Genomic DNA, 110,022 nt, shown 5'->3' on the forward strand with positions numbered 1-110,022 from the left:
AGAGATGAAATCAAATTTTTTTTTATCCCCGATCTTTTCTCTCTCCAGTCTGTATTTAGCTGCTATACAGTACAAATCAACCTTCAAAAGTGTAACTTTAGTAACTCTGCCCTTCACCTTGCCAAACAAGCCTACTTCTCCACCCTCATTTCTTCACTATCCAATAATCTGAAAAGATTCTTTGATATCTGCACTTCCTCCTTAATCCCAAAGTGCAGGCCACTGGTACTGGTCCTAGCACTGATGATCTGGGCACTTATTTCCCATTCCCTACCGCACTTCATCTAGTTAACTTTCAGCCTTTGACCCAAGAACACAAGAAGTCCCCCGGCTCTGTTCTTCTTGCTCTACAACCTGCCCCACGTTTCAGGACTCTACAGTAAATCCACTTACTAAAGTATCAAACTTTCTACTCCGTCTTCCCCATTGTGCTGAATGGGGTTCCATTTCAACTGTTTTTAGTACAAATGTGAACCCAGCCTAACAGGTGAGCCTAATGGTAACTATTGTTTTATGATTCTTCTGAATCTCTCTGCTTTGCTGGACACAGTACGTCGCCAACTCATACTCCGCATACTCTGCTCTTGCTTGGGTCACCTCCTTCTACCTCTCTGATCACTCTTTTTATGTCTCAATAGCTGGTTCTTCTTCCTATCATCCTCCCATTATGGACCCACCCCAAATCCGATCGTGCTGGATGATGCAGGCAGCATAGCATTCACCAAGGCATCTCCAGACTTTCCCATATCTGCATCTTGCTCAGTCATCCCATTCTCATGAAGAAAATGGAGCATCATAGGTGGACCTGCCCATTCTAGTGTACTCTGTTGAATGTCCTTCGAGGTGCATGGTGCTTGGATGTGAGCACAGGTCCCACTACTGGACGTTGGGCAATCATGGAGTCTGTTTCTGACAATTTGGACATAAGCATGGACACTTGTAGCCCACTGGAGGTCATGTTCTAAGGCTCTGGCACTGGTCCTGCTGCTGCGTTGATGCCCTTCTACTGCTGTTTCCAGCTATCCTTGTATAATGGTCCATGTGCTGGTATTTTCTCCATGCTCTTGAGATTGTGGTGGGAGACAACTCAAACCTTGTGATGGAACGAATGGATGTGCCATCCTGCAGGAGCTGCACTACTTGTGCAAACTGAAAGGACTGCAGGTACCCCTAACAATACCAGAAAAGCAAAATGAAAAATTAGAGAAGAATTAGTCAACAAGGAGACCACCACCTGAAAACCATTCCCTTTTTGGGGTTGTCTTTCTGTTCCTCCACAGGATGGAATAATTGTCTGTGGCTACCACCTGAAAATATTTTTTTTTTGAGGGGTTGTCTTTTTGTTCCTCTTCAGCGCTCCCGTTGTCATTTTAATTTTGCACCAAAGCTGGTGATATTGGCTCACAATCGCTTAGGGTAGGGCTCTACATATTTTGTCGAAACTCTTCCCACCATGATGGCCATGATTCATGATTGTGCAGACATTGGCCCACCCTTATGTTAGCAATCTGGACAGATTGAGATCCCTGACGTTTATTTGACTTTGGGGTCACATTGTGATGTTAAAGTGTTTCTTGCAGTTCTTTGAGCTTTGTGTATAAGACCTACAACAAGATTCCATCTGTGCAGTTATTCAGACTAAGGGTATGTTTCCACGGTCAGTAAACGCTGCTTGTTTGACGCTGCAGCGTCAAACAAGCAGCGTCCAGATGTTCCAGCATAGTGGAGGGGATTTTATGAAATCCCGTCTCCACTATGCGTGGAAACCCGCACGCGGCGGCCCTGCGACTCCGGACATGCTGCGCGTCTTTTCAGAACGCAGCATGTCCGTACACCTTGCGGGGACGCAGCGTCCCCGCAAGGCATATCACAGGGCGCTATGGGAGAGAGCGATCATCCCGGATGTGAAGAGTTAACACATCCGGCATGATCGCGTCCCAGAAAGGGGGCGGGGCTTAGCGCCGAGCGGCTTCGCCGCTACGGCGATACCGCCGCGTAGCCTTAACGTGGAGACATAGCCTAAGGGTATGGCTCCACGGTCCGGAGGGGCAGCGGTATCGCCGCAGCGGCGAAGCCGCTCGGCGCTAAGCCCCGCCCCCTTCCTGGGACGCGATGGTGCCGGATGTGTACAGTACACATCCGGGATCATCGCACCCCTCGCCATAGGGCCCTGTGATATGCCTTGCGGGGACGCTGCGTCCCCGCAAGGTGTACGGACATGCTGCGATCTGAAAAGACGCGCAGCATGTCCGGAGTCGCAGGGCCGCCGCGTGCGGGTTTCCACGCATAGTGGAGACGGGATTTCATAAAATCCCCTCCACTATGCTGGAACATCTGGACGCTGCTTGTTTGACGCTGCAGCGTCAAACAAGCAGCGTTTACTTACCGTGGAAACATACCTTTACACTTTTCATTCCATTTGTCCGTTAGACTGATGATTACTTATTGCTTGTTTCCATTTACTCGGTCGGGGTCCATAACCTTTTCCGTTATTTTTCTGACGTACTTTAATGCATCCACTGCAGACAATGGGCATAGACTGGAAAATAAATGAATAGGAAGAAAGTGCTGCGTAATGGATAATATTGAGTCAAGTTCAAGGGTTCACTAAAAAGCCAATAAGTGTATATAGGGAATAGGTTTGTACAATCGATAGTCCTGACCACATCTGCATGGAGTGTGCACGTTCTCCTGTTCTCTGCTTTTCTGGGGCACTTTGGTTTCTCCTGAAAAAATCATGTATTCACCTCCAGGCACTGTATTCTCACATATCGAATTAATCTATAAAATGCCTTGGAAAGGGAGAGAAGACGTGTTAAAGGGAACCTGGCACATGAAAAAACGCTATTAAACTGCATATACGAGTTAATCACCAGGTTAATAGTGTTTTTTACGTGACAGGTTCCCTATGCTGCAAATAAACTAGAAATACAAAATCTATTGGGTAGTTGTTGTAGTACAAAAATGAACCTCTTTTTGCACCATGATGTACATAATGATGCAGGGGCGGGTGTGTGGAGAGGTTTCCAGGGATGAGTCCCATCCATACAGGGCAGATGCAGGCTGTGTAATGCAGCCGGCACCAGCCTCTTACCTACCACCACAGTTAGTCTGAGTGAAATTAATTTGAGTTTTTTTTTATTATTTAATTTTTTTTTAGAGTGAATGACAAGTTCAAGAGAGATTTTTCCTGGACCATTTTATTTTCGTTATTATGGGTGTAAGAACTAACAGGCAGGTAGTCGCTAACTAGCTGCCTGTTCACTCCTGCCTGAGATTCTGCTGTTTCACATCAACAGAGCAGCTCATTCTCTTCTGGGCTGCTCTGTTGATGGATTGTGACTGCCAACATCATGCTGACTGACAGCCACCATCCAGCAGTTAGGCAACGGAGAACCAACTGTCATTCAGCAAGACATCGGCAGTCACACGCCGTCAACAGAGCAGAGCGGAAGAGAAGCCGCTGCTCTGTTGACATGATGTCAGTGCATGCTGCAGAGATCGGTGGCGAGCAGAACAGAAAGGTAGTTAACAACCAATGGCCCATTAGTTCTTAAGCCCATAGTAAAAAATAAATAGTCTCAGATAACCCATTTAACCCTTTCATGTTTTTGCGTTTTTGTTTTCTTCCTCCCCTTCTTCCCAGTGCTGTAACTTTTTTTTATTTTTCTCTCCACATAGTGCCGGATGAGTTGTACTTTTGAATAACACCATTCATTTTACCACATAGTGTAGTAAAAAATGGGAAAAAAATCGAAGTGGGGAGAAATTGTGAAAAACCCCCCCACAATTCTGACTTTGGTTTTTGATAATTGTCTTTACGGTGTACATTTTGTGGTAAATATAAGCTTGCAGTGTGATTCTGCTCATCAGTATGATTATGGCGCTGCCAAACATGTCCACAAAACCACAAAAAGAGGCCTTAAATATCCTCCAAAAATAAAAAAAAAAAAAAAAACAGAAAAAAAGGCAGAGATGTTTACCTGCCCAGGCCTCCAAACCAATGCACTATCAAGATGCAGTGGACCCATGTGGTTATGGCGGCAACACAGGTGCAGAATTACCGATGAGACAACCGCTCACAGCCTGACCATCCATGGAGGGGGCGGCTGCTTGGTATATTACTGCACAACAGAGGTTTGTATGCGGCGCTGCTCACATACAGGTGATGCACAGCATCTGGCTTACAGCCTCTCAGTGACGCCCACTAATAGGCCTCACTAATAGTATTAATAATTAATATATTAATTACATTAATATACCAAGCAACCGCCCCCTCCATGGATGGTCAGGCTGTGAGTGGTTGTCTCATCGGTAATTCTGCACTTGTGTTGCCGCCATCTTAACTACGTGGGTCCACTGCATCCTGATAGTGCATTAGTTTGGATGCCTGGGCAGGTAAACATCTCTGTCTTTTTTCCGCTGCCAAACATGTCCAGATTTTTTGTTATTTTTGTAGTGAAAAAAAAAAAAACCCTAAAATTTGCAAAAAAAAAAAAAGAATAAAAAATTGTGGGTTGTGTTGCCAATTTTCCGAGACCTGTAACATTTTTACTTTTCAGTTGATGGAGCTGTGTGATGGCTTATTTTTTTGCAAGGCGAGACAATGTTTCATTCATACCACTTTTGGATACATGTGATGTTTTGATTGCTTGTTACATCATTTTTTTGTGGAATTGCAGTGACTTTTAAAAAAATTTGCGTTCTTGATTTTCTTTCGTTTACGGTGTGTACCGATCGGCTTAATTAGTTTTATATTTTGAAAGATCAAAATTTTCTGAACGTGGCGATATCACATATGTGTATTTTTTATATCTTTATTTTTAATGAGGGGACAGGTGGGTGATTTTAACTTTTTTTTTTCTCATATTTTTTTTAGAACACATTTTTTACTGTATTTGTTAGTCCTCTTAGGGGACTTGAGCCTGCAGTCATCTGATCGCTTGTGCTATATACAGCGAGACCACGTTGAGGAATAGGGTGCGGATTAACCGTGGAATTATTGCGGGTTTTGTGTGGATTCCACCTGTGGTTTTACACCTGCGGATTCCTATTGAGGAACAGGTGTAAACCGCTGCGGAATCCGCACAAAGAATTGACATGCTGCGGAAAATACAAAGCAGCGTTTCCGCGCTGTATTTTCCGCAGCATGGGCACTGCGGATTTGGTTTTCCATATGTTTACATGGTACTGTAAACTCATGGAAAACTGCTGCAACTCTGCAGCGGCCAATCCGCTGCGGATCCTCAGCCAAATCTGCATTAGGCCTCTTTCACACTTCCGTCTTTGTAGCCCCGTCGAGATACGTCGTTTTTTTGAGAAAAGAGGATTCTGCAAAAAAATGTGCAGGATTTTCTCATAGACTTGTATTAGCGACGTATCGCGACGGATGGCCATACGTTTCGTCCGTCGTGCACTGGATCCTGCAGAATTTGACGGCCCGTCTTTTCCCAAAAAATTCCATGAAACGTTTTTGTCTGCAGTGGAAAAACGTTCCCCGACGCCTCCTGCGGCATACGTCGTTCCACAGAATTGGAGCCTATGGACACTTGATCCTGCGCACACTGTGAAACGCAGGAATCCAGTGACGGATGCAGTTTTTACTTCTGAGCATGCCTGGAAGCATATTCCAACCTGGGGAAAAGTCTCTCTCTCTTCCCCAGAAATTTTTCCAACAACGTGTGTAACGCATCCGTCAAAACAGTGGGTGCGTTACACACGTTTTTCACTATTTTCACAACGTCCGTCGATACGTCACAACAACGCATTACGACGCCCGCCAGCAGACGGAAGTGTGAAAGAGGCCTTAGAGGTGGGTCCTGGCCATCTTCTGCAGTGTATGGGACGGGATCATCCTGTGAGCCCACTCCATAAACCCGCCTTCGACTTGCCCTATACATGCACAGTGTATGTAGTGAAGGGGGTTAAAGAAGATCTGTCACTTGCTCAAAACAATTGAGTTAAACACCGCTTTAAAAGTTCCAGAATTCCCGATTCTGGATCTTTTCTGCTGCGTCGATCCATTGCAGAAATATTCACATTTGTTGCTTTTGGAGTGCAGTATTTGAAATCTCTGCTTGTAGTGCAACTGGGCGTTTTTTCCAGGGTCTTCTATGGGGACATGCAATTTCACCCCTCCCAGATGCTGCCAATCACAGCTTGACAGCTGATCTTGCAGTCCCAGAGGCTGCTAAGCTGTGAGTGGTGGGAAGGTTAAGGTGCACATCCACAGGGAAGATTCTGAAGAAATGCCCAGTTTGACTGTAAGAAGAGATTTCACATACTGCGCTTTAAAGGCAACAAATGTGAATATATCTGCACTATATTGATGCAGCGCAAAACTGAAATGAGGAGAGGGGAATCAGGGGAGCTCAGGGATTTTTTCAAGGTGTTTAATTTTTTTGTTGAGGGGAGCAAGTGACAAGTCCTCTTTAAGCCAACAGAAAATCATACAAGTTTGGTATTGTAATCATATTGATCTGAAGAATCATGTTACGGCTCATTACAATGACGTTGTAAGAGGGTATGCTGTAGAAGATGAGATTCCCCATCGCCATGCGGCATTTGTGACTGGATACTGCTACCTACTGCCCACCAGAACCCTGCAGAACCAACAGGAAGAGGAAGAGTTTCGGGAAGGACGAGTCTAGACTGAGCACCAGGTCAGGTGACCTTCATGATGCAGTTCCTAAGTATAAGAGACCAGAGTGACAAGGCAGGAAGAGATTTGGCGCCAACCAGTGAGACCAGCAGGACGCATGCTGAGAGGGGCGCCAAGGCCAAGTCCGAACCAACGGATTGTTGTACGCATGCGAGCGGGATCCAGACGACACCAGTCAAGATCCGTGGATCAGTTCACGCCGGTCAAGACATGAGGTCCAGACCCACGCCAGTCAAGATCCATGGATCAGAACACACCGGTCAAGACTTGAGGCCCAGACCACGCTAGTCAAGACCTGAGGCTCAGACCCGTACCAGTCACAGTCCACGGACCAGAAAATGCCGGTCAAGACCTAAGGCCCAGACCCACCCCAGTCAAGATCCGTGAACCAGTTCACGCCGGTCAAGACCTGAGACCCAGACCCATGTCAGTCAAGATCTGTGGATCAGACCACATTGCTCAAGACCTGAGGCCCAGGCCACAACAGTCAAGACCTGAGGCTCAGACCCGTACCAGTCACAGACCATGGATCAGAACATGCTGGTCAAGACCTGAGGCCTAGACCCATGCCATTCAAGGTCCGCAAACCAAACAACGCAGGGCAAGACCCAACACCTAGACCTTGCTCGACCTGGCCCAATAGACAACCGTTGCAGGTCAAGCACCGAAGACCTGGAGAGGACCCCCATCCGCAGGTGGACCTCAGCAGCGGTGAACACGAGGTGCGGCGTACGGCACAGGGTACAGCTGGGGTGGTACATCACATGGGATGGGGGCCAGCCAGTGTGAGAGAGACCCAGAGAGCACTGCTTGACTTTGTCAGAAGGACTTGCGGCTTAGCGGGAAGAACAGGAGACCCCCGCTAGGGCCTGTAATATAAAGGGGATCATTGTAGCGACACCCTTAGTACTGTGACTACTGCCTTCATTACTTTTCCAGATAATGGAGAGAACTTGATGCAAGAGCTATAGTGTTTGATAACGCATTGTACACGGTATATTGTGTACGGTAACGACTCTTCTGTCATCCCATCTACTTCCTGTCACACCACCCTTCTTACACCCGTGTTAGGAAAACAGTTACGTTGGTTACTTCCGCCTTGTCCTCGTCTGCGTGCTGCATCCAGTAACCTGTCTACGATATCATTTAAAAAGAAAATATGGTGGATTTGCGCTTCTTTATTCACTATTTCACTCCAGTTGGAATCTTTTCCCATTTTTCTGTTTTCAGTACGTTATATGATAAAATAATTGGCGTCATTCAAAACTCCACCTCGTCTCACATAAAACAAGCCGTCAGACCACTATGCTGTCGGAAAAAAAAAAAAAGGTATGGCTCTTGAAAGAAGAGGAAAAACTTTATTTGCAAAAATGGAAATTCCATGTGTAATTAAGGGGTAAAAGGCGTTTGTTTTCGGACTGTCTGGCCCAGCTTTCAGCACCGAACCCCTTGCAATCAGATGGTCTGCAGAGATGCCAGAAATCAGACCCTCGCCCACCGATCTGCAGCGGATCAGCCATTTCCCAATACATTTCGTCCTTCACCATTACTAGAGCTGATCGTTCCCAGTAAATACAACTCACTATCAACGACCAACATCCTACTGAAAGCTATCAGTAGTTTATAATCTGTCGCTAGGCAGCATCTGAGAATCATCACACAATCTGACCACGGCTGTCAACGACTCCGATCGGTCACCGACCTCCAGCGACCAATCACCGTGTGTGCACCGCCTGTCACTAGCTCCAACGCAGAAGAGAGAGAGGCTACTTTGCATAAAACATTACTATTGGCTAAAGCTTAGGGGTGTGTCGTGGTTTAAAGTTTCGATTTGGTTACAAGGGACAGCGGTAATAACACATCAGCACCGCCTATTTTGCGTAGGTCACCTGACACAATTTCATCCAATCCTAGCGTACGGCTTGTCCGGCACGTACACGCCTGCGCCATTTTGTCGTAGCTTGTTTGGGTGGTGACTCCAAGAAGATGTCCGGTGTAGTGGAGACACACTGGTGAAGAGTGATAAAGCTGCGGGGGAGGGGGCGCCGAGTGATGTCAGCGGGTGTCGGAAGTGCTGCAGTCGGTTGCAGGGCGGCCGGCCCCTCCATAGCTGCAGGTATCAGGTGCGTATCAGCGGCTCAGCCTCCCCCACCTGCATGTGTAGCATAGAGCTGCTGGTTACCTGCAGGACAGTCCTCCTCCTGCCAGAAGTGTCTGCACAAGGCTTGCACGTCCCTATGTGTTTGCATTATTGCACCGTGATTCTGGTACTTGTAGTACTTTTTGCACTGGTACATAACTCGACATACTCAGTAAAAGCCTTCACTGGAGATTGCTGCCCCCTCTGTGGCTGTTATCTGGTATTGCAGCTCTGCTCCATTCACAGCATTGGAGTCAAGCTGCAATACCAGAGTCAGCCTGTGGGCAGGAGTGGCGCTGTTTTTCCTCATGCTTTGAAATCCCATCTGTTCCTGGGAAAGCTGTGTGACAGACGTGGCCTCCATTACAGCTCGCATCTAGGTGTCGCAGTCCTGCTTGTCCAGAACACTGAATGGCACGCGGTCTGATTATTGGGGGCGTGAGACTGAGGTGACCCCCATGTCCAGAGGCGACTGATAGCATTGTTGGGGGTGTTTTACTACATTACGGGGCACAGGGAACACTCGATGACTGGATACACAGCAGGGCGACCCAGTGACTAATATTTAAGGGTATATTTCTACTTTTTGGATAATTGCCCTTTAAGCACTGGTCGCAGTATTCAGCCCCCACGTCTCGCATGTCATCATGATGAAGGTCAGGGCATGACGCTGCATCTGCCAAGAGCCGGGCATCGCGCTGACAGATCTGTTACTTTCCTAAAATAAACTCGCACTTTGATGCCTCAGCCGTGTTAAACTCCTCCACCCCTGCTCCGAAGGGAGAGCGTCACGTCCCCCAGTCACCGACCGTGGTGTCATGTGGCCATACATATTAGATCGCTGCCCGAGCTTCTGCGGCTGCCCCTTCTCCCATACACACGCACACTCGCCTCCACTGAGCATCCATGTGAAGTAGGCAATAAGGCAGTGCTGGCCTCTTATCTGCTGTAAGGACAAGTGATTGGGCATGTTGACGATCCAGCAGCCCCATCCTCCTTTCCTCCAACATCTGTTGGAGAGCAGGGACCCCACAGACACATTGGGTGGGTGATGGCTCTTAGGCCTCATTCAGACGTCTGAGTTGCATGGGTGTGTTCTGTGTTTTTTATTAAAAATCTATTTGTACCCATTAAAATTCACACTTCCAGTCACACGTCTTTTTTTTTTTTTTTGTGTGGCATCACTGATTAAAAGTGCCAATACAAGTCTATGGGTCCATGACCATCATGGATGGCAGATAGATGCATGAGTGAGTGGTCCGTGATTAACACTGCAATGAATGGGAGAAGCTGTGTCATTTATTTATCTATGTGAAAACCACCGAGCAAACACGGACGCTCTGATCCAAAACACTGATGACACCGGTGCAGTTTGTATGTGTCTGTGAGAATCCCTGACGTCTGATTGGGGCACTGAGTATAAGCTGCGGCCCAATATGTCCCCTTTGTTATATAAAAAAAAAAAAAAAGACAGGCCCATAGTTTCATTGACCTTTACACACGGATCCGTGTGTCTGATCAGTGAGTCTCAGAGAAGGTTAATTCACAAGCATCGGGCAGGTTGGGAACACTGTTAACCTGTGGATTAACCCCGTATCTGCAGGTTAATAGTATTCTTTCACATGACTCGTTCCTTTAAGTTGTTGGGCAGTCCCTATAGGTTTGTTTGTCTATGGCCATCCTATATCCGCCTATGAGATGGTCGGTCTGCCGTCGTTGGCCCATCTGACTCGTTCATACATCGGAGTTGTTCATATTTTTCAACAGAGAGCGGAGATGGCGCTTGCCACACATTCCTGGCGGCAGCTTATCTCCCCTGAAAACAAAAGAATCGGGCATGGATTGTCCTACTGGAGAAGTCAGGAGGTCCCATGCACATCAGATGATGGTCTGGTCCCACCAAAATTGGTGTTTGTCCTACTTCCATCTATATGGGGGGCTTGAAAATTGTTGGGTCCGGACTACTGCCCCTATCAACCGTACAAGAATAGGGGTTACCATTGTGTGCTTCCATGCTTAGTAAATACTAATATCCTTTATGAAGCCATCTTTGCTTCTGTTGCTCCAGTTTAGAGAACGACTCCATCTGAACAGTGCTCTTGGCTAAGGATGTATACCCAATAAGTGTAGTATTTACTATTTAACGGCCTTTGGCTCGATATCAGCCCAGAGTGAGTTGATGGATGAACGATCTGTAGGACGATCGATCTTGTGTAAGCCTAGATAGGTCCAACAGGGTCTTCTCCACCATTATATTGATAGTATAAAGCCATTGAATTGCTGGTCTTCCTCTTCGCCTTGTTCTTTCTATTCTTCCAACCATGATGTCCTTCTCCAGTGATTGCTCTTTTCGTTATGATGTGTCCAAAGTTATCAGCTCATTATATTTTAGGGGTCTTTGCCGACAGTGATCCAGTGTGTCCAACCAGAGATGGAGGCTGCATTGTCAGGTTCCTTAGTATGACGTTTTATTGTAGTGGTGCTTCCAAATTTTCATTGATTTCCATAAGAAAAAGTGGACTTTTTACTGAAATCACAGGGGGACGTAAGTTTTTTTTTTTTTTTCTAGAAGTCTCCTCTCAGCTGCTTGAGATTTTGCCTTAATCTGAGCAGTAAAGGTGACTGAGTAATGTGACCTTCACTCTATAGGAACGAGGACAGGACCTTGAGCTTTGTCCTACCTGATTATTGAAAAGTTGGCTGGTGTTAATTCAATGCTGGTCTCATGGGTGGTCACCCAGCTTTCCCACTGTTGGCAGATTTGCCATTCAGGACTCCAGGAAAGCTGCAGTCTGTTCAGGATCTGCCGTGTTGGCTGTACTGGTGGTCACCCAGCTTCTCCTGCAGCACTTGAGGTCGTGTGAAGGACGCTTGGTGGCTGTGGGATCCATGGTGGATGTGTGCTCGGCACTGTAGCTGTGTAGGAAGCCTCGGTGGCCTCCTCTGGCATGTGTGAGCCTGTGGTTGGCTGGTTGGCGGTGGGTGGCAGTCAGCAGGCGGGGTAGAGTCCCCTCTTTACACTGGGATGTACTGGCCTCCCTGTGTACTGATCAGATGTAATGGAGGCTGGTGTGTGCCATCAGTGTGGTGCAGTGGTGGTGTGCAGGACGTGCGTGTCCTCTGGTGGGCTGCACAGTACCCCGAGCATACATTACTCATAGGAGGAGGAGGGGGGCAGGACGTGCACTGTATGTCTATGGTCCTCTGGGCTGTCACATGTCAGGCACTCCCACTCCCATTGATGAAATGTGCATGTCGAGTGCTCAGCCCGCTCAGTGCATCATCACAGGAGCTGCGCCTCACACACGGAGGGGGCACTAGTGCCAGTGAACTTTCCCTGCCTGCACCCCATCTGTGGGGGAGGAGGACATCCCCCCCACTCTACAGGAATTTGTTTGCGTCGCCTCCTCCTTGGAAGCCAATATTGATGCCTGCTGATTGATGCTACTTCCTAATTGACTCAAGTGTCGCCCGTCTACGTTAGCCCTAACAGTGACCGTACATTGCCCAAGATCTTTACCACCATGTCTTCTCTGGCAAGTGGTAAGTGCACTCTGTAGTCACCTTCTAGGTAAGTGCTGCCTTGTGGTAGCTGAGGGGTTAACGGAATCTGCCTATGTGTATAGGCGCGGGATTACTGTGCTGGGGTCATTGGGAAAGGATAAGGCAGCGAGATGTGACAGCGGCTTGTTTGCTGGGCTCCTTGCATGGGGTTTAATAATGGATTTGGTTGGAGCCATTAACCCGTCATAGTGCGGAGCTGTGGACGTGGTCTGGGGCTCTGCTCCCCAGCTTGTGATATGGCAGGAGCTAGTCCTCGGGATGTGGAGGTCAGAGCTGGAGCGCTGGTGACTGCTGCATTGCTGCAACTGTGGGATCCATGCATGTCTGCCTGCCCACTGCCCGCTCTGCCTGCCCACCGCCCCGTGTGTCCCCTGGATGCCCACTGTCTGCACACCCGCTGCCCGCTCTGCCTGCCCGCTGCCTCGTGTGTCCCCTGGATGCCCACTGTCTGCACACCCGCTGCCCGCTCTGCCTGCCCGCTGCCTCGTGTGTCCCCTGGATGCCCACTGTCTGCACACCCCCGCTGCCTGCCCGCCGCCCCGTGCGTCCCCTGGATGCCCACTGTCTGCACACCCACTGTCTGCACACCCGCTGCCTGCCCGCCGCCCCGTGCGTCCCCTGGATACCCACTGTCTGCCATGGGCGTCTGTACCTGGATATTATAACCTTATGATTCCAATAGATTCCTATGAAAATGGGTTTAATGTCTTACTTATGAGGTAAGGGATGTGTATATATTATGTATGTATCCTCGTTGGTAGATTAATTATAGCTGTGAATATATGATTACATGCCAGAAGCTGTGAAGTCAGGTGAGCCGGACATGTATCTACCGTATGTGCAGATCGTCCCTGTAGTAACTCCATGACACTGAGACAGATTGCGCTTTATCCATATTTCTGCTTACAGCAATCTCCCCTGGTGTCCAGTACAATGGTCGCCTCTTAGGTTCCTGGGGCTTGGATAACTTCGGGAACTTCTGTAGTTCCTGAAAGCATTCTCCATTCACTTTTATAATATACCATGAGAGGACACCCCTGAGAGGAGACCCCCACTGATTTCCAGAGTAGAAGCGCCACCAGCACTCGTACTGAATATGCTTCTGCACTAATTGAGGATTTGTTAATCAGTGAACGCTGACGCCTCTCTTCATTTTGGTGCCGCTATGTTGGCACACTAGGTATGGCATCTTTAAAATCCTTGCTATGTAGGTTCTTGTGTACATACGACGACTTAGACCAGCCTCATGGCTGCCGGCGAGTCCTCCTGACCTTCCCCCATAGCTGTGCACGTCTGAGCCAAAGGTTCTATGACATCTGTATGATGAACAAATAGATCACGCATGCTGAAATTCAATATGCCTGACCCCTTATTCCCAAAAGCCAGTAGACCCCCTGTGCACACTTGATTGGTCCCACGGAAATTTGCCTTCATAGCATCAGAAAATGACATAAGTGCCAGATTCTTGGCTTGGTAGACACAGCAGAGCTGCTGGACCCCATCGGGTATATCGGAGTTGTTGGGGATTCTGTTGTGGCCGCCTTCATTTTAGGCTACTTTCACACTAGCGTTAACTGCATTACGTCGCAAATCCGTTTTTTTGCCGAAAAAACGGATGCGTCAAAAAAGTGAAAAACGTATGCAACGCATACAGCATTTCGACGGATCCGTCGCAAATCCGTTAAACGTTTCCGTCGAAAATACTGGATGCGTTGCATACGTTGCATCCGTTTTTACCATCCGTTGCATCCGTTTTTACGACTGATCCGTTTTTAAAAGGGAGGCTCCCAAATTTGATTGGCTACTGGAAAATATGGAAAACTATATAGTTACTGTTTTTACAGCCCATCTTTGAGGGTTTTAGTTTTGTGGCAGCGATGGAAGGTGTTCTTGTGAGCATTGCTAGTTTGGTTACCGACATTATCTTTGAGACGAATCGCCTGGATATCATAGTGCGGGAGAAGGAGGCGGCAGCGGAAAGGCGTAGGATGCTTCTGCAGCAACGGAGACGGAGGCGACTCTGGATACATCCGATTAATGAACTACGGATGATGATAAAGGGATCCAAACCCTAACCCTACCCCTAACCTCACCCCTAACCGTTTAATGAACATTTTCTGACAGTCATAGTGCCACGTATTTCAGTGCCACGTATTTCAGTGCCACGTATTTCAGTGCCACGTATTTCAGTGCCACGTATTTCAGTGCCACGTATTTCAGTGCCACGTATATAAGTGCCATGTATATAAGTGCCACGTATAACCACGTAGTTATAGTATTTATAGTACGTGGCACTGAAATACGTGGCACTTATATACGTGGCACTTAAATACGTGGCTGGCTGGGGTCTTGTGGCTGGCAGTCTTCTCTCTGGGTCTTGCTGGCATATGTGGGGTTGAAGGCCCAGGCCAGGTTTATATAGATTTGGGGGTGTCTGGCCAATTGGCAACAAAATCCAGCTTCTGAGCATGCTCAGTGCAAAAAAACGTATTGCAGCGCTGCATTGCATCGTACGACGTGTCCCGACGCATCCGTCGCTCATAGGCTTCCATTGTAGCCAACGACGTATGCCACAGGATGCGTCGCGACACGTTTTTTAGGCGGAGACAAAAAACGTTACAAGCAACGTTTTTTGCCGACGACGTGTGGCCAAATTTCGACGCATCCGTCGTAAAACGGACACGACGTATGCCAATCCGTCGCAATACGTCGCCAATACAAGTCTATGGGGAAAAAACGCATCCAGCAAAAACTTTTGCTGGATGCGTTTTTTCTGAAAAAAGACGTTTTGAGACGTAATGCAGTTAACGCTAGTGTGAAAGTAGCCTTACTTACACTCTGTGCTATTAGCTCTGGTATTTTTCTGGGATCTGTGACTGAGGCTCAAAATGAAGTCTCCAACACAAATGTGAACAGTGATTAATGTGTATGGCCACTGAAAGCTGTCCTATCACTCTGCCCAGATCCTCGCTGATATTGGTGCTTGTGGCATGTCTCTGCATTGTGATGTATTGACACAGGGGGGTCTATCTAATCTCATACATGGTCCCTGGGGGATGGTTATGTGTTTTTTTATTTTTTTTTGTTTGTACCCTGTAGCCTTTTCCATTAGGCAATAAACTGTTAATACTGCAATTTTTTTATGTAGAAATCTGCTAGCGTTTCGTTGCCCAACATAAGCCTCTTAGTAACCCAGAATATCAGGATTATTTATCAGTTTTTCAAAAGCAAAACTCTGGGGAAAAGAAATTAACCAGGCTAAAATGTGCAGGACAATCCAATTCTCTCACCATCAGTGGGATTTTCCGGGATGAAATGAAACGAATGACTTTATTGTCATCTGTGGCTTTGTCAGCTGTCCATACTAATAAGCCACTTATTTTTAAAAGCCCTGACCAAAATAATGTCGAGGCCATGGAAAAAATGGATGACGGCGTGATGAATGGCCGTATGGGTCCATCAGCCAGAGAGCTACTGTTTCTCACTGGCTGAGGAGGAGGCCCTCAACCTCCTCTCTGGCATCCATATACTCTAAGAAGTGTATGGATAGGGGTCATCAGAGAGATTAATCATTTGGATCTATTAAGCTTGGAACTGATCTAACCCCCCCTCCCCCCAAAAAAACAAAACAAACAAACAACCCCAAACAATATACTGGCAACCCAAACAATACATTTTTGCAACTGGGCTTTATTAAAGCTTATGCACCATTTGGCTTTCTCAGGTTGTTTCCCTGCACGCCGTGGACCCCAGAATAAGTCAACAGAGAGCTAGTCTGCCTCTAATATCTGTTCATTTTTCCTGACCTCCAGTCTGCAGTTCTAAGACCACATCAAAGTTCAGATCAACTTTTATGCGGTCTTTCGTCATAAATGAGCTGAAGCAGTGCAGAAAAAGATGGGTGAAAGCACTGCAAAGTCGTCTGCCAAAGCGAGCTCACGGACTGATTCTTCGCAGGCACTGTGCAGGGAGCTGCAACCACTCGTTGTGAATTGGGCAGGAGAAATGGAGCGGACGCTCGTGACATCCGGAGATCTTGGCGTAAAACACTACAGGCCTCCATACTCATTAGATTACAGTTGGCAGAATATCTGTGTCTGGGGCCTATTGATGGAGGAGATAAAGATCGGACAGTTGGTGTTCCAAAAATGTATTACTTTTGTCCTGTGACTGGCAGCGGCCTACTTCTCTCTCACCATAGAGAACACTTGGATGAGCGGAGTGTGGTCTTGTATCTGGCTTTTGGGCCCCTCGAGATCAAACATTTCGTACTTTAAGCCATATCACATTAACATCCTATTAACGTTGTGACAAAACCCCTATTATCTCCATGGTGGGATTACAGACTTTAGAAACCTGCTAGATGAATCGGTGAACCAGAACCACAGTGTTAGTGCTCAACCACAGGAGAACTTCATAGACGACAACGGAAGAACACATTTTCCGCTGGTTTCCATTTCAATGTGCATTATATTCCTGGTTCGTATGACTGGACCTACAGTCTTGAGTAAAGATATCCCCCTTTATGTGCACAGCACCTATGCAGACTTGTGCCTCCTTGGTTATGGACTACAAATAAACCTAGTTTTTGGCCTCCTCTTGCGGTCCCTGGCTGCTGTGGATTGATATGCTCTAGTCTTAGCACCACAGGACCTGTCTGATCAGCAGGAAGGGATTAATAATTCTCTGGTAGGAGTTTTATCCTTCCTGTAAAGTTTAGTGAGAATAATCAAGGTTCAGATCAATGTCTTTTGGCTTCTGGCCCAGGAAAAACCTTCTTTCAAAAGTGCTGAGATACACAGCACTTGTTTGCGGGCAGCACAGGACGCTTGTACGGCTGTATATTATCCTTTGCCCTCATGGGTTACTATAAGCCTCTCCACTCCCTGATAAGACTGTATATTTTCAGGGAAAAAAAAATACCCCTGTGTAAGACCACTTTCTGAAAAAACGTATCGCCCGTCCTGTATATACACCCCAATGTTAAGGCGGGTCACTGGTCCCCTGCCCCAAACTAATGGCCTATGATGCTGATAGTTTTGGTCATGAGACCTGCGGCCAGTCCGAGCATTGGGGTCCAGATACTGGATGTCTAATGCACTCATCTGACAGCGGTCTTACATGGGCTATGTCTTATGGCTACAAAGGGCTTATATGAACCCAACTTTTAAGGGGTTTTCCGAGAGTCACCATTTTTCATTTATCCACAGGGTAGGTGATAAATGTCTCCCAATCTGGGACCCCACCGATCATGAGGACTGGAGTTTTGTGCCCTTTATCCCTCCTCACCACTATGGCTTGGCATAGAGGGCAGGTAACAATGTTCCCTGGTGCTCCATTGTTATGTCTACGGGGCTGATGGGCACAGCCGAGGAGCGCTTGGGTGTTCCCATCAGTTCCATGGACCACTGGATGGAGCGATGGAGGGGGGATGCACTTGACCACCGCTCTGCAAACTTTTGTCTGCTTGCAATAACTGGGCATGGAGCATAGACTCATCCTCATTCCTTTTCTAGCTTTGTATAACTAATATAACCCCTTATTGGATATGGCCACCTTGTGGCTGTAGACCCTGAGGCATTACATTCAGTTTGTTCTACTGGCCAGTAGCCTTAGTAATGCATCTAGTGGGGAGAATAATCCCATAGTCTGGCATGCGATTGTACATACCATGATCTGTGACCTATGAATTGAGAAAAAAAATTTTTGGCCATGGGCGTGTACAGCAAGTGATATAATACACACAACACTAAACCGTCACGTGCCCATGTGCATGATGATCTAACCACTTCACTAGTCATAAAAAGTGACCTATGTGCGACCTACCCAAATATATATTTATCTTAATATGTATTCTTTAGCGACCTTTTCCTTAGTTGGTAAATGCCGCAGCTTAAAAATACATTTGCATGAAGCCAGGGCGGCCCGTGTAACAAATGTTCCTGCGACCTCTGGTATTTCTAGAGGAGGAATAGTGTTACAGGGTAAAGGTACAATATGTCCCTGCGGGGATTTCACATTGTAGTTTAGGCTGTGAATCGTCACTGCGGGGCTGATCTGTCCGGTGTCTTCCCACAGCTAGACTAGTCCTCTCCATATCTTACTAGTAGGTATGGATGGGGGCAGGTTCTTGATAAGAACCTTTTGTAAGGAGACTTTTATCAATGTGCCTGTTGTATCTCTGTACACATAAGGATTTGGCTTCACTTCTACTGACTTGATTTCTTATAGAAATCTAAAATTAGCAAGCATTCTCTAAAATGTAACTCCAAATGTCATGTCTCCAATTTTGGTCTTCTGTAAGAAAAAGAACGCATTGCATTATCAACTTTCTGAAGTTTTGGCTCCATGCACAAGAGCGAGCTTCAGCCAAAGTTTATAGCAGTTTTCTGAGAATCCTCGAGATTAAATATTCAGAGGGGGCAGGGAACTCTGTAGGTGTCAGGTTGAAAAGTTTGAGGCCCAGACTATATTTGGTCTCTTGGGTTTTCGCTGTACACTTCTCCACTAGAAAAGGATGGAAGGGAACTGTGGATATTGATAACACTTTGGGGTAGTCATGTAAAACATGGATGATGGAAGGCGGCCACTATCTAAAGGGGCACCACAAGGAGTCTAGGGGCTCATACTCATCACCGTGGAAAAAAAATGGTACAGAAAAGTGGTACAAGTGTCATGCAATTTTTATGTGAGTACAATACGATTTACATGCAAATGCGATCCAGTTGCAATGCGATTTTAACATTGGCATTTACATAGAGCAATTCTCTATGTAATTTACATATAATTTTCCTAAGAAATATTCGAGAGGGGTGTGTGCGCTTTGTGTGTAGTTTACTGTACATGTGTTTTTCTTTAATTTTTTTTTTAGTACATTCCTTTCAGAAAAAGACATGGAATCTCCAACATTTTATTAACCAGATGTGGGAAGATGGTTTTAGCCTGGGAAGGTATTAATACCCATGGAGCCTCCTAGGCTCATTAATATATTCTCACAGCTGTACACTTATCCTTACATGGTTATTAAAATGGGGAATTCCCCCCAAAAGAATAAAATACAATAAAAATGACATAGGATCCCCTTATAATTAATAATCAGCAAAGGCTTAGCAGACAGCTGCGGGCTGATATTAACAGCCTAGGAAGAGGCCATGGATATTGGCCCCTTCCCAGAATGAAAACATCATTTGTCAGATGCCCCAGAAAAGGCACATCTATAAGATGCACTAATTCTGGCACTTAGGTTTACTCTTCCCACTTGCCCTAATATGCTGGCAAATGGGTTGATAGTTGGGAGGGTTGAAGTAATCTTTGCATTGTCGGGTGACATCAAGCCCAGAGGTTAGCAGTGGAGAGGAATAAAGTCCTGTTAATTGAAATAATGACACAAACGCCTTTTTAATGAATCTACATTTACCAAAAACACGTATACTCACATCAACACCCAATCCACTGAAGCCAATGTCTCCTGTAACAGAATTTAAAATAAGACGTCTCCATATAGTCCAGACGTTTGAATATTATGTGATGTAATTGCACATTTCCCCCTTACATCCCTTTTATATTTACATCTGTGGTTAGCAGGTGACCAGGTTTTTATCCTGAAATGAGTCTATGATGAGACCTCTCGTCTCTCCTTCATAATACCCTGTAGCTTGGGCTAAGGAGAAGTGATAAAAACAAAGTCTCTACGTAATGTGTGTGTTTTTTATTTTTTTTATAAATTTTACTGACATCAGGTGGCATCTTAAAACTATCTCTGCTCGGTTACTATGGGAATATATGTCTAATGAGCTGTAATTAAGCCAGAATGAAGGGGGAAAATATATTTTAGTTTGCAACAAATAAAATCAACACAGTGAAGGTGTGAATCTCTTCTCGGTAACATGTCGCCTTAAAAGTTTTTAATTAGAGTGCCGAAAAGTATCTCTGCGAACAGGATCCCTCATTAGCAAATCTGCAATTAAAATGATCAACAGTTTACAGGAAAAGACAAGATTTCCTTTAGTTGCAGGGTAACAAAATGAGTTCCAGTCGCACCTTCGGAGGTAGTTGAGAACTTGTGGAGCGGTCGCACCAGCCCTCATTAGCGTTAAATGCAAGCAAAAAAAAAAAATAGAAAAATTCCTAATAAGTTCCGCGTGTAATGCTCGCTAAGACTTGTTTAAAGCCCTGTCCACATTCATTGCATTTGTCATGTTGGAACATGTTAAAATTTTGGAAGGAAAGCTGCTGAAATGCAAAAAGGGAATGTTCACCTGGAGTATTTTTGTTGATATTTTGGAGTGGAGACTGAGCGGAAACGCAAAGTGTGGACGATTTTAAAGTGTTTTGTGGACGATTTTAAAGTGTTTTGTGGACGATTTTAAAGTGTTTTGTGGACGATTTTAAAGTGTTTGCTCAACTTCCTAAACAAAAAGTGTGCACATACCCTTACAGGTCACTTTATTTCTTTACCATCTATTGTAACAAGTTTAATCTGTATGAATTTATAGCTACTTTTTCTGTTTGCATTGTCTAATGATCATAAATTGCTAAAATTGCGTGTAAAAATGAGCAATTTCGCAAAAAAAAGTATAGCTAAAATTCTTCTCAATAAGAGGTTTTTAGTTGTTTACTGCTTGTTGTCTAGGTTACCAGCCACCTCTGCAGTCTGTCAGCAGTAGCTGGTCTCCTTGACAGCGTATCCAGCGCTTACAAGCTCTTTGCTATACAACTTGCAACTGGTTCTTTGAGATCTTTTTAAATGGAAAACCGGATGGTTATTCATGGAATGATTGTCTGAAGCCCCCTGACAATCCTCTGTCCGGTGGGGTAACGGAGGTGATTTCCCTTCCTTTCTGCCTCATTTAAATCCCCCCCCCCCTCTTACAGGATGTCGGTGTACCTTGAAACTGAGGCGTACAATTAGGGGTTGTTGTAAAACTACAACTCCCAGCATATCCTGACAATGCTGGAAGTTGGCAATCTCCTGCTGTTGTGAAATTACAAGTTTGAGATTGTTGCTTTAGTTTCCAACAGATTTAAAAAAAAAAAAAAAAAGTCTCTCAAAATATATTAATACTAAGATGTTTTGAGAAATCAGACCATATGTCTGCCCATCTGTCTATAGCTATTGAAGCTGCGATCAGCCACTTAATTTATGGGGACAGGAGAAATCTTCATTGTGCAAATTACTGACACTTCTACATCTCCTCCTTGGATTGTCAAGACAACCCTTGGTTCAGAGGTGTGTGTGTGTGTGTGTCTAGATTATACGTGTGACATACATATAAATATCAACAGTCCAAACGATAGCCAGCAGTCACGTCTTAAAAGAATTGCTTTATTGATCCAGTAATATAAAAGGCACAAAAAATGGTTGAACACAATAGCACAACAAGTTTCAGACCTGCATGGACCTTGACAAAGAACCATGCAGGTCTGAAACATGTTGCCTGAGAGCACAGCTGTAAAAAAATATATAATACATTGGGTACAGTAGTACAATGCTGGATGTGCTGTAAATGTTTTCATAATTTAGGAAAGTTATGAAATATCCTATAAATGTCTCTTCTGTCCCTTATCTAAGGATCTCTGCTTTTAGTTGAGATGAATCTGTGCTGCACTTTATGTCCATGCTCAGTAGTGACCAGTGCTGTGGGGTTGTAGATGAGATGAATCTGTGCTGCACTTTATGTCCATGCTCAGTAGTGACCAGTGCTGTGGGGTTGTAGATGAGATGAATCTGTGCTGCACTTTATGTACAGGCTCCGTAGTGACCAGTGCTGTGGGGTCGGAGTTGAGATGAATCTGTGCTGCACTTTATGTACATGCTCAGTAGTGACCAGTGCTGTGGGGTCATAGTTGAGATGAATATCTGCTTCCCTTCATGCCCATGCTTCGTGGTGAGGCAGTGCTGTGAGGTCGAAGGTTTGGCTTCCTCACTCTATAGCCCCGCTTGAGAGCGCAGTGGAAATTTCTTTACTGCCTGTTTAACTTCTGTGCTGTTGTGTTCAATCATTTTTTTTTTTGTGTGCCTTTTTATACTATTGGATCAGTAAAGCAATTCCTCGAAGATGATGTTAGTGCCCTTTATCGTTTTGGAGGCGGCACATCAAAAATGTATTATTAATTTTTTTTTTTCATTATTACTCTGTCTGGATGGTTTAGTATGTACTAGAGAGGATTTGCACTCTAATGTCTTTAAAGGTGCCACTCTATTTTTATGCAGAAGAAAAAAAGCCTACTAATTGTTTTGTCCGGCGTGTTAACCTTTTCGTTCTGTCCTTCCCCATGGAGACATCTCGGGGCTTTGGAGGTGACCCTGATGTATGTGTGACCTTGGCAGCGCGGATTCTTGGCTCGCAGCTTTGTGTCCCGGATAGCGAGCATATAGCGCTGATGATCTGATGTCACTGTATCTATACTGATTACAGTAATCTGGATGACGCTATGGATTTAGGATGCATGATGGGATAACTCGCAGTTTGTGCGGCCAATTTTCTTCAGCTTTTTTTTTTTTACATGTGCATAATTTTACATAAGAAATGGTGTCTGCAGATGGAGAATATTATATTTGGAAATCAGCAAGCGAATATTAGTGACATTTTTTTGTTTTATTAGTTTATAAAAAATTCCCCCTGCCCTGTTCACACTTGAGCTGTGACTTCCATTCCTCACCTCCATGTTATGAAGGATCCAATTTCAAATGTATCCGTCTGACTTTAAGCTAAGCAGGCGTTCTCAGGAATACCTGTACAGATTGTTCTGTGGCCCCTATCGAGGCGAAGAGCTAATGTGAACAGAGCCTTAGGCATTTTTCTCTTTCTAGAAACTTGGCAGATCCATTTAGGGCTTGTGCACACATTGCAGATTTGGTGCTGTTTTTTTGCTTTGTTTTTTTTTTGCCATGCCGATTTGCTAGCAAAACAATCCTGATGCCAGCAAAGTGAATGAGAAACCTGACTTGTCACACGCTGCAGATTTGGTGCAGAAAATCATCTGCACGTCAATTCTGTGTTTTTGCCCTGTGGTTCTCGCAATTGACTTCACTCAAATCCGTCAAAACGCACCAAAAACGCGCTTTCTTGCAGCTGCAGTTTTACTTCCAAGACACGCAGAAATGGTGCAGAAATTCATGCATCCATTTACTCAGTGTGCACAAAACCTTAAGGGCTCATTCCCATTCTTGTGTTTCGGGTACAAGTTCTGTGTATTCTTTTCACATGTGTATCTCATCCTTGTTAAAGATTAAACTCCCCCATTCATGTCTATGGGTCGGACTGCACATTGATTGCGTCCTAGTCCTAGAAAGTAAACAGCGTTTTGTTTTTTTGTTTGCTTTAATATGAGAAAAAGTAATGAAATGTAAAAACTGACACTGACCAAACTAGTGAAAATCTGATCTACAACACTGATGGGGATTTTTTTTTTGTGCCTAATGGCTCTCAAACACAGCCCAAGCATCACATTTTTATTTTATTTTTTTATTCGATTTGCTTTCTTTTCTTATTAAAGGGAATCAGTCAGCAATTTTTGCTAAGTAATCTGACAACAGCACATAGTAGGGGCTGAGACCCTGATTCCAGTGATGTCACAAGGGGCGGCAGTTATGCTCCGATCAGTTTTCTCAGCTGCAGATCTATCAGAGCTCAGTTGTTGATCTGTATATAACCCGCTCACACCATTTTCTATGTACATTGAGCTGAATTCCTGTCTTTCCCAGTGTGTTTTCCTGCTACAGGCTTCCACGCCTGGCTTCACTCACTTGTGGACTTTTCCTTCGAGGGCATACAGCTAGCGACATGCAGGATATACGGATGGTGACTTTTAGTAACTGTATAACTTTGGGGAATTTCTGAGCGATCCTACTGACACAATGGCCCCTACTATGTGAGGTTCTTCCTTGGATTTCTGGTTTACGGCAGCAGTTTATTTTCTCACTGCATGTATAATCCAACTATTTGGCCTTTCTCCTATCTCCAGTCCTGTGTAGGACTAAGGGGCTATTTATGAGATCCTCCAAAAGTGTGTTCTGTACCACAGGAGCCTGGAACAGTCGGCTGGCGAGGAGGTGAATGGGGCGTCCTGTAGTCCTACTTGTGACAGCTCGGGGTGTAGTAACCGGTATTTTCATAGACACTCGCATGTTTCCTTTATTCTATTAATTAGAGCCACGGCCAGGAATATGTGCAGTAACAAGCTGTAAGTGTATGAGAATAAAAGAAAATTGTGAATGCCGGCACATAGAAGGGGTGCTCCGCTTTGGACAATCCATAATAGAGGAGTCCCTTAGGCTGACGACCATGATGCACGGACTGTCAGCAGGTCTCCTGACCCTATGGGCAGAGGCAGACGGCCATATAACTCGAGCAAGGATCGCAACGCAATGGTCAAAGTGACTGTCGGCTCTCCCAATCTGAGCGTGACTGCATGTGTCTATGCAGCTGTCGCACTCGGGTGAGGGGGGCTGCCGGCCAGTCCGAGCATTGTGGTGCGATCCTCCTCCGACATATACGGTGGTCTGACTCTTCTCTAATAGACATATAGGAGGCTGTCAAGTTCAGGCTGGAGACCTGCAACCAGTCCTTTCTCCATGGTCCGACGTCTGAATTCAGCCTTATAGTAGATGGCTCAGAGTGTTCCCCTCCTAGGACTTGCAGAGATCAGCTGTAATCTGCGGGGGGAACCTGACAGTAAGCGACTATTCACACTGGGGCGATTTCTACAGTTTGAAAGGGTCTGCTCTCAATTTTTTTTTTATAGTAACTTTGTATGGGAAAAAGATTCAGTGTTCAGGCTTTTGAACGTCTTTTCAAACTCTTTAGGCTTTGGGCAGGTCAGTTCTTCAGGCATTTTCTGCTAGGAAGATCCTCAATCCCTTATATTAGAACACTAGTCGATGTAAAGTCTAAAAAGTCACCCGGGTGTCTTTATCAGCTTCAAAAAGCAGGAGCAGTTTGTTTATTTTTGTATTTATTTTTTTTCATTGTTTAATAGATTAAAAAAAGTGTAAATGGTGCCAGTAAATGGCTAAGACCAGCACTCCAATTAAATTTTTTTTATTTTTTTTATTTTTTCTAAATGCTTGGGAGATGTCAAAAACATGCTAAGGGTCGGCACTTTAGGTTTAAAAAGTGCTGGAGAAAGGGAGCGATTCCCGAAGTGTCTTCTGCTTAGAAATGATCCTCTCAAAAAGGATGGCGTGACCATACCGTAAGTGATCAGTTTCCCTACAGCAGCACCACCACAGGAGAAATGAAGTATTGCAAGAGGATCGTACACAGTGGACCCTCCAGTAACCCAAAATTCAAAAGTAGCCCCCCGTTAGGCATGTATCAGAGGCTGCCCAGTCCACAGCAGGACGCCAGTCTCGTAGGCTGTTAGTAGCCCTGTGTCTTGCCCTTTTTGCGCCTCGGTATTTTTTGTGACTATGGAATGATCCTGTAGTGGGGGCTCGGTGCCAGCAGCGCTTGTAACTCTAAGACTCTGACATTATTCTACCACTTACAACATCAGAGAAGCATCGATAGCAGCTGTCTGGCCTTGGCTCTGTAAATATGGATGTTCTTTCATAGGATGAAAAAAGTTTTAAAAAAATGTAATATTTCTGGCACTTTAGATAATATCCAGAGGAGAGAGAAAGGGGGGAAATATTGTGCTAAAATGTACTTTATAAGTATTATTTGTATTATAAAGTAAATGCATTTGACTTTATCTGCTGCATAATGAAGCCTGCACGCTCCAGTTCTAGTAGTGCACAACGTCCACCATTGTCATCCTTGGACGGTGCGAGGAGTGAGAGGCACCAGAAGGACAATAGTTACCTTAATGGGTTGTCTAATAAATAACCTTTATGCTATGTAAATCACACAGTGACTGGTCTCCACCAATTCCAAGAGCAAATAGTCCTGAATCTTGGAAACAATGGGAGATCTAGAGAAAGCAAGGTCGTCCGTAAGGACAATGTCCCATCCTTTGTTTCAAGTATTGCCAAGTATTTGCTGCCCAGCCTTCCTCCATACTATATCTCTGTTTGGCATGTTTTTGGGGCAGGGCGATGAAGTCTGTAAACCAACTTTCCACCCTCTTGACTCCAGCTAATCCTCCTCCATAAGTGGCTCCTACGTAATAATCAGTAACTACAAAGTTCCTATAGACGATGTGGACCTGCAATTGATAGAACATACGATATATTCTGCACTTACAATTTTTCAACTTTTCCTATATATTTAGTAGATAATGCATTTTTATAGGGGCTTTCCAGCAAATCTTTTCATACTATAGTCCTGTTGGCCTCATTCCTCTGCTAGGCTTTCCATACCGGGCCCTTGGTATCTCGCTTCCGGTCTGTCGCTCAACACAGGACGGTATTGACAAAAGGGGGCTGTACACTGGAGAAGGGGGCTGTCTCAGCTAATATAAAGGATCGGTGCATTTGACTCCTCTAGCGCGGGTGGGGAGATATAGCTGTTGGTTGACGGCTCCTTAGCCGCCACCAGCTGCAGTGCGTTCCGCCTGTGGGTCTGCTTTACTGTAAAGAATACCTCCCCTGTATGGATGCTAAATGCACCTAACATATTGTATAACTGCGAGTTAACTCTTGCTTCTGGATTCTCCTTTCTCCGACATCTGAGTCTTGGCCTTAGCATTTGCACAGAATATCTGTTCTCTATTAAACTGTTGCAAAGTGAAATAAACCGTGGCTGCGTAGAAGAGCACATAACTCATCTCTTGTTACAGCTGGGCCTCTCGCCACTTCAGGGGCTTTACCGTCCTCCCCGATCCAGACCCATGTGCATTAGGCGTACATAGTGCTCCAGCAAGCACGGGGCAGCATTAGACTTCAGCCTTTCACAAGTCCTGAGGGATTTTTAATGGCTTATATCTGGACTAGATGTCGAAGATCGAGAGTGTCTCATGTGCAATGTGCTGATGATGGCGGAATATGGTGTAATTCTTTAACGAGGAATGTTGCTGAACTAGGTCTGCCGCCCGGTGCAGTTTTGTGGTTACTCAGCCGATGTTGTTCTAACTGTGGGTCGCTGCCGCTCATAGGCCTAATCTGTTGGGAAGCAATCACAAGTTTATTCTTGTGTCTGATTCTTTACGTAGATGAAAGATTACAAAGGCATTTTGTTACGAAGCAGAAGTAAAATAACATTATTCAGTGGCATGGACTTAAGTTTAGTGAACGTACGTATGTAATGTGGCTCCTCCAAGAAGAAGGACACTTCAAGAGGTGACTGCCCATTAAGTCAACGGACAAAGTCAAGTAGTGGTGTGGCAAGGCTCGTTAAGTGGGTTTTCTAATTTCAGGAAAGTGGACCCCAAACAGTGTAAAATACCTAGAAAAACAAACTGAGCAGGTACTTGCCCTTCCCTGGTCCAGTGTCACCTCATTGGGACCATTGCTGACTCCCTGACGCTGCTTTGGCCTCCGTGTTTCATCAGCTGCGGTGTTGTGACCTCAATTTCTGAGAGTGGAAAACACCTTTAAAGATCTCTATTGTGTCAGCCACTGACTCTTCGAGTTGCTGCCTTCTGTTGGTGGAACTAGAAAGCCACCTTTCTTTTTCGAGGAGATCTTATTTGCATCTCTGATCTTATGAATTTATGAGGCTACTTGCGAAAACTTGGCAGTCTCTTCAAGGAAAAACCTTACCCCATAGAGTGAGAAATTTATGACTGTTAATCAAAAGATGGTTTGTCTTATTTATTAGTTTCATCAGCTGAGGTCTCATACCAGACCCATAAGCACTCCTTTGTATTCTCCAGTTGAAGCAATGCTACTTAGGGATGATACTTGGTCATAAATCAAGTTTGAGTCCACAGAAGCTGATCTGCACAACTCAGACTATGCATCATATCTTACAGGAGTCTTCTCAAATTCTGTTTTCAGGAGCACACTGCTCACCTGCCTCGTAGCTTCCTGCTTGCCGGGAGCAGTGTGCTCTTGATGGTTCACAATTTGGACCAGCAGTATGGGTCAGCCGCTGGCCTGACTGGTGTACTCTCTAATGCTGCAAGCAGAGACATCTTATCCTCTGCAGCATCGGAGGAGCACTAAAGGTGTTTGGATCAAGCAATCCTACCAGCTGTAGCGCATGGCTTTTAGAGACTGGCTACAACTGATAGACTGCGGTGACCAGTAAACTATAATGGTAAAAATCCCTCCATTCTAGAGTATTTTTAATAGGATGTAAATTGCAAAGACCCTTATATTTTTTTTATGCATTTTAAAATTATACCCTTTTTTAGAAAACGAGTCATCCTCTTTAAGACACCAGTGAATGATTCCGCAGTCTTATTTTACCACTTTTCTTTGAATTTCTTACCTAGTTTTGCATTACTTGACCGAACAACTTTAATTGGTTAGTAAGAATAGATCCTGACCCATTTATCAAGTGAAATTCCCCCGAGGATTTTGCAAAGAATTCTGGGATGCTGGAAGCCCAATCTAATATCGGTAAGTTTAATGATGTGAGCTTCCGTCCTCGGTTCTCCTGCGCCGATGCTAATGAACAAACATCAGCAGATTTCACAGGTCACAGCCTATCACACAGTACTGCGATAAAACCACTGGAAAGTATACGCTTGTGTTTTACTTATGGGATTGTAAGTCCAAATAATTAGGAGTTTTACGCCATACCCCTAAAAATGCCCCCAAAATGAGAACTTTAATTCAAATTTGCATTAATCTTGCCCTTTGTGTGATCCAGTTTGATCTGCTAAAATCAGGACTGTTGGCATGTATGAATTTATAGACAGCTGGCATCACAGATTGCTTCTCACTTAATTAGCAGAACCACGTAGATCTGTGGCCGCTGAATGGAAGCCCTTTATGAAGCCTCTTACCTTGACTCCATCCGTATCTCCTCTTTTGATTGGCCTACCTGGCGTCATTGCGGTGTGATGTGGCGCCAGGCCAGCTAATCAAAAGATGAGCCGCGGACCATGACAGTTAGGAGAAGATTGTCAGGGCTCCCATCTGACGGCCACGCATTACTGACCTGGCCGCTGGACCAGATCCTGTGAACTGATTTGCATCAGCTCTAGAAGGACCTCAGGTCCAAGGACCTGATGTGACCGCACCCATAAAGTCTAGGAGTATAATAATGGAATAACCATAGAAATCTCTGACACCTTAAGTATTACATTTCTGTTAAACTTCTATTAGGTTATGACTATGTTTATTAATATAAAACCCGTTACTTTACGCTCTACTCTCTGAAGAGTTAGAAGAGCGGCTGGCACGGTGTTGCCATTAGAAAGACTTCTCGTTCTGCAGTCACTCCTCTGAAGAAGGCAGAATTTTCCGTGTGCATCTGCTTGAGTGATGAGCGGGGCTGGAATACACGTACGTTACCCCCAGGGACTCTCCAGATGTAAAGCGCCTGCTTAGCTCCTGAGCAGTCCCTGGGTATCTCCAGTTTCTCTAGCTACAGTGAAAAGGAAGAGGCCAAACTCCATGCACCTATGAAACAAGCAATGGTGGAACGGCTCCACCATTATCATCGTCGGGCGGCCCGGGGAGTGAGCGGCACCTTCAGAAGGACAGTCATCTTTGGGTTTCTAATAAATAACCTTTATGATGTGTAAATTGCACAATGTTTGGTCTCCACCAAGTCAAGATAAAGCAAGGTCAGCCGTAAGGACAATTGTCCCATCCTTTGTTTCATGCAGAAGGGTATTGCCAAATATTTGATTCTCTCCCTTCCTCCATGGACAGATATAGTATGTTGTGGGGGCAGATGGGGCACAATTGTAAAGTCTGTAACCAATTTTTCACAGTTTTTACTCCAGCTCCGACTACTCCTCATTCATTAGTGGCTTGTGTATAATAATTATTAATTACTCATTTACTATAGAAAATATGGATCGGAGACTGATAGAACATACTGAATATTTTGTACAAATGATATAATTAATTCTATAGTCCTGTTAGTCTTAATCCTCTACTAGGCTTTCCTTACCGGGCCCCTTCCTCACTTCTGGTCTGGTGCTGAATACGGGACTGTGACTGAAGAGGGCTTCAGGACATCGGAGAAGGGGGCTGGCTCAGATATTATAATAAGAGTCGGTACATTTGACTCCTCGAATCTGACGCCACTAACGTGGGTGGGGAGATATAGCGGTCACTTGAATGCGCTTTGTCTGGCTCATATAATTTTTTTTTTCTTGCCATAAATAGCAGAACATCCCAGATTTTAATCTTAAAAAGTGCTCTAATTTTGGAAAACTCCTTTCCCCCTCTGCAGTTGGTTTTAAAAATAAACAACCAAACAAACAAGCTGTGCTTTACTCACATTCCCTGGGTCCACCTGTGAATCTGTCGCTGCTTCCCAGTAGTTGTTTTCAGTGCTTATGTCAAATGGACAGCAACGCTACTGCCAATCAGTGAGCTCAGAGTGATTTGTGTCGCCACTGATCTCAGTGATTGGCTGCAGTGCCTCCACATGATGTCACTGCGGCAGACACTCAGCGGTGGACCCAGAGGTGGGGTAAGAAATGGGGGGTTTGTAATACAGGACAGCTTAGGTCTTAGTTGGTCCACCCAAAAACATGGGGGAGTGTCAGACCACAATCATAGTGTGGAGAGAAGTGGCCAGAGAAGCTGGCGGCCAAATTATTGCTGCAGATGGGACGGTGAATTGGAGAATATCCCCAAAAAATAAAATGAGGAGGGCACCAGGCAGGTATGGACTGGGACTGAAATTCAGCCCTGGCATTTGATATCACACAGGCCCATGTTGTCCCCGTCCCCATGAACCAGATGGGATATATTACTAATATTACCCTGGATGGAGGAAGATTTACTACAAGACCAATATTTCTAATGATACCGGTGGCCTGCTGGGGTAAGTGATGGAGTCAGCGACTTTGTGCTCCGTCACAACTCTTAACAGTATGGGTGTCTTGAGAACACTGTTAACAACGTAGCAGACAAGGCTGCCCACGACCAGACAGGCCCTTCTGGCATTTGCCAGAATTGCCAGATGGCCAGTCCGGCCCTGGCACCAGCTATTTTATGCTCTTCTGATTGTGAACCCGGAAAGTTACTTTAAGGTTTTGTCTTTTTTTTTTTTTCTCTTCCATGCGATCTTCCCACATTGCCTTTATGATCTGTCACAGCATAATGTGGACACTTGACATATTGTTACTGGATTTTCTGTCATCAGATTCATAATGTCCGAACATCAGCCAGGTGTATTTTACTCAAAAACATACTTTGAATAGTTGACAGGTCGCCGCATATTGATGGACTAGTCGGAGGCAGGTCACCGGCGGCATCTTCACTCCCAGGTTTTAGTGAAGTGTCTTGTTTTGTGCACACACAGAGCTGTCAGTCTACTGGAGCGGGTGGGGACGAGCCGCTGACCACCTTCCTCCGGCTTCTCATCAAAGACGGTCTCAAAATATAAAATATCTGGCTGCAATCACGCAGCAAGTGTCTGATTCTTCCTGAAGCACCGTGGATCAAATGACTGCTTCCCTTTGAAATTTACACTCATTTTCAGTTTAATTTTCTTCTGATTAGTAAAACCAGTTTTGGAAGCCCCCCCCCCCCCCCTTTTTTTTTTTTTTTTTTTTTTTTTTTTTTTTTTTTATACTTTACATGTAGCGCAGCATACATGCTTTTCAATAACTAAAAGTTCTTAAAAAATTCTCCAGAACTGGCCCGAAGGAGGAGAGAAGAAAAGTTAAAAACCCCTACTATGCTGTAATCCCCCGCAGTTCACACTAGGTGCAGTTACGGGCAGGATGACTACCGGTGGGATTCTTGGCTGTATACACTGCTGTGGAGAGCACTATTGGAGGCAGCGGCCCGGGCGGGAGGCTGAATAGGATGCTCTGAACTTCCTGTTGTTCAGATCAGCTCACGTGTGACCAGGCTGAGACTTCGCTGCCAATCTTATGGTCCGGTCTGATAATTTCATGGTCGTTATGTTTAATGTACAATCGTATTGTGAAATGAGCGTTCGTGGACCACCGATTGGCGTTTGGCCTGTCTAAATGCACCATAGGAAGTGAGCAGTGGACCTTGGGTCTTTACTCCACAAGGCAACTCTCATATTTGGATATTGTCATTTGTTACAAAGACCAGTTATCATTGGGATTGTATTGGAGTTGTGTATAAATATTTGTGTGGGAACTCATTATTTTAATTTCCCCCCCCCCCTTGTTTCAGATTTAAGCAAAGCAATGTCTGGTGGAGGGATGTCCCAGTTCCAGGAAGCCATCCGGCAGGAGCTGGAAGAGGCCATGAAGGTGGACCTGGAGAAAATCCTGTCTACAGCCCCAGAGTCTGAATTAGAGGTACGTTATTCCCTTTTAGTTTTCTGGTGGCACCTGCTGGTATAGGGCAGGTATATCGCCCATAATGGGACTGTAGAGCATTAGTGTCTCGTGTAATAACTTTCAATGATGGGTATATCTGTTTATCCCCTATCCTGATCCCAATCTGAGAGGAGAAGGAGGTGCTTGCCTGCCGCTCTACTCCTTGTATATTGCACTGACTGAGAAGGCAGGGTACACTGCTTGTCTATTTCCGGTAGGCCGATAGACCCTGAATAGAGTGGAAGTCGAGCACGAGCCCCCCCCTGCTCCGAGCACGAGCCCCCCCCTGCTCCGAGCACGAGCCCCCCCCTGCTCCGAGCACGAGCCCCCCCCTGCTCCGAGCACGAGCCCCCCCCTGCTCCGAGCACGAGCCCCCCCCTGCTCCGTTCACACCAGGCCTCTTCTCTCAATCCAGTCCAGTAACTTCTTCCTTATCCTATGGATAGGGAATAAACTTTAATAGTGGAAATACCTGGAATATTAATTCTGCTGTCTCTTCAGGGTAAATTCACACGCTGCAGGTTTGTTGCAGAAATTTGACTGTCCCAGTCATCTGAATTAGGCTTTCTGAAATCTTTTTACTTGCAGCCAAAACAACTCCATTCAGATGACTGATAAGACTGTTCTTTATGCTAAAATTCGACCTGTGTTTGCACTGGACTTGCCGGCAGGAATCTGAGGCTAACCTTCAGATATCCGCCTCAGATTTACTGTTCAAAGTGTCACAGGCTCGCAAGCATACAATCCTCACTCAGGGGGGTGAATCCACATTTTGGTGAGACGGACCTGTTTTATTTATATAACTTTGTGAAACAGCCCTATTAGGACATTATCTCAATGGGTGAAACGTCCTGGGGGCTAAACAATACAACATCTCAACCCAGGTGCCAGATAAATATACACGTGTGTGTACATACATACATACATACATACATACATACATACATACATACATACATACATACATACATACATACATACATACATACATACATACATACATACATACATACATACATACATACATACACCAGTCCTCGGCGGCTTCACCATGCCCAACTCCTTTTGATTTGATGGGTCTCACCCCATGTATGTGTAGGAGTGATCTGTCAGTCTAGTATAGTGTTTCTCAACTCCAGTCCTCAAAAACCACCAACAGGTCATGTTTTCAGGATTTCCTTAGTATTGCCCAGTGATGTAATTAATGTATGAGCAGGGGATGAAATTATCACCTATGCAATACTAAGGAAATCCTGAAAACTTGACCTATTGGTGGGTCTTCAGGACTAGAGTTGAGAAGCCCTGGTCTAGAGGAAAGTGGCAGGGAGAAGCCGCTAGAGACATGCCTTAGACTAGTCCTCTAAGGTCGAGGTCACACTTGCGTGTTCAGTGCGAGAAACTCGCTCATCAATACCCGGCACTGCCAACGGCACTCGGGACCGGAGTGTGCGGCTGCATGTATTTCTATGCAGCCGCACGCTCCGTCCGAACCGCCGGCGGCAGTGCCGGGTATTGATGCGCGAGACTCGCGTGACACTGGCCTAACATGCACAGTCCCCGGCTGGCTTTTCAAGAAAATGTTTTGTTTGTTTTTTTTAAACTTTACATTGTTTTATAGTGAAACATACGCTGCTGCAGTAACGCAGACCGCTATGATGCAAGTCACAATAATACTGCGATTTCTGAACCACTCTGTAGACCTGTAGTGTAACATCAGCACAGTCTTTTTTTTGGGGTGGTGGTGGGGGGGGCCATATGCTATACCAATCGTCTATGGTAGTTCACATTTACCACCATAACTTTAATAAACAAGGGACGTCTCTGCCTTGCTAACGATTAACAGATTATCATCTGGAAATATTGGGTTATGTGACCTAAATTAAATATTATATTTCTGCTGATCAAATATTTTATAAGGTAATGGTTTTTATATCTTGTGCCCTTGTTCTCCATCGGACCCTGAATGGCTTCAATGCTACATTGTGCCTTGTATAGTAATGATGGTTCCAGAGGTGTAAGTCCTCTCTTATCATTTTTATTGGATTGCAGCCATATTAAACTTGCCAAGCAAATAAAATTGTGCTCTGATGTAGTGAGAGCTCGTTTATCAGCTTCCTGGTTAATGTTTGACTCCAGCCTCCTGTGCTGTTACATTGCATAGCCATTTGCCTCCTGTGCTGTTACATTGCATAGCCACTTTGTATAGCCGCTAGCCTCCTGTGCTGTTACATTGCATAGCCATTCGTCCAAAATGCTTCATCCGTGCTTCTGCCTTTTCCAGAGGATGGCTGATTTCTAGCTGTGCATCTTCTCTTTGGTCTTCATTTACATGGCTATCAGTCATTCTGTGTGATTTCAGACTTCTGAATCCTGACAGTGCGGTGCACTTGCTGCCAGGATTCACCAGTATTGCTGGAGAGAGCGGGTTGTCATGTGACAATAAATAATCGATTTCCAAGTAAACGTGGCTGGTTTCTCTTAGTACAAGTGAATTGAGAGAAGCCGACATCTAGTAGGCAAATCACAAACTTAGTCACATGACCAGCAATATGGGTGAATCCTGACAGCATAAGCACCACACGCTGTCATGATTCATTAGTCTGCAGCCACATAGAGTGACCGCAAACTTTAATCAGAAGACCTGATCACCCCCTTTTAAACAGGCAACGTTTTAAAGTTCTTGTAAAAGCAACTTTGCAAATTAATGTTAAAAATGCTCGGTTCCAAAGAACTTTTCAACATTTCAATGTATCTTTTGATTGCTGCTGGTTTCCCCTGTACCTTGGGCTGATTGGCTGCTCTGCAGAGCTAATCTGCATCTGCTAGGAATCAACAGTTCGTCCCGACAGCTGGCGATAACTTGAGAGAGCAAAGTGAAGTTACTGCTCCTTTTGCTGTATGCGCAGCACTCATTCAGCACTGTGTATACAGCAATCAGAAATGCAGAGATGGTACTAAACCATCTCTGCCTTCTCTATTAGAACTCTAGCCATCTCTGACAATGTTACATGATCTCTGTGCAGCTGCTAACTCTGCAACGATCATAAACTTCAGTGCAGTGTCGTATGGTCCGCAAGCAGTTAACTTGCCACAAATTCAAAGCTGGGGTGTTTTAAGCTATTTTTTGAGTAAAATGTCACAATACCCTTTCAACAAGAATTAAAATGTCACATGTTGTTCTTAAAGAAGCATTCACATCAAAATGTTTATCCTCCTTTTAATATATTGTAGACATCATAATATATAGCACTGTGTACTTAAAATTGCTCCTCTTGCCTTTCTACCTGGCTAATTCTTCTCTTTCCCATTAGGTCTAAGACATCATGTGATTAAGAACTGATTAGCTGAGTCCTTCTAAGGTCTGTGTAGAAACAGGAGGTCAATTTTCTCTACATGACTCACTATACAAGTCCCTGGCAGAGGGAGCAGATGAATCAGGAGTTTAATGGTGGGGGTGGGGTTGGGTGATAAATGACGGGCAAGAGACTTCCTTTTTTTTCATCGAGCAGAGAAAAGAGAAGAATTAGCTGGGTAGAAAGACAAAATGAGCAATTGTAAGTACTCAGTTTTATGTAATGTGTTTGCAATATATTAAGAGGAGGAAGGCTTCTTTAAACTGCACAAACGAAGAGAAATTTTTTTTTTTTTACACTCTACTAGGGTACTGTAATTGACCCCTTTTTTATTCTCTCTCTGTTTAAGCCTTCTTACACATCTCTGAAGTAAGATGTATGTTTTCTCCCCTGCAGCATACTAAGAAAGACTTGGAAGGCTTCCAGAAGTTGTTTCATCGCTTCTTGCAAGAGAAAGGACCTTCTGTTGATTGGGGAAAGATCCAGAGACCCCCAGAGGATTCTGTGAGTTACTATATCATGTTACTCATCACCACCCTGTGGCCTATGGATATAGCTTCTGCATATTGTACATTTACACAGTTGTACAGGTATTCCTTTGTCCGTTTTGGCTTCTTTGTGTTTTTTAATTTTTTTTTTATTTTTGTCGGCAGCTTCCTTAAGAATGAGAGGATAGTTTTACAGAAAGGCTTGTAATAACAAGTCCTACTACATGAGGTTTAGGGTAGATAACGAGCTGGTTGTACGGTGCAGCATTATGAAGACCACAATTATTTCTAAAACTAAGTACAGATGGTCATCTCTAGACAAGATACCACCTCCAAAGTCACTTTTATTTGTTTTTTGGGGGGTATTCGTTGATATGTTTTGCACATGACTAACAAATTTTTGAGCAAAATAAAAAAAATGCTCTTTATTTTTATTATTTTTGGGGGGGGGGGGCTCAAAGTCACATGTTGCAAAATTTCCTCAAAAACTTCAGACGTACATAAAATTATGGGAAATCGCAATTTTTAAATCGACTCAAAACAACTGGAATCCCCACACCTCCCTCACAACGACTAACCCAAAACAAAAAAAAAACCACACAAAAAAAAGGTGGTTGACCCATATAAAGTAGACTTTTTAAAAGAATAAGGAGCAAATGAAAAAGAGGCGAAAAGAAACCAATTAATAGACAAAAAAAGGCAAAAGCAGTAATGAATCAGAACCTAAATGCCCGAACCACCTGAGCAATGTAATGGGTGCAGGCGGCACAACGAGCTATGGGCGTCCTTCACTTTGTGGTGGGGAGCAGAGATTTCTCACTTTGCAGCGTGCCATGAATTCACGCTTCTACTTATGCTTTAACTTGGATTTGTCTACGTGGATAAAGGCCAACGCTGGCGCAGACCCAGGGAACAGCAGTGTGATAGGAAACACTGAGGCTCTTCTCACAGGGTACAAGTAAGCTTTATGTCCAGTCTGGTCCTTGCGAACCATAGGCTGGGTTTATTTGGGGTCATCTCTGTTTTTTACATTATACACAATCTTTGTCTTTTTTTTTTCACTTTAGCTATTATTGGCGCCTGTACGTTATTTTTCGTCTACTGACAAATTGTTAATGTCTCTCTTCACACTACATTTCTCTTACTTTAAACGCATAACTCTTGCAGAGAAGATTTACATTTAAATGTTTTGATCTTTCTTTTTTCTCTTTATTCTCTAACTTTCATTAATTTGCTTTTTTATGCAAAGTTAAGCAACTTTTTATCACATTAATGTGACTACAGCGTATAGATGACAGACCGGCGTGCTCTTATGTTACTAGGGGAGACAATACTACAAAAGAAAAATCCTAAAACTTGGATCAGGCTCCAATCTGCATATTTGGAGTCTGAAAATGATGATTTAAGACTGAAACGTAGCACAATTTTAGTAAAGGTCACCACACCAACACCTGCATACAGGGCCGGGCAGATCTGCCTCGATCGGTTGTGTAGGGACCTGTAGTTGTATTTAGTGTTTGTTCCTGGAGCTCTACTTGCGCATGAAGTAAAGGGACATTTATACTGATGAACACTCTACTCACAATAATCATGCAGTCTAAACATTCTGCTGATCATCCGATGAACGAGCAAAGCGACTGGTAAAAAACCCTTTTTTTTTCTGCGGCACAAAAGATGATTGTCAGCAACGTGAGCAAGACTAACGTCAGTGAGAGCAATGGCTCGCGTCTGCCTGTGTAAACAGGCTGTTAAAGACCCGCAGTCTGTGTACCTCCCGTCGTTTGCGTTTCATTAGTCTGGCGTCAGTGATGATCACAAGTGCTCGTTACTCGAGTTTGCCGAGGGAGCTCCGATATGCGTAGGGTATCGCGGGTGCGCGAGTGACAAGTTCTAGTCCCCGCGGCTTCGTCATCTGCGGCTATTAGACAGCCACGAAATGTTCAGGGATTGCCTAACAAACATGGGCAATCCATGTGTGTTTTATGGCTGTCTAACAGCCAGGAAACTTTCGGCTGTGGGGACTCGAAAATGTCACCTGAGCTCCCGCGATACTCTGTGCAAACTTGTATCAGGCACTTGCACGCATCATTATCTGGCAATCTTGAACTTTTATTATTACGTCCAATTTTTGGCAAGAAATTTTTGCATAATTCCTAATTTTAGTGATGTCTTCTGAAGCTTTCTGATCGGGATGCACGGAAAATAAAAACAGTCGTCCCAATGGTTATTCGTGGTTAGATCTCCTTTACACCACACTCCTTAGATTTTGCCTCAATTCTTGTTTTCCAAGTAGGTGGGATTACCCCTTTTTAAGCTTTGTAAATGTCAGGCACATTTGACTGTACATAATTGATGTATATAGTCGTAAATATATGTGGTTGAGGCTTTCCTTAGGATAGGTCATCATATCAGACCGGTTGGCGGCCAAAACCCGGTGCTCCACCGATTTAGCTGCTTCTGGCTTCCATGGCAGCCAGAAGTAAAGCTGTGCAGATCCCGACCACCGCGGCTCTGTACATGTGTAGTGACCGCTCTCAGGTTACCGTTCAGCTTTCATTGACATGAATGACACTACAAGGTGCTGTGGTGGTCCGGTGCCGTACTGTTACGCCAAGTCTCTATGGGACCTGCTAATTACTGATTAGTGGGGTAGCTGGCATCAGACCCCCACCAATCCAATAATATGTCCTACAAATAGGCCATCAATGTGTAAGTCCAAGATCTAGGCTGTATAGTTTGGAGCGGTTTCTCCAGGTATAACTTAGAGGATGTCACTTGCAATAAATGTTTGTTTTTTCACCTGGTATAAATACCACTGTTCTCCTGAATCCGGCTGTACCTTTCTGTTCCTGAGATGTGGGCCCCTCTTCCCAATAAGTAAATGTATGGCTTTTGGCCAAGTGGGTGTGATCCTCAGCTTTCTTGTTTGGGGTTCATTCTGACAACACCCAGTTGTATGAAAGATGATATTTTTCATGGGAAGAAGGGGCTATATCTGAAAAATAGAGAAACGCATGAACAAAAGAAAAACAGCAGATTCAGGAGAACAGCGGCGTTTACATCCGGTGATGAAAAATGATATTTATGACAAGTAACAGGTCCTCTGTGTATATAGGTAGGATACAATGTCTGGGTGAGGTAGGTTGTGATGAATCTGTGACTGAGGCTGGTTTAGCTCTTATTTTTACTTGCATTTTTTTTTTCGTGAGAAGGAATTTTTTTTTTTTCCCAGGGGTTATGAAAAAAAAATTACATTTTAGAGAATACAAATCTGGACATGTGATCCCGGCCTGTATAGCCTAGAGCACCACAGTCGTCAGTAGCTTGCTGCAGGCGGTCCGGAGTGTGACTCTGTAATTACTAGATTATTACCTGGCAGTTATTTGTCCTTTGTAGTTACGGATTTCTTCCATAGTGTTCGCATTAGTAATCATTGCTGGAAGTCACTCACGTCACACCTTATATATTCAGTATCATGGCTAGGTTTGAACATGTGGCCATTAATCTCTTGAATCCGGATCTGTTGTGTTCCTGAAATGCAGACACTAAATTAATTATGAAGACCTGTTTAGGAGACAGTATTACATGTATTGTATATACACATTTTTTATTTTTTATTAAAATTCTCAGCAAATGTAAAATCTCTCTTCGTTGTCATATATTTTCATTATCAGTTTAATTTTGATATCCTGTTGGTGCATTGGAATAATTAGCATGCAGCCAAGCTGCTGTTCATGGGTGTTTCCCCCCCCTGTGGTTTGCAATTTGAATACAGAAGTGAGAGGAGTCAAGATGCCAAAACTTACAGTACAGACCAAAAGTTTGGACACACTTCTCATTTAAGGATTTTTCAGTATTTTCATGACTATGAAAATTGTACATTCACACTGAAGGCATCAAAACTATGAATTAACACATGTGGAATTATATACTTAACAAAAAAGTGTTACACAACTGAAATTATGTCTTATATTCTAGGTTCTTCAAAGTAGCCACCTTTTGCTTTGATGACTGCTTTGCACACTCTTGGCATTCTCTTGATGAGCTTCAAGAGGTAGTCACCGGGAATGAGCTTCTAACAATCTTGAAGGAGTTCCCAGAGATGCTTAGCACTTGTTGGCCCTTTTGTCTTCACTCTGCGGTCCAGCTCACCCCAAACCATCTCGATTGGGTTCACGTCTGGTGACTGTGGAGGCCAGGTCATCTGGCGTAGCACCCCATCACTCTCCTTCTTGGTCAAATAGCCCTTACACAGCCTGGAGGTGTGTTTGGGGTCATTGTCCTGTTGAAAAATAAATGATGGTCCAACTAAACGCAAACCGGATGGAATAGCATGCTGCTGCAAGATGCTGTGGTAGCCATGCTGGTTCAGTATGCCTTCAATTTCGAATAAATCTCCAACAGTGTCACCAGCAAAGCCCCCCCACACCATCACACCTCCTCCTCCATGCTTCACTGTGGGAACCAGGCATGTAGAGTCCATCTGTTCACCTTTTCTGCGTCGCACAAAGACACGGTGGTTGGAACCAAAGATCTCAAATTTGGACTCATCAGACCCAAGCACAGATTTTCACTGGTCTAATGTTCTTTAGCCCAAACAAGTCTCTTCTGCTTGTGCCTGTCCTTAGCAGTGGTTTCCTAGCAGCTATTTTACCATGAAGGCCTGCTGCACAAAGTCTCCTCTTAACAGTTGTTGTAGAGATGTGTCTGCTGCTAGACCTCTGTGTGGCATTGACCTGGTCTCTAATCTGAGCTGCTATTAACCTGCGATTTCTAAGGCTGGTGACTCGGATAAATGTGTCCTCAGAAGCAGAGGTGACTCTTGGTCTTCCTTTCCTGGGGCGGTCCTCATGTGAGCCAGTTTCTTTGTAGCGCTCGATGGTTTTTGCCACTGCACTTGGGGACACTTTCAAAGTTTTCCCAATTTGTAAGACTGACTGACCTTCAATTTTTAAAGTAATGATGGCCACTCGTTTTTCTTTACTTAGAATTTGTATTCTGGCAAGAAAAAAGCAGCTAACAGTCTATTCAGTAGGACTATCAGCTGTGTATCCACCAGACTTCTGCACAACACAACTGATGGTCCCAACCCCATTTATAAGGCAAGAAATCCCACTTATTAACCCCTTCCCGACATGCGCAGTACTAGTACTGCTCTGTGGGAACTGAGTTAGGGTTGGGGCTAAAGTTAGGGTTTGGATTATGTTTACGGTTGCGGTTAGGGTTAGGGGTGTGTCAGGGTTAGGGGTGTGGTTAGGGTTGAGATTAGGACTGGTATTACGGTTAGGGGTGTGGTCAGGGTTATGGTTAGGGTTGGAATTAGGGATATGGATGTGTTTTGGGTTAGGGGTGTGGTTATGGTTGGGTTTAGGCTTAGGGGTGCGTTGGGGTTAGGGTTGGAGTTAGAATTGCGGGGTTTCCACTGTTTAGGCACATCAGGGGCTCTCCAAACGTCATGGCGTCCGATCTTAATTCCAGCTAATTCTGCTTTAAAAAAGTAAAACGGTGCTCCTTCCCTTCCGAGCTGTGCAGTAAGTGTGGGGCTGTTTTTTGTCGCTGTGCAGTAAGTGTGGGGTGGTTATTTGTCACTGACCAGTAAGCGAGGGGCGGTTTGTTGCTGAGCAGTAAGCGGGGGGCTCTTTGTGCACCGTGCAGTAAGCGGGGGGCTCTTTGTGCACCGTGCAGGAAGTGCGGGGCGACTGTTTCTTGTATTTTTCCTTCAGGTATGATAGGCGGGCTATCGGTTTAGGTCTGGTAAGCCATTAGACAGTAACAAGTGCAGAGCATGCTAGGAAGTAACTAAAAGGAAGTTCATGCACCTATGGTTCTGACAGAATTCTTACAAGGGAAAACCTACCACTGAAAGAGTGGAAGACAAGTTACAGAACTTGTAAATTGAGAAAGCTTCTGGACATTTTAGTTTGGCGTTTGCCCCATAACATAAGTCATTCTGTCTATAAGCTTTCTGTGAAAGGACAAGTTATGCTTTAACTCTACTTGGTGTTATTTTTGGTGCGTACAGATTTTTTTTGTTCCACTACAGTCCTTCTTTAGATGTCATAATTTATTCTATACATAACATTCTGTGCTCTATACTGAACACTGTGTATTGTGACAATGAGATCAGATTGTTCCTTTCGCTCAGTTGACATCTTCAGCCGGATGCTATATTATGTATTGTTTATTTTTTCAGACTCTTATTGTACCATAAATTACTCATCCACCATGTGTATAGAGACGGGCCGGCAGCTGCCGTGCAAGGCACTCCTAGACTGTAAGATTCATTGAGAATTATTGTGAACTTATTTAAAAAAAAAAAAAGTTCAATATTTAAAACCTAACGTGCCTAAATCCTCCCATTCGTACTTCTTGTGTAGGTAATTCAGACTACAATGTTGTGATCCGTGTGGTCATGTGCGCTCATGGGCTCACCCAGTAGAATGCACGCTTGTGGAGATTGAGAAACTCTACATGATGGCGGTGTCCTGCTAGTATTTTGTGGACACCGGGTGACGCGCACCTGCGTGATTTCACCGCCAGTTTGCACATGGAGAGTGGCGACTGTAACCACTCCCTCGCACTGACAGCCAGCTCATCATTAGGGGGCCGGCTGTCAGTCGGTGCCTCCGCTTTCTATACACAGCGGTGACTGAAGCCACTCCGGCGCAACCCCTATGTATGACTGAAAGACTGAGCCTGCCGGGGAAATAGTTAATTTCCTCCCTGCAGCGGGCTCTCAATGCGGCGGCCGCACGGTGTCAGAACCTGCAGATTAACCCCATATCCATATGTTAATAGCAGTTTTTTTTTACATGACAGGCTCCCTTTAAAGTCAATTTCTGTCCACCTACCCTGATTGACAGTTCCTCAGTGTCCCTCCTCCCTGCTGCTGCTGACATCTCTCACTACTTAGTACAAACTGCAGCTGTTGGGTTGATTGGCAGAGACTGAATACATAGGGACTCATGAGATCTCTCTAGATGGACTACTAAAGTACTCCTTTTTGTATCAGCATTATACAGCCATTCTGACTTGGATTTTCAGTGTAAGTACACCAGTATCTTTAGATCTCCAGAGCTCTGTCTAATTTTGTAGACCGTTTTTATAGTGAAATCTGGTGAAAGATCCGCTTTAAAACAACAAACTTATCGTTATAAAAGCGTGCTATAGTGTTAACGTGTTGAGGATAGTTTTGCCCAAGGTTCATCAGGTCCGCAGTGTAGCAGCTGCTATGGAGCCCCCCAGCTAAGGAGGGCTAAGTATACCAGAGGAAAGGGGCAAGACAATGATGCAAAATACTCATGGAGAGTTGTAAGTAGCCGAGCGTGCAAGAGCTTTCCATGAAAATGTGGAGTAAGCTGCTGCTGATCCTCCTCACCCCCTGGATCTTCTGTTGGGGGGACGCTGAGACCTTCATTCATATTAATGGTTGCCTTGTCCCTTTATTCAGCAAACAATAAATATATAATGGGACCTAAAGCACCAATAATCCGCTTAAAAGTGCATTTAAAGAATAACCGGCACCTTTCACATTTTTTTTCCTTAAATCAATGGTACTCTTGAAAATAAAAAACTTTCTAAAATATCTTATCAGATAAATCTGCTTTTTTCACCTCCTGGACTGATCATTCATTTTCAAACTTCCCACTTATCTGGTATAATCTGTATTCAGTGAAGCCACATTATTTACATTACTGAAGACAGTTGGTGCTCGTAAAGTTCTATGGCGCTTGTAGCAGAATGTCGGCCTCTATCTCCTCCCACTCCACGGAATCTTAGAAGCACCAACTGTTATCTCCTAGCTCATTAATGGGTAAATTATTCAGCCAGGACAGAATTTCCCATGAATTGAGTGATTAAATCAGTCTGGAAAAAGAAGCAGATTTCTCTGATAAGATATATTACAAAGTTTCTTATTTTCATGTGTTCTATTGATTTATGGTCACTTTTTACATGAACCAGCAATTTGCAAGCAAAAATCATTCTGCTTGATTACGGTCACATGTAGACACGCTGGCAATCGCCCGATGTAGTTCTGATTTTTCTTGCATCTTGGCATGACGCTGCTCCCCTTGTCTGCCCCTGACTGTTCTACTCTATGAATCTACGTATGTTCGCAATGGATGACAGTCTGTGTATACGTACATGTGCAGATAAGGCTTTGTACTGATGGCGGTGTAATTGTATGGTATTTTATCTTTAAGCACCAGGTCTGCACTGAGTTAATAATAATAATTTTTGCTTTAGACACTTTTTTTTTTTTTTTTCCCCCTACGTCAAACTACGTACAATGCAAAATAAAGACTGCTGTTGATATGAGAAGCCCATATGTGTCTGTAAAAATAACCTTTTAATGTTCCCAAACCATTTATATAACACCATATCACATATATTCAGAACCTTAAAACTTGATTTCATGCATATTTTGAGGTCTTAAAGGGATCAGCTTCTCTTTTAAAGTGCTACAAAAACATATAAATGGTTACATTACTGTTTGTTTGTTTGCGCATAGAGCCGAAGTGTGCAGACACTGTCAGCATAGATTGCAGCGTGGGTTACATTATTAATCCGAGATACATATGTGTAAAGCTGCATTCACATTGTTTTGCTGAAAATTCAGGAATCCTTTAGGGGTTTCCATCTTAATACCCGAAAAAACAGTGTTCTCCTAAGTTCATTCATAGAGCTAGACTGATCCTAAACTACGTAGTTTTGGATCCATTTCACCCTTGTTACGGTGGCACCAGGCTTTGAAGCTGGACACAATAGTGTAGCCCGCCAAAGTTTCATATTTTAGGATCTTTGAAGTCAACGGCGGCATCGAGGAAGGATCTTGATACCGTTTTTTGGGAATTAACATGGAATCCCCCTAATAGGGGACTGAGAAGAGACCGAAGTGGAGAAGAACATAGAAATGGCATATAGATGCAGTAAGGTAACGGTACTAGGGACCGAGATGTCTGCGGAGTAGTGAGTGAACGTGCTTGGGTAAGGTGTTATCTGAGCATGCTCAGGTGCTAACCGAGTGACTTCGGTCTCCTTGAAAAATATGTTCTGGTCCCCGCGGCTGTCGAACAGCCATGAGACATGCAGCCGCGTGGACTAGAACATATTTTTCAAGCACATCGAAGTCACTCGGTTAGCATCCTCAGATAACACCTTAGCGGTGCACGTTCGCTCATCACTACTGCTGAGCACTTATCACTCCGTAGTAGGGCTTACCCTTGAGCGACAGTAAATTCTCCACATTCTGCACTTTCTCTGCAGATGGCTTTTACTCTTTGTATTCCTGCCATGCTGTCGTCATTTATGACTCCTTTTTTATTGCACAATAACTTGTCGGTGTACGGAGTGACGCCCGTTACTACATATTTCCACTTCACATTGACTTCAGGCATCTACACGGAGTCACACCCCGGTCATTCACCCTACCAGACACCACTGCTAACGATCCCAATTAGTGACATTTACAGAAAGTGACGTTCAGTGTCCTATTAGAGGCATTTATGTCATTACCACATACACGGGGAAGAGACGTTCAAAAATAACCTTTAGAAATGTCCCCGCCTTGTGACTACAGGTTATCCGGCTCAGTGTGCACCTCTGCCGGCTGTCATTCTTCCTGTGTACTGCTCGGCTCGCATGTGATTTTAATGGGGAGAGGCAAATAAGCCATGGCCTGGCGTGTTTGGCAGTGACTTTATTTCACTAGACAACCCCTATATCATCTCTCCACACATTGATAACTTCTACTGTGCCGATCATCAGAATCAGGAACCTTTTACCTCAGACTATTATCCATTATTATTACTAAATGGTGCAACATCTCGTTGGCACAACTGCTGCTCCATTCATTCTCAGACGAGCGTAGCGCTTGGAAGACCCATAGGAAGTTAATATAGCGGTGGTCAACCATGTGCATTGCCGCTCCATTCTAACGTGCCCCATTCTGCCGATCAGTGTGGGTCCCATTGGTTTAATCCCCACCGATCAAGTTTATCACCTATCCTGTGTTTGTTTTCATTGGACAATCCCATTAAATCTTGTGACGCCAGTAGATTGAGCATGTTGAAATTCGGCATGCCATATTATTATTATTATTATTATTATTATTATTATTATTATTATTTATTTATTTATTTTTTCTAATACCGCTTATGTCACGGGGTCCTTCTCCGATACCACACAATCAGATCGAGGGAAGTGTGATAAAGGTCTTGAGATTGATTATATGCAGAACTAAAAGGTCCATAAACAATCCACCACACTGAGTATACAATAGTCCAGAACACGAATGCAGTTCAGTAACTGGATAAAAAGTCCAAGGAGATAAGAGTCCAATAATCCAGCAGACAGAGGATAAAAAAAATCCATATGCTTCCCTTTCTCTCTGACGTGCTGTGTTTACACCATCCTCAGCACACGGGGACTGACTTCCCAGCTCCTGTCCTCCCTAGCCCCCTCCTTATGTTCAGGGGTAGTCAGACAGGTTGGGGTGGTTTTCAGGCCTCCCAGACCTGACAAAGGTGCCTCAGGGATTAAGGCACTACAGGGGGTCATAAAAAGGCATAGCTACAGTCAGGCTGCAGACAGTAAAGGCCCCGTCTCACTAAGCGATTTACCAACGATCACGACCAGCGATATGACCTGGCCGTGATCGTTGGTAAGTCGCTGTGTGGTCGCTGGGGAGCTGTCACACAGACCGCTCTCCCCAGCGACCAACGATCAGGGGAACGACTTCGGCATCGTTGAAACTGTCTTCAACGATGCCGAAGTCCCCCTGCAGCACCCGGGTAACCAGGGTAAACATCGGGTTACTAAGCGCAGGGCCGCGCTTAGTAACCCGATGTTTACCCTGGTTACCAAAAAAAACAAACAGTACATACTCGCCTTTCGGTGTCCCTTGCCGTCTGCTTCCTGCTCTGACTGAGCCGCCGTACTGTGAGAGCAGAGCGCAGCGGTGACGTCACTGCTGCTCTCACTTCTCACTGTACGGCCGGGAGTCAGTGAGAGCAGGAAGCAGACGGCAAGGGACACCGAAAGGCGAGTATGTACTGTTTGTTTTTTTTGGTAACCAGGGTAAACATCGGGTTACTAAGCGCGGCCCTGCGCTTAGTAACCCGATGTTTACCCTGGTTACCAGTGAAGACATCGCTGGATCGGTGTCACACACACCGATTCAGCGATGTCAGCGGGGCCTCAACGACCAAAAAAAGGTCCAGGCCATTCTGACACGACCAGCGATCTCGCAGCAGGGGCCTGATCGCTGGTACGTGTCACACATAGCGAGATCGCTATGGAGGTCGCTGTTGCGTCACAAAACTTGTGACTCAGCAGCGATCTCGCTAGCGATCTCGCTATGTGAGACGGGGCCTTAAGTGAGCTAATCCAATTATCAGCCTTTTGGAAGGTAATTGAGACTCTAGACAATATGGGGAATACAGGGAATGATATAGGGCAACAAGAGAACACTATGAAAATCAGTAAAGTATAAATACACTTAAAATGATACCCACATAACCTATCACACCATCACACCCTATATCTGCAGCCTGGGTGGGTGAAGGCAGCAAACTCCCTGTGATAAATAGAATAAAAAAAAGAAAGGTAGGCTGATCTTTAGTTAATGCTGACTTTACTAGAGCGCTTATGGCCAATTTTTAAGGTCGCATAAAGATCATTTTTACAAATGAGTTGTAAACGAAGTTATAAACCACTTACTAGTTTATAGTAGAGATTGGTGGCCATGCCCTCGCTTGTAAAGCCTCACCCTCTTTTCAGGACATAATACACAGCTGTTTAGATGAGGCATGTGGCCGGAGACCACCCCCATTAGCCCCTATTAAAATACCTTGTGCCTTGGAAATAAACAGAAGCTTAATTTGTTTCATGGCAGTTTGTTGTTGGGGGTCACATGCCCCTTCATCAGTGGCCATGTTTAGGACTGGAGCGCTGTCCAATTGGTAGAGAAGTCTACTAAACACAAGGCTTGTGCTTTTCTATAAAACTGGACATTTCCTTTTTGGATATTTGTCATATCCACAATATATTCCATTAATGTCAGATGGGCCGCGCTGTCTAAGTACATGTCCCGGAGGCGGCTGCTTATTTATAAATCATTTACTTCATCACAAAATGGGCCATACTGTCAGTATAATAAAGCTGCGCCAAAGCATTTGGGAAAATTTAAGACATAATTTTCTGAAATGTCCTGAAATATGAAAATAATTTCTAACAGAAAAGACAAGTCAGTTTTTCCATCCTTCAGTCATTTGCGCTCCATTAACCCTGTGATGACGGTGTTAGTCATTATCAGATGTTTTCGTGGAGAGTGACTCTCAAGAAGAGCGCTGTACTCCTGTGCCTGGATACTATTGATTGAGTTCCGGTTTGCTGTCTGGCCGGGTCGGGGCTCATATAGTGTTGATGATTATCAAAAGGAAATCGTATTCTACTAGCCATTAGTGCCGGGGATGCTACAGGTAATAAGAGGTCTGCAGGGCTATGATCTGGTGGCCATGGACTACTGACGTGGCCACTGGTCCTGAAAAATCTTTTCACTCTACTCTAGAGTATCTTTTGGCTTTGTGTGACTGGATAATCTTGGTACAACATTTAGTTTGGTGGTTTATGATTAATCTTGGCGCCCTGATCTGCTTTTGACGGTTACGCTTCTCTCCAGTTAACCAGTCGGTATAAGTGACACCTGCATGTCTGCGGTTTTATTGTATGTGGCCACAAAGCAAAATAGGGAAGTTCTCTGCTCTTGACTTTTCTCCTTTTTTATGTTGTTCAGAAAGTCTACTTCCCTGTAAGTGATAGGGGTAGACGCTTTCCCCCTTTAATCTTTCTCCCTGGGCTTACAGATGTGTAAATAAGGCCATGTAGTGTTCTGTTTAGGATTAGGGATGAGCGACTGTTCTCGGATAAGGTGTTATCTGAGCATGCTACTCAGGTGCTAATAGTGTCTTCAGAGTAAGGCGTTCAGCGCTTACAAGCTCTATCCTGTTCAGCTTGTGTGTGCTGCTCTGAAGCTGGCTGGATTGCTGTTGCTGGATCTGGTCGGCTTCAGACCCCGGTGCTCCTCCAGTGGCAAAGTTAATAATAATAATCATCTTTATTTTTATATAGCACTAACATATTCCGCAGCGCTTTTTCTGCTAGAAGCTTTAGGGAGAGCACAGTTCAGACAAGCAGTGAAACCATGCTGCTGACCCAACTGTTAAATCTTTCTGCTCCTCCTTTTATCTGGCAAGCTCTAAGGTAGGGGAGCAGTGCGCCCTTAAGATTGATTGATTGATTGATTTTGAGAAAACCTCTTTTACTGCCTACAATATGATGTGCATATGCCTTTAAGTTAATGGAGTAGATTTCAACTTGTAGTAAAAAAATGAAAACAATCCATCCATATATTTTGGCAGGTAAGAGCGTCTGCGCTTCATGCTGCAATTGTAGAGATCAAGGTTTATCTATAAAATGCTCATCTCCTGGAGTGCTGCGGGTTATGCATTAATTTATAGGAGTGAAAGGGAATGCGTTACTATTGCAGCTACTCACGGACTCCGTTATGATGAAAGTATTCTTGCAAGTTTTTTGACGCAGAAAAAACGGAACTTTTTATTTAATTTTTCCAAAATCTGAGCTTAGGAATTAGAAGTGACTTTAAAAAAAAAAAAATGCAGAGAGGGGGGAGGAGGTGAGCATCATGAGCATCACCTATAGTAAATGGTGGACTCTGTGTTATCCATGTATAGTTGTCTTTATTGTAATCCTGCCTCTGATAGTAATTCAGTCATTAATGAAAACTAATCTGGAAGTGTCATCCTCAAGCCAGATATCATCAAGATTGCAAATTTGATAGTCCCCCTATATTGTCAGATCTGCCTGACTTTTATTCTAATGTTTAAAAGAGCCTGAAAAGGAAGTTTATGCCAAGAAAGAAAAAATCTATTCCATCATGTGGCCTAAACATCTGTGGTGTCGGGGGAAAAAAAAAATTTGATTCCCTTTAAAATGGGCAAAATAGGGCCCTTTAAAAGTTTGTCATCAGTGTCATGTGACCTCTGTTCTCTCATTGGCTGTGAGCTCACCGATGCGGGGGGCGTTTATGACCAACCGTTTTCTTGCCTGAAGTACTTTGTTGTAGAAACTGTAATATGTAATAAATATGAGAGGTTATCCTGGTGACACATTGCTGGAAGGGCATCGGATGGCAAAGTAATGCAAATATCTAGCGGTTAATATTCATTTTTTCAGAGGAAATAACATTTTCAAGGATTTTAGAGAATTTGATTATAATTTTTGGCTATATGGGTTTCTAATAGTTTTCATCTTTTCTTCTTACTCCAGAATATCCAATAACCTATCAGTTTCCTTTTTATTTCTGCTTGAAGTAGTGTGTGTTTTATTTTTGGTGCTGTAGTTTAATTTACAGAAATGACTAATATACTCCAGGGTATTAATGGTGCGAGATTGGGAACATCCTACCCAGATTCCCTTTGCATCCTGTTTATAAACGAGATCTAGAAGTTTATAGAAGATTCCTGATTGGAATATACAAAAAATGTCTATCTTCCACTTTGGAATTTTCCAACAATCGAGCGTCTGTTAACTTTTAGAATTGCTTACATGTGTAGAGTAAAGCTCCGTGCGTGTTAGTTCTGCCGGCCTGCTTTACCATTTACGACACCCTAGGCTAAAATGAATTTATGTGCTGCGAAATGGAAAGCGTAGATCTTCCTATATCCGTGCCGCACTGCCCCATTGTTTGTAATAATCAGCAATTGTCACAAATCAAAGACTCCATAAAGGAGGAGGACAAAATAATAATACAGCTCTTCAGGCAGCCATAAGCCTTGTTCCACCTGAGGGTGCAGGGAAAACCTGACGTCGGCACAAAGCTCTCACAGTCAATTACATATTATTGTACAATCCATTTCATAGAGAGTACCGGCAGTCCTGGCGCCAGCGTGATGACTTTCTACCCTAAAAGACTCTCAAAGCCCTAATAACTGGCAGGTTTGAGCTATACACTAGGGTGTACATAAAACTCACAGGGCCTCATAGAAAAGTCCAAATTGCCAAACTTCTCCTTGACCAGTAGTCGAAGCATTGGCACAGCCACAATGATTGAGGTTTCCACATTATGGTGCCCCACCGTTCCTCTACGAATGTGGCTGATGGTAAAGAACTGCTCCTAGCCCCGTTCACACGATCTGCTCCACTCGGTGGACTTGATTCTCCGCACAGTAGGCGTGATCTAGTGATGTCGTCTCTTCTCTTAGTGATACCCCACTGTCTACACCTCACGGACTAAGAGTATTGGTAAAGATGGGGACATCAGTGTTTCACAGTTTTTCGGGATTCCGTATGGACAGCCGGATATAATATTCCTTGGTTTGGGGTCAGTTCTCTGGGTCAGATTCCACCAGTTTTTGCCTTGGTTTTATCCAAATAACATTTATATTGTAGTAATTATGGTGCTTGAACCCTCCTAGGTTCAAGCACCATATTGTAATCCGATTTCTTATATTTTATTCTTCTTCTTCTCCGCGTTTTCCGCAATTAATGCGGCCCGAACCGCTCGGCGCAGAGACCCCGTTCAGGCGGCGTTTCGAAGGCCTCGGTGGGGACAGGTGTGCTATGACTTTTATAGTCGATCCGATATGTAGATTTTATTTAAATCGCATTTAAAAAAAAAAAAATTCCCATAGGAAATAATGGCGAACTTTCCATTACCCCCAGCTTGACCTTCCAAAGATGGCAGCTATGCAAATGTACGGTGTCCATTTTAGGACATGATCATTTATCACAGTCAAACATCAGGATAAAGTGAATATGACACCCTCTCGTCCCGTGTGTGAAAAGTAAGTGCCCCCCCGGCCCCGTGTGTGAAAAGTAAGTGCCCCCCCGGCCCCGTGTGTCAAAAGTAAGTGCCCCCCGGCCCCGTGTGTGAAAAGTAAGTGCCCCCCCGGCCCCGTGTGTGAAAAGTAAGTGCCCCCCCGGCCCCGTGTGTGAAAAGTAAGTGCCCCCCCGGCCCCGTGTGTGAAAAGTAAGTGCCCCCCGGCCCCGTGTGTGAAAAGTAAGTGCCCCCCCGGCCCCGTGTGTCAAAAGTAAGTGCCCCCCCGGCCCCGTGTGTGAAAAGTAAGTGCCCCCCCGGCCCCGTGTGTGAAAAGTAAGTGCCCCCCCGGCCCCGTGTGTGAAAAGTAAGTGCCCCCCCGGCCCCGTGTGTGAAAAGTAAGTGCCCCCCCGGCCCCGTGTGTGAAAAGTAAGTGCCCCCCCGGCCCCGTGTGTGAAAAGTAAGTGCCCCCCCGGCCCCGTGTGTGAAAAGTAAGTGCCCCCCCGGCCCCGTGTGTGAAAAGTAAGTGCCCCCCCGGCCCCGTGTGTGAAAAGTAAGTGCCCCCCCGGCCCCGTGTGTGAAAAGTAAGTGCCCCCCCGGCCCCGTGTGTGAAAAGTAAGTGCCCCCCCGGCCCCGTGTGTGAAAAGTAAGTGCCCCCCTGGCCCCGTGTGTGAAAAGTAAGTGCCCCCCCGGCCCCGTGTGTGAAAAGTAAGTGCCGGCCCCGCCCACCGAATCGGAGGCCGAGGGTCCCCGGCCACCAAATCGGAGGCCGAGGGTCCCCGGCCACCAAATCGGAGGCCGAGGGTCCCCGGCCACCAAATCGGAGGCCGAGGGTCCCCGGCCACCAAATCGGAGGCCGAGGGTCCCCGGCCTCCAAATCGGAGGCCGAGGGTCCCCGGCCTCCAAATCGGAGGCCGAGGGTCCCCGGCCTCCAAATCGGAGGCCGAGGGTCCCCGGCCTCCAAATCGGAGGCCGAGGGTCCCCGGCCTCCGATTAAAGTGGCTACCGAGGATTCCTAAATGCCAAAATGGCTACCAAGGGGCCAAAGTTGCTAACAAGGGGCCCCGCACATCAAAGTTTCTACCAAGGGGCCAAAGTTGCTAACAAGGGGCCCCGCACATCAAAGTGGCTACCAAGGGGCCAAATTGGATACCCAGGGGCAGGGCCCTGCATGCCAGACTTGCTCCTGAGGTTCATTGGCAGCTGGCAGTGCTGTTCAAGCACCATGTATTTCCTTCAGGAAATGCCCATCTAGTTAGTAATTTGCTCTCTAAATATTACTGATAATTTCTTTGATGCTCTATCGTTAGACTGTGTATGAAAGGGGTTTTCCAGTGGAGAAACCTTTTTATTCTTTTTGGGCGAAGGGCTTGTTTATAAAACGAAGAAAAATGTCTCCTTCTCACTTGAGTCTGCGGCGCTCCCGATCACATGATTGGCGCTTCAGTACTGGTGTTTACTAGCCAATCCCTGGTGCAGAAGTGACCTGCATCAGCCACTGATTGGTTATGTGGATGCTTCCTCCTTTCACCTGTAGGCAACTCCTTAAAAATGGGGGTTCAACTTCTAGGACGACCAGCAGAACCTCATTGAATTGCCAAGCGAAGCTCAGCCTCACCTGTAAGTATGGCCGCATACTCTGCCGAGTGTCATGGCCCTTCATTCTTTATGGTTTTCCAGTCTTTCATTTCTTCTGCTTACCTGTCCAGCTGTGTAGTAACACTTCCCTTGCTCTGGTATTGCATATAACTAAGCAGATCTAGGGCTCTAATGTTGGCAATCTTGGTTTTCAACAAACTTGCCTGGGAAATAGTTCTCGAAAGTTTTGCTTAAGTAGCAATTTCCATAGATAAAGTAAAACTTTATCTGTGTCAATTTGCACACATTACTCTCTAATTAGAAAATGATGACTGCATGGAAATGTTCTCCTCTACAGGTCCTGCCTGTGTTAGCACAGCTGTCAGGTGAAGTCACAGGCATCAGTGACGCCTAAATAGTGCAAATACCATATGGTGCAAACAATGACTACCTCTCGTTCTGTGCCAACTGATTTAATAGGTTCCTGGAAAAAAGTTAAAGTACATTTATCAAGCATTATATCTATGTATATAAATGGCGGGCCTAGTGGTGCTGCCCCTCTGGCCTAGTGGTGCTGCCCCTCTGGCCAAGTGGTGCTGCCCCCCCTCTGGCCTAGTGGTGCTACCCCCCTCTGGCCTAGTGGTGCTATCCCCCTCTGGCCTAGTGGTGCTGCCCCCCCTCTGGCCTAGTGGTGCTGCCCCCCCTCTGGCCTAGTGGTGCCCCCCCTCTGGCCTAGTGGTGCTGCCCTTTAGCCTAGTGGTGCCCCCCCTCTGGCCTAGTGGTGCTGCCCGCCCTCTGGCCTAGTGGTGCTGCCCGCCCTCTGGCCTAGTGGTGCTGCCTCTCTGGCGTAGTGGTGCCCACCCTCTGCCCTAGTGGTGCCCACCCTCTGCCCTAGTGGTGCCCACCCTCTGCCCTAGTGGTGCAGCCTCTCCAGCTTAGCGGTTCCTCCTACGTCCTAGTGGTGCCCCCCTCCATTGCAGGCAAGTACTTACCCTTTGTAAGACAGATTGCTAGACCACTTTGCTGCCCTTTCTGATTTTTCAAAGTATTTTTTTTTTTCTCTTTTTTGCTATGGCTGGAGATGGTGGCAGTATAGTACTTGTTCACTATAGCCATCATGTCAGTGATGGTACTAAGGTATGAGGAGGATGTGTCTTGTGAATCAGGATAAGACTTTGGTAGAGAAAGTTGACACAAATGACATTTATGAAGATGTAGGTGCGACAAGTGTGTATTGGGGGAACGTCTGTTTCTTTTAAGAGATCAGACTGGTTAGATTAGTTTTTTATAGACTGACTGGATGACGAGGAAGTGTTAACCTTTTATAGTAAATGATGTAGGGGAGAGGCACTTGTGACTTGATGGGGCTAGGAAGACATTGCGGTGAAATGTCACCATTGTTTCTTACAAACATGCAGATCGGGTGCAGCCGGTGCGGCGCAGTCCCTGGATGAGGATGGTGGAGGTAAACATTTAGTGTTTGGACCGTAGCCGAAAGTTGTAGATCAGAATAATCCTAGAAATTGTTTCAAGTTTCTGTAGATGGTTTAGTTTATGTATATTTTGGATTTCTTAATATTTGCCTATTCTTTATAGTTTTTGGAATAGTTGCAGAAAAAGTGTTTTCTGTGTTGCAATACCTTATGTCCAGCAAAGTCTGAGCTGCTGCTTCCGTCGTCAGAACGTACACTATCCTTTTAAACGAAATATTTTACATTTTTTGTACTTATTCCGTGCTGTCGTGAGGCATATACCGCACATCTCGGGACATATAATGCTAATATGGGTTCTCTAAAAACTGTCCTGGAGCTGTCACAAGAGCCGATCTTTACGGGTCACTGCTTTTCACGAAATAGTCTGTGTAATTATTACATCACATGAGATTTCCAAACTGTTGGCGTAAAACCTGCTGCAACAAGTCTCCTGTTTGGAGGTTAAATGTGGTTTTCATGGATCTTCTATGTAATGACGGTCAAGGTTTAGCTTGTTAATTATTGTTTTAGAGATGTTTTGTAAGTGGGTCAATATTAAAATGATAGATAACGAGTGGAGTCTGCATCGCCAGGATCAAATACACTGTTACATGGGCCCCTAGAAGTGATTTCCAAACTTTCCAAACAATGTTTTACGTGTTGTGTAACACACGGTGTGCGGATAAATCTGCGCTTTGGTCACTTACCGTTAAATGGGTCGCTTAGGCTTCTTTCACACTAGCGTCGGCCCGACGAGCGTTGTGAAAATAATGCCCGATGTGGGCAGTGGAAGCAGTCTCACGATGCTTCCGCTGCCCCATTGTAAGGTCCGGGGAGGAGGGGGCGGAGTTTCGGCCACGCATGCGCGGTCGAAAATGGCGGACTCGACGCACAAAAAAAGTTACATGCAACTTTTTTTTGTGCCGACGGTCCGCCAAAACACGACGCAACCGTCGCACGACGGACGTGACGTGTGGCAATACGTCGCAATGCGTCGCTAATGTTAGTCTATGGGGAAAAAACGCATCCTGCAGACAACTTTGCAGGATGCTTTTTTTCTCCTAAACGACGCATTGCCATGTACAGCCAAAAACGCTAGTGTGAAAGTAGCCTAAGCCTGCTCCAAATTACATTTATGCACACCAGTGGGGAATATCAGAGGACGCGGTTTTTCTAATGTGAGATTATGAAATATTCTGCCTTATTGTATGCTCATACAGAGATGTGTACAAGTTCATTTGAAAGGGTAGTGATTGAATCTACAAGAGGAGACCTCACTAAAACCAATTTGGTGTCATCACTTTTTCTTCACCTCTTCTCAGTCTTCTGGTTCCTTGTCGTCTTGCGCACTTTGTTACCGGTACTTATGTGGAAAAATTGGCCTTTCGGTAGTCCTATTCCGGATAAAAAGAATGAACAAATGCACCAAACTTTTGTGGTATAAAAGAGACAAATACATCATAAGAAGATCTAGCTCCATCACCACCCAACAGGAGGAATAGCATGAAATGGGGCCACGGATCCAGCATGCAAATAATCCAATAGTGGCTTGATGGGCAATCACGTGGAGTGAGGAGCATCGGAGTGGTGTTCTCACTTTAGATTTCTGAGTTCTGTAATTTTTTATTTTCTGCTCCACTCTTATTCACTTCCAGCAAGTAATTGATAGAAGGTAAATTGCTTCTACCACTTGCAAAGGATGTTAAATCGACCTAATTTTGTTTTCCCCAGATCTAATTTGTTTTGTGAGCAGACAGACTATACTGAAAATCCAGTACTGTGATTTCTCATCCTGGCCGCAGACAAATAGACTTTCTTTGAAGATTTGAGGCTTCAGTATCTGTACAGGCTGAAATGACAATCAGCATTGCTCAGCCTCCGGACTGTGTGTACAGTATAGTACAGTATATGTGTGTATATATGTATATATTTATATGTGTGTGTGTATAGTGTGTGCGTGTGTATAGTGTGTATGTATATGTATATATGTATGTGTGTGTGTGTGTGTGTGTGTGTATATATATATATATATATATATATATATATATATATATATATATATATATATATATATATAATTTTGTATGTACATTATGCACACTCTCACCGGAGCCAAGCATTGCAAATTCCCTTATATGCAATGGCAATTTTTCCATATTTTCTTATGTGTATGTATATAGTGTGTGTGTGTATATATAATATATATATATATATTTATTCTAATATATGGACATTTGCATTGCTTGGACACGGGGCTATGTATGAGCATATACAGTGATGTGTAATAGTAGTGTGTTTAAAACAACTGAGAAACAGCTCAATCCTCATGATTTTTATTTCCATATACATAGAGGCACTGGGATCTGCACATTCAATTCCAAATTAAAACATTAAGAAAATATAAATTTTTAAACTGAAAATGAAGAATAAGGAATAATAGCCTCCATTTCCACTTACAAACTTGAATATTTACACTATAAACTGAAATGTCTTTCCAGTCTCTATTCTGTTAATTACTGAACTAATATTTAGTTGTGTACCTAACCTATATTCCTGATAAGTGCTTTACGTCTGTGCGGCATGGCGTCACCTGACACCTGCGGGCAGATATTCCATCCCAAGCTGCTTGCACTACATTCCACAGTACTTTTGCATTCTTAATTTTTTGTATCAAAAACAGCATTTTTGATGTCACTCCACAAATTCCCAATCAGATTGAGGTCTGGGGATATACAGTTATGTGAAAAATATTAGTCTAACCTCACCGATGGCAAAATTTGTGACATGGCTAAGTACAAATTGCCGTTTCAGCCTGTATGGCCACAGAATTTATTATACAGAAGTCACTGGATATAATTTTGTGAAATGTTTGGTATTGAATCAGGAAATGAAATCCTTCTGTTCCTGTACTTAAGGGTTTTTTTTATTACTAGATACAAGTACAATTTTGCATTTTTTTGTTTTTATAATGAAAGTTTTCAAATTCCATTTATTATTCCATATGGAAGCTGTTAGCATCCATATGTAAATCTGATTTAAGGCCCTGCTTGATGGGGAAAACAAGGAAAGTGGTAGCTGACTGCTCACATTGGCCCCATATGTATCCACAGTGTCTTTTCGACAACACATTGCTCTATAAAACTGGTGTATATTGTGCCTATCCAAAGAAATAATGGAGTAGTCCTCTGAACAGCATTTGGACATTTCTTTAATGAACATTGAAACTTCTGCTGTTATTACACTTGCTGGTCCGGTCAATAGTAAGGTCATCAATTGTGTTTTCCCCAACCCGGCCCTTGGCTCACGAGCCACATATCGCTCATGGGGCCCCTGCAGGTTTCTCCTGGGCATTTCTAGACCGACAAAACTGTACAGGAGTAAAAGCCATGTCCCTAGGTCATATATTTAATAGGATTGCTCCCTTTTGTATTCATTGAGAATCAACAAAATCCTACAATTTGTAAGTCTCCCGACGTATAAAAGATTGGGGAGCGCTATTCTAAAAGGTTGTGAATGATAAAGAATGGGCTGTTGACTTCATGACCCCAGATAGTGTCTGTCCCTGGTCCTCTGGATGTGGTCCAGTCACACCCAGAATTGTTTGATAATTTACCTGTACAACACTTTTCCTATAGGCCCTGTCAGTACTTGGGCCCATAGAGGCCTTGTCACTGTTTTCTGCACTGTTTTTTTGGGGTTCCATGAGTATCTCTCTAAAAACAGGACTGAGGTAGGCCACCCACCGGGCCGTAGACTTCAATGACAGCGTTCAACTGTATTCTATTTCTAGATCAGATGGGCAGAGAAACCTGGCACGCCTTGTTTGTGCCCATCTGAACAAATGGACAGGGTCAGAAATAAGAATACAAACTTCCCCCATCGTTGGTCCATCTGACTCCTGTGCGTGTTCCGTTTCAGACAGCGCGCAGTGTGAGCAGGGCCTTAGGATGACTTCAGTGAGTTGGAAAGGACTACTGTGAAGAATGGCCCCATTGGCCGTGAATGATCTGATCTGCCGGTTGCTTGAATTGGTGCCATGTAATACCCCATTTCACTTTTGGAGATTAGAAAAGCCAGAGCCACATGTTGGGGCCAGTCCCAGAGGGCATCTCCTCTAGTTTCTGCTCAGGGAAAAACATATTACCATCTGTATGAAGTCACCTCTACACATTATGGGAAAAGTCTTGACAACGTTGAGGTTGTCCATGGTGTCATGTAGATGATCGCTGGCCATGTTACTTTGGGAGCGGCCCTGTGGTGTCCCAGAGCAGCTGGACAGGACGTTTTATATGTTGTAAATGGGGTGAGGAACGTCCTGTAGACATTACGTAGCTTTGCTGCCTATTAAGAATTGTGTAATAATTCTGCAGACTTTAGTCGTCATTCTCTAGTAAATCCAGTGGAAACCTGGCATGGGTGATTTATGGAGGGGGACGGTAATGAGGTTGATGCTGTGTTTTTGCCGGGTCCTTTGAGTAATGGAATGCGTTTGATCAGGTTCTCAGAGTTATTCCTTGTCCTACGGTTAGAATTACTTTTTCTTCATTTTCTCATTTTTGTGCTGACTCATCGTTCTGACTTTGTGTTCGTCATAAATTTTCTACCAGAGGGTGAGAAGTTTACAGGTTGTGAAGGCGGAATTCCTGTAATGTAAGGGGAGTCGCCGTACTGCTCCTGTGCAATAGACGGGCACACCGTGTACAGAACACCCCTGTACGGCACACCTGCGGCCCACACTTTACTGTAAATCTGCCATCTACGGGGGGCTTTGTGTTTGTTTCCTGACAGATGCAGTCAGGTGAGATGAGGATTGGGCATGTCGCATTTCGGTGCTCAATCCTTTTTTGCTCAGTAAATAAACTGCTGCCGCTTGCTTTCCATTACACTTGTGCGTGTTCTGACCGTGCATGTGGGATTGGGTGATATACAGACAGCTACCTGTATATGGCCGCCATGAATATGGCTGAAGTGACGCTCCATACGCCTGCACACTCCCCATGTCCAAGCCTTGGTCACAGGAGTCCAGTGTAAATAGATTTGGGGTGCAAAGTCTTGCCCTAAAGACTAGTCTAGCTGTCCTCGTATCTTCTAGAGTTTCTTGGTCCTTGTAGAGACTCCTCGGTTATTCATTATCTTATTTTACCGTAATCTTACCATATTTCTATTGACTATTGATCACCCTTTCCGTTTTGATAGTGTGATTCCTACATGGAGCAGCCCAGTCCCATGTCATGGACCTCTGTGAGTAAAAATTGAGAGAGATTTTAAAATTCCTCCCTTATTAATATTAAAAATAAATAAATAAATAAATGGTCCTATTAAGATGATCAGATCACAGGTTGTGTTTTGGGATCACTATTGGTCTTTTATTAACTGTGGGAAAACCTGGTTAATTCTTTTGTAGCGACACCAATGGAGGAAATTAGACATTACACAATGCAGGGCCCTCCAGAGCGAAGAATCATCCCTCAATTTATTCCGTAAATTGCTGATTTAAACAGTGTGGATATCGTTCCCATGGAGCAGATTTCCAGGCGGATTGGCAGCATTGTGCAGGAGATCTCACAAAAATCGCCTTTTCACGCTGCAGAGAAAATTCGCAGGAAAAATTGACTTGTGCTGCGGATTTCAGATTCCTAGTATGTGACCTCCTGCCGCCAATTTCACCCTTTTGTGGATATTCCACATCTGTGGGAACGTAGAATACCCAGGACCCAGGTTGGGTAAAGCCACTGATCTATACGTAGCACATGGCACGGTAGGTGTTATGTGCAGTGACGGGTGGGTCTGCGCCCATCATCACGTTGTCCAGGTGTAGGTGACACCCAGGTTAATGTGACATGTTACTTTACTAAGCAGAATGGTATCTGCTTCTTATGTTGTAATTCGGAGACAAAGAAAAATTACCATCCCTAAAGCTGAACGCCACCTATAAATCAGCGTCAAAATAAACTTGAGTTGCTTAATATTTTGTGTCCCTGGGCGCCCATTTAAGTATTTTGTCTTAATGAATGTTGTGGTTTCTTTAAAAAAAACAAAAAAAAAAACAAAACCTGTCTAGATTGTATATACTGAAATTTGTGCTTTACACACCATCCCCGGATCCAGTGCTTAGATTCATACTAACATTGACAGCGCTGCAGCAGAGCAGTGAACGCGGCGGCTCGTGCTGCTAACTCTAGCAGAGCCGCTTCTCCTAGTGATTAGCTACAGCGCTGCCGGCTTAATTTCAACACCACAAACAATAACAGACACTGAGTAGATGTGGATGGAAACTGTGTTGGACCCAAGGAGGGTGAGTAAAGACCCCGGGTGTTTTTTTATTTTTTTGTTGAAAACCAGCTGTGGAGAGAAACCCGTGAAACCTTTGTGTGCCAATAGCCATATGTGTTTTTCTGAAGGGTAAGTAGTTGTCTATAAAGTGTCCTTTTCGATTACAGATTCAGCCATATGAGAAGATAAAGTCTAAAGGTCTGCCGGATAACATCTCGTCTGTCCTCAACAAGCTGGTCGTCGTCAAGCTCAATGGCGGTTTGGGGACCAGCATGGGATGTAAAGGCCCGAAAAGTCTGATAGGAGTGCGTAATGAGAACACCTTCCTCGATCTCACTGTGAAACAAATAGAGGTGAGCCCCTGGTGTAAGCTATGCACAGACATCATGGCTGGGGTGGGCTGCGGTGGGCCTCCGAGGGCAAGTGCCATCTCGGAACTGATGACCTCTTCATTGGAAACCAGTTGGCATATTTCCAGGGTGAAAGGAGTCATGAAGGAATATTGTGTATATTTGAGGCCAAATAGGAATATTCAGTGGTGGGAAATGCAACATCAAACATGGTGGTGGAGATACAGCGCCATCATATTCCGCAGCGCTTCATAGACTTTGCCATCACTGTCCCCATTGAGGATCACAATCCAAGTTCCCTCTCGGTATGTCTATGGCCGGTGGGAGGAAACCACGCAAACACGGGGAGAAGATGCAGACTCCTTCAGGGTTATTGTTACTTGGGCTCTGTGTTTTCGGGTCATTTATTGTGTTTATTAGTGATCGTAATCCTGATACAGAATGGTTTTGTACCTTTTGTTGCCATTTTAGCACTTGAACAAAACATACAACACCGAAGTTCCTCTCGTGTTGATGAATTCCTTCAATACTGATGAAGACACCAAGAAAATCCTGCAGAAGTACAGCCACTGCCGGGTGAAGATCTACACATTCAACCAGAGCAGGTGCAGTATAGCGGTGCTGATGCGTTAGATGACGGATTTAATGTTTTCTTTTATAGAACTTTTTGTGAAAGATTTATTCAGTGGGTCTGCAAATATCTATCCATCTATCTCTCTTTATCTGTATAGATATATATCTATATATGAGTACGTGTACACACACACACACACACACACACACACACACACACACACACACACACACACACACACACACACATATACACACATATATACACTCACTGTACATAGTTAAACATTTTGCAGAATGACATTCCTTGACATAAGTAATTAAAATCCTGTCTGTAAAGCTGAGCTGTTTACTGCCATTGTCCTGAAACATCCTGGTTTCTGTCTCATTATGCTTTTATACACCCGAGATCTGCTACATAAAAGGCAGCATAAAATATAGGACTCCTAATCATAGGCAGGTGTTTTCAGTCATTTTTGATGTTTGTAGTAAGGATAATAAATGTTTTCTGGACCAAGAAAAAAAATTAAGAACGGAATGCATACCTCTGATAAGAAATAAAAACTTGACAGTGCCCTCAGATCCTGCTTTGTGGCCACCATTTCCAGAGCTATATGGTTTGTGCTGCTGGCCCCTTTCTTTATCAAAACAATGCTATCATTGTCTACAGTGGAGCCACAGTCCGGTCACGGTCACTTTGTCCGTAAATTCGTAAACTGGCATCATACTTGCCATTCTCCTACCTCTGTAGTGTCAGTGCGCTCTGCTGTTCATACCTCACTAGCACTGCGGAGAGAGACTGGTTGAAACTGTGCTATGAGATGATTATATAAACCAGCCAATTCACATAGAGACTCGTAATCGGCTAGTAAGATATATTCAAGGTCTATTGGCTGTATCTCTATGTGCTCCAGCAGCAGAAATCAGCAGGGAGGAAGTAAAGGATGCAGTAATTAAAGTCGTCTTGTTCTCCCCCTCCCCCCATTGAGGAACGTCCAAATATTTATAGCTAATAAACAGCATAGATCATCTATTTTTAATTCTGAAACTTGTGAATGAGGTCCTGAAAAAAAAGAGAGAGTGAGGGGAAAGAGAGGGAGCGCGCTATCTAAGCGTAGTAGATGAGTGAATCTTACTTGGTGAGAAAAGTACAACTTGAATCTTGCTCACCTGGGATAGTTGTGCAAGGAGGAACAAGACTGGGAAACGTTTGCAAACAAGGGTGATCCTTCCACTAGTATGTTGTCAGTCTGTGGTAACAGGTGATTTTCCTCTCCCAGAAAAAAATTCCCTCCATGTGGATATTGTGAACAAGGATGTTTCAGGGCGCTTCCTTTGGAATAAGAGGGTTATATTGCCACAGAACCAAGTATCTCTGATGTTGAGTCATTGAATCAGATGATATTTTATCGGCCATGTATAGCAAATACAACATTTTCTAAAAGACAATAAAAACTTATTAAAAAACACAACGCGTTTCGGCCATGTAGGTCTTCATCCATCAAATTGGGTTAAGGATCGTCTGAAGGAAGCGCCCTGAAACATCCTTATTCATAATTCTAAAACTTGAGTTTTGCCTCTTAAAGGTTTAATTATGCCAATAGAGGGTCACTGTCATTTCAACAAATTTTACATAAATCAATAGTACAAGAAATTTTAATAAACCGCAATATATCTAAGCAGAGAATTCAGCTTCTTTCTCCACTTATGCACCACTTCTTCTCCCCAAACTGAAAAACTGCTAGAATTCATCTTGGTCAAAACATAATGCACCTGTGGTGGATTCAGATTACAGCTGCCCATTGAAGTCTATGGAGAGGGCGGAGCAGAGAGAGACAGGGAGACTCATAGAGGGTGCTGCTTTCTAGTAAGTGTTTCTCATCTCGGAGCAAACATGGCTCCTTACTGCTGCACAGTGTTCTCCATGCTGCTGCTTCGCATAGGGACAGAAGAGCAGGAATCCTCCATGTCTGTGTACTGTAAATGGGGGAAACCCTAGCGGCTCCTCCCCACCAACTAAAGGACAACTGAAAAAGAACAGTCATAAAGGGGAAAACGGATGTGTAATCCAGGAAATAAGTCAACGAATTCTGATAATTACAGGTTTATCATCCTCGGAAATCTTTATGCTGCAGTCACTAAACGTTGTAGGAGGCCACTAAGTACTGATGTTCCCCGAGGCACAAATAAATGTATGATGACATTATTTTCTCATGTACGCTAAAAATTAGATCAAGCAATAAATAGTGTAAATCAAGAACTCTAGTAATCAAGCTGGAGCGTTCATTCCTTTATGGGGCGAGTTTCCACATGTCTGCAGCAGACATGTCCTTCCTATGACCTTCTCCCACCATGTCCATCTGGAGATCCAGGGCCTGGGGGCCACCGTGGAGGATACTGTATACTGCGCACTGACCTGAGTGCTGAATATTTTCCGACAAATCTCAAAAAAGTAAATTAGGAACAGATCCTGGGAGCGAGCACCTCGCCTTACTCTGCGCTAACCACCAAGGAATGTCTGCTGGAGAAGGAAAACCTGGTTCTGTTCGCGGTGAAGCTGATCTCAGGTCTTCTGTCAGTTTGCGGACAACCCATGAAATATTAATTTTTCCTGTTTCTTGTGCTTCAGTAATGAGACTGATTTCAAGGGGATTTCCTTCTGCAAATCAGCAAATATGTCAGTGTGTCATTCAAGGAAATATTTTTATGTAACTTTATTTTAATTAAATTAGTTATTTTAGGATCCACCTTTTCGATCAGGCGATGATAGAGGTGCGGACCACTCTAATTATCACTTCTCGTTACATTAGTTTTGCCCCTTTCATCATCTACACAACGTAATCTAAATCTATGAATGGGGGCACATGAGCGAGCGCCCAATATGTCCGGTGCCACTGATCTTTTAGAAGAGGGGTCACATACATAATCTGTTTTATACCATCATCTTTTTTTTCCTTTCACGTAATACTATTCTTTCCCCTTTCTTCTCTCTACGACCACAGGACATTGGTGGTCACACATGCTCCCTGCTGCTTCACTCCGTATCTATGGGGCTCATGGAAGTGTCTTGAGACTTTGGATAAGACTTTGGCTAGGGCGTTGTACACTCTGTGCTCCGTTACCCTTCCCCACAATGCTAAGTATCTCAGATGGGATCATTTCCTAAACATCTGCTTTCTCTTACAGATATCCGCGTGTGAATAAGGAATCTCTGTTACCGATCGCCAAGGACTTGTCCTATTCCGTGGAGAACGCTGAAGCCTGGTACCCTCCCGGACACGGGGACATCTATGCCAGCTTCTACAATTCAGGACTTTTGGACACCCTCCTAGATGAAGGAAAAGAATATATTTTTGTCTCCAATATTGATAATCTCGGGGCTACGGTAGACCTCTACATCCTCAATCACCTCATGAATCCGCCAAATGGAAAGCGCTGTGAATTTGTCATGGAGGTTACAGACAAGACGAGGGCCGATGTCAAGGTTAATGTTGTAGCTTGATAGAACCATCCATCTGGTGACGACTTGTCCTCTTACACCAGGAAGAAGTCCAAGCGTGAGGGGAAGGGTGCATGTATTTATAATGGCCTATAATAATTTTTTTCTTTGCACCATATTGCAAAGGGCATAGGGCCTGGTATTGTTCAAATGTTTCCTCCGTAGGATTCCTTCTGGTGATCAGTTGATCTCTAGATCTTGCTGCTGACAATTCTGTAAAGCGGCAGGTAGTGCTGGGCATTGTGCCGTCACAGTAGGCAGATGCTGATTGGCAGTACACTGACACTGATGAGCACTGAGCTGTCAACATACCCCAATGCTGATGGGGCACGGTACTGTTAGTTTTGTGGGCACGGTGCTGTTGCAGCTCAACGAAGCTGCTGGGAACAGCGCTGTTGCGGTTCACCGAAGCCGCTGGGCACGGCGCTGTTGGAGCTCACTGAGGCTGCTGGGCACCGTGCTGTTGTAGCTCGCTGAGGCTGCTGGGTGCGGCGCTGTTGGAGCTCGCTGAGGCTGCTGGGCACGGCGCTGTTGGAGCTCGCTGAGGCTGCTGGGCGCGGTTCTATTGCGGCTTGCTGAGGCTGCTGGGCATGGCGCTGTTGGAGCTCGCTGAGGCTGCTGGGCACGGCGCTGTTGGAGTTGCTGAGACTGCTGGGTGCGGCGCTGTTGGAGCTCGCTGAGGCTGCTGGGCATGGCTCTGTTGGAGCTCGCTGAGGCTGCTGGGCACGGCGCTGTTGGAGCTCGCTGAGGCTGCTGGGCGCGGTTCTATTGCGGCTTGCTGAGGCTGCTGGGCATGGCGCTGTTGGAGCTCGCTGAGGCTGCTGGGCACGGCGCTGTTGGAGTTGCTGAGACTGCTGGGTGCGGCGCTGTTGGAGCTCGCTGAGGCTGCTGGGCATGGCTCTGTTGGAGCTCGCTGAGGCTGCTGGGCACGGCGCTGTTGGAGCTCGCTGAGGTTGCTGGGCACGGCGCTGTTGGAGCTCGCTGAGGTTGCTGGGCACCGCGCTGTTGGAGCTCGCTGAGGCTGCTGGGCGCGGTTCTATTGCGGCTTGCTGAGGCTGCTGGGCATGGAGCTGTTGGAGCTCGCTGAGGCTGCTGGGCACGGCGCTGTTGGAGTTGCTGAGACTGCTGGGTGAGGCGCTGTTGGAGCTCGCTGAGGCTGCTGGGCATGGCGCTGTTGGAGCTCGCTGAGGCTGCTGGGCACGGCGCTGTTGGAGCTCGCTGAGGCTGCTGGGCGCGGTTCTATTGCGGCTTGCTGAGGCTGCTGGGCATGGCGCTGTTGGAGCTCGCTGAGGCTGCTGGGCACGGCGCTGTTGGAGTTGCTGAGACTGCTGGGTGCGGCGCTGTTGGAGCTCGCTGAGGCTGCTGGGCATGGCTCTGTTGGAGCTCGCTGAGGCTGCTGGGCACGGCGCTGTTGGAGCTCGCTGAGGCTGCTGGGCGCGGTTTTATTGCGGCTTGCTGAGGCTGCTGGGCATGGCGCTGTTGGAGCTCGCTGAGGCTGCTGGGCACGGCGCTGTTGGAGCTCGCTGAGGTTGCTGGGCTCCGCGCTGTTGGAGATCGCTGAGGCTGCTGGGCACGGTGCTGTTGGAGCTCGCTGAGGCTGCTGGGCACGGCGCTGTTGGAGCTCGCTGAGGTTGCTGGGCACGGCGCTGTTGGAGCTCGCTGAGGTTGCTGGGCTCCGCGCTGTTGGAGCTCGCTGAGGCTGCTGGGCACGGCGCTGTTGGAGCTCGCTGAGGCTGCTGGGCACGGCGCTGTTGGAGCTCGCTGAGGCTGCTGGGCACGGCGCTGTTGGAGTTGCTGAGACTGCTGGGTGCGGCGCTATTGGAGCTCGCTGAGGCTGCCGGGCACGGCGCTGTTGGAGCTCGCTGAGGCTGCTGGGCACAGCGCTGTTGGAGCTCGCTGAGGTTGCTGGGCACGGCGCTGTTGGAGCTCGCTGAGGTTGCTGGGCACGGCGCTGTTGGAGATCGCTGAGGCTGCTGGGCACGGCGCTGTTGGAGCTCGCTGAGCGCAGTACTGTTGTGAGTCGCTGAGGCTGCTGGGCGCGGTTCTGTTGCGGCTCGCCGAGGTCGATGGGCACGGTGCTGTTCTGGCTCTAGGTTCATAGTAAACAGAACTTGTCCAAGACATTTTCCCTGTAGAGCGATGCAGATATTATATTCTGCTTTGCTGTAAATGGGGAATTGTTTTGAGCGCTGTAAATGTCTGTGCAGGTCATTTTAGAGAGAATATTCGTGTGATGAATGTACTTCAGAACATTTGATCACATCCGATCTGTCACCACGGCTGAGTTTAGATGCAGCTCTGGAAGATTTGTCACTTATGAGAACACAAAAATGTAATTCACTTTATAGATTTGTGTGACACAAGGCAATCGTTCTCTTTCCAATTAGAGCACTTTCTTTGCCGTATGTTTTTTTTTATTTTTTGCTAGTAAATCCCCCTTTTGTCTCCCACCTCCGATGCTTGGTGCAAGTGTAACAATAACTTACCGTATATACTCGAGTATAAGCCGACTCGAGTATAAGCCGACCCCCCTAATTTTGCCACAAAAAACTGGGAAAACTTATTGACTCGAGTATAAGCCTAGGGTGGAAAATGCGGCAGGTACCGGTGAATTTCAAAATTAGAAATAGATACTCCATACCATTCATTATGGCCCCATAGATGCTCCACATAAAGCTGTGCCATATATAATGCTCTGCACCGTTCATTATGGCCCCATAGATACTCCACAAAAAGCTGTGCCATATATACAATGCTCTGCACCGTTGCCCCATAGCTGTGCCATATAGTGCTCTGCGCTGTTGCCCCATAGCTGTGCCATATAGTGCTCTGCGCTGTTGCCCCATAGCTGTGCCATATAGTGCTCTGCACCGTTGCCCCATAGTTGTGCCATATAGTGCTCTGCACCATTGTCCCATAGCTGTGCCATATAGTGCTCTGCACCATTGCCCCATAGCTGTGCCATATAGTGCTCTGCACCATTGCCCCATAGCTGTGCCATATAGTGCTCTGCGCTGTTGCCCCATAGCTGTGCCATATAATGCTCTGCGCTGTTGCCCCATAGCTGTGCCATATAGTGCTCTGCGCTGTTGCCCCATAGCTGTGCCATATAGTGCTCTGCGCTGTTGCCCCATAGCTGTGCCATATAGTGCTCTGCACCATTGCCCCATAGCTCTGCCATATAGTGCTCTGCACCATTGCCCCATAGCTCTGCCATATAGTGCTCTGCACCGTTGCCCCATAGCTGTGCCATATAGTGCTCTGCACCGTTGCCCCATAGCTGTGCCATATAGTGCTCTGCACCGTTGCCCCATAGCTGTGCCATATAGTGCTCTGCACCGTTGCCCCATAGCTGTGCCATATAGTGCTCTGCACCGTTGCCCCATAGCTGTGCCATATAGTGCTCTGCACCGTTGCCCCATAGCTGTGCCATATAGTGCTCTGCGCTGTTGCCCCATAGCTGTGCCATATAGTGCTCTGCACCATTGCCCCATAGCTCTGCCATATAGTGCTCTGCACCATTGCCCCATAGATGCTCCACATAAATCTGTGCTGCTGCTGCTGCAATAAAAAAAAAAAAAAACACATACTCACCTCTCTTGCTTGCAGCTCCTCGGCGCCATCTTCCCGGCGTCTCTCCGCACTGACTGATCAGGCAGAGGGCGGCGCGCACACTATATGCGTCATCGCGCCCTCTGACCTGCACAGTCAGAGCGGAGAGACGCCGGGAAGATGGAGACAGCGCCCGGCGTGTGGAACGAGGACAGGTGAATATGACATACTTACCTGCTCCCGGCGTCCCGCTCCTTCCCCCGGACAGCTGGTCTTCGGTGCCGCAGCCTCTTCCTCTATCAGCGGTCACCGGCACCGCTTCATTAGAGAAATGAATAGGCGGCTCCGCCCCTATGGGAGGTGGAGCAGCCTATTCATTTCTCTAATGAGCGGTCCCATGTGACCGCTCAGGGGAAGAGGCTGCGGCACCCGGAGACAGTGGGACGTGCAGGGGGAACGACAGGAACGCCGGAACTAGGTGAGTATATGACAGTGCTCACCCGCCGACCCCACCACCGATCATGACTCGAGTATAAGCCGAGGGGGCACTTTCAGCCCAAAAATTTGGGCTGAAAATCTTGGCTTATACTCGAGTATATACGGTATGTTGTAACTATAACTAAATCTGGTATATGTACAAGGCTGGCTGATCATTGTGGGGCTGATTGCTGGGTGCCTATCAATTCCTAATCAATGCTCCCTTCATCTTGTGGTGGTTTTTTTTTGTGTGTTAGGGGTGGTCTAGAAAAAAAGAACTTTATAAGTAAAAGTGAAGGACTGGGCATGTTGGATTTCAGCATGACTGATCATTTCTTTCTTAGTTGCGCTGCATGCCCAGCCAAGCTGAGTGTAGTGTGCATATCTTTGCTTCAACGGAGTGAGGTGCACATTTGAGGACTTATTTTAATTTTTTCCCTAAATTACATGTATTCAAGGCGTAAAATAATTTTTGCAATTCAAAATTTTATAACAAATTTTGCACTGTTTACCCATTAACCAGTTTTTTTGTTTTTTTTTACCAAGGGCATTCATCTAAGATCTAGTCTGTGGTCAAATCAGTTGAATGGAGTTCAGAAAAAAAATGGCGGAAAGGGTTGAACTCTCCAGTTAGAACATTAGATCAGCTCACTGACTGACACTTAGTTAACTCATACTGTAGCCGGCAACACGGAAGCTATAGAGGCAAATGGTGCAAAGTTTTTATGAAACCCAATTGCAAATATTATTTTTAGTCCCAAATACATGCATCTAAGATGAATAAAAATAATAAGTGGCCCAAATACTTTTCTATGGACAGATGTTTTGAACCTCATGAGCAGGGTTGGTGTTAGTTATATGGGCGCTGCTGCTGACTTTACCTTCCTTTTTGTGTTCCTTTTCTGCGGTCGGCCAATGATTGCATGGTTATACTGACATCCTGCGCATATACTCCGCTCTTTCTCCTCCTGTAGGGAGGTACGCTCACTCAGTACGAAGGGAAGCTGCGACTGGTGGAAATCGCTCAGGTGCCCAAGCCTCACGTGGATGAGTTTAAATCGGTGTCAAAATTTAAGATCTTCAACACAAATAATTTGTGGATCTCCTTGTCTGCAATCAAGAGACTGCAAGAAGCCAATGCCATTGACATGGAAATCATCGTTAACCCTAAGGTAAGTGTTCCAGTTTTTTTTGCATATAATGTGAGAAATTGTGTCCATCCTGCTGTGGTGCAAATAAAGCTCCTCGTCCGATCTCCTCGCAGACCCTGGATGGAGGACTGAACGTCATTCAGCTGGAGACCGCCGTCGGAGCCGCTGTTAAGAGTTTTGAGAATTCTCTGGGCATCAATGTTCCTCGAAGCCGCTTCCTGCCTGTAAAAACCACGTCTGATCTGCTCCTGGTCATGTCCAACCTATACAGCCTTAATGCCGGGTCACTGACCATGAGCGAAAAGCGAGAATTCCCCACCGTGCCGCTCACAAAGCTGGGAAGCTCCTTCACTAAGGTAAGGAAAGAAGCCATGGCATTACACAAGTCGCCTTTCTTGTGCTTTTTGTCTTATGTGTTGTCATGAGCTCCGTTGCTCTCCTTCTCCTCCTCGTACTTCTTCTTCTCCTCCTCATCCTCCTTGTTCTCCTCCTCCTTGTCCTTCTTCTTCTCATCCTCCTCCTCGTCCTTCTTCTTCTCTCGTCTTTATTGCCTTTTATTCTGCAGCAGTTACTGTGTGATCCCGAAATAGCCAGTATTGTGGAAATCCAGCAGGTAATGGGTCACTTCAGATTTCGGGTGATGGACAGTCTGCGCCCTGCCCATTAGTTAAGGGGGCAGGTCTTAAGAGCTCTGTGTCTGCTCTAATGCAGGCAGGGCAGGGCAAAAAGGGGGGGGGGGCAATAGAATCAAAGGAAAAGAAATTAAAGGAAGAAGTTTTGGAATTGTCTTTGTATTTCTCTCGTGTTCCATGTTCCTGCCATGGACTCCCTTCTTATATTTTATATTATATGCATTTGTGTTTATGTACAGTACAGACCACAAGTTTGGACACACCTTCTCATTTAAGGATTTTTCAGTATTTTCATGACTATGAAAACTGTACATTCATACTGAAGGCATCAAAACTATGAATTAACACATGTGGAATTATATACTTAACAAAAAAGTGTGAAACAACTGAAAATATGTCTTCTATTCTAGGTTCTTCAAAGTAGAGAACTAATGAAGGATAAAATATAACTTTTACTAAAGCATTTAAAAGCCAAAAACTCACAATAATAGTGCAAGGTGCATAACACAAACAAACATACAAACAACCGTATAAATAGCGCTGTAGATCTTTATCAGACAACAATGTAGTACTGGATTTCTGATAATCTATCGCGTCCTATTCAAGAAATTCAATAGGATCCAACAGCGCAAAATCCCTATGGTTACTGATACCTTATAGTATAGGTGTGGAAAACCACTCTCAATAGCCTACTGGGTACCTAAAACTACTAAGGGATTCTTGTGATCCCAGTACGGCAGCAGAAACCATATACATTTGTACACTGCAGTCCGGGGTACATCCATGAATTCAAACTTGCCAAAATTGCATAGTATTCAGTCTACCTGAGACTGTTCAACAACCTTATTAGGCCCACTTAAGAATCCATCAATTATGGCTGGTTATGCAAAACTTATAATAAAGAACGATCTCACCCGCTGCAGACCATAATACACCGTATCGTTCAGTTGTACTGGTGGCGGTGGATGTCCTCCCCTACTGTCCCGACGCGTTTCGTTTTAAACTCTTCAGGGAATATCATTGGGGTGCTTTGACATGCCCGTCCAGCCGACGCTGCCATCCATGCGCGTGGTGAGTCATATGTACGCTGACTTTTTATAATGCATCCTGCAAACCTACATCCGGTACGTATCCCGCCCGAAGCTGATCACCTGACGCAAACAATTTCCAATGCGCCTGCCTGGAAATTGTTTGCGTTCCAGAGGAGGTGTGGTATACATCGGAGTCCCACAAGGTTCAGTCCTTGGGCCCCTGCTCTTCTCCATTTACACCTTTGGCCTGGGACAGCTCATAGAATCTCATGGCTTTCAGTATCACCTCTACGCTGATGACACACAGATCTACATCTCTGGACCAGATATCACCTCCCTACTAACCAGAATCCCTCAATGTCTGTCCACTATTTCATCCTTCTTCTCCGCTAGATTTCTCAAACTTAACATGGACAAAACAGAATTCATCATCTTTCCCCCATCTCACGCGACCCCCCCAACGAACCTATCCATTACAGTAAATGGCTGCCCACTCTCCCCAGTCCCACAAGCTCGCTGCCTCGGGGTTATCCTTGACGCTGATCTCTCCTTCAAACCACATATCCAAGCCCTTTCCACTTCCTGCCGACTTCAACTCAAAAATATTGCACGAATCCGTTCATTCCTCAACCAAGAATCTGCAAAAACCCTAGTCCATGCCCTCATCATCTCTCGCCTTGACTACTGCAACCTCCTGCTCTGTGGCCTCCCCTCTAACACTCTTGCACCCCTCCAATCTATTCTAAACTCTGCTGCCCGACTAATCCACCTGTCCCCCCGCTATTCTCCGGCCTCTCCCCTCTGTCAATCCCTTCACTGGCTCCCCATTGCCCAGAGACTCCAGTACAAAACCCTAACCATGACATACAAAGCCATCCACAACCTGTCTCCTCCTTACATCTGTGACCTCATCTCCCGGTACTTTCCTACACGCAACCTCCGATCCTCACAAGATCTCCTTCTCTACTCCCCTCTTATCTCCTCTTCCCACAATCGTATACAAGATTTCTCTCGCGTATCACCCCTACTCTGGAACCCTCTACCACAACACATCAGACTCTCGCCCACCATCGAAACCTTCAAAAAGAATCTGAAGACCCACCTCTTCCGACAAGCCTACAACCTGCAGTAACCACCGATCGACCAAACCGCTGCATGACCAGCTCTACCCTCACCTACTGTATTCTCACCCATCCCTTGTAGATTGTGAGCCTTCGCGGGCAGGGTCCTCTCTCCTCCTGTACCAGTTATGACTTGTATTGTTCAAGATTATTGTACTTGTTTTTATTATGTATACCCCTCCTCACTTGTAAAGCGCCATGGAATATATGGCGCTATAACAATTAATAATACAGCGTACTTACCCTGCGATCAGCTGATGCGGTGAAATGACCTCACATCCGGTCAGGTGATCAGCTTCGGGCGGGATACGTACCGGATGTAGGTTTGCAGGATGCATTATAAAAAGTCAGCGTACATATGACTCACCACGCGCATGGATGGCAGCGTCGGCTGGACGGGCATGTCAAAGCACCCCAATGATATTCCCTGAAGAGTTTAAAACGAAACGCGTCGGGACAGTAGGGGAGGACATCCACCGCCACCAGTACAACTGAACGATACGGTGTATTATGGTCTGCAGCGGGTGAGATCGTTCTTTATTATAAGTTTTGCATAACCAGCCATAATTGATGGATTCTTAAGTGGGCCTAATAAGGTTGTTGAACAGTCTCAGGTAGACTGAATACTATGCAATTTTGGCAAGTTTGAATTCATTGATGTACCCCGGACTGCAGTGTACAAATGTATATGGTTTCTGCTGCCGTACTGGGATCACAAAAATCCCTTAGTAGTTTTAGGTACCCAGTAGGCTATTGAGAGTGGGTTTCCACACCTATACTATAAGGTATCAGTAACCATAGGGATTTTGCGCTGTTGGATCCTATTGAATTTCTTGAATAGGACGCGATAGATTATCAGAAATCCAGTACTACATTGTTGTCTGATAAAGATCTACAGCGCTATTTATACGGTTGTTTGTATGTTTGTTTGTGTTATGCACCTTGCACTATTATTGTGAGTTTTTGGCTTTTAAATGATTTAGTAAAAGTTATATTTTATCCTTCATTAGTTCTCTATATGCAAACTTTGGGATAATACCATCAGCTGTATTTATATGTTCTTCAAAGTAGCCACCTTTTGCTTTGATGACTGCTTTGCACACTCTTGGCATTCTCTTGATGAGCTTCAAGAGGTAGTCACCGGGAATGGTCTTCCAATAATCTTGAAGGAGTTCCCAGAGATGCTTAGCACTTGTTGGCCCTTTTGCCTTCACTCTGCGGTCCAGCTCACCCCAAACCATCTCGATTGGGTTCAGGTCTGGTGACTGTGGAGGCCAGGTCATCTGGTGTAGCACCCCATCACTCTCCTTCTTGGTCAAATAGCCCTTACACAGCCTGGAGGTGTGTTTGGGGTCATTGTCCTGTTGAAAAATAAATGATGGTCCAACTAAACGCAAACCGGATGGAATAGCATGCTGCTGCAAGATGCTGTGGTTGCCATGCTGGTTCAGTATGCCTTCAATTTCGAATAAATCCCCAACAGTGTCACCAGCAAAGCACCCCCACACCATCACACCTCCTCCTCCATGCTTCACTGTGGGAACCAGGCATGTAGAGTCCATCTGTTCACCTTTTCTGCGTCGCACAAAGACACGGTGGTTGGAACCAAAGATCTCAAATTTGGACTCATCAGACCCAAGCACAGATTTTCACTGGTCTAATGTTCTTTAGCCCAAACAAGTCTCTTCTGCTTGTTACCTGTCCTTAGCAGTGGTTTCCTAGCAGCTATTTTACCATGAAGGCCTGCTGCACAAAGTCTCCTCTTAACAGTTGTTGTAGAGATGTGTCTGCTGCTAGACCTCTGTGTGGCATTGACCTGGTCTCTAATCTGAGCTGCTTATTAACCTGCGATTTCTAAGGCTGGTGACTCGGATAAATGTGTCCTCAGAAGCAGAGGTGACTCTTGGTCTTCCTTTCCTGGGGTGGTCCTCATGTGAGCCAGTTTCTTTGTAGCGCTCGATGGTTTTTGCCACTGCACTTGGGGACACTTTCAAAGTTTTCCCAATTTGTAGGACTGACTGACCTTCATTTCTTAAAGTAATGATGGCCACTCGTTTCTCTTTACTTAGAATTTGTATTATAGCAAGAAAAAAGCAGCTAACAGTCTATTCAGTAGGACTATCAGCTGTGTATCCACCAGACTTCTGCACAACACAACTGATGGTCCCAACCCCATTTATAAGGCAAGAAATCCCGCTTATTAAACCTGACAGGGCACACCTGTGAAGTGAAACTGAAAACCATTCCCTGTGACTACCTCTTGAAGCTCATCAAGAGAATGCCAAGAGTGTGCAAAGCAGTCATCAAAGCAAAAGGTGGCTACTTTGAAGAACCTAGAATAAAAGACATAATTTCAGTTGTTTCACACTTTTTTGTTAAGTATATAATTCCACATGTGTTAGTTCATAGTTTTGATGCTTTCAGTGGTAATGTATAATTTTCATAGTCATGAAAATACAGAAAAATCTTTAAATGAGAAGGTGTGTCCAAAGTTTTGGTCTGTACTGTACATATGTATATACTACATCATAGTGCTCCATCCAACCTACACTTGTCAGCTTTTGTATGCTTTTTGCAGTGTATCATGTTATTAGTGTCTTTGTGGTTCACATAAAGGAATATAAGGACTTTAATACCTTAATACTCCATCACTGATATAGCCGTCATGGATCTAGTCAGCTATGTGCCCACTTCACATAAGGCAGATGCCTGCTGTATTACACAGCCGGCATCTGCCTCTATCTGTGGCAATTTTAACTTTCTCTGATCCCTTAAATGCCACTGTCGGTGGCTATTCTGGGCATCCATCAACGCCTTCACGTCACAGGCTGCCAATGGGTTGCCATATTGGTACCCCTGTGAAGTCTAGCTAATAGGATACTGTGATTGGGATTTTATACTGTAATAGTGCGCTGGCAAGTTCAAGTCTCCTAAGGGAGCTAAAGAAAGTGAAAAGCATAAAAATCACCACCAGTTTCCCCAGGGAAAAAAAAAATCTATATTTAAAAAAAAAAAAAAAGGAAAAAAAATGTTTATCGCCAGATCTGTAAAAGAGGTAAAATTCTTGTTGCCCCCCCATGTGTGCCAGGCCTCATGGCTGGGTTATCATCAGATGTGCCGGCCCCCATGTAGAGCCCGCAGACCGCATTAATGACATTTGTTATGATCCTGTTATATTGGCCGGTGCCTGTATACCATTACACCTGTCAGACCGTCACTTCTCCCCTGCGGGCGCGTGCTGTCAGCTGTGACACCACAAATGTTCCATTTCGCTGGGCGGTGGAGACATGACATCTGGTCTGGCATCGCCATGCTCCGTCCTGAAGCCGGAGAGTTATTTCCACCATGCTGTGACATTCGCTCCCAGTGACTTCATCTTTCTTTATTTTAGGTGCAGGACTACTTGAAGAGGTTTGAGAGTATTCCAGATATGCTGGAGCTGGATCATCTCACTGTGTCTGGAGACGTGACCTTTGGGAAAAATGTAGTACTGAAGGTGCGTATGGCGCCGGCTGGCTCAATTTCTCATCACCGTGTCAGGTGCTATTGTTATGTTTTGTGCCGTCCATAATGACAAATGGTGACATTGCTCCTTCAGGACAATGGGGGCGAAATGACAGGCTGGAAAGCAAACAAGATGTGATTGTTTAAGGCTCAGCATTGTTGTACTGGGGCCGTATTACAGCTGTTCAGTAAAAAAGTAACCACGTAATCCGACAACTGTAGGAATATCTCACACCTCTGTGTGGCACCGGTCCTGATACTGTGTGTGTGTGTGTGTGGCACCGGTCCTGGTACACTGTGTGTGTGGCACCGGTCCTGGTACACTGTGTGTGTGGCACCGGTCCTGGTACACTGTGTGTGTGGCACCGGTCCTGATACTCTGTGTGTGTGTGTGTGTGTGTGTGTGTGTGTGTGTGTGTGTGTGTGTGTGTGTGTGTGTGTGTGTGTGTGTGTGTGTGTGGCACCGGTCCTGGTACTCTGTGTGTGTGTGTGTGGCACCGGTCCTGGTACTGTGTGTGTGTGTGGCACCGGTCCTGATACTCTGTGTGTGTGTGTGTGGCACCGGTCCTGGTACTCTGTGTGTGTGTGTGGCACCGGTCCTGGTACTCTGTGTGTGTGGCACCGGTCCTGGTACACTGTATGTGTGGCACCGGTCCTGGTACTCTGTGTGTGTGTGTGTGTGGCACCGGTCCTGGTACTCTGTGTGTGTGTGGCACCGGTCCTGGTACTCTGTGTGTGTGTGGCACCGGTCCTGGTACACTGTGTGTGTGGCACCGGTCCTGGTACTCTGTGTGTGTGTGTGTGTGTGTGTGTGTGGCACCGGTCCTGGTACTCTGTGTGTGTGTGGCACCGGTCCTGGTACACTGTGTGTGTGGCACCGGTCCTGGTACTCTGTGTGTGTGTGTGGCACCGGTCCTGGTACACTGTGTGTGTGGCACCGGTCCTGGTACACTGTGTGTGTGGCACCGGTCCTGGTACACTGTGTGTGTGGCACCGGTCCTGGTACACTGTGTGTGTGGCACCATCTTTAGGCATCAAAATGAAATAATCTGATTTTTTACTAGTTGTATTTTCTTAGAGTATACTTTTTTTTCTTTTTTTTTTTTTATACATCAGTAGAACATTTTTGTTTGCATCCACAATAGCAAATATTTTATCATTCGGAAATTTTCAGATTCACAATCCGGCATTGCCAAGATCTCATTTATCACAAGGCGGCTGAATTCCTGCTCTCACCTGCAAAACCTCTCGTGCCGCCCACACGCTGCATTGTGTGTACAGGGGCGATCAGTGCTAATCATACTTCATCATAGCCGCGGGCTCAGCTGCCAGGATTGGCCACTTGTTGTAATTTTAGCCAATGGCTATGTGCTTTTGACAGGTGATGACTGACACTGTATGTAGAGTGTATAGCATGCATTTGTTATGTGAGGATTTTATATCAGCGCTGCACAGGTAGGTGAGTGGAGAGGTGATATTTTTACTACAAATTCACAATGGGAAATGAAGTTTCTCTTTTTTTTTTTTTTTTTTTTTTTTATGACAGTCCATCTATTTTTGCACATTTAATGCAAAACCACCAGCAATATTCTAGCTGCAGTAATGTTACATCCATACATTTTTCCTGTTTTGTCCTGGTTCCCAGTCTACCCAACAGTCCAGTATGTACTCTGATGTGTAGACGGGCTCAGTCTTTGTGAACTGTATCCGCCTGGCCTCTCTCTGCCCCATGTACCTCCACCCTCCTGATTCTTCTCCATGTCCCTCCTTGCTGTAAGTCATTATTTCTGCATTAAATAAGAGAGCAGTGCTATAGTAAGGAAATCCATACAGTGATTTGCTGCATAATTTTAACAACCCCATTCACCCACTGACTTGCATAAGTGCTGTATACAGAGCCTCCAGTGTGTCTTATGAGATACTACTTCACACTGCCCCCCCCTTTTTGCTTTTGGAAGCTGACAGGGAGAAACCTATCACAAGCAGGGTGCAAGGAGACACATTGAAGCTGCCTTCAGCTGTATTCCGTGTCGCTAAGCCATTACTGCTTCCGTCAGAGCGAATCCAGCAGAAACATGTACAGAGTGATGAGACTCCACCATCCTCTCTAAATTCAGAAGCATCGGGAGTGTGGGCTGCAACCTGACAAAAAAGGATCAGCATGGCAAGCAACCTAGACGTGGCAGATATACAAGCGGCAAACAAGGGTTTCTCTATTATTCTTACTTTATGCTACACTATATAAGAAAAAAAAAAAAAGGCTTGAAATCTGCTTTAGGGTATGTGCACATGTAGATGGAACCGCTGCGGATTTTTCCGCACCTGTTTTGAGAAATCCGCAGGTAAAAAGCACTGCGTTTTACCTGCGGATTTACCGCAGATTTTATGCGTGTTTTTTTTTGTGCCGATTCCACCTGCGGTTTTACACCTGCGGATTCCTACTATGGAGCAGGTGTAAACCGCTGCGGAATCCGCACAAAGAATTGACATGCTGCGGAATAAACAACGCAGCATTTATGCGCATTATTTTCCGCAGCATGTGCACTGCGGATTTTGTTTTCCATAGGTTCACATGGTACTGTAAACTCATGGAAAACAGCTGCGAATCCGCAGCATCAAAACCGCTGCGGATCAGCAGCAAAATCCGCAACGTGTGCACAAAGCCTTAGGGTTTGAAAGTGTTTTTTTTTTCTTTGAGAAGGAGGAATATGACGCTGAGGACAACAAATGCTACAGGCCGTTCCTCTGCCGTGCTCGAACCCCTTAGAATAACTCCATAACGTGCTCGAACATGGCGGGGGTCTGGCTACGTTTTTTTTTTTTTTTTAATTTTTACTTTATCCATCTTCACATGGATTGCAAAGACCGAGGGGGCTGGCTTGGCTATTGAACTGAGCCGCACAGCCAGCCCCTTTCATTCACATCGCTAGTCACGTGCCATCACAGAGAGTGGGCTGGAATCTGTGTCTGAATAAACACGGAAGTGGAGATTTCAGAATCTGGGAAGGAGATTGAAAAAAGATGATCCCTGCAAACCTGCAAAACTAAAACCTTATTAATGAGCACCACTCCTACCTGTTCTAAGCTTCAATCTTGGGGTGCCGATAACATTTCCTTTCTTCTCCTCTAGGGCACAGTCATAATTATTGCGAACCATGGTGACCGGATCGACATCCCTCCGGGCGCAGTATTAGAAAACAAAATAGTGTCTGGAAACCTTCGGATCCTGGATCACTGAACGCCTCGCCGCACAGACTTATTTTTTCCACGTTCTGTACAGTAACTCTTCTCACGGATGGCTGGTTCCTGGCTGATCTGAGCTCCGTGCCCTCCACTGTTCTGTCAGTATTGTAGTTCTGTGTTCTCCGTAGTCTTTATTTAAGAAAAAGCCCAACTTCTATTTGGAAGCAATAAATAAAATATCTAGTAATGTAATAAAATAAATATACCCTGGTAATGTGCAATACCGTCCTGAATTGTGAAAAATAAAAGGACAAACCTAACCTTGTGTACGACTATTTTTCTTTACTTTTTGGAAGTTTGTGACATCTCATAAAATGTGACTTTATATATCTCAGTGCTTGAAATTGGCATGTCAAAAAAAAAAAGTGAAAAAAATAAATAAAATTAAAAATGTTACTGCATTTTTATATCCTGGGAATATTTACAGTCAGCTAATTGTGAATTAACTTTGCCCAATTTCAATTTAATGCACACCTCTGGTGATCTACTTTAAAAATCTGTCCATGTACATTTAATTTTGTAACTTAACAATTAAAGGGAATGTGTCATCGGAATATTACCTATTTGTGTCCGTGCGCACTGTGTCTTTTTTCAGGCAGATTCTGCCTCAATAAAGACACCATGTGCACATGTACCATATCAAGTTTGTGTTTAAATTCTTTATTTTTTTTTTTATTTTATGGCATTTTTAAAAAATCTGTATTAAAAATTAAATTTAGAAATCTTAGTTTTCACATTGGCCACTGGGGAGATGTGCACAATCCTATTTTGTGCTCTTAGGATATTCACATGTACATTAGCCTCAATAGATAGATTCACACCCTGATGTTTGTATGGAAGCATCTAATGAGTGTGTGCAGACGTCACTGTGAGGAGAGGGTTCGCTATATGACCTATTGTGAATGGTGGGTTCTGTGTGATCAGCTGTGTATAGAGGTTTTACCTGTCATTGAAATCCTGCCTCTGATGATTAGGAAACTGCTGTAAACTTTACCTGAAAGGACAACAAGCATGAGTCTAAAATGGCTCCATTTGTAAAAATGTCAAAATTTCACCATCTTAATAAAGATTGATATGAAAAAAAAAAATTACCAAATAATAAAAAAATCATATGTAATACAAAAACCTGATTTAAACAATACATAATTATTTTGATGAGATATTCCATTTAATAAAACATGGCAATGTTTTTCCTTTTTTTTTTTTTACTTTGCTTCATTTAGTTCTACTCCTACTTTTCTTGATACTTAAATTAATTCTTTAGCTCTTTACTTCCTCCCTGCTGAAGTCAATAGCAACATCAGATCGAGATTAAAGGGGTGATCCACTGCTCTTCAATAATTTATCAATAGGCTTAGGGTGGTTTAAAGGTTAAAAAAAAAAGAGGAACCCTGATGCACAGTGAGGGATGATTGCAGCAAAACAGAGGAGCGGCAACAGTAACGAAGGTGATATAGAAACAGGCGTCAGATAAATACTTTACATACGGCGACTCAATCATAAGTTATTTAAACCGGAGAAACACGAGTCAAAATTAGCCCAAGAAAATCTAAAAAATATTGTTTATTGAAAATTAATGATCACCACTAAAATATACACAAAATGTACAATAGTAGATAATAATTCACAAAGTTATGTAGGGTGACTAATCCATAGGTGCAACCAATATTCCAGGTATACAGAGAAGGACACTAATACCTCTAATCATAGCAAAGGGTGCCTAGTACGTACCCATAAATAACACAGGTCAACAAAAAAAAAATTTTTTTCTGGTGTCCAAAATATTTTAATGAATTTGGGGTATTTTTGGGGTGCTGATTCTGAATATGCTATCAGTTTTGCCAGATTGGCTCAAGTTTTTGAAATTTTTGGTATCTTATTTATAGCACTTGTTGGTAAATGCGACGCATCATCTCATTAATTTCTTTGGATTAGTACTTGAACTGAGCAGTTCTCAATATAGTTTTGTGTTAATTAGTGTTCTAAAAGTTTGTTCATAGCTTGATTTTTGCACTAACTTTATGTTGTTGTCTGTTTTCCAGTGAAAAGCATGAACTCATCAAGAAGAAGTTGTCTTAACGATCCAGACTCATTCTGTTACATTTGTGGTGAATACACACTGCCAAAACATAGAAGAAACATAACAGACTTCGTAAAAAAAAGTGTATTTTGCCTATTTTGGGGTTATGCTTGGGGACCAAGACAAGTTTTGGGCACCACACATAGTGTGCAAAGCATGTATCGAATTATTACGAAAATGGAGCAAAGGACAAAGAAAAAGCTTCAAATTTGGTGTTCCAATGGTGTGGAGAGAGCCAAAAAATCATCATGATGACTGTTATTTCTGTGCAGTGCAAGTGCAAGGATTCAATAAGCATAAGAAACGAAAATGGGAGTAACATGGAATCTGCAAGAAGGCCTGTCCCTCATTGTGAAGATGTGCCTGTACCTGTGTTTACCATAAATAACAGTCATCATGATGATTTTTTGGCTCTCTCCACACCATTGGAACACCAAATTTGAAGCTTTTTCTTTGTCCTTTGCTCCATTTTCGTAATAGTGTGCAAAGCATGTATCGAATTATGTGTGGTGCCCAAAACTTGTCTTGGTCCCCAAGCATAACCCCAAAATAGGCAAAATACACTTTTTTTACGAAGTCTGTTATGTTTCTTCTATGTTTTGGCAGTGTGTATTCACCACAAATGTAACAGAATGAGTCTGGATCGTTAAGACAACTTCTTCTTGATGAGTTCATGCTTTTCACTGGAAAACAGACAACAACATAAAGTTAGTGCAAAAATCAAGCTATGAACAAACTTTTAGAACACTAATTAACACAAAACTATATTGAGAACTGCTCAGTTCAAGTACTAATCCAAAGAAATTAATGAGATGATGCGTCGCATTTACCAACAAGTGCTATAAATAAGATACCAAAAATCTCAAAAACTTGAGCCAATCTGGCAAAACGGATGACATATTCAGAATCAGCACCCCAAAAATACCCTAAATTCGATGAAATATCTTTGGCACCAAAAATGCTGTTGACCAGTGTAATAAGTCCAGTATATGGAACATGGAGGTATTAGTGTCCTTCTCTGTATACCTGGAATATTGGTTGCACCTATGGATTAGTCACCCCACATAACTTTGTGAATTATTATCTATTGTACATTTTGTGTATATTTTAGTGGTGATCATTAATTTTCAATAAACAATATTTTTTATATTTTCTTGGGCTAATTTTGACTCGTGTTTCTCCGGTTTAAGTAACAAAGGTGATTTGGTTTTTTTTTACGTTTAATTTTACTTGGAGGTCAAAGAAATGTCTACATACCGTACTTCTCTGCTGAGGTGTGAACCTGCTGATGTCATTGCAATTGATGCAGATTGTGACATTCAGTATGTCTAATTTCCGCATTTCTCTGGCAGTTTCTGTCCATAGTGTGTAATAGTTTTTTTTAAAGATTTTGTCATTACATCATGAGAGCTGTGCTGTGACATTAGGTGTGGCACCGGCCTATTCATTAAACTGGAATCTTGACAACAATGCCTCTCGGAGAGGTGGGAAGGGGAAAGTCCGTGAGTAACGCTCCTTGCTATTACGTTTATTATGGTGAAAGAGCAGAGTAATGCAATATACCTCCATCTAGTGTGATTGAGAATATTTGGGAAAAAAAAAACCCAAAGCAGCTGTGTGAGCAGCAGACCAAGGAACCCAGACCCTACTGATTTAAAAATGTCTCTTGTTCACAATGCCATATTCAGATTTTTTTTTTTATTTTTTTTTTGCGGCCATTGCTGGATGTACAAGGTGTTTCGTTGTTGAGGTCGATTTCACACGTTTTGGACTACATTCACATGTTCAGTATTTTACCTCAGTATTTGTAAGACCAAACCACAAATGGGTGATAGAGGCACAACACCACTTCTGTATTTGTTATACTTTTCCTCCTGATTTTGGCTTACAAATACCGAGGTAAAATACTGAACGTGTGAATGTGAGCTTGGCGTTTCTATCACCCCATGACAACACACGGGAGAGAGGGGATCCGTCCACAGGAGCCTTCTGAATAAAAAGGGCTGAACCTCTCCCCCAGAACAGTTGGTTTCCTTGAGAGAACCTATTTCTGAATATTGGGCACAAGGATAGAAGAAGAGGCTTACCCAGGTCTGGCCCCTTTGCCTGTAATAACATCTCTGAGCTTGGAACGCCGGTGTTGTGTCCTGTAGGCGCTGCCACAGGTCCAGTGGGGGCTTGTGCCGATGTGAGCAGCTGAGATATTCAATGTGTCTGCCAGACACCGCTTCCTACAGAAGTCTGCGCATGTGTGGGGCATCCTGATGGCGAGCACGCCGGTGACTTCTGACCCAGAAGTGGTAACTTCACTTCCAGGGGGTTCTGAAGTGGAGGGCGAAGCTGTTGGCTGGTAACTCATTTAAATCGGGTTCTAATTGCTAGAGACTGAGTTTTGCCCAAGTGGATGGGAGAGACTGTGTAGTTCAGGGTGTTTGGTCAGAACACTAGAAGGGGAGTTCCTCCAAAATGAAAGAACTTCTGGCAGTGAAGATATTTCTCTCTTCTGTCTAGAGTTCTGCATGTCCGTGTCCTGTCAGACAATCGAACAGCTGTGGCTCACATCAACAATCGGGACAAGATCTTGCTTCATGGTGTCGGCAACAAAGGAAAATTTCCAGTTGTCATAAAGGCCTCTCGTTATTAACAGCGTTTCACATAAAGAGGAAGTCTGCTCTATCATTTTTTCCCAAGTCTCAATCTGAGACCGGGGGAATGGGACATGAGTCTGTTAGTTGTTCAACAAATAGTACATTTATGGGGCCTTCTCAGTATAGATTTGTTCGGAATCACGTGTAGCAGGAAGGTAAAAAAAAAGTCTGCTAGTTAAATCTCAGGGAAAAAAAACTCACGCAGCAGATGCCTTCAAGATTACATGGAACTTCAATCTAGCCTATGCCTTTCCACCAGTAATGCTGATCCCAGCAGTACTAAGGAAGATAGGGTTATTGTCGCCTGGTCCTCCCTTGATAGCCCCATTCTGCCCCAAAAGACCGTGGTTTTCATGGGAGAGGCTAATGTTGATCTACGATCTATTGATCTTTGAGAGATCCTGGATCTACTCATCCATGGTCCAGCGGGGCTTCACTTGACGGCCTGGATTTTGAAGGGTCACTATTAACCCCTTTCCAACATCGGATGTAATTGCATGCAGATGTTGGACTTCCCCTGTTTGATGTGGGCTATGGCGCTGAGCCTGCACCTTTCCGTTCACATGACAGCTGATATACACACACATACACACACACACACACACACACACACACACACACACACACACACACACACACACACACACTTTACGTGTCCGCAATAGCTGCGAGTGGAATCGCAATCCTAGTTAAATGCTTTCAATCTCTGATAGCGGCATTTAACTTGCGCTTACCAGAAGCAGTTTGGTGACCCTGCGGGTCACCGATGGGTCGGCATGACAACCAGAAGTCTCCAGCAGTCCTCTATGGTTGTCATAACCAGATTCCTATGAGCGCCATCCGGTGGTCGGCGCTCATAGCAAGTGAGCATTTCTGTTACATACAGGCGATCTGATCATCACCTGTATGTAGCAGAGCTGATCAGACAACTGCAACTTCTAGTCTCTCATGGAGACTATTGAAGAATGCAAAAAGAAAAACAGTTTTAAAAAATATTATCACCCAAGCCCCAAATCACTTAAAATGGAGACGCTACAGGTATCGGAAAATGGTGTTATTTTTTTTATTTTAAACAAACCTCGGATTCTTTTTTTTTTTTACCACTTGAAAAAAAGAACTTAGACATGTTTGGTGTCTATGAACTCGTAATGACCTGGAGAATCATAATGGCTGATCAGTTTTAGCATTTAGTGGACATGGTAAAAAAAAAAAAAATGCAACTGTGGGATTGCACATTTTTTGAAATTTGTTTCCCAGTACACAATATGTTCCAACCAATAGTGCTGTTCAAAAGTACAACTCGTCCAGCAAAAAACAAGCCCTCACATGGCCATATTGACTAAAAAAAAATAAAAACAAGTTATGGCTCTGGGAAGAAGGGGAGCAAAAAAATGAAAATGCAGTTATACCTCTGGTCATTAAGGAGTTGATCCAGAGATGGTTTTCTTGAAGTTTAGCATCCACTTTAGCATGTGATAGCTCAAGACTTGTTCCTAGTCCAAAGATTCCATCTTGGGATCTGAATTTGGTGCTGGAAGCTTTAACCCCCACCCCCTCCTCTTTGACCCATTAGAGGTCTCCTCTTTTAAAATTCTTACCTCGAAGACAGTGATTTTGGTAGCACTGACTTCAGCCAGCAGAGTCGGTGATATCCAAGCCTTGTTAGTTAATCCCCCCCATATTTGTACAAATTTTGGGACGATCATCCAGTATCTGGTGTGGATTGCGCACAGGTCCAGTACTTGTGTGTACCATCAGTGGTTTCTCACAGATAAAGAAATAAATGACAAAGCTTCCCCTACACGTTGCAATGTTAAACATTGATGCCGTCCATGTTCTGTATGGTTTTTGTATTGGCCCTTTTCATCTGTGCTGCAGGAAAAAAACAGACTTGTGAAGAGCAACACAGGTTCTGGATGGCTTTAGTATACCACACGTACTCATCATACGGTAATCTGTCTCCTCCATTGATCTGTGACCGCGTCTCACAACCTCTGATCCTCACAAGATCTCCCTCTCTACTCACCTCTTATGTCCCCTTTCCACAATCGCATACTAAATTTCTCCTGCGCACGACCAGCTCTCCCCTCACCTACTGTATTCTCACCCATCCCTTGTAGATTGTGAGCCCTCGTGGGCAGGGTCCTCACTCCTCCTGTACCAGTTGTGACTTTTATTGTTGATTATTGTACTTGTTTATTATGTACACCCCCTTTTCACATGTAAAGCGACATGGAATAAATGGTGCTATTATAATAATTGTGACTAAACGTACTCTTAGGGTACTGTCACACAGTACCATTTTGATCGCTACGACGGTACGATTCGTGACGTTCTAGCGATATCGTTACGATATCGCAGTGTCTGACACGCAGCAGCGATCAGGGATCCTGCTGAGAATCGTACGTCGTAGCAGATCGTATGGAACTTTCTTTCGTCGCTTGATCACCCGCTGACATCGCTGGATCGTTGTGTGTGACAGCGATCCAGCGATGTGTTCGCTTGTAACCAGGGTAAACATCGGGTAACTAAGCGCAGGGCCGCGCTTAGTAACCCGATGTTTACCGTGGTTACCAGCCGTAAACGTAAAAAAAACAAACAGTACATACTTACATTCCGGTGTCTGTCCTCCGGTGTCTCAGCTTCTCTGCACTGTGTGAGCGCCATAGCCGGAAAGCGAGCACAGCGGTGACGTCTGACGTCACCGCTCTGCTTTCCGGCTATGGCGCTTACACAGTGGAGAGAAGCAGAACGCCGGGGACAGACACCGGAATGTAAGTATGTACTGTTTGTTTTTTTTACGTTTACGCTGGTAACCAGGGTAAACATCGGGTTACTAAGCGCGGCCCTGCGCTTAGTAACCCGATGTTTACCCTGGTTACCGGGGACTTCGGCATCGCTCCAGCGCCGTGATTGCAACGTGTGACCGCAGTCTACGACGCTGGAGCGATAATCATACGATCGCTGCGACGTCACGGATCGTGCCGTCGTAGCGATTAAAATGGTACTGTGTGACGGTACCCTAATATAGAAAAAGATAGTGGAATGTTTCACAACTACTAAATAGCCGTTCTATACTTAATTGGCTTGTGGAGATTTTGCTGCTGATTTCACTGTTCACATCGCAGAGGGTAATATCTGGAATATACAGGTGCTTCTCACAAAATTAAATATCATCAAAAAGTTAATTTATTTCAGCTCTTCAATACAAAAAGTGAAACTCATATGCAGACTAGCTAAAGGCTGCTATCAAAGCAACCTGGGCTTCCATAACCCCTCAGCAGTGCCACAGGCTGATTGCCTCTATGCCACGCCGCATTGATGCAGTAATTGATGCAAAAGGATCCCCGACCAAGTATTAAGTGCATTTACTGAACATACATTTCAGTACGCCAACATTTCGGATTTTAAAATCATTTTTCAAGCTGGTGTTGTAAAGTATTCTAATTTACTGAGATAATGAATTTTCGGTTTTCATTCATAATAATAATAATAATAATAATTTTATGTAGCGCCAACATTCCACAGCACTTTACATTATAGAGGGGACTTGTACAGACAATAGACATTACAGCATAACAATAAACACAGATCAAAACAGACACCAAGAGGAGTGAGGGCCCTGCTCGCAAGGTTACAATCTATGAGGAAAAGGGGAGACACGAGAGGTGGATGGTAACAATTGCTTTAGTTATTTGGACCAGCCATAGTGTAAGGCTCAGGTGTTCATGTAAAGCTGCATGAACCAGTTAACAGCCTAAGTATGTAACAGTACAGACACAGAGGGCTATTAACTGCATAAAGTGTATGAGAACATGAGGCGAGGAACCTGATTATGGATTGTTTTTTTTTTTTTTTTGTGAATGGGCCACACTGGGATAGTTAGTTTAATGTGTTGAGGCGGTAGGCCAGTCTGAAAAAATGCATTTTTAGGGCACACTTAAAACTCTGGGGATTAATTGTATTAACCTAGGTGGTGCATTCCAAACAATTGGCGCAGCACGTGGGCAGTCTTGGAGACGGGAATGGGAGGTTCTGATTATTGAGGATGCTAACCTGAGGTCATTAGCAGAACGGAGGGCACGGGTAGGGTGGTAGACTGAGACCAGAGAGGAGATGTAGGGTGGTGCTGAGCCATGGAGTGCTTTGTGGATGAGGGTAGTAGTTTTGTACTGGATTCTGGAGTGGATGGGTAGCCAGTGTAATGACTGGCACAAGGTAGAGGCATCGGTGTAACGGTTGGTGAGGAATATGATCCTGGCTGCAGCATTCAGGACAGATTGGAGCGGGGAGAGTTTGGTAAGAGGGAGGCCGATTAGTAGAGAGTTACAATAGTCCAGACGAGAATGAATAAAGGTACCGTCACACTAAACGATATCGCTAGCGATCCGTGACGTTGCAGCGTCCTCGCTAGCGATATAGTTTCGTTTGACACGCAGCAGCGATCAGGATCCTGCTGTGATGTCGCTGGTCGCTGAATAAAGTCCAGAACTTTATTTGGTCGTCCAATCGCCGTGTATCGTTGTGTTTGACAGCAAAAGCAACGATACCCAGCGATGTTTTACACTGGTAACCAGGGTAAACATCGGGTTACTAAGCGCAGGGCCGCGCTTAGTAACCCGATGTTTACCCTGGTTACCAGCGTAAAAGTAAAAAAAACAAACAGTACATGCTCACCTGCGCGTCTCCCAGCGTCTGCTTCCTGCTCTGACTGAGATCCGGCCCTAAAGTGAAAGTGAAAGCACAGCGGTGACGTCACCGCTGTGCTGTTAGGGCCGGAGCTCAGTCAGTGTCAGGAAGCAGACGCTGGGGGACGCGCAGGTGAGCATGTACTGTTTGTTTTTTTTACTTTTACGCTGGTAACCAGGGTAAACATCGGGTTACTAAGCGCGGCCCTGCGCTTAGCAACCCGATGTTTACCCTGGTTACCCGGGGACCTCGGCATCGTTGGTCGCTGGAGAGCGGTCTGTGTGACAGCTCTCCAGCGATCAAACAGCTACGCTGCAGCGATCGGCATCGTTGTCGCTATCGCTGCAGCGTCGCTTAATGTGACGGTACCTTAAGTGAGACAGTAAGAGTTTTTGCAGAGTCGAAAGTAAGAAAAGGTCAAATTGCAGAAATGTTTTTGAGATGCAGATAAGCAGAGCGAGCCAGTGATCGGATGTGGGGGGTGAATGAAAGCTCAGAATCAAGTATGACCCCATGGCAGCGGGCATGTTGCTTTGGAGTAATGATTAAACCGCACACGGAGATGGCAATGTCAGGCAAAGGTAGGTTAGTAGAGGGAGAGAACACGAGGAGTTCAGTTTTTGACAGGTTCAGTTTCAGATAAAGGGAGGACATGATGTTAGAGACAGCGGTAAGACAATCACTGGTGTTTTCTAAAAAGGCAGGCGTGATATCAGGAGAAGTGTATGATTTAATTTCTTTGGCTGTAAGCCATAATCATCAACATTAACGGAAACAAACACTTGAAATGGATCACTCTGTTTGTAATGACTCTATACAATATATGAGTTTCACTTATATTGAATAACTGAAATAAATTAACTTTTTGATTATATTCTAATTTTGTGAGATGCCGCTGTGGATTTTTGTAAAATCCAATTAAAAACTATAAACTTGCTGTGCATTGTTTGTGTGGAATCTGCAATGTCTGAACAAGACCTATTTCTGTGTTCGTTTCCAGTATAAGGCTGTGTTCACATGTAGCGTTTTTGCTGCTTTTGTATGTAAATTAAAATTAGCTTTTTACGGTACCAGTAAAAGCTAGGATATTTCAAAAAGCTCATGAACAAATTAGATTTTTTTTCTCTGATAATTTGAGAAATCTGCAGCATGTAAGTTCTTTCAGTGTTTGAAGGACTTTTTTTCACCCATGGAAAGAAACAAGAAAGTGATAAACCAATAAAAGCACCAAACACTGCTGTTTTGAAAAGTTACTGGGAATCACAACAAATCCATGTGCCGCATGCAATGATAATGAAGCATGTCTGCACTATGGGAAAAGCACAAATGAAAAAAAAAAGTTAAACTAAAAAAAGTTCCAGCAATACAGTATTTTTTTTTTCCATCTGTTCCCTTTCACACTCGGTGAGGACTGTCACTACGTGCACTGGGCTGTTAATGTTGTTGGACTTGTTCTGCTCCTTCTGCTTTTTCTTTACCTGACATTTTAATTTTCTTTTGTTAAACATGTCAGCTTCATTTATAAAAGTGTCCAAAAGGTAACAAGGCACAGTAGGAGCTGCCGAGAATGCGGAGGCGGAAGTTTTAATAATGCATGTTTCTGGAAAATGTACTGACAGCTTTTTATGACCCCAGTGGACATATTGTGTGAAGTCAATATTTTAATTAATGTGATTGTCTTACATTTATAAGTATCCAGCCAACAAATGCCAAGTCTTTTCAATACTGTTTCAGCTCCTCTTTTGTAGAATATTGCTCTGTGGTGATACTTCACAATGCTTCAGATAATAATAAATGGTCTTCTAGTCTAGCATTGAGACACTTACAAGCAGCAGAGGTCCACCAGTCTAAGGCACTGTTCGCACAGCGTCAGATGCTTTGTTGTAAGCCATGATTGGCATTTTTGTCACATTTGCTGTAAAGAATTGTCATCTATGGTGACCACAACGAAACCCAACAATATTAGTCAATAGGGTTTGATGAGCACCAGTGGTATCTAGTCTAGTTTGGATCTGGCAGTTTTGTGGATTTCCTTATAAACGGAAGTCCAGCTGGTAGTGTGAACATAACCTAGCTAGGATGTGGCCCCCAAAGGCCCATTACTGTCATGGCCGCACAGTTTCCTGTGAGTGTTTGGTCATACTGGAAGTTGTAGTTTTGTACCAGTTGAAAGGCCATATATTAAGGAACAATGGTCTATCAGAAGAGTCTCAAATTTGGTTGGGACAATGGGCCATGTATAGAAAAATTTGAAGTTGATGGACGAGGTGACATTTTTTTCTCCAATAACTCCCCCCATGACTGCACCACAGGAGGATGTCACCTCACCCTAATAGGGACAGGAAACAGAGGTCAAATAGCCCCTCCCACATCCTCTCTCCAGTGTTTTTTCCTGCTCCTATTGGGATGAAAAGGTCATCCTGGGTGGTCTGTATCGGCAGCAGAAAACAGAGGGGGGAAGATTAGCTAGCTGGGCAGAAGATCGATTGGGCTTACCTCTCCTCTCCAGACGCTGCTCCTGTCTGCTAGATGGACTCAGGACTCCCCTTCCAGTCTGCACCTTCGGGTAAGGTCTGGGGGTGTTCTTCATGCTGGAGGCCTTTCTGAGCTCTCCAGCCCATTTCCTCCCCCTCCTCATGATCTTTGTTGGAACTGGGAAGTCACCGGGCTGATTCTTTCGGCTTGTCCCGCACTGGAAGTGACGTCAAACACCAGGTGACTTTTTATGAGTAAATCAAAAACAGCTAGCCACAAGTGTGCAATTTGTGCAAAAAAAAAAACCCTGACGTCCCAAGGGAAACCCCTATGTCAAGAATGTACTGTGAAAATCATCAAAGAACATCCTGGACATAGTCTTGGATAAATTGGACACTCGTGCAACCTTCTCTGGAGATTCCCATTAGACTACCTTGCCATTCGAGGATTCCTCCCAGCTGAAGGATCCATTACAACACAAAAAGATGAACTTCGAACAAAATCTTGGGAGACTTCAGCAGCCCTGCTGAACACAAACGCCGTCTCTATGTGCTTAGCATTATCAATGTCCCGTTGTCTTATTCAACTAGAACATCTTTCTATGGGTACTCCCAGAGAAGAGATTTTAGTATCTTTACCTCTACTCCAGAAAGCCACGAGATTTCTGATAGATGCTTCGGCAGAATCAGTGAGGGTGGCAGCGAGATCGTCAGTCTTATCAAATTCTGTGAGACGCGCGCACTCTGGTTAAGCTTTCAACCACCTATTAGAGAAGGCCTCAGACAAGAAAACGGCCCTGAGTGAACCTAGAAGCTCGAGGAAAAGATTCTTTCAGCATACCCAGGAACAATAACCTCAGTACAGAGGAAAAGGAAAATCAGGCAGGTGGTTATCCAAAATGTTGGCGGGGCAGAAATTAACTTCTCCCCCAAGGCCAGTGTGAGAAAAAACCATGACGCCAGGAAGGTAGGGGGTTCGCATCTCTGGATTCCTTCCTTAATGCCTCCAAATGTGCACAAACCCATGGACCCTAAAATCAGTCCAAGGAGTAAATATAGAATTTTCCTCCTATCCTCCACAGAGAGTAAAGATAATCCAACTCTCCTTTCCAAGACTTCAGGGAGCCTTAGTATCCAGCCTGGAAAGCCCGCTCTACTCAGGGTAATCTCCTTTGTTCCAGAAATAGAAAAAAAAAACTGCCAATAGTCCCTACTTTCACTATTCCCTACTACTTCTTATTAAAAAAAAAATAAAAATTGGGGTCCACCAGATCATAATAATCCTGAAACCCCTAAACTGTTACATTGCATACAGAAGATTCAAGATAGAGTCCATCAGATCGGCAGTTCCCCTGATAGGACAAGACTTCACCATGGCAACAATCCACTCCAAAGACGCGTATTATCGCGTCCCCATTCACTCAATCTATTGGAAGTTCTTGAGGTTCGCGGTTGCCCTAGGGAGACAGGTCACTATCAATTCAATGTTCAATGTTCTTCCATTTGAGATATCATCAGTGCCGCGAATCTTCACAAAGATTATGGCAGAAGTCATGGCTTACATTAGAAGACAGAATATTTGCATAATACCATACCTCAATGACTTCCTGTTTGTGACCTCCTCTATACCATTACTTCAGCAGCATCTACAAACAGATTTTAACATCCTTGGGATGGCTGGTGAACCCCCCCCAAAAAAAATCAGACATGGTTCTCTCCAGGACAAAGACGTTCCTAGGAGTTCTGCTGGATTCTCACAGACCTTCTTTTTACCCAAAGAAAAACCAATCCAGTTAAGATCAAAGATAAGCCTGCCCATCAACCAACGTCAAGGTGGTCTCAAAAAACTGATGGGTCCCTACGTATATGAATACCTCTCTTAGACTAAGTTCACATTAGCGTTCAGGGGCTTTGCAGAAGTTGACGGAGGAAGTACGCAGCCCTCCGCAAAGCGGAACGCTAATGTGAACTTAGCCTTAGGCTGATGTCGGAATTCCGACATCAGCCTAAGAGATGTATTCATATACTTTGGGACCCATAACGTTTTTGAGACCACCTTGATGGGCAGGCATGATTTGGCCAAATTATATGTAAAGCGTTTTTCCTAATATTCAGAAGCCGTGTTGCTATTCATATTTAATATTGACATGCTTTAGCACGATAGAGTGCAACTTTTCTTGTATATTGTATATGGAGGTAGCTCCTCCTGGTATGCACCTATTCATACTAGTTTGGATGTGCCAGTAAGTTTTTTGTATGTTAGCTCACTGACCGAGCACTCTGCCCTTCAACATGTGATTATTTTAGTTACAGCAGGTTTCTACCTACCCATAAATGCAGGCATTACTGAGAGAGGTGTATTACTGAGAGAGGTGTCCACATTCACCCAGGAATTCAGACATCAGCCTAAGAGAGGTATTCATATACGTAGGGACCCAGCAGTTTTTTGAGGCCACCTTTACGTTGGTTGATGGGCAGGCATGATTTGGCCAAATTATGTGCAAAGAGTCTCATTTTTTTCCCCTAATATTCAGAAGCCATATTGCTATTTATATTTCATATATTTCACATTGACATGCTTTAGCACGAAAGAGTGCAACCTTTTTTTGTATATCCAAAAAGTAGGAAGCCAGTAACAAACATCATATATCACAAGATATAGAAGACTTTCGTATCATGGTGTGTGCCTGAGCATCCAGATCTCCAGCAACTGAGCAACTGCTCAGATCCTCAATTTCCTTCAAAAAAAGGCCTGGAATAGGGTCTCAAACCTATACCCTCAAGGTTCAGGTGGCAGCATTGAATTCCTATTTTGACCAAAGCCTGGCCTTCCATCGTTGGGTACAGAGATTAATGATAGCAGCTGCCGGCCTTTCTCCTAGAGTGATCAACCTAGTCCCCCTCCTGGGACCTTAATATTGTCCTTAAAGGGCTAATGCTTCCACTATTTGAGCTTGTATCATCAATAAAGTTGGAAAGACTGGCCTGGAAGACAGCCTTCCTTTTAGCAATCACTACAGCCAGAAGAGCGGCTGAGCTGCAAGCCCTCTCAATTAACAAACCATACTTAAGGCCCCGTCTCACTAAGCGATTTACCAATGATCACGACCAGCGATACGACCTGGCCGTGATCGTTGGTAAGTCGCTGTGTGGTCGCTGGGGAGCTGTCACACAGACAGCTCTCTCCAGCGACCAACGATCAGGGGAACGACTTCGGCATCGTTGAAACTGTCTTCAACGATGCCGAAGTCCCCCTGCAGCACCCGGGTAACCAGGGTAAACATCGGGTTACTAAGCGCAGGGCCGCGCTTAGTAACCCGATGTTTACCCTGGTTACCAAAAAAAACAAACAGTACATACTCGCCTTTCGGTGTCCAGGTCCCTTGCCGTCTGCTTCCTGCTCTGACTGAGCCGCCGTACACTGAGAGCAGGGCGCAGCGGTGACGTCACTGCTGTGCTCTCACTTCTCACTGTACGGCCGGCAGTCAGTCAGAGCAGGAAGCAGACGGCAAGGGACCTGACGGACATCAGAAGGCGAGTATGTATTGTTTGTTTTTTTTTACATTTACGCTGGTAACCAGGGTAAACATCGGGTTACTAAGCGCGGCCCTGCGCTTAGTAACCCGATGTTTACCCTGGTTACCAGTGAAGACATCGCTGGATCGGTGTCACACACACCGATTCAGCGATGTCAGCGGGGCCTCAACGACCGAAAAAAGGTCCAGGCCATTCCGACACGACCAGCGATCTCACAGCAGGGGCCTGATCGCTGGTACGTGTCACACATAGCGAGATCGCTACGGAGGTCGCTGTTGCGTCACAAAACTTGTGACTCAGCAGCGATCTCGCTAGCGATCTCGCTATGTGAGACGGGGCCTTTAAGAATCCTGGAAGACCAACTCATTCTTCATCTTGACCCATCATTCCTACCCAAAGTGATCTCGGACTACCACGGATCTCAAGAGATTTTTTCCTCCTTCTGCCAGAATCCAGCAAACAAGGAGAAGAATTCCATACTCTGGATGAACGAAGGGTGGTTCTTCATTATCTCCAAGAAATGCAGATGTGGAAAAAAGACCAACATCTCTTTATCCGGCTTTCTGGACAGAATAAAGCGCAAGAGTCTTCTAAAAGCAAGATGGTCAACTGGATAAAAAAAGCAATTATTGAGGCATACCAGATCAACAAACTCTCACTTCCAGAGAAACTTACGGCTCACGCCACTAGGGCGGTATCGGTCTCCTGAGCTGAGAAAGTCAGTGCTTCCATCGAGCAGATCTGCTACCTGGTCCTCAGTCCATACCTATTCCAAACATTACAAATTTGACTTGACGTTTATTTACGGTCCTTTGGGAGAAAAGTTCTATTGTCCCTCCCTAAACATTAAACTTAGAATTTGGTTTCTAATGACCCACCACAACAGCACGGGCAATTCCCTCCCTTTTGCTCAATTACATAGTACATTATTTGATATCGAGTGATAATAAATATAATTTGAAGCATTCGTACTCTTGTGGTCCTTTGTAATAACACTGGAGAGAGGATCTGGAAGGGGCTGTTTGACCTCTGTGATTCCTGTCCCCATTAGGTAGAGGCGTCATCCTCCTGTGGTGCTGTCGTTGTGGGTTATTAGAAACCGAATTACCGGTAAGTCTAATTCTATTTTTTTCATGAAAATGAGAAAAAAGGAAGGTGGCATCTGTTAAAAAACATGGAGCTGGGGAGAAGTATGGAAAATGGGATGAACTGCTTCATAGGCAAAATCTACAAAGCCGTTGTTTTTTCCAGATTGGACAGGATAGGCCGTATTGCCTCAATACCCTTGTCCTGTATGATCCTGGTATATAGACGTTCTACGTCGATGGATGCTAGAACAGTCTTCCTGCCAAGAAAAACCATGGAGAGTGCATAGTTCGCCCATATCCATCACAGAACAAAATATCTTTAAGCAACGGGCACAGGAGCCAGTCCATATAATGGGATAGGATAAGGGTCCAGTGAGGGACTCTTCACCCTAAATTATAGTTAGTCATTATAATGACTTATGTAGTTTTGGTAGAAAATACCAGTAAGGTTTTTGGGGATATTCGAGAAAAAACTTCTGTGTCTTCTTCCTGACAACGTAAAAAGGAATGTAATTATTTTTTAACTTTTTGAGTAGGGTCTTCTGTCCCTGCAGATTCTATTACATTAGTTGTCAGGTTCAGGGAGCACTTTAAATCTGTTTCCACAGGCAAAGGCACACCACGTTTGATGCAGCATATTAAAGAAGTCCATGGAGGGAACCCAGAGGTAATGCACTTTGCTGGGTTGGAAAGGGTGAGGCTATCAGCACGGGGTGGGAATCTGCATAAGTCACTCTTGATGAGGGAACTTAGATGGATCATGTGCACGAAAGCTGGGTTTTAATGATAAGTTGGACATGTCTGCTTTTCATAATTGTATGTTTTGGTGTTTTTTTTCTGTATGTTTGTTTGTTTAATGCTTGAAGGTTAAATTGTCTGGAGTTCTCATCCACCTTATGGGATAATAGAGGAGGTTGTTCCCATTGACACCTTTCAGGTATGGGACTTTAAAATGGCTCTCACGTCATTTCCTGTGTGAAACGGCCGTTGTCCGTTCATCCTGCTCTCCACACTTCGCCCCAGCTCCAAGGTTTTTAACAGTTGAAATAAGTCTTTTAACAGGAGTGGTGAGTGTCCTCATCTTTTTCTCTTTTTCATGAACTATTATCATGTGTTTTTCTCGGTGAGCACCCTGTCCCTTGTACATACAGGTACAGACCCATTTCACTGCACAGAACTTGTATAGTAGTACTTGATATGGGAAAGAGACGGTCTGACACTGCGGAGAGGGAGTAAAGAACAGTTTCTCTAAAAAAAACAAAAAAAAAAAAACGCAGCTGTTGGACAGATTTTTCCAGTAACCAGAAAACCCCTTTAAGGTGAATATATTTTTCTCCATAGCTCTGTGCACAGTCCTGCGGTGCATCCACACTTTTCTAAGTCACTGACCACTGCGCTAGACAGCACGACCAAAGCTGAACACCAAACCTATCCTCAGCACAAGTTATGGCCCAGTGGCCCCTCATTATGTAACTTATCTGGTCTATAGATAAAGATACAAAAACTTCACCTATGTGGATGTTGGTGTGAATATTCCTTACCGAGGTGTAGGGACAAATAATTCCAGCCATTGGGTAAAATAGTTTGGGTAGTGATGAGGTACAAGTCCTCCTCTATCTACTTCTGCACCAGGTTTGGTTTCCATATGCGAGTTATACACATGTATCCCCAGTATACTGCACTATGTGTGTGTAAAATATATATATACTCTCACATAAGAGCATACAGTACGATGGGCCAGAACAGTGCAAGATCTCAGAGTTATTCAGAGAGGTCCCGGTCAGTGCAATGTTTGGGACTAGTCCATAGTGGGAGGCGTTTAGAGTTAGGGCTAGTGACTGCTTCCTGTAGTTAGTTAGATAGGGATTGGTGCAAATAGAAAGTGTTGTGTGAGCAGTGCTGCCACTTGGGTGAACTACCAGAAAAGGAGACTAAGGGACAAGGGAATAGCGAGATCCTGATGTGACTGACGAGACAGAGTGGCCACACCACCGGCTGCCAGGCAAGGCTCCTCACTGCACCCTGCGAGGACATACACTTTCATGAAGCATGCCGGGCATAAAAGGAGACGAGTGCCTCCGCCACCTCCCCGCACTACATATGCACACATACACACGTTTTAAAAAAAAAAAAATGCTTGGAATTGTGTGTAGTTGGACAGGTCTTGAGTTTGACACTGTTTCATGGTTTCCACGCACTAGAAAAAAAACTAATCATGACATTATTTCCCCTGGCCGTAGTGTCAGTTCTTGAGAGCTGCCTTGTCAGGTAGATGTCAACTTTTGCTGTCATCTCGTTCTTGCATATGAATTTTATAAACACAATTCTGTTTTTGCAGATTCTATTCGTCCTCTCTCAAAGTCTACAACATGACCCACTTTTATATTATTACTATTACTTATTTAATAAATAGCACCTGTATTTCCCGGGTGCTCTAAATATGGAAAAGTTAAAAACCGTAACAAATAGGCGCAGAATATACATATAAGAAAAATAAATATAAAGTAGAAAACAAGTATTTAAACGTGTGAACATTAGTGATTGGTGACTGGTAGAAGGGATCCTATGCCAAGGGCTGACAATATGCCAGGAATTGCTGTCTCACAACCTGGATTTCACTGGGTTTTTTTTTTTTTTTAGAATTTGCATCAGTTCATGTAAAGAACATGCCTATAACTGTGAATATTTGTTTGCTTCACAATAAAAAGAAAATCAAATAGGACATTACTGAAACCGTCAGTGTGCAGAACTATTCACCCCCTAAAGTCAGTACTTTGTAGAGCCTCCTTCTGCAGCAATTACAGCTTCAGGTCGCTATGAATAAGTCTCTATGAGCTTTCCACCTCATCACTGGGATTTTTGCCCATTCCTCAAGGCAAAACTGCTCCTTTTCCTTTAGGTTAGATGGCTTCCTCTTGTGAACATCAATCTTCAAGTCTGATCACAGATTATCAATTGGATTATTGGATTAAGGTCTGGGCTTTCACTAGGCCACTCCAAAACAGTTACACCTTTCCCCTTAAATCACTCGAGTGTTGCTTTAGCGGTGTGCTTTGGGTCATTGTCTTGCTGGAAGGTGAACCTCCGTCCCAGTCTCAAATCATTGACAGAAACAGGATTTACTCAGGAACATCCCTGTATTTCACACCATCCATCTTCCCCTCGGCTCAGACCATTGTCCCTGTCACTACTACAGAAAAACATCCCAGTAGCAAGATGTTGCCATCATGTTTTACTCCAGGGATATGGTGTTCATGGAGTTATGGGCTGTGTTGGTTTGGTGCCAGACTTAGCGTTTGCCTTGGTGCCCAAAAGTTCAATTTTGGTGTCATATGACCACAGCACCTTCCTCCATACGTTTGGGGAGTCTCCCACATGTCTTTTGGCAAACTCAAAATTAGCCTTACAACTTTTATGTGTAGGTAAAGGCTTTTTTTCTGCCCACTCTTCCATAAGTGTCACCTTTATGGAGTGTATGGCTGATTGTGATCGTATGGACAGAATCTCCAGTCTCTGCTTGGGAACTCTGCAGCTCCTTCAGGGTTACCTTTGGTCTCTGTGCTCCCTTTCTGATTAATGTCCTCCTTGCCCAGGCTGAGCTTTTTGTGGGCGGCCCTCTCTTGGCAGCTTTGTTGTGGTACCATGTTCTTTACATTTGTTGATAATGATTTGATGGTGCTCCGGGGGATCATCAGAGATTGGGATTTTTTTTTTTTTTTTTTTATAACCCAACACTGACTTGTGCTTCTCAACAACTTTGTCCCTGACCTGTTTGGAGATCTCCTTGGTCTTCATGGTGTTGTTGGTTAGTGGTGCCTCTTGCTTAATAGTGTTGCGGACTCTGTGGCCATTCAGAGAAGGTAAAGTGTAAATACTGACAGACATGTGACACTTAGATTGCACACAAGTGGACGTCCTGTCACTAAGCATGTGACTCATTAAGGTAATTTTAGGGGCTTCATGATAAAAGGAGTGAATACATATGCACATGCCAATTTTTAGTTATTTGATCCCATAGATTTAATTTTTACCTATATTTTTCTTGCTTCACCAACTTAGACTATTTAGTGCTGATGATGCATCACACACAAATAGGATTACAAAAATATTTAAACACAGGTTGTAATGTAACAAAATAGGTAAAAAGCCAACAGGGGCTGGAGGGGCTGAATACTTTGCAAGCCACTGTATTTGAGGAGGTGCCCAGATATTTAGCCAGAAATGTACAAAGATTACAGATTGTGGATGGTCTTGTCAATCATTGTTACTGTTTTGAACAGAATTATTTGGGCAATGTTAAGGCTGAGAAGGTATTGGCAGAGGGGAGAGGAGTAAGAGGAGAGGTGGATTTATTGAGCAACAGAGTTGACAATAGATTTCAGTCATGCATGGTGGAGGCCACAGAGCACTGTGAATGTTGCAATAATCTTGCCATCAGATATTGCAAGAATGTATGAACATTTTTGTTGCCTTAATAATGAGGAAAGAAATGTTCTAAATGAAGTCATGGGAGATGTTGGTAAGACCATTGATATACAATTTGAAAAAAAGGGCAGAGTTCACGGTTACCCCGAGGCAGCAGATCAATGAGACGGGGGAAAGTGTGATCAACCAGCTTGGAGTACTCAGATGAATCTGGCACATTTTAAATCTAATCTAGATTAAAGGGCAGATTCACCCAGTCAGTATTTGGTCAGTATTTCCCATCAGTATTTAAGCCTAAACCAGGAGTGGGTGATAAATACAGCGGTCACGTGTTTCTATTATACTTTTCCACCTATTGTCCCTCTCCCATTTTTGGCTTACAAATCCTGATGTAAAATACTGAAAGTGTGAACATGGCCTAAAGTAGAGTCTACAATTGTCCTGTTTCAGTTTTCCCCAGGGCAAGTTTCAGAAAGCTGGAGAAGAAGAAAGAGGATATATCTGGATTAGTGATGAGCGAATATACTCGTTACTCGAGATTTCTCCAGCACGCTCGGGGGTCCTCCCAGTATTTTTTAGTGCTCGTAGATTTAGTTTTTAGCGCCGCAGCTGAATGATTTACATCTCTTAGACAGCATAAGTACATGTGGGGGTTCCCTAGCAACCAGGCAACCCCCACATGTACTTAAGTTCCATTTATATGGAAGAAAAATTATAGTTGAAAATTCTCTCACTAGTTTTAAGTAATTAAAGATTTAAAACTCACCCTCTGCCGCTCACCTGATCCTTATTGGTCTTTGCCTTACTGTTCTCAATGAAGACTCACCGGAAGTAGCCGGATATGACAGCACAACACCCCCAAAAGATCCAGCTTTGCTTAGGTGAGAGAACCTGGGCAAATCCTGATGCCTCGATAATAATGCCATCACAGGTGCAATACTGGGAAATCCTGAAAACATGATGGGTGGGAGGCAGTGAGGACTAGTTTTGGAAACACCTCTGATACACTACAGATATGGCTGGTAACAAGCAGTACACTAAAGAACATAGAATCCATCCACTCTTGAAAACGGAGAGGATTCTTTATAAATAAATCTAAATCGCGAAGTTGCTTGTTTTTACAAGTACTTTGCAATTTTACCTATTTACCAATCTGAGACAACCCTTTTAAAAGAGCCATTTTCCCACCTTCACGGGATTGCCAATTGCTTGAAGGGAAACAATCCTCAGAAAATGACCTAATTAACTTATAGTGATTCTCATTATCATCATAGTCGGGATTACAATTATTGGTAACACCTAAATGCAGATAAATAGGATTGGTGAAAAGTACAGGATCGAATATACACTACTGTTCCAACGTTTAGGGTCACCCAGACAATTTTGCGTTTTCCATGAAAACTCATACTTTTATTAAATCAAATGAGTTGCCAAATTAATTGAAAATCTAGTCCAGACATTGACAAGGTTAAAAAAAGATTTTTATTTGAAATAATAATTTTCTCCTTCAAACTTTGCTTTCGTCACAGAATGCTCCCTTTGCAGCAATTACAGCATTGCAGACCTTTGGCATTCTAGCAGTTGATTTGCTGAGGTAATCTGGAGAAATGTCACCCCATGCTTCCAGAAGCATCTCCCACAAGTTGGTTTGGCTTGATGGGCACGTTTTGCACCATACGGTCAAGCGGTTCCCACAGCAGCTCAGTGGGTTGAGATCTGGTGACTGCACTGGCCACTCCATTACAGATAGAATACCAGCTGCCTGCTTCTTCCCTAAATAGTTCTTGCATAATTTGGAGGTGGCTTTGGGTCATTGTCCTGTTGTAGGATGAAATTGGCTCCAATCAAGCGCTGGCCACAGGGTATGGCATGGCGTTGCACTATGGAGTGATAGCCTTCCTTATTCAAAATCCCTTTTACCTTGTACAAATCTCCCACTTTACCAGCACCAAAGCAACCCCAGACCATCACATTACCTCCACCATGCTTGACAGATGACTGCAGACACTCTTCCAGCATCTTTTCAGTTGTTCTGCGTCTCACAAATGTTCTTCTGTGTGATCCAAACACCTCAAACTTGGATTCGTCTGTCCATAACACTTTTTCCCAATCTTCCTCTGTCCAATGTCTGTGTTCTTTTGCTCATATTAATCTTTTCCTTTTATTAGCCAGTCTCAGATATGGCTTTTTTTTTGCCACTCTGCCCTGAAGGCCAGCATCCCGGAGTCGCCTCTTCACTGTAGACGTTGACAGTGGCGTTTTGCGTGTACTATTTAATGAAGCTGCCGGTTGAGGACCTGTGAGGCATCGATTTCTCAAACTACAGACTCTAATGGACTTGTCTTGTTGCTCAGTTGTGCAGCGGGGCCTCCCACTGCTCTTTGTACTCTGGTTAGAGGCTGTTTGTGCTCTCCTCTGAAGGGAGTAGTACACACCGTTGTGGGAAATCTTTAGTTTGTTGGCAATTTCTCGCATGGAATAGCCTTCATTTCTAAGAACAAGAATAGACTGTCGAGTTTCACATGAAAGTTCTTTTTTTCTGGCCATTTTGAGTTTAACCCCTTCCCGACATGCGCCATACTAGTACTGCGCATGTCGGGTCCCCTGCTTTGATGTGGGCTCCGGCGGTGAGCCCACATCAGTCGCGACATGTCAGCTGTCCAGTGGAAATTGCATACAAATAAGAACTGGAAATAGAATAACAACAATAGCAGAGATATACCAGAATTTAATACCTTCTGGACTACATTTGAAATTCAAATTGGCTATGAATAACAGCATCTTAACTGACTATGTAATATTTCATACTCTGGTTTATTAATAGGACTTTGTTATGTTGTGTCCGTCTAATTCTATTCAAACCTGTTCATGATATGCAATATCTACTATTTCTTTAATACTATTTAGATTTATTGTACATTCTGATTACGGTAATTATTTTCAATAATTACTTCCATTTTTTCTTTTCACCCAGACGCATGGCCCATGTGCGCTGCCGTGGCCCCGGGTTTGTCGCGGCGTCCGGTTACTGTAGTTACCATGGGGATGACTATGCTCCTCCCTCTGGTTACATGCGGTGTGGGATGCCAGCGTCGATCCTCTGGGAGCACGGCATCACTGGGTAATGCGCCGATTGGTGTATTATGCCGCTACCATGGACTTTGCATAGAAAGTCCCATGTGACCTTAATGGAGAACTTCCATTGGTCCAAACTGTAAGGTCCTTCTGCATATAACCGGTGCTCTTGCTGTTCACATGACTGCATCATGTGACTGTTTATGAACATTGCTATTGGTGCAAATTTTGGAAGGTCCTTTTCTACATGACGGTGGTTGGCTCATTCTTGCGCTTTTCATTGGCTGTTTTTGATAACGCCTGCTTTGATGACATCATAATTATTATAATATCTGTGGTACACTACACACCGGCCCTCCATTATACTTTAATTGCATGCACTATATAGGGAACTTCTGCCGCACTAGCCACGCCTCCTGACGAAGCTCATCGGGCGAAACGCGCGTCGAGGCGCCTGGCAGCAGGATCTATCCACCCTCTACAGATCAACCATGGCTACAGGTATAGCAAGCTAATATGCTACATCTTATATTTTCTTTATCTTTCTGTGCTAGAGGTTTAAATTAGTTAGTTAGTTACCTTTTTGAACATGATATATTATCTTAGTTCAATCATACCTTGTTTGAACCTTTTTTTTTTCTTTTTAAGTCCATTATGACTTAAATGCCATGGTTGTTTCTATATGTGGAATCTTAGATTGGGGCCTTTTATATATAAAGTAATTTAGTGTGGTGTGGTTTTTCACCCTGCGTTTTGGTGCCTGGCAAAATCCCTTATCCCCTGTTTTCTTGTCTGTTTTTGGTGTTTCTCACATATTTATTGCTGATATGTTATCATTTATAATATTTAAATATAGTTTATTATCTTTATAAATTTTGCTTATTTGTTTCCATTACGTTATACAGTCCCAAAAAGCATTATTATGAGTATTTGGACTGTAGTGCTATAGGTTTAATGTGCGCGCAATAGCGGCGGGTGAAATCGCAATTCACCCGCCGCTATTAACCTGTTAAATGCCGCTGTCAAACACTGACAGCGGCATTTAACTACCGCGCGGCCGGAAATGAGCACATTGCCGACCCCCGTCACATGATCGGGGGTCGGCGATGCATCAAGATGGTAACCATAGAGGTCCTTGAGACCTCTATGGTTACTGATGCCGGCCTGCTGTGAGCGCCCCCCTGTGGTCGGCGCTCATAGCACACCTGCATTTCAGCTACATAGCAGCGATCTGATGATTGCTGCTATGTAGCAGAGCCGATCGAGTGGTGCCAGCTTCTAGCCTCCCATGGAAACTATTAAAGCATGGCAAAAGTAAAAAAAAAAAATGTTTTTAAAAATATGAAAAACATTAAAAAAATATAAAAGTTTAAATCACCCCCCTTTCGTCCCATCCAAAATAAAACAATTAAAAAAAAAAATCAAACCTACACATTTGGTATCGCCGTGTTCAGAATCGCCCGATCTATCAATTAAAAAAAAAGCATTAACCTGATCGCTAAACGGCGTAGCGAGAAAAATAATTAGAAACGCCAGAATTACGTTTTTTTTGTCCCCGCGACATTGCATTAAAATGCAATAACGGGCGATTAAGAGAACGTATCTGCGCAAAAGTGGTATCATTAAAAACGTCAGCTCGGCACGCCAAAAATAAGCCCTCACCCAACCCCAGATCACGAAAAATGGAGATACTACGGATATCGGAAAATGGCGCAATTTATTTTTTTTTAGCAAAGTTTTGAATTTTTTTTCACCACTTGGATAAAAAATAACCTAGACATGTTTGGTTTCTATGAACTCGTAATGAGCTGGAGAATCACAAAGGCAGGACAGTTTTAGCATTTAGTGAAACTAGCAAAAAAGCCAATCAAAAAACAAGTGTGGGATTGCACTTTTTTTGCAATTTCAACGCACTTGGAATTTTTTTTCCCGTTTTCTCGTACAAGACATGGTAAAACCAATGGTGTCGTTCAAAAGTACAACTCGTCCCGCAAAAAGTAAGCCCTCACATGACCATACTGATGGAAAAATAAAAAAGTTATGGCTCTGGGAAGGAGGGGAGCGAAAAACTAAAACACAAAAACGAAAAAGGGCTGCGGCGGGAAGGGGTTAATGGAACCAACAAATGTGAGGCTATGTGCACACGTCAGGATTTTGTCAGGATTTTTCATCAGGTTTTGTAGCCAAAACCAGGAGTGGGTGATAAATGCAGAAGTGGTGCATATGTTTCTATTATACTTTTCCTCTAATTGTTCCACTCCTGGTTTTGGCTACAAATCCTGAGGAAAAATCCTGACAAAATCCTGACGTGTGCACATAGCCTAATGCTCCAGATTCTCAACTAGCTCAAAGGAAGGTCAGGTTTATAGGTTCTCCAATCAGCCAAACTGTTTTCAGCTGTGCTAACATACTTGCACAAGGGTTTTCAAGGGTATTCTAACCCATCCATTAGCCTTCTTTCACAGTTAGTAAACACAAAGTAAGAACACTGGAGTAATGGTTGTTGGAAATGGGCCTCTATACACCTATGAAGATATTGCATTACAAACCAGACGTTTGCAGCTACAATAGTCATTTACCACATTAACAATGTATAGAATGTATTTTTGAATCACTTAATGTTAGCTTCATTGGAAAAACTGTGCTTTTCTTTCAAAAATAAGGACATTTCTAAGTGACCCTAAACTTTGGAACGGTAATGTAGAGAGATGGAAAATTTACAAAAATATATTTTTTAAAAACATACATTGAACATAAAACCAAAAGCGGTCACGAGAGGGAATTTGTTTAATAAATGTTATGATTGAGCTGAGTGTAGAAGCAGCAGGCAGTCAGCTCCCTCTAGTGGTGGTTGCAGACACGCTAACCATAATATCATCTTTCAGTTCAGGAATTTTGCCCATTAAAAGAATGTATTAAGAAAACAATCAAATCGGAAAAAAAAATACAGAATTAAGTAGTTATAAAATAAATAAAACAACAAAATGGTATTGAAAAGAAGAACAATAGTGTAGATCTTATATAATATTGATTAAACTGAGAAATAATAAAATATTAAAAAATACAGTGTTTGCATCAAATCCTGTGATAAAGGCTTTATCCATTGACATTTTTGTGTCTTTTATCAGTTTTAAAAAGGGAGGTGAAAAGTGGGCTCACATAATCTGGAGGGGCATGTCCACCAATCATCTGACACATTCACCATTAGTTAAAGACACATTTTCAGGCTTTCAGGGGATTTGTGGGAACTCGTAATGAATTTGATCATCTCTTGTAGTCTTCATCTCACCAGCCTGACAGCTTGTACTGAGCAGTGAGTTCTCAGCAGCAGGGAGGAGGGACACTGAGGAGCCGTCAGTCAGATGAGGTGGGTGGAGATAGTTTACTCAATCATAAAGGATTATAGCGTGAATCTGACATGGATTATAAATCTACCGTAAGTATAGCAGTCTTATCAGATCTATTTATTAATGTATGCAGTTTGTATTCTGAAATGTTGAAACAAAACGGCTTTAAAATAAGAAGCTTTGCAGAAATGCACAGTGGTTCTACATTGAGGATCTCAGCAGGACTTTGAAGGAAAAAAAGAAATTTGGTGGCAATCTTTATTTTTTACATTCGTTAATTTCTGATTGTTTCAGTGTATGTTGTGAAAAGACACTAATTAAAACCCATTTTTTATTCGCAAATAAATAGGGCTTTGCATACAAACACTACCTAAAGAGACTATTGAGAGGTTCCCAGCAGCATTTCCGAAGGAACGATGCAAGACAAAAGGAAAAGCACTAGAGATTAGTGAATAATTTTGAGTCGAAAGCAAAAAATGCTTTTTTTTTTTTTTTTTAAATTTGGTACAGCAAGGATTCAGCGAAATGGAGGCAGCTATTAAAAATAAAAATCCTTATACACACGTTACTGCTCATCTTGGCAGTGGCAACGCATGAAGGGATTGACGAACAAACAGGCAATAACTGGATGTATTGCCACTGTCTTGCAGCTGTGAGACACGCAGCTGCGGGGACTGGAACATATTATTCGAGCATGCCGAAGACGCTCGGTTAGCACCCAAGCATGCTCAGATAACACCTTATCCGAAGACGTTCTCTCAACACTAATCACCACCCATCTGGTCCTCGCGCGTTATGCACATGCACGCAGAAGGACATGGAGCACGTCTTGACGCTGTGCTCTCCCGCGTACTTGCGCAGAGCCCTCTTGGGTATTTCAGATCGAGTGGCAGGGGATCAGAAGATGCTGTGATGAATTGATGGATGGCAGTGAGGAGCGGAGGGGAGAGAAGAGATAAGCAGAAAGTTTAGTATAGAGATTTTTTCGTACATATGACGTTTATTATGCTCAGGAATCGCCGAGGCCCCAAAGCATAATAAGGACATTAAATTTGTTGAGAATAATTACTCCATGAATCAAATTTCTGGGGAAAAAAAACACATGAACTCTGAATTTTGCCTGATCTGCTCATCTGTAGTAGGCACTCATATGGCCTTTGAAGTATGCAGGCATTTAAATGGGCTGTATAGGTGTTATTAAAAAGGTTGTCCACTACATTTAATTACATTTTAAAAATGAGCAAATGCTGGTCCTAAAATAAATTAAAAAAAAAACAGTGCAAGCTCACCTACCAGACCGCTGACGCGCCTTACTCCTGCTGGTTTTCCCCATGGTTTCCTCTTCCAATAGCGCTCACTGATTGGCTGCAGTGGTCACGTTCTGTCTGAGCTGGAAAAAAAACCCCTGTTTCTTTGAGTTCAGAGGGACGGTCACTACTGCAGTGATGTAGAATTGTAATTCTAATGGTGACACATGAGAACTCCTGTTTCTACACAGAGCTTAGAAGGATTCAGCTAGTCAGTTTTTAATGGCATGATGTCCTATACCTAATGGAAAAGAGAAGAATTTGCTGGGTAGAAAGGCAAAATGAGCAATTGTAAGTACACAGTGCTGTATAATATGATGTCTGCAATCTACTAAGATAAAAACTTTGACGGGAGGGCTTTATTTGTAGAAGACATCCCACTTCAAGGTTTTCCGATTTAACAGAATGATGGTTTCACAGTCAGAATTCCTTCCTGTCTCTCGGATTAAAACAATTGTCTAATGATTAATTTCCCCATTGGGGGCGCCGAAGGAAAATGCAACAGGTTCTGTGTGTTCAGCCTGATATCT

At 44.2% G+C, this 110,022-nt stretch overlaps 1 protein-coding gene across 5 annotated transcripts; it reads left to right on the forward strand.

Annotated features, from left to right (window-relative positions):
• The first annotated feature begins 8,573 nt into the window (after positions 1-8,573).
• UGP2 (UDP-glucose pyrophosphorylase 2) lies at positions 8,574-81,082 on the forward strand. 5 transcript variants are annotated; one of them, XM_077282503.1, is made up of 11 exons: positions 8,618-8,784; positions 32,539-32,666; positions 36,437-36,544; positions 60,613-60,657; positions 61,857-62,042; positions 62,511-62,644; positions 65,799-66,096; positions 71,115-71,312; positions 71,405-71,647; positions 77,467-77,571; positions 80,710-81,082. In XM_077282503.1, the coding sequence occupies exons 2-11, from the start codon at positions 32,553-32,555 to the stop codon at positions 80,815-80,817; spliced, it is 1,539 nt and encodes a 512-aa protein (XP_077138618.1). In that variant the 5' UTR covers positions 8,618-8,784; positions 32,539-32,552; the 3' UTR covers positions 80,818-81,082. The 5 variants fall into 5 exon arrangements, with proteins under 5 accessions (XP_077138619.1, XP_077138618.1, XP_077138617.1 ...); XM_077282501.1 differs by lacking the exon at positions 8,618-8,784 and adding an exon at positions 11,854-12,344; XM_077282504.1 differs by lacking the exon at positions 60,613-60,657 and having other exon boundaries at positions 8,574-8,784.
• The last annotated feature ends 28,940 nt before the right edge of the window (positions 81,083-110,022 follow it).

This window comes from Ranitomeya variabilis, chromosome 2 (assembly GCF_051348905.1).
Source record: "Ranitomeya variabilis isolate aRanVar5 chromosome 2, aRanVar5.hap1, whole genome shotgun sequence".
In the NCBI taxonomy this organism is placed as follows: domain Eukaryota; kingdom Metazoa; phylum Chordata; class Amphibia; order Anura; family Dendrobatidae; genus Ranitomeya; species Ranitomeya variabilis.

What these genes read in the sequence shown, in the direction of transcription:
- UGP2 (XM_077282501.1), top strand. An exon ending in AGAGACCCCCAGAGGATTCT is followed by an intron (nt 36,545 to 60,612) that starts GTGAGTTACTAT and finishes CCGTTTTGATAG; the next exon opens with TGTGATTCCTACATGGAGCA. An exon ending in AGACGAGGGCCGATGTCAAG is followed by an intron (nt 66,097 to 71,114) that starts GTTAATGTTGTA and finishes CTCCTCCTGTAG; the next exon opens with GGAGGTACGCTCACTCAGTA.